This window comes from Neltuma alba, unplaced genomic scaffold (genome assembly GCF_004799145.2).
Source record: "Neltuma alba isolate B1F8T4 unplaced genomic scaffold, ASM479914v2 tig00011013_pilon, whole genome shotgun sequence".
Taxonomy (NCBI): domain Eukaryota; kingdom Viridiplantae; phylum Streptophyta; class Magnoliopsida; order Fabales; family Fabaceae; genus Neltuma; species Neltuma alba.
Genome location: NW_021635766.1, coordinates 96,946 through 241,124, shown reverse-complemented (window position 1 = coordinate 241,124; position 144,179 = coordinate 96,946). Strand labels below are relative to the sequence as shown.

Genomic DNA, 144,179 nt, shown 5'->3' with positions numbered 1-144,179 from the left:
TGCTGTGTGAGTCCCAGGGAGGAATTATCCTCCTGTTGGTGTCCTTTGACTTTGACAATATCATGAAGATATGTTTCAGTGACTGCTACTTTGGCACATGTCCTATGGTCATGATTGATGCGATCTAAGGTAGTATGCTAAGAAAGCGACTGATTCATTTCAAAGTGATATTTGGGCGAAAGGAAGATTGACTGTGATATACACACCTATGCTAGTGTCTGTGACATCTCCCTTATGACATTTTGTGAAGTGTGGATACTAGACATAAGAGAATGGTAATCTGAGTCAACCATTGACTCGAGAGGGATTAGATTTACCATGAAAAAGTGTATATAAGTAAATCTAGGACATCTGAGGCATAATTTTAAAATTCAAGCTACACAAAGGAGAGGGTGACTTATGCTGATCCTTTAAAAGGGATTTCTTGTACAGGGACCCAAGCGAAGACGTCATACCCACGCGGTCACGGCAAAGCATTAAGTATGAAATTGAGGGAAGGTGAAGAGACTAGACTCGCGACATCTAATACCAAGTGTGAATGGGAGATGTAAGAAAATGGGCCAGTCCACCAAGGGTGGATTGGACCCAAGCCCAATTATCATTTGGGGTCCTGATGAGAATAGCAAAACTTGTGGGTCCCTGACTGTAATTTTTGCCTTTTTATATGATTTGCAAAAAGGAGGGAACAGTTACGGAGGAGGCAGTTTTTCTCTTTAAAAAAAAACGTGTAGTTAAGTGGGTAATTGCATGATCAGTTTAAGTGGACGACTACAGTTTCTTTTTCCTGCTCTCAAAACTCCTCTCTCTGTTCTCTCTTCTTCACCTTCTCCCTGTGCATTTGTTGTGTCTCCAAGATCTGAGTTCAATACTATAACCGGACTTCCGTGTGGCTATCTGAAGATTTCGAATACTCCAAGTACGCCCGAAATCCTTCAGGAGGAGATGAAAATTTTCTATTTGATTTCTGAACACTTGAAGCAGGAGAGGAAAGTAGTTGATGAATTTTTTTTGCTGAAATAATATAGATTTTGTTTCCTTTGGAGATTGGAATCTCCAAATTGATTCTGGATACGTAAAGTATAAACACTCTTAGCTTGAAACCGAAGAACCTCCAAATCTGTTTCTTTCAACTTTCAAGTATTGATTACTAATCTTCTGGTCAAGAAAAAAGTATTGATTAATAATCAATATGATATATTTAATATTGTGAATTAAATTATATTATTTTAATATGATCGATCTGATCCCAGTCCGACTAGTAACCCTTGATCTACTGCCTTAACCAATTTAATTCCTGATCCGGTTTTTTATTCCTTGATTAAAACTAAAATCTTAATAAGTTTGGCATGAAAAAATACTAGTTTTGCCATTTTCTTTGTATTACTTCCAGTTCTAATTATAAAACCTTATTAGTAGTCTATAAATGAGGTCTTATAAATAAGACTGGAGGTAGAATTTTCTTTTTAATTTCATTTGAGAAGGGGTTGGAAATAGCACATGTTTAAGGTAGGGTGTGAAAGTATTTTCCAAACTAAACTACATTATGATGCATTATAAGTTTTTATAGGAGATAGATATGTTATTTATGATAGACACATGACTAGTTTTTTGGAGTCTTTTTAGAACAGGACAAAAAAAAGGTTAGGATAAATAACTATAAGAAGGGACAACATAGTGACCGGGATGGGACGAGACACGGGACGAGGTCATCCCATCCCGGGATGTTTACTTTTTTTTAATTCACTTATTAAATTATTAATATTAGTATTTGTTCTTTGTTCTAGTGATTTTTTTTATTGTCAAAAGCATGATTTCTTTGTTATAATTTGGGCTTTTGCATAATAATTTTTTTTAATGTTTTTATCTTTCAAAACCTCAATTAAAATAAAAATGTAGCATAAAAAAATCCAAAATTTTGGCTCAAACTGCAGTTTTTTTTTTTGGGGATTGGAGGGTGGTTTGTTCCCCAAAAAATTGTAATTTGGGTCAAAATTTTGGTTTTACTCGTTGTATTCCCATCAGGATCAAGATAGCCATAGGACAGAGTATTGGAGTTTTACTGTGTCAAAAGAAGTCCCATATTACTTAAGATTGAGAAAATCTTAGTATTTATTAAGATGTGAGTTTGAGCCAATAAAATGGCCAAGAAGAGGAGTCTTTAGAACTGACCATTGGAAATGACTGTAAGTTTTATTCTTTCGTAAACCATATTAAATGGCGTTAAAATGTTTTAATTCACATTAATTAATTGTTTTAAAACCACCTTTTTAATTGTTATTAAAATCATCTTTTTATAACAGCCCAATGGTCACACATTATCTGCCTATAAAAGGCAATGCGTGATGCATGATTAAAGGGTGTTGAGTTCTATCCCCAAGACCTCCTCCTCTCTCACTTCTCCTGAGTTTTAAATTTCTGTTATTCTGTCACTTTACTCTACATAGGAATGGTCTGTTTAATCCTAAGAAGTGCCGCCTTTTATTCTAACCTGTGTGGCAAAATAACTCTTAAGGACAATGTCTTTAGATACGATTCGAACCATATTTTTATTATTTTTGCAAGTGTTGCCAACACAGGATCCATCTTGGTCCCATAAACACCCTAATTAGTTCACAATATCCTATATTAGTATTATTATTTTTTTATAATCATCAGACTTAATATAAGGTGCTAAACATATAATAAAATTTATCTTATTTGATATATCATATTATATTACATTTGATCCGTATACCTGCATCATAATTTTGATATTCTAGTTAAACGTTTTAAAATGATTGGTTAATATAATTTTTAATCTCACAAGTTTTCACAAATTTTGATTTTAGCCCATCGAGCCCTAAATCATAGGTTTTAGTCTTTTAAGAGATAAAATCTAAATTTTTATTGAATAATATAGAGTCATGTTTTAAATAAAATAAATTTGAGAGGTCAAAAGCTATGGTTTGAAACTTAATGGGCTAAAATTAAAATAAAGACAAATTTAAGGGACTAATAATTGTATTAAGCTCAAAATGATTATATAAATTAAAAAAAGAGTTTGCTTTTAAAAAAATAACTCATTTCTTGTAAGGATCATCCAATTCCTGTTATTCCCTTTTTTTAATATAGTCCTTATAATAACGGTATTTCTAGCCAATACACTTGATTATCAAGGATATTTTAGGAAAGACAACACCTATTTATTACAAACAACTAAGTTAACTAATTTCTTTAATTTACTCATACTACCTCCAGTTTTTAATATAAAAGCTAGTTGACTGCTTTGCGTAAATTAAGGTAATTAGTTAAATTAATTATTTGTAATAAATATGTGTTTTTTTTAAATACCCTTACTAATCAAGTGTCATTTGATGAAACATTTAACGTATGCAACTATTGTAAGAATTATTTTAAAAAAAATAGATAAATATGAAAAACAAAGTAAATTATGATATTATATTTAAAACTAAATTAAAAGTCAAACTAGTTTTTATATTAAGAATCAATGTAGTATCTTTTGGCAAAATCACAATATGCTGATAATTTTTTACCAAGAACTATATATTACCAATGGAAATATTAAAATGTGTATATATATATTTTTTGCCAATAATATATTATAATATTTTAATTAAAAAATAGGATGATTAGAACATATATATATACACACACATATATAGATATATATATATATATATATGTATATGTGTGCTTGTATTTGTTCATATATTTTAAATTTTAAGTCTTGATTAAATATCACCAAAACACACAAAAAAAAAACAAAGAAAGAAAAAGGGTACCCACTGAAATTTTATATTTATTGACGAGTGATTAAATGGACTATCCTTTTTGCTCAAAAAAAAAAAAAAGGACTATCCTGGGCGAAATCCGAAAAAACATCCTAGGAGAAATTCCCAAATATCATCTGATCCGAATATGAAGGCGATTTTTCCCAGATCGCTTCGGCTTCATACTCCATTGAGGCTTCGATTTGATTCATTGGACAAAGCTTTGTACGTTTTCCTTTCGGTGAACTGAAGAAGCATTGAAGCATTGCAGATGCTCCTCGTTCAATCTGATCCCAAATATGCTTTCTTCAGCTGCTGCAAGGTACTCCTCCTCCTTCACCAAATTTCCTCTCTTTGCTACTTGTACCTTCTTTCTCTCTTTCCCTTGTTCCCTCACTCTCAAATGTTATCTTCATTCCCACTCCCCAAACCCCAACAACATCCGCGACGCCGTTGATACAGTCACTCACTTCCTCCACATGCGGCCCCCTCCCTCTAGAAAACATATCAATAGGATTTTAGGGTCTATAGTGAAGATGAGACATTATCCCCTGGTTATCTCACTTCTTGCACAAGCCGAGTTGAAGGGCTACGTGCCAGATTTATGTAACCTGAGCATCTTGATCAATTGCCACTGCCACGTCGGTCAGATGGATCTTGCTTTCTCTCTGTTGGGGAAAATTTTCAAGATGGGCTATCAACCAAACGCTGTAGTTTTGACCACACTAATAAAAGGACTCTGTTTAAATCAAAATGTCGGCAAAGCTCTAGATTTCTACGATGACATAATGGCAAAAGGATTGAAGTTAAATGAAGTTAGTTATGGAACATTAGTAAATGGGCTATGTAAAATGGGGAAAACGACATCTGCTCTTAAATTGCTTAAAGTAATGGGGAGGCACCTTGTTAAGCCCAATATAGTTATATACAGCACAATCATTGATGCGCTTTGTAAAGAAGGACTAGTTAATGATGCACACAATCTCTATTTTGAAATGATTGACCACGGGATATCTCCAAATGTTGTTACTTATAGTAGTCTAATCCATGGCTTCTGTAGCATGGATCAATGGCATCAAGCAAATCAATTACTCAATGAAATGATATCGAAAGAAATACAACCAAATGTTTATACCTTTAACGTCCTAGTTGATGCATTATGTAAAGATGGAAGGATTGTACAAGCTCAAGCTGTATTTGCTAGGATGGTGAAGAGTGATCAAAGACCTAATGTTGTTACGTATAATGCTGTGATGGATGGACATTGTTTGACCAATAATATCATTGAGGCTAAGGAAGTTTTTAACAAGATGATTGAAAATGGTTTGGCACCTGACATTGTTAGTTATAGCATTTTGATCAACGCATGCTTTAAGATGAAAATGGTGGATCAAGCGATGGATCTTTTTAAGGAATTGCATTCCAGAAATTTGGTTCTTGATGTTTTAACTTATAATTGCGTTATTGATGGGTTGCTCAAATCACAAAGAATCTCATACGCGCAAGATATTATTTATGAGATGCACGAGAGGGGTCTTCACCCTGATTTAATCACTTATACCATCTTGTTAGATGCATTTTGCAAAATGGGACATCTTGACAAGGCAATTGCATTATTTAGGCAAATTGTCAATCAAGGATTTCGGCCTGATGTGAAGACCTATACTATACTTATTGATGGTTTGTGCAAAGGTGGTAGATTAAATAATGCATGGGACACTTTTCAGTATCTTTTGGCTGAAGGTTACCAGCTAGATGTGCGTATCTATACTGCTATGATTCATGGACTTTGCAAAGAGGGTTTTCTTGATGAAGCCGTGGCCTTGCTTGATAGAATGGAAGAGAACAATTGCCTCCCTAATTCCATAACTCTCAACATTGTTATTCCATATCTTCTTGAAAACAATGAGAATGACAAGGCAGTTAAAGTTCTCAGTAGAATGATTGATGGAGGCGTGCTGAAGAAATAAAACAAGGTGAGATCTACTGCACCTCAAATTGATTTGCCACAAATATTCATGTTAACTACCATGAGCGGTTGGCAAAAGCTTGTATTGTGAATTTACACAGTTAATTGACTTGTTTGGCAAGAATATGGTTTGATGGGTAATTGTCTTTTTATGTACCGTTAATATGTGGTCAAGTATCATATGTTTCCACTGGCGATGTACTTTTTCTTTCTATGGGAACAAGAGAAGGTCCGGCTTGCAATACCCCTGGTGCTGTCATTTCCTTTCTATTTTCTTCCTAATTTTTGTTAAAAAATGGAGTGGAAATTGCATATCTTTCTTTGAAGAAACAAGATATGCTGGGGAAGTATTATGAAAGTTAAATGCCCAAATATAAATTTTTTTGTGGTGAAGCGATCATAGATTTTAGTGTCTTGTTGATGAATATCCTCGTCTTATATTTATTCTTTATCAGGAATAGCTCAGGTTTCTTCTTTATTGATGATACTGGAAGTTAGAATTTTACAAGAGGATGGGAAGTAATTTTCAACCATTCCTGATCGCTGCAATTGATGTTTATAAAAGAAATATGAAATATACATAGCAGGATACTTAGCAATCCTAGGTTTCTCTTAATTGCGGTCTCACTAAGGCTAAAGCACATAGAAATAGTAGTATAGACTCATGAAAATGTTTGTTTCTATGTTAATGGCAGTGTTTTGCTCCATCTTCTTTGGTCGCTTACTGTTATAGTTTTTAGATTTACTAGGAAATTGTCGGCACTAAGTTTGGGGGCGTCTTTTGTGGCTTTATCTTGCGGTGATATCAGCATTTTGTTTTTTGAAATTTTTTTAATTCATAGCTGTATTAATCGGAAGGAATGGCGGAGTTTGTCGTCATAACTTCGTTTTATGATTTGTGTTCCTCCGATAAGGATTTTATGTTGTGATTCGATAAGCATTTCCTTTGCTAGTTTGCTGATTTTCTTCAATAAGTGGTTGTGCTTCATTCAACCCTGCATTATGTTAATGGTACTTGATTGATTGCTTTTCGGTGAGTGGCTCAAGGCCTAGTGATACACGATTATGACGAGGTAACAGACATTTTTAATTTTGAATTTTACCTTTCCGAATTTGTTGAACATATATTCATGATTTTATATATTTATATCTCCATCCTAAAATTTTAAGGTTAGTTTGTCACGCAGGTTTCTGACAAAAAAAAAACAGGTTAGTTTGTCACATTGTGAAGAATAAAAGACCTGATGAAATTTTTATACTATGAAGATGTGAAATATTTGATATGACATTGTACAAAATAACTTGTGAGCAGAAACCTGTTTGAGGAGGTTATATCTATATTATTTTAGGAAAGGTACTTATGTAGATCTTATTTTTATCACAAAGAAGGGGGGCTGTATTTGGGATAAATGTCTATTTTTGGGCCTGTGATAGGGATGACTCACATTGAGTCGGAGCAATATGTGTCTGCTGGTCAGTTTGGCAATTTAATCCCGAGTGGACAATGTTGGTATTTTACTATTTCAGCTACAAAGTCATTTCCGGGATTTTTATTTTACATTTCTAAATTTGGAATTTAAAAATGCTTGTTCACAACCACATTTTTTATATTAATTTTTCATGAGTTTATATATTTGATGCACGTATTTGCTTCCTAAAATTTTAAGATTAGTTTGTAACATGACAAAGAGTAACACTTGGTAAAATTATTATGCTACCTTTGACCCTTAGTGTAAAAACTAAAAGACTAATTTGCGTCAATTAAGAAAATTAGTTGAGTTAGTTATTTGTAATAAATGGGTATTTTTTATAAAATATCATTGCTAATCAAGTGTATTGGCTAGAACTACTATTATTACAAGGACTATCTTGAAAAAAATAAATAAATATGGGGAGAGATAAAAGTGAATTGGGGTCTTATATCAATCAATCAATCATTGTATTCTTGAAAACTTGTAATACCGTATTTGTTTGAAAATGGATCGAGTATGAAATTATAGAATCCAAATATATTCAATTAATGAGATTTAAATAATATCTTGATTGAAATTTGAATATATTTAATTAAATAGGAAACATTATAAATAAATGCAATTATAAATAAATGCATTCATGGCCTCTTCCCACCTTAGCGTCTCAAAATCCCTCTCAAATCTCAGCGCCCCTGATGCAGGCAACAAGTCTTTAGGATTTTGTAGACCCATCACTATATCTCTGAGATTTTTTTGCTTCTTCTCTGGCAAAGAGAAAGAGAGCGCCACATGGCTTCCTAGAATTCAGCTCCACTTGAACTCACTTGAGAATTCTTGGGTTGGTTCGCTTTTTCCGTTGGGCAAGTTTTGTTATAATTGTTGCAGAAAAAGGTTGTTAATTTTCATCCTGTTTTTGGGTGGAAGGGCAACTTGGGTAGGTAATAAATTTATGCTTTGCTTGGATGGGAAGAAAAGTTGGAAGAAAAGAAAATGGAAGGAGAGAAAATAGAGATAAGAAAAAACTAGAGGAAAAATGTTATCATCCCTATTGCTTGGATAGATGAGAGAAAATAGAAAAGAAAGAAAATTAATAAATATCCAAATGACTAAAATGTCCTTATCAAATATATCACATTTAAAACTAAATTAAATTAAATATTGTGATAGAAAGATTATACTAACATTGGCGTCATGAAATAATTAAAATCAAGTTATTTGATTGATATATATTTTCATATTATTACATTTTAAAGCCAAATTATTTAATAAAAATATTGTTTTAAGATAAAAGAAATAAAAAATGAATAAATTTTTAAATATAATAAAAGAAAATAAATATGAAAAGTATGAGATAGTAGGGGTAGTTATGAAAATCTTGTTTTCCTTCCCAAATCTCTCCATATATGAAGAGAAATTTGGAGAGAAAATGAGGTATGGGACCCACCTTATTTTTTCCCCCACTTTTCCTTCCTCCCACATTTTCTCTCCTACCCAAGCAAAAGAAAAGTTGTTTCCCCTCCTGTTTTCTTCTCTTATTTTCTTTCCTCCCTAATTTTTCCTCAATCCAAGCAGGGGGTTAAGGAGCTCATAATATTGCCACACTGTGAGGCAATGGAAAAAGGCTCCACCATGCAATAGAAGAAAAAAGGACTTCTTAGATAGTCACGGATCCAAACAAAAAAAGATAGTCAGGAGTTGTTTTCTGTGATAACATAATTTCAAACACACCTGCATATTATAGCCTTTTAGCCTCAACCTTGTGCTATCCCATCTGCATTAAATTCATTACCCAATCCACTGTTCATGCCATCAAAAATCCTACACGAACTCATTAGCTTCAGCCTATAAGTATTAGTCATTTCATTACCCACTTCACTGTTCAATATTTCTGATTAAATTACTTTTTGTTCTTTCAAGCTGTCAATGATTTTTTCCGCGAATTTGAACTCGAGAGACTTGCGAAAAAGAGCATATAGTTCAGTGATTTGTTGTCAAATTATAAAGCTGAAGTTTTGTAGTTCAGTACTAACGCTGAGATTCAATGAAATAATTACGGGGTATACAGCGTGACACCTTCTAGGTAGGACTATTTTGGGCTCATTTTTGGACCCACTTACAGCAACAGTAAACTTAGGAAAGATAGAGTTGGGTTGATGTAGAAAGTGAATCAATAGTAATTAGGAAAAATTGGAGATAAATTTCTCATTACAAGTTTAATTCGCAAATAGTCTCTAACATGATTGATTGCATAAAGAAAAATTAGTTACATGCAAAGGAATGTAAGTTACAAAATATTATTTGGATATAAAGAATTAATTTGCACATAGAGAAGATGATTTGTACAAGACATATTTTACTTTGCTTTTTATATTTATCGTTGTTTTTCTAAACTATTCTTATTAATTGCACATATTAAGAAAGTTTGCATTAGGAGGTCGTTTTAATGCAAATGATTTAAGAGGGTAACTTAAGAAAACAAAAACATATTTATTATAAATAACTATTTTTTCAGTATCTATAAATTAGTTATCAAACTTTTATAGATAGTATTATATTTGGCAAGTAATAAACAAATAATTCCCACAAATTTCAAATACATGTAATTTTTTTTTGGTGAAAAAAATGTTGGCATGGCTTTCAACTGAATGTTTACCTTTCTTGTTTATGGTGGGAAGTTATTGTTTTATTTCCATGCCGATTCATTGTTTCCTTTAGACTGCAGCTAAAGAATGTTTGGCGTTAAAAACTACTTGTTTTGCCATTTCCTATGTATTTTTCTTTTTAATTTCAGTGGAAAAGAGGTTGGAAATGGCATGTGTTTAAGGTAGGGTGTGAAAATATTTTAAAAGCTAACCTACATTATGTTACATAATAAGTTTTTATAATGAGTTAATATAATTTTTAGTCTTTTAAGTTTGTCTTTATTTTGATTTTGGTCTCTCAAGTTTGTCTTTATTTAAAACATTGGTCCCTATAATTCCCATAATTCCCTATAATTCGATAAAAATTTAGACCATTTTGTTTCTTGAGTGATTAAAACCTACGTTTTAAAATTTGAGAAACCAAAATTAAAATGAAAGCAAATTTAAGAAATTAAAGATTATATTAACCTTTTTACAAAGAAAGATTATTTATGACAAACATGTGATTAGTTCACAATATCTCATATTAGTATTATTATCTTTTATAATCATCAGAGTTAATGCAACGTGCTAAACATATAATAAAAGTTAACTCATTTGATATATCATGTTATATTACATTTGATCCATATGCGTACATTATAAGTTTTAACATTCTAATTAAACATTTTAAAATGATTATATAAATCAGAAAAATACTTGGCCATAAAAATAACTAAAAAAGTTAGCGTAATCATCTCATATAAAGATCGTGCAATTCCTTTTATTCTCAGTATCACTCAATGAAATAAAAATTAATAAATATATAATTTTTAGCAAAATCACAATAACTTGATAAATTTTTACCAAGAACCATATATTACTAATGAAAATATTAAAATGTATATGTTATTATATTATATTTTTTGCCAACTATATATTATTATATTTTAATTAAAAATTATTATGATTAGAATATATATAGCACAATAAATGGACGTGTCCCAAATGTCATCTGATCCAAATACGAAGGCGATTTTTCCTTAGCACAAGTTTGTATTGTGAATTTACACAGTTAATTGACTGGTTTGGCAAGAATATGGTTTGACAGGTAATTGTTAGTATAATGGATAGTTCTCATAAGCGCATTCAGTAGAGAACATTTTGAAGTTCACACCATTATGGCTTTTATGAGGCAAAATTGAAATTATTCTTTAGTGCTTGCTTATTTATCTTTAGAAAGGTTGTTTGGTATTCGATGGTCAATTCCTAACAAAACTGTCCCGTATTCTTGAATCTTTATCTTATGCGTGCATTGGCTGACATTTAGTTATAAATAAAGCTGAGACGTATACAATATTGCGAGATGAGCAGGTTTCTTGAGTTTTAAGGAGGTGTTTGGATAGGAACCAAACCATGGTTTCAGAAGTGTTTTTACGGTTTACGAAGTAAATATGGGGAGGAATTTATCTTATTTTGCGAAAAGTACTTTTGAAATCATGGTTTGGAGGTTGCCAAATCCCTGTAATAAAAAAAAAAAACTAAATAAGAAACAAGACAATGGATATCCTTGATGAGTTAAGAAAATAAAAAACATATCCACTCAGTGGACTGATGTGGAATTTTAGATGTGTTATTGTAGTTGACCAAGGTTATGTACTGTATTGTGGTCAAGTATTATATGTTTCCATTGGTGATACACTGTTCCTCTAGATGGGTACAGGAGAAAGTCTGGCTTGCAGTATCCCAGGTGCTGCCGTTTCTTTTCTTTTCTTTTTTTCCCTAATTTTCTCTTAAAAAAGGGGATGAAATTGCATATCCTTCTTTGAAGAAGCAAGATTTGCTGTGAAAGTTATTATGAAAACTAAATGCCTAAGTAAAAAATTTTTATGGGGAAAAGATTATAGATTGCTGTGTTTTCTCTATCAATGCATGTCGTGCTCGAATCTCGATTTTCTTATAAAGGAAAATAAAAAAAAGAGTCACCATCAAATTGTAGGAAGGTGATTTTGGAAATATTTTATAAAAGACAGCTTGCAAGCAAAAACAGATTAGGATTCAGAAGTTGATTGTGCATGAGAAAAGTGTTAGACACTTCACAGCATCCGTTCATGAGAATGATTATCCTAAGTTGACTATAACAATAATATGGCCTTTTATTATATTTTAATTACCAAACAAGGAATGATTAAAAGAAAGAAAACGTTTTTTATTTACTAAAAGAGAAATATAAAAGAAAATAAAATAATTATTTACAATGGTAGATTTAACCTAAAATAAAAGCCTAGGACCTACATACCCTTTAGAGGGATCAAAACCCATATAGTTTGTGAGTAAAAATACGTATCACTTGGTTGATATTTTTAAGATAAATATTTATTTGATTTATTTAAAAAAGATATTTTTTGTGGGTTTTTTGTTTTTTAATTCATGAAAACAATTTTTATATTTTTATTGAGAAAATATTTTTTTGAAAGAAATCTTAGATTATCCTCTCTGCACAAAGATTCTAATAACCTCGCATGGAAGGATAATTGTTTGAGTCTGCCGAGGTTCTAGAAACCTCACACAGCTCTAAAAAAATCTTAAAATTATATTTTTTAATGAAAAAGATGAGCTTTTATTTTATTTTCATTTGTGAAAAAAGGGTCAAAATCATTTTTCTCATTTTATTAAAAAAACTTGAGCAACCTCATTAAGATTTTAAAAATCTTACACGACATAGATTAAGAAAAAAGGTTGAGAAATTAAATTACTTTTATTTTCAGTATACTTCTTCCAAAATGATATAAAAGAGAGTATAGAAGAAACATAACAATCTGATCCCAAGCAGAGTTATCAAAATAACAACCATTTTCACCCATTGCAAATCACAAGCAAAAGAAAAGCGTCAGGTAGAGCTGGTAATATGGGTTGAACCTGTAAGTCCAACTTGCCAACCTGCCAAAAATAACAGGTTAGGGTTAGCTAAAAGCCAACCCGCCAGTAAACAAATCTTTTTAACCTGCACTGTCAGGCCTGCAACCCGCTACGGGTTAGCCTGTCAACCTACGGGCTAACCCGCATTTATTTTTTTATTTTTAAAATTTTTAAAAATTATTATAATTGTATTATTGTATATAATATTATATCTAAAAAATTAAAAAAATACCTATATAATTTATTTGGTACTTCTAATCAAATATTTCAACAAAAAAATAAAAAATCTCATTATATTTTTTTAAATATTGAATAAAAAAATTAAAAGATAAAGTAAATAATTGTTGGCAGGTCAACCCACCAACTCACCTTGACGGGTTAGGGTTGGCTAAAAACCAACTCGCCTTCAAACAATACTTTTCAACCCGACCTATATAAGTTGAACGCATGTATTACCACCCCTAGCGTCAAGTAAGCCTATATTACGAGTTAAGCCTGGCATGTGGAATATCCAACGAATTGCATGTCGGGATTGGCGCAACAATGAGCGTCAAGTAACAAAGAGATCTTAATGTCACAGTACCTATTTACTGATCTTGTATCTTTTTCCTCGCAATTCTTATTCTCTTATTTATAGACTTCAACTAAGATTTTGTTATTTTCCTTTAATTTTGGTTTTTAATTTTTTTTAAAATTATGAGTCATAATATCATTTGCCATTTAAGCACTAAATCACCATCAATTTGTGATTTTTATTTTTATTTTTTGTTTTCTTAACTTCCAATTAGGGGCCAATCATTTTTAAATGGAGGATTTTTATTTTTTTCCTGATTTTTCTTACTTTTCTCTTTAATGTGTCCATCCTACGTTTCCTAATTTAGAGGTCAGTCAACAATAAACCACATCTTCTTTTTTTATTATTAGTTATGGTGGGAAGATATTCTTGCCTGATTTTTCTTTTTTGGGGAGATTTTCAAACTTGGTCTCCAAAAAAGAATCAAGAAAGATTTTTCTATTATCTTTTTTGTTGTTTTTAATGTTTTTATTTATTATTTAGTGGCCCGACAAAATGGGGTGTTAGAGGATGACAAAATACTTTTTAACCATTCTTGATAACTGCAGTTGATGGTTAAGAAATATGAAATATACATAATAGTATACATAGCAATCCCAGTTTTCTCTTCATTGACCTCTCATTAAAGGCTAAAACAACATAGTAATAGTAGTATAGACTCATGAAAATGTCAGTTTCTATGTTAATGGCGTGTTTTGCACCATCCTTTTTGGTGGTCTACAGTAATAGTTTTCTGATGTACTGGGAGATCGGTCAGCATTAAGCTCGGGGATGTCTTTGGTCGCTTTATCTTGCAGCGATATGAGCATTTATTTATTTATTATTCTTGGCTGTTGTAATTGGTTTGAATGGCAAAGTTTGTTGCCATCGCTCGGTTTTATGATTTGTACTATATGTCCATGATTCGATTAGATTGTACCTTAAAAAAAGGTTGTGGTGTGGTCAACCATCAGTTCCTTGCAAAACGATCTCATACACGTGAAGTTTAAAGTGTATAGGCTGCTGACATTTAGTTATTTAACCTGAGCATGTTGATCAATTATTACTGCTATGTTGGTCTGATGGATTTTGCTCTCTCTATATGGGGAAAAATTTTAATCAAAATGTTGGGAAGGCTCTAGATTTCTAAATAGGCTATCCAAAATGCGGAAAACAAGATCCGCCATTAAATTGCTTAAATTAATGGAGAGGCACATTGTTAAGCCCAATATAGTTATGCATAGCACAATCATTTATGCGCTTTGCAAATAAGGGCTTGCCAATGATGCATGCAATTTGTATTTTGAAATGATTGATCGTTGGGTGTCTCCAGGTATTTTTACTTATAGCAATCTTATCCATGGCTTCCATAGTGTGGATCAATGGCAACAAGCAAATCAAATACTTAATGAGATGATATCTAAAGACATCCACCCAAATAATTATACGTTTAACATTCTGGTTGATGCATTACGTAAAGATGGAAGGATTAATGAAGCTCAAGGTGTATTTGTTACGATGGTGAAGAGTGATCAAAGACATGATCTTGTTACCTACAATTCTTTAATGTATGGACATTGTTTGACTAATAATATCATTGAGGCTAAGGAAGTTCTGAATAGGATGATTAAAAATGATTTGGAACCTGACCTTGTTACTTATAATATTTTGATCAATGCATGTTTTAAGATGAAAATGGTGGATGAAGCCTTGGATCTCTTCGGTGACTTGCATTACAGAGATTTGGTTCCTAATTTTGTAACTCTATAGTTCTGTTATTGATGGCTCGGTCAAATCACAAAAAATCTCATGCGTGCAAGATATTATCTACAAGATGCATGACAGGGGTCTTTACCCTGACATAACAACTTACAGTATCCTGCTAGATGCATTTTGCTAAATGGTTCATCTTGACAAGGCAATCACACTACTTAAGCAAATTGTTAGTCAAGGATTTCAGTCTGATGATGGTTTATGCAAAGGTGGTAGATTAAACGATGCGCGGGAGACTTTTCAGTATCTTTTGGCCAAAGGTTATCATATGGATGTCTACGTGTATACTGCTATGATTCATGGATTTTCTAAACTAGGTTTGCTTGATGAAGCCGAGGCCTTGCTTGATAGAATGGAAGAGAACAATTGCCTCCCTAATTCCGTAACTCTCAAAATTATCATTTGACATCTTGAAAATAATGAGAATGACAAGGCAGTGAAACTTCTACATAGAATGATTCTTAGAGGCGTGCTGAAGAAAAAAAACAAGGTGGGGTATACTGTAGCTCGAATTCATGTTCCACGAATATTGATGTTTAGCTGGCATGAGTGGTTAACAAAAGCTTGTATTGTGAATTTACATAGTTAATTAACTGGTTTGGGAAGAATATAGTTTGATGTGTAATTGTCATTGTAGTGGATAGCTTTTACAAGCATTTTCAGTATGGAACATTTGTAGGTTCACACCATTATGGCTTACACCAGCCAAAATAGAAATTATTCTCTAGTGCTTGCTTTATGATCTTTAAAAGGCTTGTCTCGTGATCAATGGTCAATTCCAAGGAAAACTATATCATATACTTGAATTTTAATCATACATGTACATAGGCTGAGATTTATTTACAAATACAGCTGAGATGTTGCATATTGCAAGATGAGGAAATTTCGTCAGCTTAAGATTGAAATTCCCTGTAATAAAAAAATAAAATGAAAAAGCAGAGCAAGGAATAACAGAGATAAGTTAAGGAAATGAAAAACAGCCGCACTCAGTAGACTGATGGGGAATTTTAAATGCACTGTCACTATGTGGTCAAGTGTCATATGTTTCCATTAGGATGATGGTATGGCCAAAATCACTTGATGATAATTGCAATGTATGATTGTATCCAGTATCACTGAAAGTAGCTGTTTCTAGCATGCAAGTTTAGCTCAGATAATGTGCATTCCTGATAAGTGGTTTGATAATTATGTTTGGCAACTCATCTATGAATAACTCTTGTAAATTCAAATGCATGTAGTGGGTTTTTTGTGAAAAAATACAAGTGTTGGGGTGACTTGGTGAGATTTGTGTTATAGTTGGTAAATTATTGTTTTGATCTATGGTGATGCACTTTTCCTTTAGATGGGAGCACAAGAATGTCCGGATCGCAATACCTCTGGTCCTTCCATTACCTTTCTTTTTCCAATAAAAATCCGGGTGGAAATGGCATGTCCTTCTTTGAAGTAGCAAGATATCCTGTGAAAGTATTATGAAAGCTAAATGTCTAAATATACCTTTTTATGGAGAAAAGATCATACGTTGGAGGTTTTGTTGACGAAGATCTTCCCCTTAGTTCTCTTCTTTGTCAGGAATAACTCAAGTTTCTTCCCAATAATGATGCTGGTCTTTAAAGTTTTATAAGAGGATCAACAAGTAATTTTTAATCATTCTTAATCAGTACATTTGAGGTTTACAAAAGAAATATGAAATATACACAGTAAGATACTTAGCAATCCTAGTTTTCTCTTAATTGACCTCTCACTGAAGGCTAAAACACAGTACTAGTAGCATAGACTCATGAAAAATGTCTGTTTCTATGTTACTGGCGTGTTTTGTACAGTCTTCTATAGTCCGTTTACGGTTCTGGTTTTCTTTTTTGTTTCCTTTTTTTTTTTGGCCCAAACGGTTCTGGTTTTCTGATTTACTTGGAGACTGATCAGCATTCATCCTGGGGATGATTGAATTGTAGAGAATAAAAGGGAAGGGAAGCAAACATTTTATTTTTACATATTGTTCAATTTATATTTGACTCTGAACAGTTTTTTCTTCCCCTGTCTTCTATTATCATCAATTCAAACGTACTCTAGAAATCTTATCCTCAATTTGAAAGCGTTGTGGCATGTGTTTCTTTGATCTCCTTTTGACAGTTAAGCTCTATGTAGATTGCAGACAACATGACCCTACCATGGTTGCTCACTCAGATCTTGATTGGTAAGCCTTTGTGCTTCCAAGGCAGAAGTTAGTTCCACAAAAAGATTTAGCTAAGGCTGCATTCAGAGAATCAAAGAGGGAACTGGTTTGTGCTTTTTAACCTCAGTTGCCATTCTGTCTTCCAATTTGTGCATTGCATTGACTTGGAGGTGTCATGGATTTTTCCTCTTCCAGTCCTTTCCTTTCAGGTTCAAGTCTTGCTTTTTCTAGCAATCTGTGATTGACATTTTCTATTATCTCCTGTGCTTGACATCTCCCAATGTGTCATGCTTTTTGGAGTTGATCTTATTTGTCAAGAATCCTTATTTGGAACATAAAATTATATCTCTTTCTCCCAAAGGATTTAGTCCTAGAAGAATAGAGCAGTAAAATTTGATGGCCTAACATTTCTTGGTTTGTGATTTGCAGGTTTCACTACCATTGTTAGTCCTTCATGGGGAGCCTGATACTGTAACGGATCCCTCTGTAAGCAAACTGTTGCACAAGAAAGCACGCAGTTCTGAGAAGAAGCTTAAACTTTACAGGCATGCTTGCCATTCTCTTCTTGAGGGTGAGCCTGATGAAGTAATACTTGAGGTTTTCAATGATATCATCGCTTGGCTTGATGATTACCGCTCAAAACACAATTCATCTTCATCTTGATGAATGAAGACTTTTGATCTGTGTTATCTTGTGGTTGAAGATTATTCAGATTGTTTTTATGGGAAGTCAAATTGAAAGCTGTATTGTTGTTTCAATAAAAATAGGGAGAGCATCCAATTTAGAAGCTATATTTGTTTATGACAATTTAAGCCATTTATTAGATCATGTCTATATATTAGCTCATGTTTGTACCATTTAAGAATAAAAAAATGGAATCGTAGGCTAGAAAATTGATTTCCTGTGTTTGACATGATTATGATTTGTTTGTATCACATTGTTTTGTTAAATATATTGTTGATATTATTGATTTTGATTCTTCTAGTTTGATAGAAGCTGCTTATACTTGATCATCATAGTTTGGGATCCACTAAGTCAATTGGTTCCTGTGTTGGATTAAGTCTTGGATAAATGATATGATAAATGGACAAAATAGTATTCTTCTGAATTGATACTAAGTTGATTTTACGAAATTAGGGAATGAAACATGGTTTTTAGCATGATTTTTTGGCAAATTAAGGGGCCCTAATCCATTGAGACTTGTTTTGTAATTATTTTCTTTCATTGAGATCTTATTATAATTCTCCCTTAATTAAATCTAGTTAGGCAAGAGGATCAATTAGGAGTTTTGAAATCCTAAAAATTTACATCACTGCCCTTAAATGTTTATTAGCCTCTTTCCTCTGTCCTCAATCAGTAATCTTTCTCCCTTTCCAATAATCAAATACCTCCTGCCATCCAAAAGAATAAAAATAAGATGTTAGCTACTTAAAGACCGTTCACTAATAAAATTTTATTTCAGCAGTGGAATTCGAACTCATAAACTTATAAGTTATCAGTCCATTTCTTACTAACTGAACTAATTCTTATTAGTATAAATCTCCATTCTTATTGTTGCCTTATTCTTGAATGGTGGTACCCTAAATGAAGCTGATATACTAAACACAATGTGTTTCAAATGTTGTCTTTATCTTGAGAGGGAAAAGACTGGTAAATAGTTAAGGACATTGAGGTAAATTCAAAGAATTAAAAAAAAATTCTAATTAGTAGACTTGGTTAGGAATTTGATGAAAATGTAAGCCTGAATCTGGTTTTTAATATTTCAATTAAATTTAACTGGAATTTTCCCATTATGGAAAAGTAAATTTCATCACAGACATATAACATGACTTTAATTTCATAATCTTCCAAAAAAAAAAACCAGTACTTTACCAATAAATAAAAGAAAACGACCCGAGCGCCTTAAACCCGAACAATAAAAGTCTCATTTTATTATGCCGCCTTCCCAGATTAGATACACAGCGTCGGAGCTCAGCTCTTCGAATCTGAAGCGGAAGATGTTGCAATGTACTCCACGATTATACCCAGGCAACATAGGACATCCTTTTAAATTTGAATTTTATTTTGTTGAATTTGTTGAACATATATTCATGATTTTATATATATTATATCTCCATCCTAAAATTTTAAGGTTAGTTTGTCACACTGTGAAGAATAAAAGGCCTGGTGAAATTTTTATACTATGAAGATGTGAAATATTTAATATGACGTTATACAAAATAACTTGTGAGCTCTATATGTAAAGAGAAGCCTGTTTGAGCAGGTTATATATATGCATTATTTTAGGAAAGGTGCTTATGTAGATCTTATTTTTATCACAAGAAAGGGGGATGTATTTAGGATAAATGTCTATTTTTGGGCCTGAAATGGGGATGACTTACATTGACTTGGAGCAATATGCGAGTCTGCTGGTCAGTTTGGCAATTTAATCCCGAGTTGACAATGCTGCTGTTTCACTGTTTCAGCTACAAATTCATTTCCGGGATTTTTATTTTACATTTCTAAATTTCTAATTGAAAAATTCTTGTTTAAAGCCGCACTTTTTATATTAATTTTTCATGATTTTGTATTTGATGCACGTATTGGCTTCCTAAAATTTTAAAGATTAGTTTGTAACATCACAAATGAGTAAATGTAATATTGGCCCCATGAGGTTTTTTTAACACAAACAATGCCTTCGGTTTTGATATAAATTAAGAAAAATTATTGTATAGCCCTGCGTAAAACTTATAACAAGTAAGTAATATGCATGCATAACAAGTAAAAAATATGCATCTATTATTATTTCCTCACTAGTTATTGCATGTTACTTCTGGTCCCAAAAAAAAAGTTATTGCATGTTAGGTACATGTTATGAAAATTATTACTAATTTTTAAGTTACTTATGTATGACTGTCCAATAATTTTTTTTATTGATAGCGCTGGTTGAGGTTACATTTAATGTTGAATATAAGATTTCAATTTACTTTGTTTTTTATATTTATTGTTATTTTATTAAACTATTCTTATTAATTACACATTTCAAGAAAGTTTGTATCAATGGCTAGTTTCAATACAAATGATTTAAGAAGGTAATTTAAAAAAACAAAAACAAAATTATTATAAATAACTAATTTTTTAATATTATAAATTAGTTATCTAATTTTATGTTAAAAGATCGAAGATAAAGAGGTAGTATCATGTTTGGCAAGTAATAAACAAATAATTCCTGCAAATTTCAAATACATGTGATTGTTTTTTTTGTGAAAAAATACGTTGGCATGGCTTGCAACTGAATGTTTACCTTCTTCTTTATGGTGGGAAGTTATTATTTCCATGCGGATTCATTGTTTCCTTTCTTCTTTCTTTCTTTTTTTTTTCTTGTGGTAACAAAGACAAGCTGTGCGTGAAGGAGAAACTAAAATCTTAATACGTTTGGCATGAAAACTAGAATGCAGCTAAAGAATGTTTGGCATGGAAAACTACTGGTTTTGCCATTTTCTTTTGTACTACCTCTGTTTCTACTTATAAATCTTCGTTGGTAAACTACAAATGAGGTTTTATAAATAAGACTGGAGGTAATATTTTCTTTTTAATTTTGTTTGTGAAGGGCTTGGAAATGGCACGTGTTTAAGGCAGGGTGTGAAAGTATTTTACAAACTAAACTACAGTACTTCTCCTCATTCCCAAACACCCCTTAAGAAACATGCTAAAAATAGATAAAATTTATCTTATTTGATATATCATATTATATTACATTATTTGAATAATCCGTATATTTACATTATAATTTTGATATTCTAGTTAAACATTTTAAATGATTGGTTATATAATCTTTAGTCTCACAAGTTTATACAAATTTTGATTTTAGCCCATCGAGTTTTAAATCATAGATTTAGTCTTTTAAGAAATAAAATCCAAATTTTTATTGAATTATATAGAGTCATGTTTTAATAAAAATAAATTTAAAGATTAAAACCTACAATTTGAAACTTGAGGGGCTAAAATTAAAATAAGGGTAAATTTAAAAGACATAATTGTATTAACCTGAAAATAATTATATAAATTAGAAAAAGAGTTTGCTTTTAAAATAACTCAAAGGACTAACATAATTATTTCTTATAAGGATGATCCAATTCCTGTTATTCTTAGCATCATATCACTCACTAGAGTTAAAAATTAATAAACATATATTACCTCTGATGCTTACTATAAGAGCTCATTTGATTTTTATTTTAGTCCTAAATATAAAACCCAAATCCATTTTGTCTCTCATATTCACCTTTTTTTAAAGATAGTTCATGTAATAATGATATTTTTAGCCAATACACATGATTATCAAGGACATTTTTAAAAAACAATACCTATTGATTACAAATAACTAGCTTAACTAATTCCTTTAATTTTTAAATTAGTCAACTAGTTCTATACTACCTCCAGTTTTTTAATATAAAAGCTAGTTGACTTTGAGTAAATTAAGGTAATTAGTCAAATTAATTATTTGTATATAATAAATATTATTTTTCCTGAAATACTCTTACTAATCAAGCGTCATTTGATGAAATATTTAACATGTGCAACTACTGTAAGGATTATTTTGAAAAAAATAAATAAATATGAGAGATAAAATAAATTATGGTTTTTATTTAAGACCAAATTAAAAATCAAATTAATTTTTCTATTAAGAAACGGAAGTAATATCTTTTAGCAAAATCACAATATGTTGGTAATTTTTTACCAAGAACTACATATTACCAATGGAAATATTACATGTGTATACATATTTTTTTGCCAATGATATATTATAATATTTTGATTAAAGAACAGGATGATTAGAACATAGATACACACATATGCTCGCGCGCTTGTATTTGTTCATATATTTTAAATAGGATGATTAAATATCAACCAAATATTGAAAAAGAAAAAGAAAAAGAAAAAGGGTAATCCGAAAAACACATAAAATGGACTTATCTTAGAGGAAAGTTCCAGAAATTTAAAGACAATAATTGTATTAACCTGAAAATAATTATTGAAACTTGAGGGGCTAAAATTAAAATAAGGGTAAATTTAAAAGACAATAATTGTATTAACCTGAAAATAATTATATAAATTAGAAAAAGAGTTTGCTTTTAAAAATAACTCAAAGGACTAACATAATTATTTCTTATAAGGATGATCCAATTCCTGTTATTCTTAGCATCATATCACTCACTAGAGTAAAAATTAATAAACATATATTACCTCTGATGCTTACTATAAGAGCTCATTTGATTTTTATTTTAGTCCTAAATATAAGACCCAAATCCATTTTGTCTCTCATATTCACCTTTTTTTAAAGATAGTTCATGTAATAATGATATTTTTAGCCAATACACATGATTATCAAGAACATTTTAAGAAAAACAATACCTATTGATTACAAATAACTAGCTTAACTAATTCCTTTAATTTATTTAAATTAGTCAACTAGTTCTTATACTACCTCCAGTTTTTAATATAAAAGCTAGTTGACTTTGAGTAAATTAAGGTAATTAGTCAAATTAATTATTTGTAATAAATAAATATTATTTTTCCTGAAATACTCTTACTAATCAAGCGTCATTTGATGAAATATTTAACATGTGCAACTACTGTAAGGATTATTTTGAAAAAAAATAAATAAATATGAGAGATAAAATAAATTATGGTTTTATATTTAAGACCAAATTAAAAATCAAATTAATTTTTCTATTAAGAAACGGAAGTAATATCTTTTAGCAAAATCACAATATGTTGGTAATTTTTTACCAAGAACTACATATTACCAATGGAAATATTACAATGTGTATACATATTTTTTTGCCAATGATATATTATAATATTTTGATTAAAGAACAGGATGATTAGAACATAGATACACACATATGCGCGCGCGCTTGTATTTGTTCATATATTTTAAATAGGATGATTAAATATCAACCAAAATATTGAAAAAGAAAAAGAAAAAGAAAAAGGGTAATCCGAAAAACACTATAAAATGGACTTATCTTAGAGGAAAGTTCCAGATATGATCTGATCCGAATATGAAAGCGCTTTTTCCCAAGTTTCTTCCAGCACGCTTCGGCGGCATACTCCATTCAGGCTTCGATTTGATTCATTGGGCAAAGTTTTGTGCGTTTTCCATTCGGTGAACTGAAGAAGCATTGAAGCATTGCAGATGCTCCTCGTTCAATCTGATCCCAAATATGCTTTCTTCAGCTGCTGCAAGGTACTCCTCCTCCTTCACCAAATTTCCTCTCTTTGCTACTTGTACCTTCTTTCTCTCTTTCCCTTGTTCCCTCACTCTCAAATGTTATCTTCATTCCCACTCCCCAAACCCCAACAACATCCGCGACGCCGTTGATACAGTCACTCACTTCCTCCACATGCGGCCCCCTCCCTCTAGAAAACATATCAATAGGATTTTAGGGTCTATAGTGAAGATGAGACATTATCCCCTGGTTATCTCACTTCTTGCACAAGCCGAGTTGAAGGGCTACGTGCCAGATTTATTTAACCTGAGCATCTTGATCAATTGCCACTGCCACGTCGGTCAGATGGATCTTGCTTTCTCTCTGTTGGGGAAAATTTTCAAGATGGGCTATCAACCAAACGCTGTAGTTTTGACCACACTAATAAAAGGACTCTGTTTAAATCAAAATGTCGGCAAAGCTCTAGATTTCTACGATGACATAATGGCAAAAGGATTGAAGTTAAATGAAGTTAGTTATGGAACATTAGCAAATGGGCTATGTAAAATGGGGAAAACGACATCTGCTCTTAAATTGCTTAAAGTAATGGGGAGGCACCTTGTTAAGCCCAATATAGTTATATACAGCACAATCATTGATGCGCTTTGTAAAGAAGGACTAGTTAATGATGCACACAATCTCTATTTTGAAATGATTAACCACGGGATATCTCCAAATGTTGTTACTTATAGTAGTCTAATCCATGGCTTCTGTAGCATGGATCAGTGGCATCAAGCAAATCAATTACTCAATGAAATGATATCGAAAGAAATACAACCAAATGTTTATACCTTTAACGTCCTAGTTGATGCATTATGTAAAGATGGAAGGATTGTACAAGCTCAAGCTGTATTTGCTAGGATGGTGAAGAGTGATCAAAGACCTAATGTTGTTACGTATAATGCTGTGATGGATGGACATTGTTTGACCAATAATATCATTGAGGCTAAGGAAGTTTTTAACAAGATGATTGAAAATGGTTTGGCACCTGACATTGTTAGTTATAGCATTTTGATCAACGCATGCTTTAAGATGAAAATGGTGGATAAAGCGATGGATCTTTTTAAGGAATTGCATTCCAGAAATTTGGTTCCTGATGTTTTAACTTATAATTGCGTTATTGATGGGTTGCTCAAATCACAAAGAATCTCTTGCGCGCAAGAGATTATTTATGAGATACATGAGAGGGGTCTTCACCCTGATATCATCACTTACAGTATCTTGTTAGATGCATTTTGCAAAATGGGACATCTTGACAAGGCAATTAAACTATTTAGGCAAATTGTTGATCAAGGATTCCGGCCTAATGTGAAGACCTACACTATACTTATTGATGGTTTGTGCAAAGGTGGTAGATTAAATGATGCATGGGACACTTTTCAGTATCTTTTGGCTGAAGGTTACCAACTAAATGTCCGTACCTATACTGCTATGATTCATGGACTTTGCAAAGACGGTTTTCTTGATGAAGCCGTGGCCTTGTTTGATAGAATGGAAGAGAACAATTGCCTCCCTAATTCCGTAACTCTCAACGTTATTATTGGATATCTTCTTGAAAACAATGAGAATGACAAGGCAGTTAAAGTTCTTAGTAGAATGATTGAGAGAGGCGTGCTGAAGAAATAAAACTAGGTGAGATCTGCTACACCTCAAATTCATTTGCCACAAATATTCATGTATGCCAAGTGTGGAGGGATAAGACTTGCTTGGAAAAGGTTTGATGAAATGCCTGGAAAGAATGTTGTCTCTTGGAGCGGGATGATACATGGCCACACTCAAATGTATGAAGACTATGAAGCTCTTAGATTGTTCAGCCAAGCACTACTGGAAGATGTGGATATCAATCATTTTACATTATCAAGTGTATTACGGCTAGTGGCAGCTCAACTTTGCTTGCACTGGGGAAGCTAATACATGGACTATGCTTCAAGACAAGTTTTAATTCATCAAGCTTCGTGGGTTTTCTTTGAAGAAGCAAGATATGCTGGGTAAGTATTATGAAAGTTGAATGCCCAAATATAAATTTTTTTTGTGGTGAAGCGATCATAGATTTTAGTGTCTTGTTGATGAATATCCTCGTCTTATATTTATTCTTTATCAGGAATAGCTCAGGTTTCTTCTTTATTGATGATCCTGGAAGTTAGAATTTTACAAGAGGATGGGAAGTAATTTTCAACCATTCCTGATTGCTGCAATTGATGTTTATAAAAGAAATATGAAATATACATAGCAGCATACTTAGCAATCCTAGTTTTCTCTTAATTGCCGTCTCACTAAGGCTAAAGCACATAGAAATAGTACTATAGACTCATGAAAATGTTTGTTTCTATGTTAATGGCAGTGTTTTGCTCCATCTTCTTTGGTCGCTTACTGTTATAGTTTTTAGATTTACTAGGAAATTGTCGGCATTAAGTTTGGGGACGTTTTTTGTGGCTTTATCTTGCGGTGATATCAGCATTTTGTTTTTTGAAATTTTTTTAATTCCTAGCTGTACTAATCGGAAGGAATGGCGGAGTTTGTTGTCATCACTTCGTTTTATGATTTGTGTTCTTCCGATAAGGATTTTATTTGTGATTCGATAAGCATTTCCTTTTGCTAGTTTGCTGATTTTCTTCAATAAGTGGTTGTGCTTCATTCAGCCATGCATTATGTTAATGGTACTTGATTGATTGATTTTCAATGAGTGGCTCAAGGCCTAGTAATACACCATTATGACCAGGTAACTAAGTACATATATTCATGATTTTATATATTTATATACCCATCCTAAAATTTTAAGGTTAAAAAAAAAAAAAAGGTTAGTTTGTCACGCTGGTTTCTGACCAAAAAAAAAAAAAGTTTGTCATGTTGGTTAAAAAAAAAAAAAAGTTAGTTTGTCACATTGTGAAGAATAAAAGACCTGATGAAATTTTTATACTATGAAGATGTGCAATATTTGATATGACATTATACAAAATAACTTGTGAGCAGAAACCTGTTTGAGGAGGTTTTATCTATCTTATTTTAGGAAAGGTACTTGTGTAGATCTTATTTTTATCACAAAAAAAGGGGCTGTATTTGGGATAAATGTCTATTTTTGGGCCTGTGATAGGGATGACTCACATTGAGTCGGAGCAATATGTGTTTTCTGGTTAGTTTGGCAATTTAGTGCCTGTTTAGATCAGCGTTTGCTGGTCCAAACGTAGTTTAAAATTGAAAATAAGCTCAGTGGGAGAAAGAGGTCCGTTTGGCAAGGCTTTTTTACCATTGAGCTTCTAAAAAATAAGCTGCCAAATCGGGCATTGTGAAAAAAGCTAGAAAGAGCAGCTTATGAAGCTCTGGGCAGAAGCTTAATGGGACGAGTTGGGCGCTGGCTTCATTGACGTCATTTTGCCAATTATCCTAGGACACATGGTGAGATGTTATTGGAAAAGAATAACACCCCCTTCGTTAATGAGCAAAAAGGTCTTCCTGGTGCTTCAGTTCATATGCTTAGCTGGGTGCCTCTAACTTTTATTTTTGGATGAAACTTGAAAAACGGGTGTTCAGAAAATCAATAAAGCATATTTCAGAAAATAAAATAATAAATATATTGAGTATTAATTTTTTTTCATTTCTCTAATATTTTCAAATTTAATTCACTCATTAAATTTCACTTCTTCATATTAAATTAATTTAAATTCATTATATTATGTCAATTCAATTTTTTTTATCATGCTTCACTTTATAATTAAATTAGTTGGGTACTTCTAATAGTCTAATTTTTATTTTTGGATGAAACTTGAAGAACAGGCATTCAAAAATTCATAAAAGTAAAGAAAAATTTCCCTTCACTAATCTCTTAGTCTCTTTACATAAGAATAATTAATTAGCTAAAATTAGTTCGAAAAAATAATTTATCATGTTTCACTTTAAATTTAAAATATTTTTTATGATTTCTTTGAAATTTTAAAATTTAATTCACTCTATCAATTTGACTTCTTCATATTAAATTATTTTAATTTCATTGTATTATGTGAAATTATTTTTTTAATCATGTTTCATTATTTATTAAAACTCATATCCATTTTGGTCATTTTACAACTAAATTTACTTCTACTCAACTATAATCCAAACAACTTTTTACCAATCTCACTTTTGCAAACTAGCTTTTCTGAACTCTAATCCAAATACAATTCAGCTTATTCAATTTAGCTTTTACCCAACTTCACTTTTTTATAAGCTATTTTTTCAATCGTTAATCCAAACGGACTCTTAATCCTGTGTGGACAATGCTGATATTTTACTATTTCAGCTACAAAGTCATTTCCGGGATTTTTATTTTACATTTCTAAATTTGGAATTTAAAAATACTTGTTCAAAACCACGTTTTTTATATTAATTTTTCATGATTTTATATATTTGATTCACGTATTTGCTTCCTAAAATTTTAAGATTAGTTTGTAACATCACAAAGAGTAACACTTGGTAAAATTATTATACTACTTCTAACCCTTAATGTAAAAACTAAAAGACCAATTTGAGTCAATTAAGAAAATTAGTTGAGTTAGTTATTTGTAATAAATGGTTATTTTTTATTAAAATATTATTACTGATCAAATGTATTGGTTAGAACTATTATTATTACAAGAATTATCTTGGAAAAAAAAAAGTGAATTGGGGTCTTATATCAATCAATCAATTGTATTCTTGAAAACTTGTAATACCCCATTTGTTTGAAAATGGGTCGGGTATGAGATTATAGAATCCAAATATATTCAATTAATGAGATTTAAATAACATCTTGATTGAAATTTGAATATATTGAATTAAATAGGAAACATTATAAATAAATGCAATTATAAATAGAGATTCAAATGAAGAAATTAATAAATAACTTTAAATTTGAATAATATCTTAATTAAAATTTGAATATATTACATTAAATGGGGGTATCATAATTAAATTGTATGCTAATAAGAAGCTTTAATAGAGAAATAAATAAATAATTTCAAATTTTTATCTATTCCTCATAAATTCTGCTTCTCTCATTCAAATTCCATTAAAATGAATTAAAAATATATATTCCTATTAGAAGTAAATTTTAATCTATCTTAAATAATGCAATTTATTAAAATTTTAAATATAGTCAAATATGCTAATCCGTGCATCGCATGGGGAATAAATTTCTAGTTTAAGACTAAAATAAAAGTCAAATAAGATTTTATATTAATGACGGGAGGTAATATTGTAAAATATTTGATATGACATTGTACAAAATAATACTTGTATATGTATCGTATGTTTGTTGTTAAAAAAAAAATATGTGTATTATATTATTAAATATTATTTAATGTTTGGAGCTATTCAAAATTATTTTGACCAAAATTCTATTTATCGAAAAACATGATATATTTATCTGATTTGTTTGATTATATTATACCTAGAAAAAGATAACCTCTATTTAATTTTAGGATTTTTTTAATAAAAATGGGATACAATTTTTTGAGTGTAGTGGTGGGGTTTAAAAACAGATCAAGCAATTAGCACTTTTATTTGGCCAGCCCCGCTGAAAAATCTTGTATGAACTTCAATTCTGGATTTTTATTTAAAATTTTTCCTTTGTAAACAATTTTTATGCTGGGTAGGATATTGCTCATATTTATTGAACTAATCAAATGAGTAAATGTAATATTGGCCCAATGAGGTTTTTTCACACAAACAACGCCTTCGGTTTTAATATGAAAATTAAGAAAAATTATTGTATAGCCCTACTTAAGCAATCTAATCATAAAAAAAAAAACTTGTACTACCCTCCAACCTTTAATATAAGACCTCATTTGACTTTTATTTTGGTCATAAATATAATACTTTAATTCATTTTATCTCTGATATTTATCTATTTTTTTTCAAGATAATCTCTCTAATAATGGTAGTTTTAGCTAACAAACTTAATTAGCAAGGATATTTTAGGAAAGACAACATTTATTTATTACAAATAACTAACTTAACTTATTTTCTTAATCTACTCAAATTAGTCAATTAACTCTTATATTTAAGACTGAAGGTAGTAACAAGTAAGCAATATGCATGCATAACAAGTGAAAAATATGGGCTTTTTTACCGATATACGATAAACAGTAAAACAATATACCAAAATGCTGCACTTTTGAAACTATTTACCAATATACTGCACTTAAAATCGTTCTTGGCAAGAACGATTTTAAAATTACACACAAGTCATTCTTGGTGTGAACGACTTCTGAAATCGTTCACACCAAGAACGATTTTACTTTTTCCTGTTCACTCTTTCACGTATGAATCTCTGCCAATTTTACATACAAAAATAAGAATCTTTGACAATACTCCCATGAGGCTATAACGTCTATATTGCATTAAAATTTGAAAATCCCAATTTTTTTAATTTTTTAAATAGAGCTTGATGAAATTTTTTGTTATTTCCTCTTCTTTTTATTTTTCTCATATCAAACAATACGTAACAAAAAAAATTATGCTTTGATTGTAAATTTTTAATTGTAGCAATTAAGCTGTAGGACTAAATTATTATTATTATTATTATTTTGGTCACAGGCATAAAAAGTCTATACCCAATACTTGATTTCTCGTCAAACCGAACAAATGCCACACGACAGGCTTTTTTACCAAAATACTACAAAAAGTAAAATTATATACTAATATGCTGTGCTTTTAAAAGTATTTACTAATATACTACACTTAAGATCGTTCTTTAAATGAATAATTTTTAAAGTCATTTATCTGCTGAATAATTTTTAAAAGCATATTGGTAAAAAAGCCTGTCGTGTGACATTTGTTCGGTTTGACGAGAAATCAAGTATTGGGCATGGACCTTTTATGCTTGTGACCAAAATAATAATAATAATAATTTAGTCCTGCAACTTAATTGCTACAATTAAAAATTTACAATCAAAGCATTTTTTTTTGGTTACGTATTGTTTGGTATGAGAAAAATAAAAAGAAGAGGAAATAACAGAAAATTTCATCAAGCTCTATTTAAAAAATTAAAACAATTGAGATTTTGAAATTTTAATGCAATATAGACGTTGTAGCCTCATGGGAGCATTGTCAAGGATTCTTATTTTTGCATGTAAAATTGGCAGAGATTCGTATGTGAATAAGAAAAAGTAAAATCGTTCTTGGCATGAACGATTTCTGAAATCATTCATGCCAAGAATGACTTGTGTGTAATTTTAAAATCGTTCTTAGCAAGAACGATTTCAAGTGCAGTATATTGGTAAATAGTTTCAAAAGTGCAGCATTTTGATATATTGTTTTACTGTTTATCGTATATAGGTAAAAAAGCTGAAAAATATGCATCTATTATTATTTCCTTGCTAGTTATTGCATGTTACTTCTGGTCAACAAAAAAAAGTTATTGCATGTTACTTACATGTTATGAGAATTACTAATAATTTAAGTTACTTATGCATGATTGTCCAAAATTTTTCTTATTTGATAGAGCCGACTGGGGTTACATTTAATCTTGAATATAAGATTTTAATTTACTTTGTCTTTCATATTTATTATTATTTTCTTGAACTATTCTTGTTAATTGAACGTGTCAAGAAAGTTTGTATCAAGGGCTAGTTTCAATGCAAGTGATTTAAGATGTTAATTTAAGAAAACAAAAACAAATTTGTTATAAATGACTAATTTTTTTAGTATTTATAAATTAGTTATCTAACTTTTATATTAAAAGTCAAAGATAGAGAAGTAGTATCATGTTTGGCAAGTAATAAACAAATAATTCCTGTAAATTTCAAATACATGTAATTGTTTTTTTTAAAAAAAATATGTTGGCATGGCTTGCAACTGAATGTTTACCCTTCTTGTTTATAGTGGGATGTTATTGTTTTATTTCCATACCCATTCATTGTTTCCCTTTTCTTTTTCTTTTTTGGGCAACAAAGACAACTAGACAAGCTATGCTTGAAGGAGAAAACTAAAATCTTAATAAGTTTGGCATGAAAAACTAGAATGCAGTTAAAGAATGTTTGGCATGAAAACTACTGGTTTTGCCATTTCTTTTGTATTTTCTTTTTAATTTCATTTGAGAAGCAAACAGAAATGGCATGTGTTTAATGTAGGGTGTGAAAGTATTCTACAAACTAAACTACATTACAATGCATTATAAGTTTTTATAATAGATAGATATTTTATTTATGACAGACACGTGATTAGTTTTTAGAGTATTTTTAGGATGAGATAAAAAAATTTCAGGATGAACAACTATGGGATAGGATAACATAGTGACTAGGATAGGACGAGACGTAGGATGAGGTCGTCCCATCCTAGAATTTTTTTTTTTAATTCACTTATTAAATTATTAATATTAGTATTTGTTCTTTGTTCTTGTGATTTTTTTTTATTGTCAAAAGCATGATTTCTTTGTTATAATTTGGGCTTTCGCACAATAATTTTTTTTAGTGTTTTTATCCTTCAAAACCCCAATTAAAATAAAAATGAAGCATAAAAAATCCAAAATTTTGGCTCAAATTATTTTGGGGGGGGTGTTGGGGGGATAGGGTGGTTTTTTCCCCCAAAAAAACTGCAATTTGGGTTATAATTTTGGTTTCACGCATTCTATTTCCGTCAGGATCAGGATAGCATGGGACGGGGTGGTAGAGTTTCAATGTGCGAGTGTCTTAAAAGAAGTCTTATATTACTTAAAATTGAGAAGATCTTAGTGTTTACTAATATGTGAGCTTGAGCTAATAAAATGACGAAGAAGATGAGTCTTTAGAACTGACCATTAAAAATGACTGTTGAAGTATTTATGTGTCTTAATTACTCAGTTTTATTCTTTTGTAAACTATATTCAATGACATTAAAATGTTTTAATGTTTAAAACCACATTTTTAATTGTCATTAAAACTATCTTTAATCACCATTATGAAAGCCCAACAGTCACACATTATCTGTTTATAAAAGGCAATGAGTAGTGCATGGTTAGAGGGTGTTAAGTTCTATGCTCGAGATTTCCTCCTCTCTCAATTTTCCTGAGTTTTAAATTCCTATTGTTCTGTCACCTTGCTCTATGTAGGAAGGGTTTATTTAATCCTAGGGAGTGCCACATTTTATTCTAACCTGTGTGACAGAATAATTCTTAAAAACAATGTCATTGGATACGACTCGAACCATATTTTTATTATTTTTACAGTTATTGTCAACATAGGATCCGTCTTGGTCCCATCCTGTCCCATAAATACTCATTAGTTCACAATATGCTATGTTAGTATTATTATCTTTTATAATAATCAGGCTAGATATAACGTGCCAAACATATAATAAAATTTATCTTATTTGATATATCATATTATATTTCATTTGATCTCTATACCTCCATCATAATTTTGATATTCTAGTTAAATGTTTTAAAATAATTGGTTAATATAATATTTAGTCTCACAAGTTTGCACAAATTTTGATTTTAGTCTATCAAGTTTTAAATCATAGGTTTTTGGCTTTTTAAGAGACAAAATTCAAATTTTTATTGAATTATATAGAGCATGTTTTAAATAAAAATAAATTTGAGAGACCAAAACCTATGGTTTAAAATTTGATGGGCTAAAATTAAAATAAGGGCAAATTTTAATGATCAATAATTGTATTAACCTATAAATTTAAAAAAAGAGTTTGCTTTTAAAAATGACGGAAAAAACTAACATAATTATTTCTTATAACTTATAAGGATCATCCAATTCCTGTTATTCTTAACATCGTATCACTCATTAGAGTAAAAATTAATAAACATATATTACCTCTTGTGCTTAATATAAGAACTCATTTGATTTTTATTTTAATCCTAAATATAAGACTTTAATTTACTTTGTCTCTCATATTTATTTATTTTTTTTAAAGATAGTTCTTGTAATAATGATATTTCTAGCCAATAAACTTGATTATGAAGGATATTTTAGGAAAGACAATACTTATGTAGTATAAATAATTAACTTAACTAATTTCTTTAATTTACTTAAATTAGTCAACTAGTTCTTATACTATCTTCAGTCCTTAATATAAAAGCTAATTAACTACTTTGAGTAAATTAAGGTAATTAGTTAAATTAGTTATTTGTAATAAATAACTGTTATTTTTCCTGAAATATTTTTACTAATCAAGTATCATTTGATGAAACATTTAATATGTACAATTACTATAAGGATTATTTTGAAAAAAATAGATAAATATAAGAGACAATGTGAATTGTGTTAAAAGTCAAACTAACTTTTATATGGTTAGATAAAACCATATAAAACCAAACCATGGTTTGGAGAATAGCTTCTGAGAAAAAAAGTGACTTTTGAGAATAAATTTTGAAAGAATAAATTTTGTCAAAAAGTGATTTTGATAAAGTAAAAGTGTTTGGATAGTTATTATCAGAAGTATTTTTCATATGTACAAATTACTAAAAAGACATATGTTAATATGATAATTACATAAAACATAGATTTTATAATATATTTTTATTTGAAATAATAAATTTGTTAATAATATATTTTTTTGCCAACATAATAAATAATATATAAATAATATAATTAACAAATAATTAATGTGTATATGTATTTATAAAATATAAGATTAAATATATTTTTAGAAAAATGATTATGTTTTTGCCAATTGAAAAATATTATTTTTTCTTAAAGATTTTAAATATGAAATCCGATAACATTTTTTTACAGCTAGTTTTTTTAACAACATACTAGTTCCGATTTTTAATATAAGAGTTGTTTTGATATTCAATTTAATTCTAAATATAAAACCCTAATCTATTTTGTTTATCATATTTATCTATTTTTTCCAAAATAATCCTTATAATAGTTACATATGTTAAATAGTTCATCAAATGGTACTTCTAGTTAGTACATATAATTAGAAAGAGTATTTTAGAAAAAAAAAATAATACTAATTATTACAAATAATTAACTTAACTAATTTTCTTAATCTACTCAAATTAGTTAACTAACTCTTATAATAAGAATCAGAGATAGTATTACAACGTAAAAAAAAAAGGACCATATTTTCCACAAGCAACTTTTTTTCGCTTTTCATGAAACCATGGTTTGGGTGGGTCAAACCATGGTTTTGGAGCCAAACCATGGTTTTATAAAAATGTGAGGTGTTTGGCAACCTAAATCTTAAAGCCATAGTTTGAACTCTAAAAGTGATTTTGGCAAGGTTGTCAAACATCCCCTAAAAAGCGAAGGCAATATCTTTTAGCAAAATCACAATATGATGATAATTTTTTGGGTTAAGATGCGCCCAACATCCCGAACTATTTACCTAGATGCGTCCAGTGGCCTAAAGTAATTTTGAATGCATCCAATGTCCTAAACTAATTAAAATGGTGCGTCTATATCCCAAGCTGACAGAAATGTTATGTTTAATCGTTACTTTCCTGACTCAGCTTAAAGTTGACCCCATATATTGTACATGATAGACACATGGGCACCCGATGTGTATTATTCTTACTCAAAAGTCAATTTATTTAGAAGAAGAGGAAGGAAATAAATTCAATTTTGAGTAAAAATAATACACATCAAAATGTCCATATGTCTACCATTTAGAATATCTAGGGTCAATTTTAAATTGAGTCAGAAAACTAACGATTAAACATAGAATTTCTGTTAACTTGGGATATGGACGTACCATTTTAATTAGTTTAGGATACTTGATACACCCAAAATTATTTTAGACCACTGGACGCACCTGAATAAATAGTTCGGGGTGTTAGGCGTACCTTAACCGTAATATTTTTACCAAGAACTATATATGACCGGTGGATATATTAAAAGGTATGTATATTTTTTTGCCAACGACGTATTATAATATTTTAATTAAAAAATATGATGATTAGAACATATACACACACATACATACATATATATATATATATATATGTGCGCGCGCGCGCGCGCTTGTGTTTGTTCATATATTTTAAATTTTAAGTCTTGATTAAATATCAACCAAAACACAAAAAAAAAAAAAAAAAAGAGTGCCCGCTGAAATTTTGCAATTGACGAGTGATTAAATGCACTATCCTGGGCGAAATCCGAAAAACACCGTAAAATGGACTTATCTTGGGAGAAATTCCCAAGTATCATCTGATCCGATTATGAGGCGATTTTTCCCCAGTTTCTAGTTTCTTCCAGCACGTTTCGGCTGCACGCTCCATTCAGGCTTCGATTTGATTCATCGTTGTGCGTTTTCCATTCGATTAACTGAAGAAGCATTGAAGCATTGCAATACTCCTCTTTCAATCTGATCCCAAATATGCTTTCTTCAGCTGCTGCAAGGTACTCCTTCTCCTTCGCCAAATTTCCTCTCTTTGCTACCTGTACCTTCTTTCTCTCTTTCCCTTGTTCCCTTACTCTCAAATGTTATCTTCATTCCCACTCCCCAAACCCCAACAACATCCGCGACGCCGTTGATACAGTCACTCACTTCCTCCACATGCGGCCCCCTCCCTCTAGAAAATATATCAATAAGATTTTAGGGTCTATAGTGAAGATGAGACATTATCCCCTGGTTATCTCACTTCTTGCCCAAGCCGAGTTGAAGGGCTACGTGCCAGATTTATTTAACCTGAGCATCTTGATCAATTGCCACTGCCACGTCGGTCAGATGGATCTTGCTTTCTCTCTGTTGGGGAAAATTTTCAAGATGGGCTATCAACCAAACGCTGTAGTTTTGACTACACTAATAAAAGGACTCTGTTTAAATCGAGATGTTGGCAAAGCTCTAGATTTCTACGATGACATAATGGCAAAAGGATTGAAGTTAAATGAAGTTAGTTATGGAACATTAGCAAATGGGCTATGTAAAATGGGGAAAACGACATCTGCTCTTAAATTGCTTAAAGTAATGGGGAGGCACCTTGTTAAGCCCAATATAGTTATATACAGCACAATCATTGATGCGCTTTGTAAAGAAGGACTTGTTAATGATGCACACAATCTCTATTTTGAAATGATTGACCACGGGATATCTCCAAATGTTGTTACTTATAGTAGTCTAATCCATGGCTTCTGTCGCATGGATCAATGGCATCAAGCAAATCAATTACTCAATGAAATGATATCGAAAGACATACAACCAGATGTTTATACATTTAGCGTCCTAGTTGATGCATTTTGTAAAGATGGAAGGATTGTACAAGCTCAAGCTGTATTTGCTAGGATGGTGAAGAGTGATCAAAGACCTGATGTTGTTACATATAATGCGTTGATGGATGGACATTGTTTGACCAATAATATCATTGAGGCTAAGGAAGTTTTTAACAAGATGATTGAAAATGGTTTGGCACCTGACCTTTTTAGTTATAATATTTTGATCAATGCATGCTTTAAGATGAAAATGGTTGATGAAGCCATGGATTTGTTTAAGGAATTACGTCATAGAAATTTGGTTCCTGATGTTACAATGTATAATTGTGTTATTGATGGCTTGCTCAAATCACAAAGAATTTCAAGCGTACGAGATATTATTTACTGGATGCATGAGAGGGGTCTTCACCCTAACATAATCACTTATTGTATCTTGTTAGATACATTTTGCAAAATGGGGCATCTTGACAAGGCTGCTACATTATTTAGCCAACGTGTCAATCAAGGATTTCAACCTAATGTGAGGACCTACACAATACTTATTGATGGCTTGTGCAAAGGTGGTAGATTAAATGATGCGTGGAAGATTTTTCAATATCTTTTTGCCAAAGGTTATCAACTAGATGTGCATACCTATACTGCAATGGTTCATGGACTTTGCAAAGAGGGTTTTCTTGATGAAGCCGTGACCTTACTTGATAGAATGGAAGAGAACAATTGTCTCCCTGATTCCGTAGCTCTCAAGATTATTATCCACTACCTTCTTGAAAGAAATGAGAATGACAAGGCCGTTAAGGTTATCAATAGAATGATTGATAGAGGCGTGCTGAAGAAATAAAAGGTGAGATATACTGCCTCTGATTCATGTTCCCTGCATATTGATGTTTTACTAGCATGAGTGGTTAGCAAAAGCTTGTTTGTGAATTTGCACAGTTAATTGAGTGGTTTGGCAAGAATATCGTTTGATGTGTAATTGTCATTGTAGTGGATAGTTTTCACACGCATGTTCAGTATAAAACATTTTGAGGTTGATACCATTTTGGATTGTATCAGCCAAAATTGAACTTATTCTTTAGTGCTTATTTTTTATCTCTAGAAAGGCTGTTTAGTATTCGATGGTCAATTCCTAGGAAAGCTATCTAATGTTCTTGAATTTTGATCCTAGGTGTACATAGGCAGACATTTAGTTATGAATAAGGCTGAGATATTGAATATTGCAAGGTGAGCAGGTTTCCTGAGTTTAAGGTGAAAATTCCCTGCAATAAAAAAAAAAATTAAATAAAAAACGAGACAACAGATGACGTAGATGAGTTAAGGAAATGAAAAACAGGCACACTCAGTAGACTGATGTGGAATTTTAGATGATGTTGTGGTTGACTTTTTGTGAGGTTATGTTCTGTTAATATGTGGTCAAGTATTATATGTTTCTATTGGTGATGCACTTTCCTTTATATGGGAACAAGAGAATGTCCGGCTTGCAATACCCCTGGTGTTGCCATTTCCTTTCTATTTTCTTCCTAATTTTTTTTAAAAACAGAGAGAAAATTGCATATCTTTCTTTGAAGAAGCAAGATATGCTGTGAAAGTGTTATGAAAACTAAATGCCCAAATATTATTTTTTTGTGGGGAAAAGATGATAGATTTTAGTGTTTTGTTGATGAAGATCCTCCTCTTAGATTTATTCTTTATCAGGAATACCTTATCAATGATACTGGAAGTTAGAATTCTACAAGAGGATGAAACAGTAATTTTTAACCATTCTTGATCACTGCAGTTGATGGTTATGAAAGAAATATGAACATACATAGTCGGATACTTGGCAAACCTCGTTTTCTCTTAATTGACATCTCACTAAGGCTCAAGCACACAGTAATAGTGGTATAGACTCATGAAAATGTTTGTTTCTATGTTACTGGCGGTGTTTTGCCCCATCTTCTTTGGCCGTTTACAGTTGTAGTTTTTTTATTTACTAGGAGATTGATCAATATTAAGCTTCGGAATGTCTTGCAAAAAACTGATGGTGTTTTTTTCTTTGGGATAAGATGCATTTTTTTGCCTTGGAAGTTTTCGATGAGGAGCTGTGAGTATTCGGAAATGTTACTTGGAGTAATGTCGCTCTATAAGTTTACAGAACGTATCAATGTCGTCCTATCCGCTAATAAAGTTAACTTTGACTGTTAGTTGGGTCAACTATGCTGAGATTGCTTTGACATATAGGATATAATGCCACATAATACTCCATCTGTCATGCTACGTCAGCATCATCACCTTCCTTTCACTCCTCCCCTGCACTTTCGAATCTGAACTGCTAGCCCCACCTCCTCCTTCTGAAACCTTCCCTTCTCTCCTTCACCAAACTTTTGAATCTCATACTTGATGCCTCTTTCTCCCTCCTCTGTCTCTCCTTGACCTTGCTCATGAAGCTCGACAAGTGCCAGGGATTTAATGCCTATTCTTACAGAGAAGTCGTTCTGCCTCTTCTCAGTGTCCATTGTGGATTCTAGTACCTGCCTCCTTTTCATATATAAAGTTTATTTAATTTGTATATTTCTGAAAAGCTGATGTAAAATTTGGATGATTTATGAAAAATATCCCATTTTGAGTAATGCTCAATATGCTTAATTGAATGACAACATCAACCACACATTTTGACCTCTGCCATTGTTTTTGCTTTGCACGAGGGAGGAAGAGAAAGAGATAATATATATAGAACAAAAACTTCTCAATATATACACATATATGGCAGTTTTTAAAAATTTTGGAGCTGCAAAATTTTCTTCTGCTTCAGCTTCTATGCATAACGTAGGTGGAACAACAAAACCTCACCCATTAAAAGCCCAACTTGATTCAGGAAGAAAGCAGATTCAGGAGCTGAAAGAAGAAATTATATGGTACAAAGGTAATTAGAGCCAACCGGAGTTTGAGGTGCTAAATTTGAAGGCTGAAATGTTTGATGCCCAGGGAAAGTATTCTGTGGAGAAAGAGCTTTTGAAGTCTGATGTATTAAATTTGTCAGAAGCAAGAACATGGCTGGAGACAAGTTGGTGATCACATTACTTTGGATTCACCAAGTTTTTGACATAGTCCTGGAAAGTGGGCAAGGTTGCAATGCATTTATGATAGCCGGAGAATTTTTGTGAACTCTTCTAAACCCTGATTTTACAGTCTTGGTGGCCGGTGAAGATTTCAAAAGCTAGGGAAAGTTCTGAATGGGATGATAAAAAATGGTTTGACGCCTGACCTTTTTAATTATAATCTTTTGATCAATGCATACCTTAAGATGAAAATGGTGAATGAAGCCATGAATCTTTTTAAGGAATTGCATTTTAGAAATTTGGTTCCCAATGTTGTAATTTGTTGCTGTATTATTGATGGCTTGCTCAAATTGCAAAGAATCTAATGCTATGAGATTTATGATAGGGGTTTTTACCTTAATATTATCACTTACAATACATTGTTAGATGCATTTTGTATAAGAGACATCTCGACAAGGCCATTACCTTATTATTTAAGCAAATTGTCAATCAAGGATTTCAACCTAACGTGAAGACCTACACTATACTTATTGATGGTTTATGCAAAAGTGGTAGATTAAATGATGTGTGAGAGATGTTTCAATGTCTTTTAGCAAAAGGTTATCAACTTAATGTACATACATATACTGCTATATTCATGGTTTCTGCAAAGAAGGCTTGCTTGATGACGCAAATCTCCTTGCTTGATAGAATGGAAAAGAATGGTTGTGTCCCTAGTTCTGTAACTTTCAGTGTGCTTCGTCAATCTCTTGTTCGAAAGAATGAGACATGCTAAGGCTTCTTCATAACATGAGATCTAGAGGGTTGTTCAAGACGTAAAACATGGTGAGAGACTAAAACTGTACCATATATTTGAAACATTCCTTGTTATTAGGAGTTTTAATCCTAAATTTTTATCTTTGTTGTACGTTGGCTGACATGTGGTTATAAGCATGCCTTAAGAGTTTGAAATTTCCAGTTGATCTGGTTTCTTGATTGAAAGTTGAGAATTTCTTGTAATAAAACGATGTGGTAGGGCTACGGATAATGCAGAGGAGGTAGAGAAATAAAATTTATACATGACATCAGCATAGGGTGGACTGATGAGAAATTTCAGTATTTGATTATTGTAGAGATTTTCTTCCAATTAATTCCAAATGCATATTGGTGCATGAAAATGTTCTGCATATATTAGCAGTTTTACTAGAGAAAATTTGTTAGCTGCTTAATTATTTTTCTTAGATTTCATACAGCATGGAACATTATTATTGTATCATTGATCAATCTCCACTTAAAGCGGAGAAAATTTCTAATTGATTTTCGTTTCACTCAAGAAAAACGAAAAATGCAGTTCTCCTATTTCACTTTGGTTCATAATGCATAATAATAAATAGGATACTTGAATTTTCCCCTCTTAATTACCTAGTGAATAAATTTGCCTAACAATGAGAAATGTGGCCAAATATATGATCATGCTTCTTACGCACTGCAATGTTGTTGAGGGAAAATTGCCTGTAAAACTTGCCCTCTGTTGTCATATCAATGAAAACAATTGAATACATTACAAAGTAATTTGCAGAGTCCAAGTGTTTTGTTCTAGATGCAGAGTTAATTGAATGGTTTGTTTTCGTTTTAAATGTCAAATGTCAATTCACTTGAAGGCAATGTTTAAAAGTGGGACTAAACATTAAACCGAAAAAGAGAGTGGGTCACGGTTCAAACAGTCAGATTGATCAGGCTGTCTGGTTGGACATGATAATCCAATAAAAAATAATATTACACTCTTAATTTTTTGCATATGAGAGTTTTTTAAGAATGATGTGTTCCAATTAATTATTAGTAAATGCTACAATATTAATTATTAGATTGCTCATTCTTTTTCTTGCCTTTTCTTTTAAAAGAAAGTTGTATTTTTTTGACATATTTATTATTTTTAAAATATTTTAACTACTATTTTAATAGATCAATTCACATAATTTGAACAAAAAAGAATTAATAATTAAATGACTAATATTGTTATATTATATTTCTAAACCTATGGTAGGTAACACGCTTAGATATCCACGGTTGAGGAGTCTTATTTTTCAGTTGCCTCCATCTCACTTTTCTTCCCAACCCCAACTTCATAATAATACCAGAGACTCCATTGAAGGAAAAAGTTTCGACTTTCTTCTCTATGGGAAACCTTTTACGCATTATATATTAAATTCAGAAAAACACCATTAGATAATAAATGAATGATAAATATTATATATATATTCTTTTTTATATTTAATTAGATTCCATCTCTTATACCACTAATCTAGTATGGATAAGAAAAAAAGAAAATATTTACAACTAGTTATTTATATTGAGTTATTCAATATATGTGGTTTTACCTAAGTATGTCCAAAAGTAAGTAGAATTTTGAAACTTTTCATATTTGACCTTAATTTGAGCTGAATATTAATTCAAATCCTTTGTAGAAGTATAAGATCATGTTAAGTGGCCCAAGAGTTTTAACAACTTCTCAAAATAACCCTTTGAAGGGTGTAGATAAATTCACTTAATTGGAGATAAGCGATAGGTATGTGGACAAGCGAAACAGTCAAAAGGTAAACATATTTTTGAAAATGTATCATAAATATTTATTAAATTTTATAAAATTATGTGAAGATCCAATAGATAAGATCTTACAACTGAGGCAAGGAAAGTGCTCCAAGAGAACTTAATTTATCAAAAAGCAAAAGAATGTTTTGTTTGAAGAGGATTCAAAAGGCTGATGATATTAATTTTTTTTTTAAAGCTCATATATATTTTCGTAGCATTAACTAATTTTCTTACACCAAAAATTTTTAAAAGAGACCTGTCGGCACTAAATGTAGATACTCTTCCAGTAGAAATTTGAACATGATTCGTCACATTGTGAGAAACTAATCCCTTCCACTAGATCCAATCCCGAGTTGTTGAAGGAGACTAATTTATTTTTGTTGTCTCTTCGTTTTAGATTTGGTTGTGCGCCTTTTTTTCCTCTGTAGATATTCCTTTATGATGATACTGTGATTGTACTATTAGTTTGTGGTTAATGATATTTCCGTTTCCTTGATGGCAAAAAAATAGACAAGATCTTATACGGAGTATAAATTACTCAATATTGTTATTGTTATCAATTTTTGTGCCATCTATTATTGTTATCAATTACTCAATTATATATGCTGGTAAAAAAAAACTCAATTAGTATTTTTAAACCTTGTTTACTCAATTATATTTTCGCAAGGAAAATTACTCAATATCATTAGGCTAAAATACACTTTTAGTCCTTTATTTTACATAAAGTTTCGTTTTGGTTTTTTAAATTTTAAAAAGTAAAATTTTAGTCCTCTAACCATAGAATCGGTAATAAAAATAATGATATTGAACTCTTGAATGCTGATAAAATATTATTAAATACTATAATATTAAGTTTAATTTTTAAAACAACCAATTATTACAAAATTATCATTTAAATTAATAATTTTAAAATTAAAAAACTAAAAATATTTTTTTTTAAATTAAAATATCAAACTAAATTTTATCTAAAATTAAATGAATAAATATACTTATTGATGCTGTTATCCATCATGGAATGATTTGCCTTTATTATGGGAAAAAAACATGTGACTATGTGAAAGCACAGGGAAAAGAAGTCAAGCCTTTTAGTAGAACCGGGGCAACCAATAGAAAGAAGGTTCAAAATCCAAAAAGCAGAAAGAGACAAAAGATAGTGCAGGCATGATGAGATGAACGTTGCCTGCTTTTCTGGTACCTGTCTTCCATTTCCATATGCTTCATCGCTTCCACTTAGTGCGCTCTCTCTCTCAATCACTCTCTTTCTTCCTCCTGCTTCTTCGCTTCCTTCGGTGGAATTTCTTGCGTCACTGCTTGCTTGCTTTCTCGGCGGTGCATTATCTATTTATGAAGCGGTCATTCTTATTCAATCTTTCGTTGCGTCCATCATGGCCTTGTCCTCTTGCCTTTCCCATTCTCCGCTATTCACATTCGAGGTACGGTTTCTGTGCTATCCATTGCTCGATTTGTTCTTTTCGCTTCTAATTTTCTCTGCAGCTGTATGAATTTCTAGCGAACTTGAGTTCTTTTTTTCTTTGCTTTCGGGGCTTTCGTTTCGTTTTTTTTTTTTTTGGCTTTTTCCTTGAATCTTCGAACTTCTGCACTCGTTTTATATTGGAATTGGCTGTCTGGTGGAGATTTGTATCCGTGACATATTTGTGCAAATTTTTCTTTCAAATTTGGTGGATCTGAGGTTGGTGTTTTGGCATTCTATGGATCTATATTAGGTGCAACATGACTGTATAGAAATTTCAAAAGGAGTTCTCCGTCTGTGTCTTCTGCCTCTAAGTTCACGCTGTACTGGAAGTAATTTTTGTTATCGAGTTCCTACTACATAAATAGTTCAGTGTGTGGCTGCTTGCTGCGAAGCTTTACAGCTGAGCTGAGGTTGCAACTATCGGCCTAGTCAGAGAACACTGGCCTATTGAACCGAAATGAGCTTTTATTTAAAATATTATCTGAACAAGTTTTTCATTTTTACTGGGAAAAACCAAGATTTCTTGTAATGGAAGGTAGCCGTCAATCTTGTACATCGTTCATTATTGTGTATAAACAACATAATGAATATTTCGGGACTCAAGAATGTGTTTATAGTTAAGGTTCTGCTACTTATTAATTCATCACTTGTGGCAGACTATAAAGCCTTGCAGTGGGAGGGGGCAAACGTTTCCTTTCTTACAAGAAGCAATGATGCTGGGCTTTCTAAAGCAGGAATTGTGAGAAATAGGCGTAACTTAAGCAGAGACTGGAGTTTCATGGAGGATCAAGATTAATTGTTAAACCAAAAGTAGCGAGAACTCTTTACTCAAAAAGCATTGGAACATATGCTTCATGTAATTCCTTTTTATACTATTCATGCTACTTTGTTTTTGTTTTTCCTTTTGATTCCAAGAATCATGCATCTTGTTGCTTTTCTAAATAGTTCAAGGGCTTTACCCAAGTTTGTAATAATTTGGTTTTGCACACATATTCCATTATTGTATGTATGCTTTGAATAATAGAAGTTCCAGGTCTGTTTTTAAGTTTCCTTTTATTTTCTTTGCTGAAAGTTTTTCTTTACTCGTAGCAGTAAATTTCCCATGAGTTTTTGCCCGTGGATTCCCATAAATATAATTTCATTTATTGCAAGCTGTCATACATCATTAACTGGTTACCAACAAAACAAAATGAATGGCAAATAATGTTAGGAATAATACAGGATGGTCTTGAAAAATCCATATAATTTGATGTTAATCTCATAAATTATGACATTTAACTATAAAAAAAGAACCAACAACTCATTTGGTACATGCTCAAAAGTTCATAAAATTAGCTGATGCTTGTTACAGATACTTACGTATCATTCCATCTTTTGTGAACTCTTAAAGGATATCATGTGTTTTTTATTGACACTTTCCCATTATGTGCTTGATATATGCATGTGAGGAGTTCAGTTAACGCATGATGTTCGACATTATTACCGTTTTGAATGGTTGTTGCTTTGACCTACTCTGCTTTCTTCTTTCAAGTTTGAGAGGCCAACTATCCTCGTTGTCCCTTCCCTTCTGTTACATGTCTTGTGTCTAGAAATTTATGTAGGTGCTGATCTTTGCTATCTTCAACTGTTGTTCCAATTCTTTGCCCTTCTGTTACTACGCCAGTTTGATTTACTGCGACCCAAAGATTCCCTTTAAAAATTCAACCTTAAAGCCTTGATAGCTTTAAAACATGATTCACATGTTTTAACTTGCTGGTGAATTTTGTCTGTGGTTGTTAAGCATATGATATGCATAACTTCCTACTGTTCTGGCTGCTGAGCTTATGAAAATCATCACGTGGCACTTGGATTTAGTTAGCATTGTAAACTTTAGTCAAAACGCTCTTGTTTTTGGGTCCCTAGATTGGCCCTCAATTATCGATTTGGTCCATGTGGTTGTTTATTACCAATTATGCCCCTATAGTTTCATAACTATTCATAAGTAGTTTTTATAGTTTAAAAACAGTGTAGGGAAAATGAAAACATTCTGCTTTTGGGGGAACAAAGATGTTCTAGTTTAGAACTTCTATGTGATTATGAAACTAATACTGTTTGCTACATGGTCATTCTTCCCTACACTGTTGTCAAACCATGACGACTGCTTTTGTATGGTATTAACTATAGGACATGTGATTGATAATGATCAATCTATAAGGACCAAATTGATAACTGAGAAAAATCTAGGGAGCAAAACTTCCTTTTCCCCTATGAATTATTTCATTATACCAAACTGATGTTGTAATTTATTAGCAGAAGCAAAGCACTGTTTAATTTTCTTAGTCTCTATGGTCATTTCTTAATTCGTTTTTGTGTAGACTTGAGATGATCACGTTAGTTCTCTGTTTTCATTCTTCTACGTCTATGTTGCAGGGTTATCGGGCTCTCAACTAGCTAGCAGTGTTTTAACAGTCGGAACGGTAGCAGTACTTCCGTTTTACACACTTATGGTTCTTGCTCCAAAAGCTGAGTTAGTATGTTTCTAACTGCAGGGAAAATTCCTTAACACTTTTGTCTTCTATTATTTGGTCCATGGAAAAATCATTTTACAAGCATAGATAATTGATAACGTTTCTGTTGCACTGTGAACAATATGGATGCTTTAGTCTCCTATATGCTTTCGAACTTTCTCTCCATGTAAATTTTTGGTTTGGTAAAATTTAATATTCTTCTTCTATCTGATTCCATGTCATATGGGGTTGGTTCTATGGTTAAATTATCTGATGCACTCTCCAAAATGCAAAATGCAAATGCAGACTAAAAGGTCGATGGAGAGCAGCATGCCATACATTGTGCTCGGGGTTTTGTATGCCTATCTGCTATGCCTTTCCTGGACCCCCGAGACCGTTCGGCTGATATTTGCAAGCAAATACTTACTACCGGAGGTGTGTGTTGATTCATAAATTAAAATTTTCACTTTCCAAAACATTTATATCCAACCGTGTGCTTCTCTTTCTTCTCCTTCTTCGGTGTACTTGATGCAGCTGACTAGTATAGGAAAGATGTTCACCAGTGAGATGACCTTAGCCTCTGCCTGGATTCACTTGCTTGCTGTAGATCTTTTTGCTGCAAGGTTCACTTTTCTTTTCCTACTCCTTGCTTTAGAGATTTGGATCCTCTTAGTTTGGTTAAAAATTGATGGTTACAATTTTAAAAGAGATTGACAAAATGTGTAAGATGCACTTCACTGGCAGAGTTCATTTCAATGAATTCCACAATGAGTCCCACAAAAAATGTATTCCTTTGGTCCTATTTACAAGGCAGAAAAAAAAGACATTTTTGGTCCTATTTAAAAGTCACTTGATTAAATTTTTAACATGAATGTATTATTTTACTTCTAATTTATTATTGTGTAAATTGTTATTTTCTTGGAATGTATATATAGTAGATAAGAATAAGTTGGAAGTTATTAAATTTCAAGACAGTTAGTGAATTTTAAAGTTTTTTTTTTATCTAATAAAACATGTTAGAAGTGACTTATGAATAGGACTAATGGAATATATATTTCTTTCCAAAATAGACAACGTCACTTTTTGGATAATTTGAAAGAATGCCTGTTTGGATTCCTTCATCTTGTTTGTGCCTGTCATTCTTTAGTAAGCGACTTGATAATCTAAATATTGGTGGTGAATTCAGGCAGGTGTTTTATGATGGGCTGGAGAATCAAATTGAGACTAGGCATTCAGTGTCTCTTTGCCTTTTCTTTTGCCCCATTGGGATTCTTACTCACATTATCACCAAAGGATTGACCAAAACTACAAGGCAAAAGGAGCATCACTTCTAGAGAGCAGCTGCTCATGCAAGACCAAACGAGTACTTCTTTGGAAGTTGAAAGATTTGAGTTCAAGATTTACAAATCTCCTTATAAGTTTTTTTTTTTTTGGCCCTTTTTCATCATGATTGATTGTTCTATCTCTAATGTATTTATTACTCTTGTTGAGAGAATATCAATGGGAAAATTTTAAAGTAATTTTGTTCTACTTTCTTTTATGACAATTAGTTCTAGATAGAAAACTAAATCATTTAGAAACTTGTGGAGTACTCTTATATACTAGTCTGACATACTTTGTATTATATAGCTTAGTTTATCCATTAATTGAGGCTACTCTAACATGCTCATCAATCTCCTATTGATGAAAATCACTTTGTCTTTTCTTTAAAAAAAAAAAAAAAAATTTATCGTATTGGCCACTTCAATGAGGTGATATACCTTCTCAGCTTAGCTAACTTCCAAGTCGGATGGATTTCGGAAAACTACACCAAAGATCCATTCTCCTAGAGATTTGAGAAACTCTCTTGCATGTTACAGCTGCTCTCTAGAATTGATTTAGCTGCCTCATTCAGGTGTTCGGCCACAATTATCAAAATCTCTCATAGATTGTAATTGAAATACACGCTCGTTACTTCATTATTTTTTGCTGCATCACCTATTGATAAGGTCACAAGAAATCCACAACAGAATCAAGGCCAGACCATTTTTGTCTGGAAGTTGTCCGTTGACATAATTGCTTGGCTTTCCACTGGGGCTTCCGAGTCCTTAATAGTTTACAGAACTTAGCATTTCCTAACACCATTTACTTCTCATACCTCCCAACATTAGTAACATGCTACTTTTCTTGAATACAAGTAAAATACTACTTTAACTAAACTGGGCCTTTAAACAGAATTTTCTCAACATTCTTTAAACAGCTTGCCAAGCATGTAACCACAAATTGTCACCTGTTAGCCCGTCTTACAAAGATATATTTTGTTCCTTTTTTTTTTTTTTTTTTTTAATGTGTGAGCCCGCGGGTGTGTAGAGACATCCTTCTTTCATAATCACAACCAAACAAACATATATATACCAGTCATGGACATTCAATGATTTTGGTGCCTGCATAAATTGGTTATTCACTTGCATCGAAAGATTTAAATAAGAGTTTGATATTTCCATAATAGTCATAAGAAAATATAAAACATCAAATTGAGCATAATTAAATCGTTCATCATATTACACGGAAGTATAACACATTAATGATTCTGTACAACATATTATAATGAACTTGTGGATTAAAAGTGCGCTTAAATCTCCTAAAAGATCAGATGAATCATCAAGAACTTCAAAGAATCTTTTGCCAATCCAACTAGCTCCGCAATGGAAGTTGCCAGAATGGTCGAGCAGCCTAGGATTATAAAAGGATGTAACAGCTTCTCAGCGACAGGAGCCACAAAATGAAATTGCTGGTGACAAAGTACAGCCCAATGATATCAAGAGGCTTCAGGCTTTAGGTCAACAGTTCATCATGTCTGTGAGTGCAAAAAATAGCCTGGCAAAAGAAAAGAGGCTAACTTAGTATAGCGTGAAGATTCTCTATATCTGGCACAAGAAAATGCAACTGTCATGTAAGGCAAATTTGGCATTTCATCCATTCACCGGCATCAGAAATTATAACCCCAGCATTTGAAAATGTTGTTTTTCACCTGAATAGAACACAATATTGAGTCTGAAATATAGTATAAAAGCTGGCCGAAATTCTGGACGTCCGTTGCTTCAATAGTCAAGATCACCAAGTGTTTCCTCTTTCCTTAAACACAGTAATTTGAGCTTATAAATTTGCCGAAGCAACCTGAAAACTGATTGAGGCAATTGGCAAAGGGAAAGCTGTGTTTCAAAGTTTATGTCTTAAGCCTAAGATCTTCTTCCAATTTGAAGCACACCATCAGGCTCAGCCATGAGATCTTGAGCCTAGATCTAAGCAATTGAAGAAGACAAGATCTAAGCAATTGAAGCAACAAACTGCCAGGATTTAAGCTTTTGCTTTTAAAATTTTACGGCTCAAAGTTCTGCATTTCATCTGAGTGAAATTCATAGTTTCAATCCATGGAGGATACATAGCACAAAGCTGGCCTGCCATTGGAGTGAAAAGAACAACCCAGATTTGTCCATCATAACAGCTATTTTCCTGTGGCAAATGGTGAGAACCCACTTGCCTTACACTACGTCGAGAAATAGCAATCAAATTGTATAATCACAATATCACCAATCCCTCACAAAAGGGAGCTGCATAATTCCAAACACGACATATATTTGTTAATTTGTCCCGAACAGTTAAATTTAATCATTCATCTCCTGTCACCAAAGTAGCAAAAGATCTGCATTTACATTTCCTTGTAGTGCACAAAGCTAGCACTTTCTAGTTTCCAAAACCTTACTGTTAACCTTGTGAAAATCCATGCCATTTCAGCACATTTTCCTTTAGTTATCTTACTTTTTGGTGAATTAAATGAATATTGGAACTTGGAAGCATTTATGGTGGGAAAATGTGCATAGTTGATACTTGGGCTAAAGTTATAGATTTATGGTTAATTGCTAATATGTTGCCCCTAGTTCATCAACTTTGGCTTTCATAGTTGTTTTGTTGTTGGTAGTTGAAGCTTGCTAATGGAGCCAATTGAAGCAAATTATTCCCCCTTGGAGTGGAAAGAAGCTTAGAGAGAGATGGCATGAAGAAAAAAATTAAGCAAAGAAAAGATCCAAAACAATGAGCTGTTGGCTGGAACTTTTGGCCGCAGCCAACACAGGAGGCAAAAAGGAATTGGCGGCAGCCAAGAAAAGCCTTGGCTACAGCCAACAGGAAATTACTGGTACTATGCGTTTTAAGGACAGCACACATTCTAGGTCGGATGATACGATATAAATAGAGGAAAAGGACTGAAAATGAGGAATCTGGACCTTAGGCAGCTGGTGTGCTAGGGTTTTGGGAGATTGAAGAACTTGGAGCAAGGAATTGAGCTTTGGTAGAGATTTAGAGCTCCTTCTTCTTGGTTTTTCTGCTATTCTTCCCTTTCTTTTCTTGCAATCTGCTATGGCTGTAATTTTTCTTCATAGTTGTGGTTTGTGGTTGATTATGAGTAGCTGAACACTTCATTCTAGGATTATTTTGAACTCTTGTATAGATTAACTCGATTAACTCCTCTTATTTTGTGATTAATGATAAATATGTGTTATTTTACTCGTTTCTTAATGCTTCTGAATGCTTGATCACTATTTGGTTGTTGTGTTCACTTGGTTGATGCTTGAGAGGGCTAGATTAAGTGTAGAACTTGGGTAAAATTGTGTAAGAAGTTAAAGTTTGCTTGTCGAATGGATGGTTTTGTTGGTAAGATAGAGATATACTTGCCAACCTTACATAGTCACTTTAGGGTTGAAGCTTAAATTTTGATTTTATTAATTGTAACAAGAGATTGAGCAGTTAATAAGATTAAACGCTTGTTCTTGACTTGAGAAAGCTTTTACAAGTACTTTATGAATCCTAGACTAACACATTTTTTTATTAGAAACACTTGTGAGAGGAGATAAATCAAAGGTTATGTAATGCAAGGGGAATTTTTTATCCCTCGAAGTTTAAGAATCAATTATTCTCACTACTTTCTAGTTTTAAATTTGTTTTCAAATTTACCTTCCCCATCAAAATTTGTTCAGTTCAACTTAATTAAATTCACTTAGTCTTTTGTTTGGTCCTAAATCTTTGAACAAGTTTCCATGGGAACAATCTCTACTCATAACTTTATTACTTGTAACGATCCGTGCACCTGCGGTGTCTCACTTACCATGGATTGATAGTAGTCAGAAGCTTTCAAGGGAGATCGGTACATATTTTCATGATAAAAGGAAGAACTCTGTAATTTGAGCATCTCTCAAGAGAACCACTTTTATAGATGTCTTCATAATTACTGCTAATATAAGTATCTATTACACCTTGAAAAAAATGGCTATCAGAATCATCATATGATAAACTTAGCTATAACACGCTCATGCTCAAATCAAAAGTTGCTGACAACAGGATATTTCCAACTATAGACTATAACGTTTCCAGGACAAACAATAATGAACCATTATACATGATGAAGTAAGCAATTAGAAGAACGAATTCCAATATTGGAAATGAATACTTGGGAGGAGAAATATACGCATATCAAGTGGGTAATGGAGACATCTGAATTGGGTCCAATGATTCTCCATTTGATAAATCTGACTTTCGTAGAGAATCTTTTCTACCTCGCTCCACAGCAGTTGCTTCATATATCCCTGCATAATTTAGTTATCACAATAATAAATTGTTTATATTAACTAAACAACGGAACTAAATCATACAAAATGGGCTGAAAAATTGCAAACTAAAACTATATTAAGATGATTTTCAACAAAGATATCCATTTTCAGAACTTGCAAAACCGATGGTGAAGCTATGTAATATGAATGCAAGATTTACTGCTTATAATGTTGAACAACTAGTACCCTATTTCTGTATGTATAGCAAACAAATCTTGTTCTCACAAGTGATAGAAGGGATGAGGCTGACTCCCTTCCCTTTAGGATGAACAATAAGCTTCCAGATCTCATGCCAGCTACTCTGCAGGCTTGTTTCTTATGACTTGCCCATTATTTTGGAGCCTTTTAAGGTAAGGTAGCTGTTGCATTTCATTTTCTGTTTTCATGATTCTCTATTCACGAACGTGCTCATTCGGGTGAATTCATAGTGATAGCTTGCTGTTAGCTCGGATTAATTAATATTAATTAGACAAAGGTAACAGCTAGAACTGTTAAGCTTCCTCTTTATAGGCAGAAAATATGCTAACATAGCTTAGGCCTAAAATTCTAAAAGAAACTCAAAGTCAAAAGGGCGTTATTCAAATCCCTAAATTGAATCCCAAGTCCCAAATCTATAAAAAAAAAAACCCTAATTTGGCATCTTCATTGCCTTACCTTACCTTCTGTAAACGGTTGGGTCTCTAGGTGAAAACGAGCCACCAGGCGTTCTTAAACATTGGAGCAATTACTATAAAACACTCTACAAGAGTTTTGGTAACTGGTAGGAATAAGGATGCTATGCTGTTACTTTGTGGAAGTGTGCAATCTACCTGATCCTCCTTGTGCTTGCATGGAGAACAAAACAAATATATTCAAGAGTGTCGCTTTGCCTTTCCAATTGACATGGCTAAGATTGTGTTTCTGCTGCTTTCCTTTGGTTTTTTGCATACGGTTGTTTCAAGGGCACTACTACTAGTATGAAGAAAAGATAAGAAAAGACAGGTTCTATATCTTTGAACACTTGGGCTCCCTGTTGTTGTTTTAATCCTCATATACAAATTCAGCTTTAGTTTTTCCATCCACATTACACAAAAGAGAAATTATTTAATGTAGATTTACTAATCACATTTTTGCACCCCGTCCTTGAAAAAAAAAAAAAAGAATATTTATCAAAATTGGACCATACTGAAGTGCAACATCCAATAGTTGGAAATTTCCATAACTCCTAATCCAGCTAAATTCTAATAAATCCAAATAAATATATATTCTGGATTGATTTTCTATGCCTAATCTTTGGATTTTCATCATAAATTGGACCATCATGTTATAAATCAAATAACCATACTTAGCTTCAATGTCCAAGTGTTAACAATGAATGGCAAAGTTCCGTAGAATTTCTGATGAAAATCCAAAGATTAGGTATAGAAAATCAATCCAGAATATATATTTTTTGGATTTATTAGAATTTTAGCTGGATTAGGAGTTATGGAAATTTCCAACTATTGGATGTTGCACTTCAGTAGTCTTTTCCAACATCCTTACCCGCATGTTCAATTGAAAATCTAACCACAAACAACAGATATCATACACAACGCACAATATACAATTATCAAACTGTTAAGCTCCAGATACAATCCGTGAACAATAAAAATTTTGGCAGTGACGTTCAACAGTAATAAGTGCAGGGCATACCAAATCCTAGAATCAAGCAGCAAACCATGAAGCCAGCAAGAGAAAAGTCCATCTTGTAGACAACCTCCATCACAATGATGCATGCACCAGCCACCATTAAATGCCTTGGCGAGGAGAAAACTGTGCAATCTACAAATCAAAAGTAAAATAAAATGACAGAGACTTTCACCCAGCTTCAGGACCATCAAAAGTGCTCTTTGATAATGAAATCTCAAGATTTTTTTAACTAAAAAGAGCTTTTATAAAGAAGGAAAAAGGGTACTTAAACTGGGAGGATAAAAAATCCTCATACAAATAAATGATATATAAACTTAAGTATTATCTTACATCATAAACAAACTTAAACCATCAGTCATGCCTTAACCAGATCAAACTTTCATGATTTTGGTTACAAATGAAATTTTTTCCGGCATCTGCATTGTCAGACAACAATATAGCAAAAAATTCATGTACACAGACTCTCATTTCATAAAAAACTGAGAAATAAATCCAGCTTTCCAATTAGGATGAATAAAAAAAATTTTGGCAGTGACGTTCAACAGTAATAAGTGCAGGGCATACCAAATCCTAGAATCAAGCAGCAAAACATGAAGCCAGCAAGAGAAAAGTCCATCTGTAGACAACCTCCATCACAATGATGCATGCACCAGCCACCATTAAATGCCTTGGCGAGGAGAAAACCATGTGCAATCTACAAATCAAAAGTAAAATAAAATGACAGAGACTTTCACCCAGCTTCAGGACCATCAAAAGTGCTCTTTGATAATGAAATCTCAAGATTTTTTTAACTAAAAAGAGCTTTATAAAGAAGGAAAAAGGGTACTTATAACTTGGAGGATAAAAAATCCTCATACAAATAAATGATATATAAACTTAAGTATTATCTTACATCATAAACAAACTTAAACCATCAGTCATGCCTTAACCAGATCAAACTTTCATGATTTTGGTTACCAAATGAAATTTTTTCCGGCATCTGCATTGTCAGACAACAATATAGCAAAAAATTCATGTACACAGACTCTCATTTCATAAAAAACTGAGAAATAAATCCAGCTTTCCAATTAGGATGAATAAAAATTTACTATTTTGTTGAAGGAAAACTAATCATCATGCAGAACCTTGTCTGATTATCAAAGTGGCATAGATAAATAATAATGAATATGCAAACAAACCACCTTTACTTACTCAAACTTTATTACAACTAGACTATCATAGCATACCTCTCCTCTGCAATACTGTCAGCATAGAATATCAATATGTTTCCAAAAAGAATAGTGCTAAAAAGCCCATGTTGAGAACGGCAACCTTCCACTGCTGCCAGAAGGTGATCCCTGAAGGACTCCAAGGGGAGGAAGAAAGGAAGAGGCGTTAGAGAAATCATAAATGTCACTCAAACCAAAACCACAATATCTGCATGTGTGTATATAGTGAGTTATAAACATTCGAGAAAGCATGAATTAACAGACGCTAGGGAATAGCATTAAAGAACTCACTATGATAATGTCCCACATGGCAATAGGAAACATGAAACAGGTTGCAGATGCAATAGTCAAAGCATGAAGTCGCCTTTTAAGTTGATTCTGAAGACATGAGACATTCAGAGTCAGAACGAAGATGCATACAAAACAATCAACACCAAAGAAGTACACTGCCATTTTTAGTCACTGTTACTACCTTGATCGAAACACGCCTTGCAATCACCCTTCTCAGTGCTGACAAAATTCCAGCAAGGATGGGGACCAAAATTCCTTCAACCCCCAAACTCTGTTCAGTCTGAGCCCCGGAATCATCTCTATCTTCCCATGGTAACTTTCGGTTAAGTTTAAATAGCATTGATATGAAAAATGCATGAAATAAAGAAGCATGAAACACATGACAAATGCAAGAAAAGATATTTGAAGGCCAGAACCTTTAGGCCTAAGAAAAGAACTCAGCATGTATAAGGATATAGAATGGAGAATATGTAGCTGTGGCCCACCCTTCTGACAACAGGTAAAATGATGCCAACATTGCAACTAAGCCACCTATCTGGTTGAAAATAAGAAAAACTTATCTTGTTAGAAAAGAAATTGTCTAAAAGACACACTAATTGGTCATAACAGAAGGTGCATTATATCTGTCAACAACAGGTAAACAGATCTCAACATGGCAGCTGGGCCATCTACCTGGCTGGAAATAAGAAGTTTTCATCCAATAAATAATCTTTCAAAGACATGAATCAGTCATAACAATGGTTCAAAATTATCATAAACTTAAAACTAATGCTACAATTTGGACTTAGCTTTCTTTATCTGTTAGTTGGGAAAAAAAATAATTAACCACGAACATATTTACATCCTGATGATGTTTTCAAGTGCAAGACAAAAACCAGATTTTCGTTGGCCACAGTAAAATAATCAATGAATAGCAAGGAAAATTTGGAACATCAAACGATAAGATAATTGTATAATTTACTTGGAGCAAGCAGTATCATTTATAGTGAATATGGTAGAATACAAGTGTTACCTTTTTCCATAAATGACTTCTCCTGCCATACAACACAGCAGACAGTACTCCAAGGACAGCACCAGAATACTCAGCCAATATTGATCTAATTTGATAAAGGAAAAAATAAAGAAAAATATACACATATTCAGTACACAATAAAATGTGGGCACAAAGAATTATGAAAGAAGACATCTATAATTATGGTCAGAAATAAGTTATGTTATGGTGGTAAAGGACATAAATTGTGCATGTCATATGACTAATAAGAGATGGAGGCTCAAAATGCCTGAGCTTTTGTCGAGTATCATGTGGCTGAAATAAAGATTTAGTAAATTGAATTTTTGCCAAAAACTCTATTATGTTTAAACTTAAGACTTATATAGAAGCTCAAAATATAGGTATTATACTATCAATCCCTTTGCAATGAGTTTCAACTAAACCATGTCCTACGTGCTCAAATTTTCTAACAAAATGAAACCATTTATCAAGAGTCTAGATAGTTATCTATGCTTATATGAGCATCCTACAAACTGAAATATGCGACTCCTGAAGATGATATTGCACACTAAAAATAAAATGCCTGGCAATAGGTATAGCAATTTAAATAACAAGACCAAGCATCTGAAACTTTAAATTATCATATTAAAATATTTTCAAGCATCTCACAAAACCAACCTAACCGGTCCACATGACTTCAGTCCCTTTCCCCATAAGATGAGATACAAAGCTGTTATACCACCATTTATTACAGAGGGCACAACCTGTAAAACAACAGGAAGTAGATGAGGAACAATGCTATTATGATAAAAATACTTGTCTCATTCATTACCCAAAAAAACATACTTGTCTCCTTTAATGCTCTTCAAATCTTCTCTGAAGGAAATAAAAATTTAATTTACCTGTGTATTAGAGAGTGGTCTACCCTTCCAAGGCTTTTGCAAAATCAAAAAGAAAATTGATGATGGAGCCAGGCAAGCAAATAGAAAAAGAATAACAGAAGCCCCAGTCTGGGATATGTAGCGGTACATGGAGTATATTGACCATATTCTCAGGAAATTTGCGATGATATGGATTATCTGCAAGGGTGGTGCCTCCATAAAAATATAAATATCATCAGCATAACAAGAACAAACGAAGTTATAAAACATCAAAGACCAAACCTCAGGCTAACAAATAAAAAAAAAAAATCAATGCATGCAGCCCAGCAGACAAGCAATGTGCATGGCACAGTACTAAAGTAATAAACAACTGATCCTTGAAATGGCTAGGACTGATCCAAAAGTGACCCAGTGACTGCAAAAGTACTTGAAAATCCAGCTGAATTTAATGATCTCAGCTACAAGGATACCAAATAAACTTGTCCTATATCAAATACATTCTAACACACCAATACAACAAACAGCTAAAAGCCAATAAACTATTCCAGTCTCTATTGAAACTGAGCAAACACTCAAGAGAGAAGTTACCAGCATTAAATAATAGGAATAGCTTCAGATACTAAATCAACTACTAAGATCATTTCAGATTTTCGCTCACTACCATTAATACAAAGCGAAGTCCATACAACAACTAAAATGTCGTGCACCAAAGTCTAACTAATGAAACAGAAGCGTACCTAAAATTTATTACACTCATTCACGTTCATAACCAAAATTTAAGAAACCAATTTTTTCTTTTGTTACCTGAAATGAGGAGGAGACCCTCGATCATCTGAGAGCTGGTTAGGAGACATCTTTGGTAAACACAAGAGATTGAGCCAATGTCTATGAACACAGCGTAGCATACATGCGAAAGCAGTAACCACTGAACAAAATCAAAAATTAATCCGTTGTCATCCTTTATGGCGGACAGATCGTGTTCACAATCAGACCTTGCCTCTCCGTTCAAACTCAGGTTACGAAGGTTCAGACTTCGTTGAGTCTGGCCTGAAGCTTCAAAGTTTAGATGTTTTTTTTTTTTTTTTTGGGGGGGGGGGGGCAACGAAGCGTTCGTTCGGACATTCTTCTCCCAGGGAATTATCTGTTCAGTACCGAGGCCGTTCAAATATGGGCCCAAGAGAAAATATCGTGGGCTTTGATTGGGCTCTTTACCATATCATTTGTTTAGTAACAATATTGGGCCAGTCTTTCCTAACATGACAAACCAATCAAGGTTCAAATTCTATGAAATTATAAGTTAAATAAATTAATTTAAAAAATAATAAATATAAAAGATAAAATAAATTACCTAAGGTCAAATTCAAGCCTAAATTTTTCTTTTATTAAAGATAAATGGGAGTAGGAAGTATGAAGAATAATTGATAATTTTTTAATAATAAAATTTGGCTGATTTGTCCAACTTTTACTCTAGGAACATTGTCCACCACAACCATAATTACTTTTATTTTATAATTCTATGTACTACTTCTTTTTCTATTTATAAAATTCATTTGTAAAAGATTTTATAAATAAGACTAAAAGTAGTGGCTTTTTTCTTAACCAAAATAATGTACTTTTTCTAGATTTTAATGTATTGACACCTGTTCCTATGCTGCTGACATGAGCATCCTGCTTAGGCTAAAATCTTACCCAAATCCAATGTGGGAAGACTGCACTCTTTTGAAGCGATATTATGAGCCTATGAGCGAAAATTTTGCTCGTACTTCGAACCCTTTATCCTCAATCGAGAGAGGAAAGGAGGGCACTAGCCTGTGAGTTGTGTCTCAGTCATTATACGGATAGTGGCAACAGTTTTCTGAAAGCTTTTCGCCATTGAAATTCTATATATACTTTGAAGGGTAGTTGTAAGTTTCTGTTGCGATGGTTTCTCTTCTTTCTTCCTTCCGATCACATTCTCTCTGCGGGTCCAACATTCCTTCTTCAAGGATCTCCGCGAAGCCTAGAGCTGTTCTTACTAAGTCCAACCACATGCAGGTCCCTTACGAACTGAAGCAGCTTCCCTCCGGGAGCATGGAGGTACTTGTTCAGAAAGGTGTTGTAACAGAAGAGGTTACAGAATACCCATCAGTTCATGGAAGTTACCATGCTGCTTGGTGCTGGGCTGAACACTGGCTGCCTTTCTTCTCTGCTTTTGGGTACGATTGCTATGCTATCAGCCTGATAGGACAGGTTGGTCTCTCTATCTCTTTCGGGGTAGAATCTTTTGATTTGAGAGGAAAGTCCTACTTTTTATGCTATTTTCTTTAACCAGTTCCTCAATAGTTGAAATGCTTGGAAATTGCGAATGTAATGTCAAATTTAACACTCATTTTATTGGTCAATAGGTGAGTTTTACTAGCTTGGCTGAACTTGTACAGCGCGGTCTCTCTGGGCATAAAGAGTTAGAGTTAAATGGGAATGTTTCCTCTGTTATTTTATGTGGCATTTCAAATGTTACTTTTTAATGGAGTTGTTTGGTTTTAGTAAAACTCGTGAAGTCATACTTGTCTGTATGTTGTACATTGCTGAAGCCCCAAGATCATTATAAGTTGGGTTTAAAATTAAGCGCCCAGACTGCAGAGTCAATTTATTTCATAACTGCCAAGTGAAATATCTCAAAGTTATCTTTATGAGGATATGCGTTGAACTAAAGTCGATTATAAACCTTTGCTTCTCAAAAGATAAATAAATGATCTTGTAAAAGAAATATCTTAGAACCCGCCAACTGCGAAGCTGATGAAGAAGTCTTGAATGTGTGATATTATGACAGCCAATTATGACAACCAATGGTTGCTTTTTGTTATGAAGAGTTAGGCATGAGCTGTACATTAACACTTCCGCGTTAATAAATAGTGCAAAATCTCTTGTTTTATAGGTTCCTTAGTTATCAAATTTCACCTCTCTCTTTTCCTTATGTCATGCTGCGGTTTTGTAGCTCCCAAGGCACTGAAATTGCATGTAGCAAATTAATTTACACGATAGTGCGGACTCAAAAATGCCAAAACATACAGTTGAACTTAATGAAACTGTCTCTAACATTAATGTCATCATTACTGGTTGACCTTTTCATTTAGATGGGTTAGACACAGATTGCTACAACAAGACCTAAATTTATGCCTTTGTTTACAGGCTTGCGGTTCTTATATTCTACCTCTAGAATTCTCACACTGTTCCCTTGATTCTTTTCTTCTGTTCTGACATATATTCTTCCTGGTCAGGGGGAAAGTGATACGCCTTCAGGTTCGAATGCTGGCACACTTCAGGTATGATAGGTCTCCCTTTATTAACTATAATTCTAACGTATTTGAATTCACTTTTATTGACTGGACAGATTCCAATATGGATGATGCTCTTAGGATGACATGTTTGCTCCAAATTCTGCAGTAGACACATGCAAGAGACATTGCAGATTTCATCAATAAAAATGTCACATCCCCACCTGTCTTACTTGGGCATTCTTTTGGAGGGCTTATAATCCAGTATTATATTGCCGCATCAGGCAGTGACCAACTTAGAGGTACTTTCTTCTTCTAGATTGTTCATGCGTGTGCATGAAAACAAATAGGGAATGAGACCCAACATCAATTCTTGAAATTTAGATGCAAGACAGACACTTTGCTTTTTGGGAAGGGATGGTATAATTTCTAGTATTTTTTTTCTTGGCCGTAATTTCTTTCTGACCAAGAGTAACTTATTTCATACATAGCCAATCCATAAACTCATATTTTGGGTGATCAATGCATATGCACTAGATGTCTTTTGTGGGTGTATTATTTTATGGATGTCTTGTATATACCCGAAATATTTTAGGTGTCTTTTGTGAGTTCTAGATGTCTTTTTTGGATGTATTATTAAATTTCACAATACTTCTTCCTTAGTATGTTTCTTTTCATTTATTTTGTTAGAAATGAAAAACTTGTACCCAAAGCTTCAGGGAGCTGTCCTCATTTGTTCTGTGCCTCCTTCTGGTAATAGGTGACTAACTATACTTCCAATGCTTTGAGACTGTTGTTAGAGATACGGAGAGAAAGAGAATCTCTATATGCAATTGCCCTGACAGATTATTTCTTTACATTCTTTAGTGGGCTAGTTTGGCGCTATCTCTTTTCCAAGCCAATTGCTGCCTTTAAGGTACACAAACTGGCTTTTTCAAGAAATATGATTTTTCTAGAATTTGCTTATATAAAATATATATACCCTTTGCTCAAATATATCGTGCGCACATACAACCTGGCAGGTCACACGTAGCTTGGCAGCAAAAGCCTTTCAAAACTCTCTCTCTCTTTGTCGAGAGACATTTTTCTCAGCAACCATGGAGGACCATATTGTTAAAAGGTTCGTTTTTCTGGAAAAATTCTCCCCCAGACGAATCTATTGAAAATGAAAAATGATGCTGAATAATAAGTTCGTTGGGTTTTAAAATTTTTTTCTTTTTTTGGCCAACCAATGATTTTTATAAGATTTCACACATTAAAATATCTTCGCAAAACAAAATCTATGGGAACTGTTAGTGGAAATGAATCAAGTCATGTAACCTTGTATATTGCAACAAGAGCTTCATATAAAGGCAATGGGGGTAAAAAGGAAGAAACTCCTTTTGAAAAATGTGAGTCTAACAAAAAACCTGGGTATCAGTACGAGCAAAACTGAAGAAAGCATGTGATTTTGTTTAAATGGAAACGAGTTGGTTTACTTGGACTAATAGGTTTATTTGGAATAAATATAATTAAAATGTACAGAATGGAAAAATTATTTGTCCAAATTGATAATTACAGACTAGTTTTTGAAACCCCCAAAAGACCGAGGTTTTAATTCTATGAAAATAATGGCTGATCAGTATTTGTTTATCTGCAAATTTCCTGAGTGTTTCTGTGTTGTGACGTATGGCCACTAGTATTAATATCTTGTTGACACTTGACACTACTGCTTCACAACTTAAAAGTTTCATTCAACACTCAATTGCAAACTCTATTCTGAACTTAATTCTATTTGGTTGGTTACTCATGGCCATTAGTTTGACATATAAACATTGTGGCTTGTGGGTGTACTATTTGCGCATCATGCATCTTTTTTTTGTTTCCCCTTTAAAGATCATGGATCATTATAATGGCACATCATTTTGTGAATAATGAGCCTCAACTGTGTATACTGCACGGCACACAAATGTCAAAAAGAGCATACAGATTAAAAGAAACAGTGAGTGTACAGTGTACAAATGTGTGTGTGTGTTCAGAGTTCAGACCCCATAGCTTTTGATTTCCTTTATTATTGTTTCAGATATCAAGAGCTAATGAAAGAAAGTTCAAGGGTGCCATTGTTTGACTTAAGAAAGCTGAATGCGTCACTTCCAGTGCCTAAAGTGCCGGATGGCTTTCTTGACATTCTTGTTTTGGGTGCAAATGATGACTTCATTGTGGTAAGCGCTGTGTTCAATATATAAATTGGTGACTAGGATTATATTTTATCTGGCATGACAGATATGCTAATTTTCTAAGTACTAAGAAATCCGACATCTAAATATTATATCGTTTTTAAAAAGGACAGAAGTCAATATTTATATGTCGTTTATTAATTATGACGCATGTGGCGTATAAACATTAGAATTTCCATACAGTTACTCAATACTTATATATCTTATTAATAAAAAAGCAACTCACCTAAATATCAAAGACCTGATTAGAAACTTTGGAAGCCACATCCCAACAGTGAACTCATGAGGATGAAGAGTATAGACCCAACATTAGATCTCAAACCCCCCCCCCTTTGCGGTAAAGAGAATATTCTACCGAGGCAGAACAACACCAGATAAAGCTAATGTCCTATCTATATAGTAATGCATTATTCTTTAATAAAATCTGTTGCACAATACTGATATTTCCTTGGTCTTGAAATTGAACTGCTTCAGCCTTCAGCCTAAGCTTCCATTTTTTATTGGTTTCAGGATGCTGAGGGTCTCAAAGAAACAGCAAGTTTTTATGGGGTGCCACCTGTATTTGTTGAAGATGTTGCCCATGACATGATGTTGGACGTTTCATGGGACAAGGGTGCAAAAGTCATCCTTTCATGGCTGAATGATTTAGGTAAGAAGGATGCATGAAATTGCAAAAGAAAGAAGAATATCGTGTTACCCTGCTCATTTTGTTGCATCTCAGTTTATTTTCAATTGAAAGTAAACTTAATACATCAGATCTTGACCGAAGTTTCCAATAATCACCTTTTTACCTAGTTATATCCTATGTAAACTTTCTGTGTTTGTTATCAACCCGAAAACAGAGATTATCTACCTATTAGTGTTGAAGATTTTCATTGTTATCGATTAGTTTCCTTTTTATTTGGAAATAGTGAGGTGCGGGCAGAATGATAAATACGTCTTGGACTAGAAGATTCAGATTCAATCCGTCAAACCTTTTCCTTTTACAGAAGTATGTGCTTACTTTGTCTCTAGAGAGTTGGTAGGAGGCGTTTCAAGCTGCAAGTTTATGAGCTGGGTTATACCATTCCAATCTGTGCCATTTATTAATGCAACTCCATTTTTTTGAGCATTGAAGTGAATTTTTTTGGCATGTCTTTTGCTGTGGTATTTAAATAATGGACGGATTTGATGAATCGAACATCTGACCAAAAATATATGAATTAATATACTAACCCCGGTCCTTAATAGGTTCTTTTGGAGATTCAGTTTGGTCCTAAATATAATATTATAATCGAGTTTGTTTTTCATATTTATTTATTTTGTCCCCAAGTAATATTTATGGTAATTGCAAGATTTATTTCAATGCATATAATTAACAAATATATTTTTAAAAAAATGGTGCCTATTTATTATAAATAATTAACTTGACTAATTTTTTTAATATTTCCAAATTAATTATCTAGTTAAGGTAATGTATTGCTAATAAAAGAAGTTAAACGGGTGAAGTCAAAACTCAAAAGCACATGGTCATATAATTTTATACAAAATTAAAGTTTGGCTGTTTAACAAGTTGGAGAAATTGTAAATAAAGACCCCTAAATATGTAAAATTGTGATTTGGGACTCTGAATTTGAAAAATAGCAAATAAGAATCTGGTTTTACTTTTGTAAATATGACATGTAGATGAAATGTTTGGGATGTTTCTCAGCCAAATTATGATTTGATCTACTAAAGTTGTCATTTATTTAAATAAACTTGTCATTTCTCAAAGTCAACTTGTTATTTGGTTAAGAGGCATTTCAGATATTTCACTCACATTTTATATTTGTAAAAGTGGCAACAGGTCTTTATTTGCCATTTTCTAAATTCAAAGTCTCAAATCACAATTTTACATATTTAGGAGTCTTTATTTGTAATTTTTCCTTTTAAGTTCATAAAGTATTTTTTTTAGTCATTTAGTGTTAGTTTTAAATGATTTTTTTGTCATTGTTATTTAAAAAAACAATATTTATATTAAATTTCCTATATTCAGCATATCAAATTCTTTAATCATATATATGTTTTGTTTCTAAAATATTATAATTTAATGATAAACTTACATGGAAAAGAATAAACCACATAACTATATGATTAAACTAGAGAACTTGATATATGTTAAAAACTTAATCTAAATATTTTTCTTTAAAAAATTAACTTAACATATAAACGTGTGAAATTATTTTATCACTCAACATTTAAAATTAACAAGATTAGAAAATTGCAAAAACAATTCATTCTAAAAGGAGCAATGACAGTATCGTCAAAAGCACAGTCACGGGACATTGTAATTTGCATATTTTAAAGCGATAATTTTTGGGGAAAAGGAGAAAAAAATTTAATAAGTTTGATTTATAAAATTAAAAAAAAGAAAGTTAAAGGTTTTTAAGTAATTTTTGGTTAAAGTATACATTTTGTCTTTTAATTTTGTATGAGGTTTTAATTTTGTCTCTTAACTTTAAAAAGTATACATTTAGTCCTTTAACCCTAAAATTATTAGGTTTGAATGATGATTTTTTAAATCATTATTTTTTGTTAACAATTTTAAAGTTGAAGAACTAAAAATATATTTTTTTTAAAGTTAAAGGATGAAATTGAAACTCTATAAGATTATAGGGCCAAATATATAATTCAGCCTTAATTTTTTTGCTATTTTATATTACATTTTTTATTAAAATTTTATGACCCCATTTTTTTAATTTTTTAAATTGAGTTTATTAAAATTTTTCTCTCTTTTTTTTCTACTTACCAAACATAGGGTAAAAACCCGCATTGATTTTTTTTTTTTTTTTGCATGAATAAGAACAACACTGCTCGAAGAAATGTCGTTGCTCTCATCTAGAAAGACCTAAAACCCATTTAGGGCCTGTTTGGGTATCCCAAAACCGTGGTTTCAGAAGCACTTTTCCGCAAAACGAGATAATCTCCTTCACATATTTACTTCGTAATCCGTAAAAGCACTTCTGAAACCATGGTTTGATTTCTATCCAAACACACCCTTAATCCAATATTTCCTCCGGTGCTTAATACAAAAACTTATTTCACTTTATTTTCATCATAAATAATACCTTAATTCATTTTGTCTCTTATATTTATTTATTTATTCTCAAGATAATTATTATAGTAATAATAGCTCTAACCCATACACTTGATTAGTAAGAGTATTTTAAGAAAAACAATACTTATTTCTTACAATTAACTAACTTAATTTCTTTAATCTACTCAAATCAATCAACGAATCCTTATATTCATTAAGACGTGAAACAAGCATAACACAAATAAAGTATCAGTATTAACATAACCCTAAAAGAAATAAGATTAAATTCATGAACACATTTGGCAAGCTCACTCTTTTATGGCTAAAAATAATAATCTAGGAGCTTCACGCCATGATAAATACTCAGGTGGTATGAATAAGATGGGATGTTGATAGGAGTCCGAGTTCCGAAAAAAAATTACTCTTACATACTAGTTTTGATGTGAAAACAAGCATCAAGTAAAATCCAAAGTCAAAATTTTGGCCGGGATTAAACACAAGTTCTAATTTTCTAACAGACAAACGCTGCACATGATAATGCTCTTCATCTTCACAGCAAAAAGGAAAAAAATGACATGATCTTCAAGCTTCTGCGATCGGATACTCGAATACCACATCTTTCCCAGTGAGCTTCCTGTAAACTCCAGAAAAGGTCCCCAGTTTGTATTCAGTGTTATTGCGTTCCTTAGGGTCCAAGAAAACCTGAAATTTGGCACATTACAAGGGGAAAATGGGTTACTAACACATTAGAAGATGCCAACGAGAGAACTAAACTTTGGATTTACATCAACTACACAAACAATGACATGCCTTCATTATCTTTGATCCATCGACACGGAATCTGATTCGCTTGCCAACGATTTCAGCAGGATGCACAACATCCTCCAAGATGGCATCATGAACAGAAGTTAATGTGCGAGAGCGTGGTCGCTGGACAGCAGAGCCTTTCTTCGGCGGCCGCACAATCCTCCTAGTGGCAATCAAGACAACATCCTAAAATTTGGTAGGATCTCATGTTATACAATGTGGTGAATTAGGAAAACCATCAATTGGATAACCAACCATAAAACAGAAAGAAAATACAATTAACAAAACTTAGAACAGAATTGAAAAGGGAAAGTTAACGGCACAGTAATATCAAAGTAAGGTTCATCAGTAATAGCTGACAACCTTGCCACTGAATTTTTTCTCCAACTCTCTGACAAGTCGAAGATGAATTTTGCGAAATGCCTTTCTCAACCTGTAAGGCACATAGATAACAACAGCCTTGCGATTTCCAGAGACATCCATTTGGCTGCAAGAAAAGAGCTTCCCTCAGACTGGGTTAACCAAACATTCAGAAGGTAATCATAAATTCATACATCAGTTATGCCGAACTTGAGTAAAAATGCGCAGGTGAAAAATTAAAATATATTCTAGATTATATTTTGTCCAAGTACAGCTATACTGTGTATGCAGTAACATCCTTACACTGCTTGATTTATATAGAGATCTTTCAGGTCACTTTTTAGCTCCTGATTAGTGTTCTCCAAGTCAAAGAGGTACTGCTCAGACATGAGGTTGCAGCATATTAGTTTCCAGGAAAAACAAAAAGGATGAGATAATAAAATATGCTAATAATAAAATGAAATTAACCTGTGCAACAGTCTCCTCAAATTCAGTGGGCTCAGCATCCTGATCTTTGTGGATTTTCCTCCTTGATGTGTACATTTTGGCCAATCTGTTCCACAGTACATCTCGTTAGTCCAAAAAATAGCGACCAATTCATCATAAATATCTCATTAGTTTCAAGATCAGACAGACCCTTAATTAGATAGAAAATTACATCAAATGATCAAATACTTCAGGTTTGGTCTAGCAACAATAAGTGGGCTATAAGGGAAGGAATAATTCAGATAAAAAATAAGCCGCTGTATAAAAAAATATCATTAGAAATGCAACAGTAATACATAATAACATTATTTCCATTTTTCCAGTATTAAACCAGACGAAGAAACTATTTTGCTTGCTCGCGTGTTCTTATAAAAATTAATGGCGGGAGACACACGTACATACAATGGGCTTCACAGTGATCTAAACACAGTTAGAACTCCTAATTGGACATAATTCAATCACTAAATTGTTGATAGTGGTACACATACAAACAAGCCAATAAATGGGACCAACCAGATTAAGCCTACATCAATCCCAATAAGAAAATAACTATTAAGAAGCCCAAAGCACTCTGGCATCAGAAAAGAAGGGATAGTGTTTGGTAACCAGAAACCAAGTAAATGAGAAGGAAAATAGCAAATCTGTAAGTTCAGTTTCAGAAATGCCCAATTTTCAACAGTTCGAGCGAGAACCGAAGAGCAAAAGGATTATAAGAGGTTGCAAAAAGTGCAGCTAAAAAACAACGAACGTAGAGGTGGAAGATACGAGATGACGCACCAAAGGGCGAAACGGCTATGCGCTGAGATGAAACCTAGCCTCCGCCGGCGGGAGGATGCCAGATAAAAGGCTTTTATATGAACGCGGGCCCTTTTTTCTTTTTGTTTTTGATAACACTGGACTGCCTTGCTTTATGACAATGTTTTCTCTGTTTTGGGCCAGTCCTAATGTGCGTAATTCTTTTTTACAAAATTATTTTCATCCATATTATTATTAATAATATAAAATTAAAAATTATGAAAAAAAAAACATAGCATTCATAAAATATGAATAATATTGTTCATAAAATATGAAAAATATGACTTGATTTCTAAATTTAATAAACTTTGAAAAAAAAACACCTCGTGGAACATCAAATGTAATGAGGAAAATCAATGTTTTTTTTACTTTATACAATTATTTGAATGTAGCATTATCAAGTTATATTTTAGCATTATTAAACACAATTGAGGTTATTTCTTCTAACAAGATTCTTTTATCCACAAAATTTAAACCATTAACCATACCAAAAAAGAGATTTAAATATCGGTTCGTTAAAAGAAAAATTGAATATCGATTCGTTAAATTCAACTCACATTAGTACTAAAACTAACACTTTTGATTGCGTAGTGTACATGATTGTGGGAGATGGTGTATTTGAGTGGAAAAGAGCCAACACCAATACATGTTCCAGTTGTAGTTGGTTAACTCCTCCCAAGAACATTTTAGACTTTTGCAAATTAGCCTCAAGACCAATGCCAGATGAAAAATCTTCAAATGGTGTCATGTGGATATCTACAGATTCATAGTTTCCTTAAGAAAACATTAATAAGTCATCTGCAAATCAGAGGTGAAACTAGATCTCCTTGTCTAACATTCCTTCCCGAAGAAAGAAACACTTCATCTCACCATCAATATCTATGGAAAAGTAGGGAGTAGTGACACAAAACATCAATAAGCTGATGAATTTAGTAGAAAATTTCAATTATTGAAGCTTTTATTGCCCAAATCCACATTCAACAGCACCATACGCCTTTCTCAGGTCTACTTTAAGAAGGCATCTTGGAGGGATATTCTTTCTATTTTAGGCTCTAATAATGTCTTGGCATATTAAAATGCTGTGCTATAGTGATATCAATACAGACAAGGGCCGAAAATCACCTAGAGAACTGGGGACATCCTCCTTAGGGATGAGAGATATCACTATGCAGTTCAGTTGCTTAGGAAATTTGCTCTTGGTAAAGAATTCCAGGTCCTGGTGATTTGTCAGCTCTGATTTATTCTTCTATTTTACTATATGCACGATAAGATATTTGAGGATACAAAAGGCTGCATCTTGGTTTTATTTATTACATAGAAAAGTCATCTCAGGTACACTTTTATAAACAAGAAACGAATTGGAGCCCAAAAAAAAAAAAAGAAATAAAAACAATATCAGAAACATCTATAAGCGAACCCAAAAGAAACCACCTATCTTTCTTTCTATATGGAATTTGTCACTCAGTATGCTTTGATCTCATTACCCGTGAATTAATATACACCAAACTGCAACTAATAGTTGTACTGTAGTCCAAGTTCACTATTACAACATAGGCTGCATAAAGCATGAGGCAAGCTTTACCAGTTCCCCAAGCAAAAACTAAATGGCCGTGCGTTGGAACCTAGGAAGCTTGTAAAAATCTGCTGTTAACACCAGTCCTATACAGATGCAATTTGGATGCACTGGTAATACGAATCTTGGTGTTGGCGGCTGCAAAGAGAACATTCCCTTCAGTGACCACAAGTCCTTCAAGTGATCCGGCACCCATCAGTCCTTCCCCTGCCACAACCAAAAAGATGGAAGGACCTGGGACTGCGGGAAAGGTCACTGTTTCCCCTTGAGGAAGAATACAGCAATCAACCTCAAACTCATCAAACGGTGGTATGTACCTCGTCACATATGGATTTAGAGGAACTCCTTGCAAAATCTCAGGAGAACCCTGCAGTGAATATAGATAACAGAAACAATGACGTCAACCAATGAGTAAAACATAATCATGCCACTATTAATATCAATAATGAGGCAATGTTTACAAAACTGATTTGTGTACATGAGCAAGTTGGTAAAGTAAAACGGATGGTCCCTCTTTCAGGGATTTGGAACCTCAAAATCAATGCAAAAGTACATAACAAGGTGCATCATCAATAAGTCATGAAATAATGCGACTCATTTCCCAAACTTTATACAATGCATCAGACCTACGTTTAGTTTCTTAGGAAAATGAGTATTGATATCTCCATTGCACGTCTTTTCTTCGCTTTGAAACTGAGGCTGTCAATTTTCTAAATCTGAGACGATCAAAAATCAAAATCCCTCTTTTAAGTTCCTTCCAAATGATGGTGTTTAAGACACAGCAGTAAGCATTGCTTCTTTGCCGAGTGCAGGGAAAGCCAACTGATATAAAGCTAGGATCAGTTGAAAAATGAAAAATCAGAAGAATCAATAGCCCCACTAGTATTGTGTCTACACTGATTTTTCTTTCAGTTCTCTTCATCGGGGGGAAAAAAGAGTTCCAATATGCCAGGAATGTGCAAATTTTGACCACAGGCTCCTGACCAGGGATCCTTCCTATAGCATTTATCATGGAAGGGGTGATAAGAAAATATATGGATCGCTCATTCTGCTCTACAGTATCTAATAAAATTAAAAAATTGAATAGTCTCCATATATTCCCCAGCCTAGTGAGACATATGATCTCTAGCATGTATCATCCTACCAGGGGTAAGCCTGGATTACATGGTTAACAAGCAATTCTCAATGTTTAAGCCAGATATTACCACCTATCATGATAAAGTCTTTCAAGGAAACTTGAGTTTCTAAAACAAAAATCCAGTAACAAGCATAGCGTAGATCTATCACTCACCTGTTTGTAAGTGAGCATGGAACACAGAGTCTTAACGTCAATGTATTTTGGCGTAAGGCCAGCTCGCACAACATTGTCTGAAGTTGCCATGCATTCAATGCACTCACCACATAAATATGCATGTGGTTCATTTGCCCCAAGATATAATGCTTCACCAGGATTAAGTTTAACATGGTTAAGAAAGAAGGCTGCTATGACCCCAACATCAGCTGGGTACTGCCTTTCCAACTGCAGAACCAGCTTCTCCTTATCTGTCAACTGCCTCACCTAATGCAAAATGAGAATATTGTGGCATAGGTTATCAATTGGTCATGCTGTCAACGTATAGTCATAAACAGATTATCAATAAAGTAACAATATATAATTTTGATAATACAGTAAAGAGATTAAAGCATCTGAAAGGCAATATCAGCTAGATGTTAAAGCTGCTTTAATGCCCTATGTCTCAGTAATGCAAAATAGGGAGGAACGGAAGCAAGGAGTTCAGCCTGATTGTTTCCAATATCAAAGGGACCACTTTTAGATAACAATAGACAAGACTGCAAACTTCTGATCCTCTCCAAAGAGAAGATAACGTCAACAATCCTAAAGGTAAACATTTTTGCTTTCACAAAATTAGCTATAACTCCCAACTGGTATTATAGGATAAACTGCATTGCATTGAAAGATTAATCGTGCATATAAGCTAAATTTGTAAATTGTAACAATAAAGAGAGCATGGTATCTACCAACCTGACTTTCCTTATGCAGGCGACTTTTCAATCTGTTTACTGCTTCAGTCACTTTCTCTTTACTCTCTGACATGAGTTTGGTGAAAACTTCCCGTAAAACAGCTTTTATTTTCCCTTCACCATCCTGATCACTAACTTTTGAGACCGAGCTTGCACCTACAGTGCCAACTAACTCCACAACCTCAGGAACACTACAAAGCACAGCCTTCAGCTCCTGAATAGAAAACACAGATATTGTTCACTTGCTCCAAGTGAATAACATCACAAATATGCATTATAAAAGCTAAACAAAATATCTGCATATTTACCATAAGAAAACTGTAGCCCAAAAAAGAAAGATACCAATATGTGGCACATGGAAATACATGGGGTCTACCAGGACAAAAAGCAGATACTTGAATTCTGTACATGATTAGAAGAACAGAACTCACTCCACATTAAACTGAACTCACATAAATGGAATATTTTGGTTCTTAAGCAGTCAACTGAAGCTTGGCTATATTGCTTATTTTAACTAATGGATCACAATGTGGCGAATTAAGATTTGAATCTCCACTAAGAGAAGTACCTACATCTAGTTCCTGCCCATACCTCAAATAGAATTGTCTCAAATAGGAGAATACACATGTGCAATCCAAAAAAAACAAAAAAAGCCAAGGGGTATAAATAGTCATCCAGGTCAACCACTATAACATAATTACATCATCAAAGAAAAATCCAGATGGTAAATCCCATCCAATAGAAACTGCAAGCAAAAGCAATCTAATAGTGTGATGGGCACACATTAACAGATCTACAGTTCATGGCAAAACTTCCACTTTCTGCACAGAACTTAAATTTAATTTGTTATATATGAAGTTATTAACTCAAACTTTTGTGACTTGATAAGTTCACGAGATGTTCTAACTGCCTTGTTTGGTTGGCTATCAAAGGTTACACCAGAAAAGAGCATGTGAACTAGTGTTGCGTGATTAACATATCCATAAAAAGTTTAAGGAATAAAGATGACCGAATAGCATCATTATGGGAGATTAAGATCTTCTCTTCTAATCACTTAAAGTACAACCATACCATTTTAAAGTCAAGTAAAAGGTTTTCCAACTGCACATAATTTCTCAATAACCCCATCAAGAACTCTAATTTGCAAAAACACCATACGCATCAAAACTATAGAAACGGAACTCGCGTACATCTCTTTTTACAGAAACCGTAGTTCAGAATAGCAACACATTTTATTCCGAGCATAATTAAAGAATTGTCTATCGCAATGTCAGTTTAGAACTTTTTGGATGAAATCGCACTTTGAATAATACGAAAAATTTGATAAAATATTCCGCATATTAAATCACCTTAAGAGTGATAAACCCACACAGGGCCTGAAAGTCGGTCATTGCCAGAGCCATCTCAGGTTTGTGATTTCCATCTTTATAAACATCAGGCTGCAACTTGTGCAAAGTCCAGGCCAACTCCTTGTCCGGGTGAGCCTGTATTGATAGCGCCTTTGACACTGAGAGTACCTGACATGCAAACGCATTCACAGAACCTATAAGCACAGAATCCATACAGTGGCCAGCAACCAATCCAACGAGCGAGATTGGTAGAAAGAGATAAAGTTCCTTCATAGCGATTCTTCTATGTAGCATTCTAGGAGTAAAAATCCTAAATTCACCGTGAGGGCAGTGCACCATGTAATTGAGAAGGAATGGTCCGTGCAAAGTTTGACCATGATTTAAATGAAGGAGAGGAGGAGGAGGAGGAAGAAGAAGAAGAAGCACTGATCAGCATCTGTTTTTCTGATCCCCTCTCAGTTCAAGTCTGGCACACAGAAATTGATGAGAGAAGTTCGCCTCAAGATCAGGCAGGAATAGGCCGAACAAAGTTCACCAAATACGTGCCCATAATAACCCAAAAACAAAAATACAACGCCCAGCATTCCCTTCCCTGATCTCCTTTCAAATTTGTGACGCAGAAGATAGAGAATCATACCTTAAACAAGAAAGGTAGATCACAACCCCACTTCTTCAAAACCTTCTCCCCTAGCACATTTGGGTTCCTTGACAACCACGACTTTAGAGTCACATCTTCCGAACCGTCTACAATGCCGTTTTTGTCGTTGGCAATCAGGAACGACGGCCCTGAATCGTGGGTGCCCATCCATAGCTCAGCGTACGGCTTATCAGGTTCGAATCGAGTCCCAGAATTCAAAGCAGAGAGAGTGGCGACTTGAGAGTCTTGACCCAATCGACCCCAGTTGTAGTTCTGGACGGAGCATCGAAGCCTCTGAAGCTTCTCCTCCCGCGGCTTCCTCATTGCAAAACCAGCAGCTTCCATGAAATCGAAAGAGCTATGTAATCCTATTGATAAGAATATTGAAGGGATAGAATAGAATGCGAATGTGGATGTATGCCCGTCATTGCCTGCTACTTGCTCTTTTTAAGTGCTTGGAAATGGAACGGTGCCATTAGAAGAAAATTTTTGCCAGAGAGCGACAGATGGATCGTACGTTCGACAGGGAAAGAGGATAGAGGCAAGTGGGGTATAATTCCTTGGCAGTTTCAGTTTCTCCTATCCCCAATGTCATCAACTTCTCTTGGATTGCTCGACGGGCACGAAATTTCCCAGGGAAAGTATAAATCTTCCCAGGGAAATTCCCGTCCAAAAAAACAGTTATTTTTAAAGACGACGAGTTTTTTAAATAATGTTGGACTTTTTATGCACAGGGTGCCTTGTTCTCCGGACAAAACGGAGATCCGAGATTGAGAAATAATGTGATTTATTACAACTTATTCTAATTATAAAATAGTACTTTTTGTGCTTAATATAAAACCTAATTTTTGAATTGGTTTTATAATATTTATTTTTTATATTTATTAATTTTTTTGTAAATTACTCATATAGATACTCGCTCAATTATAATCAAATAGAAGAGAAATATGTGATATTAAGATATATGATTATGGTATTTTAGGAAAAATGTGTCACATTTCTTATAATTAACTAACTTACCTAACTTTCTTAATCTAATCAAATTAGTTAAATAGATCTTATATTAAAGACTGGAAGAGTACTACCTTCAATTCTAATTATAAAATCTCATATAAATGAGATTTTATAATTAGGAGTGGAGATAGTAATATAGTATAGTATTATATATTCCGTCTTTTTTTTGCCAACACCAGATGTTATATTTCTTGTTGGCCAAAAAATAGATGCTATATTTCTTGATTCAATATTTTTTTGCGTACTTTTTTTGCCAACTATTTCTTAATTCAATATTCTCCCTATTATCAATGTGATAACAATTTAATTAATGTGGGTAGGTTAAGCAAGTGAAATAAATTATTAATTATAATAAATATAACACATTTTTTTAAAATACTAATATTAATGTAAAACTTCAGATTATATGTTAATTTATTAATTAGATAAATTAGGTTAAAAAATAAATGTGATAAATAAAATGATGAAGTTCCTAGTATTTATGAATAAATCTAGTCCCAACTAATTTATATTATGAATAACAAAGTTTTACAACCAATAAGCCTTTGGTTAAAATAGTAAACAGTCTTTTTATTTAAAAAAAATAGTAAACAGTCTCATATCTGAAGAAAAATACGAGTTCAAAACTTAAAAAGTGCAATTGTTATGATGACTTTAACCTTAACATTTCTGATCCAATAGAAATTAATATCAAACTCAAAGTGACTTAAAAATACAGAGTTATATCACAAAAAAAAAACCAAAGAGTTGTACAATATATTACAGGAAAATCATTTTACTTAATTATCTCTCAGTAATATGATTTGATTACTTTTTTATTATTATGTTAATCATTAAATATCAACAAAAAATATGAAGTGCTGTGTGCAAGAGGGCTTTTTTTATGAAATATGAACGAATGCTGACCTAATCAGTTTAACTTAAAAATACTGTAAACCAAACTGGTTTACGATTTGAAATTTTTTAAAGAAAATGTAATTTACAAAATATTTTTTTCACAAGAATATTGGAAACCAAAAAGCAACAAAGAAAAAAAAAAGTTCGTTGAGAAAGCGGCTAAGGGACAGCCACGTCTGATGATGCCAACGCGTGAATCACACTTATCTCGCGATAAAATGAAAAAAGTTCGGTCTTCTTCTCGTAAAACGGCATCGTTCTATTGGATCAAAGAGGTCATAATCTCCGGCGTCGGTGGCCGACTCAGTGTGCGGCAAGTAAGAGAGAGAGAGAGAGAGAGAGGACCAAGCGTGGGTCCCACAACCGACGTCTTCGCCTCAACTGCGCTAAGTCCACGTTTATTCGCCTTAATAAAATTATAATTATAATTTGAGTGAATATTAAACAATAATTACCCATGTGATGTGTAATATTAACACAAATCAATATTTTCGAATAAGTTGTTGTGTGACTTTATTGATCCCTTTTAAAATTATATAACTTGCCTTGAATAAAGCTCCAGGGTCCAAGATTCTCCTTAAATATTGATTTTTTTTTTGACCAGACTGCTTAAATATTGATTGAGGTGCTCTATTTGAAATGCATACATAAAATATTTTCTAACTTAAAAATGGGCAAAGCATATTTGTACTGAACTGAACCGACAGTCTGATTTATTAACGGAACTCATTAACGTGATATAAACTTTTTATAATACTCGTATCACGTTATTATTATATTACATTCAGTACTTATTACTTAATATAAGAGTTAATAGGAGGTTTAAATTCGGTCCTAAACATATTATTCATCCAAACTAACCATTTTAATTGTATATATATTAAATGAGTTTGCATTAAATAATAGTTTCAATTAACAAGATATTTTTAAAAAAACTAACACATATTTTTAATAAATAATTAATTTAATTTTTTTTTAATCTACTCATACTCAAATTAGTTATATAATTTTTATATTAAGAATTGGAAGTAGCCTATTATTATATATACATGTACTTATTTTTATTATGTTTTTAAATTATTACATCACTAATTCACCACCATCCTAGCCGGCCAGCCCCAGGTAATCATATGCTGTAGTTCGATATCTAGCTCATGGTTTCAAAACATTCATAATACTATTATCTTTTTGTTCTTAATATAAGAACTAATTAACTTATTTAAATATATTAAAATATTAGTTAAATTAGTTATTTGTAATAAATATGTGTTATTTTCTCTAAAATATCATTGTTAATCATATATATTAGTTAGAACTACTATTTGATGAAATTTTAACATGTGCAACTACTACAATAACTATCTTAAAAAAATAAATAAATATAAGAGATAAAATGGATTGAAACTTTATATCTATAACTAAATTGAATATCAAACTAATTTTTATACTAAGAACAAAAATAATAATATTTTAGTAGGAAAAAGTCAGTTTTTCGACCAGCGTGGGACAGTGTCATTACTCATTACATGTATGCTTTTTTGCATGGTAAGAAAGAGAGGGTTAAGTTGGATAATATCGATGCTAAGGTATAAATCTTCTAAAGCTTATGCTATACTGTATATTTGTTGCCAAATTAATTAAGTAGAGTGAGCTTTTCAAAATTATAGTATCCATGAAATTCAAATGCAATTCATTCTCACATTATGACCAAGAGGTGATGGGTAACATCACTAGTGAAGGGAAAAGAAAAGAAAAAGTAATTATCAGAAATGGAATCGTAATAGTGTTCAAAAGTATACACAATCATAAGATAAAGTGTCACTTTCCTGCCAATCTTGCATTCATTTATTAAAATGAAGAAAGCGTAACAAAGAAAATTGAAAAACTATAAATGATAAAGAAAGCTTGAATCTGAGACCTTGTAACTGAACCCAGATTAATTTTTTTTTTTTTACAAATTTATACACTACCTCCGATCCTTAATATAAGACCTTGTTTGACTTTTATTTTGGTCATAAATATAACACCTCAATTCATTTTGTCTCTCATATTTATGTATTTTTTCCCAAGATAGTTCTTTTAACAATAGTAATTCTAACCAATATACTTGATTAGCAAGGATATTTTAGGAAAAATAATAAATATTAGTTACAAATTACTACCTCCGATCCTAATTATAAGAGTCAGTTGACTAATTTAAGGAGATTAAGATAATTAGTTGAGCTAGTTATTTGTCCTGAATAGGTGTTGTCTTTCGTAAAATATCATTGCTAATCAAATGTATTGACTAGAGCTATCATTATTAGAAGGGCTGCTTTGAAAAAATATATATATACTCCTCCGGTCCTTAATATAAGACCCATTTAACTAATTTGATTAGATTAAGGAAGTTAGGTAAATTAGTTAATTATAAGAAAAGTGACACATTTTTCCTAAAATACCATAATCATCTTTCTTAATACCCCATTTTCCTCTTTTACTTGATTATGGTTGAGGGAGTATTCATAGGGGTAATTTAGAGAAAATTGATAAATATGAGAAATGGGTCTTATATTTAGGACCAAAACCAACTTAAGAATTGGGTCTTATATTAAAGACCGGAGGAGTATATAAATATAAGAGACAAAGTGGATTAGGGTGTTATATTTAGGATTAAAATAAAAGTCAAACAAGGTATTATATTAAAGACCAGAAGTAGTACTAACTTAACTTTTTTCCTTAATCTCTCCAAATTAGTTAATTAGCTCTTATAATTAGGATTGAAGGTAGTATTAACTAGCTTCCTCGTGGCTTTATATAGATTTGAGAAGCTTTTGACCAAAGAAAAAAAGATTTGAGAAGCTCACAAAAGCTTCAGAGTTTTAATTATTGGGATGGTAGGTGAGAAGTGCTAATAAAATTTTTCTCCTAATAGTGACAGTTATGGGGTCAAATTTGACTCATTATTACCACTAAATACTAATCATTGGTGTAAGGTTCTAATCAAGTAGGAACGCCAAGAGAGAATATGAATTGGCAAAAAAAAGAAAATGTATATGTAAAAAGAAAATGATGGCGTATGATTAATGTTTAAAGTGTGATAAATCATTTATACGTGACAGAGTGATGTAAACTTCCTACCAACACAATTTAACAAAGAAAATCAAAATAGAGATTAATCAGGTTATTAGATGAATGCAGCCTCAATATTATGACAAATTAAACTTACAAATTTTTAATATTTTAACATCTAACAGCTTAAAAATCCCTCACTCTATTTATTTATAATAAATAAGGATGAAAGTTTTGAAAATAAATAGTAGATAACATTATGTACCTTTTTAACTAATTAGTTTAGCTTTGTTCATGGGTATTGGATTTTCTCAAGCCTTATATTTCGCATGGTTTTTATTGAAATCAGGAATTTCACATTATTTTAATCAAAATCATGTGCATGAAGCCATGAACTCCAATTAATGTTTAAATAAAAGGGGACGGGAGAAAATAGGACTCTTATTTCTTTTAAGAAAAATAGAACTCCATTTTTAACCTCTCTTTTTAATATTTTGAATTTCAAAATAATAATTCCAATTGATTAGTTAATTGATTAATTTAGGCTAATATAAAATTGGTTATTCGTCAATCAATGAGCAATCCAATCTAAAAATTTTCAAACAAGAGGAGAATGTAACGAGCGATCTAATCTATTAACGACAAGTTATCCTAGTGGCGGTTTTATTTTTCACACTTGAATGAGATCACAGGCTCAAACTTACTTTAACATTTATATAAATACATGTATTTAAATTGTACAACATAAAAAAGAAGAAGAAGAAGAGATCCTATCTATATAGCTTGCCTCTGCAGTTATGGAGTAAAGTGTAGCTTTCCCCCCTAAATTATTATGACGGCTGTGGCGACGGGTCATATTGAGGGGGGACGAACATGAAACTTTAACTTTCCTATGACCCTATGACCCTAAAAGGGTGTTTGGCAACCTCCAAACCATAATTTCAAAAATACTTTTATGCAAAGCAAGACAAACTCCTCCATATATTTACTTTGTAAACCGTAAAAGCACTTTTGAAACCATGGTTTGATTTCTATTCAAACACTCCTAAGTCTAAGAGAATACTCCTTCCGTCTATTTTTATAATAAATAATATTAAAACTCATCACCTAAATTAAAATATTAGTTAAAATTAGTTAAAAACAATAAATGTGTAGAAATTAGAAGTTTTTTTTCTCTAAAATGTCCTTATTTATGAGAGAGGGGGGAGTATAAAAAAGATAATAAGAAAATTATTATAATAAAGAAAATTATGAAAGAGAAATAATGTGTGATGGAGAGATGATAGTTTAGAAAATAAAATAATAAATATATTGCGTGTTAAAATAAGTAATTAATAAGAGTAAAATAGAAAATTTGCTGTAAAAATTTAATACAACTTGCAAATGTTGTTTATATTTAGAAACAAAAAGATGCTAGTTCTTGCTTATAAAATAGAGGAGGGAGAGAGCACCTGCCATCAGGATTTTTCTTTTTTAATTACGGAGACAACCTTGAGCGTGAAAACCACACAGCACAGAAGATGCACTATTAGGGATGAGCTAACAGGAGAGATCTTCCTCATGAAGAAGACACAGGATGAGGGTCATCAAGAATTTTTCAGAGAAGCCTTTACTCGGGTTTTCATTTTTATCGATAGGAATAGGGCTCTTGTAGGAGGCTTCTCCTCTTTAATCCATATTTCGTCTACACCGAGGTGAATTCAATTTAGTTTTACTTTCAGTTTTAAATGTAAGATTTAGTTTATAATATTAAATCTTATATTTAGGATAAGATGCTGTAAAATCCAATGTGTATGCAAGGTTTATTGAATAGCCACATGTCAAGAGTGGAAGTTAAAAGCCTTACTTGGGATCCTACAAGTTTGACTCTCCCTTTTCTTTTCTTTTCTTTTTTTTTTTTTTTTTTTTTGCCAGCAAGAATTTTACTTGTGTTGAATAGAGGTAATCGATCATTAGTGGTGATTAGGGGATGGGAATGATGATTTTGTAAGGTGCATATTTAGCTTGTCAATTCTCATTTATCATGTTGCCTGCTCTTGAGCTTTGAACCCACAACGAAAACACTTACATTTAAGTTTTTCATATTTATTATATCAAATTCTCTAATCATATATAGTCATTTATCTTAATTTTTTTTATGTGGATTTATAGTTTAAACATGAGTAATTAAAAAACCCGACATAGCTCGTCAAAAAAAAAAAACCCGACATAATAAATAATACCTCCAGTTTTTAATATAACAACCAGTTGACTAATCTAAGTAGATTAAGAAAATTAATTATTTGTAATAAATAGACGCTGTTTTTCATAAAATATTTTTACTAATCATGTGTATTTACTAGAATTATTATTTGATGAAACATTTAACATGAGCAACCAATACAAGTATTATCTCAGAAAAAATTGATAAATAAAAAATACAAAGTAGATAAGGTCTTATATTTAGAATCAAATTAAATATTAAACCAGTTCTTATATTAAGAACCAGAGGTAATATAAAAAACTTGACCTAAATATTATCATAAGTAAAATTATTTCACTAAAAAAGAGAGAAGAAAAAAAAAATAATACTACCTCTGGTCCTTAATATAAAATCTCATTTGATTTTCATTTTGGTCCTAAACATAAAACCCAATTCACTTTGTCTCTCATATTTGTATATTTTTTTCCAAGGTAGTCATTCTCATAATAATAGTTGTAACCAATACACTTGATTAGCAATGATATTTTAGGAAAGATAATACTCCTCCGGTCCTTATTATAAGACCCAATTTGACTTTTTATTTGGTCCTAATTATAAGACCCAATCTATTTTCTCTCTTATATTTATGCATTTTTTTCCAAGATAATCCTTCTAATAATGATAGTTTTAGCCAATATACTTAATTAGCAAAGATATTTTAGGAATAACAACACTTATTTATTATAAATAACCAACTTAACTTACTTCCTTAATCTCCTCAAATAAGTCAATTGGGTCTTATAATTAGGACCGGAGGAGTACCTATTTATTACAAATAACTAACTTCACTTATTTCTTTAATCTCTTCAAATTAGTCAACTAGCTCTTATAATTAGGATTAGAAATAATATATATATTTATATGATTCCTGTCATTGTTATTGAGAAATAAAGCCCTTTCCGCTACAGTTGATCAAGAAGGACGGGAGTTGATTCCCTGGGACGCATGTCTGGTTGAAAGGTAATTATCTGATCATTCCATCTATTCAAAAGCTTATGGAGATGATATATGGATATAAGTTAACAGTTAGAAAAAACATATTAAAAAAATACTGCCCAATAACTGTTTTTGGTTATCGATATTAACATCAATAATATTTTCCCCTTGACACACTGCCCCTATCATTCCCCCACTTTCATTCCCACTATAATATGGAGATTTTTCTATTTTCAATTAATATTGATATTGATACTAATGGCACCAATATTTTTTTTTTGGAAAAGCTAATTCTTCAGTTTTTATAATTTTATTTAATTTTTAATTAGTTTCATGTAGTTTTTTGTCTTTTACTTAGGTACTGACAGTTTTCTTAATTATCGGCATTAGTTCCTATATTTATAATTTGTTAATTATGACTGAGATGGGTGATAATTAAATGCTCCTCCGGTCCTAAGTAAAAGACAAAAAACTACATGAAACTAATTAAAAATTAAATAAAATTATAAAAACTGAAGAATTAATAGAGGACATATTTCACTACTCTGATTAAATTAAAAAAATTAGTTATGTTAGATAATAATCATAAATATAGCATATGTTTTTCAAAATACTCTCAGTTAAAACTTTTTTTTTTTTTAAACCTACATTTCAAAAAATGTTTTAAATTATTTCATTAGAAATATAAAACAGTAGAATTGATGTATATGTGGAATTAATGAGTAATAAGTACTCACTCACTTGTGAGTGATAAAATATATAGGTGTATTACTAATGAGTAATAAGTATTATTGTTGTGTTTAATTATTTAATAAGGGTAATTAAGGAAAGAATTGGTAAATATGAAAAATGAGTCCTATATTTAGGATCAAGATCAACCTTCTAATTAGGTCTTATATTAAGGACCAGGGGAGTAACATATAAGGTTCACACAAAATACAAAATAAAAATAAATTTTTTAAATAAAATAAAAAATAAAATTGATTTATTATTAATGTAATAAATTTTATTACATTAGTTTTTTTGTTGATTTTTATTTAGAACCATACGTTAATTTAATTTATGCTAATTAAAACTCAAGTTATCAATTACTTATTTTGTTTCTCTTATAAGATAAAAAACTTATAAAATTATAATGGTTTAATAAAAAGGGGGAAACAAGGGAGACTTTTTTTTTTTTTTTTTTTGGAGTAGGGAAACAAGGGAGGCTTTGGTGAAAAGTTGGAAAATTTATGGGAGAATTATGATGAGGCCTCACAAAAAAAATAATTATTATAAATTCTAATAACAAGTAAGCAGTTGTCACTTTTTATTGTTAATAAGACTTTTTAATAGTTATATTATTCCTCCGGTTCTAAATATAAGACCTATTTTGTAGGGTAATTGACCCTGTAAAATGGGTCTTATATTTAGGATCAGAGAGAGTATTTTTTAGAACTTCATAACAAATTTCCCGAAATTTATTGGCACAAGGGACCTAGTACAACTAATTTTTAGAGGTCCAATTTTTTTTTTGAATCATCTGTAATATACTTTTAATCATGTACAAAAATTTTCAAAATGAAAGACATCTATACGTATTTAAAAATATGTCGCATATAATTGTAGAAGTGGTATACTGTTTAAGTCCTTTTGAACAATAAATTCTGAGTTAAAATATAAATCTATCTCCAAAGTTTTTATTTGAGTGGTATTTAAAAGTTGTTTTTGTGTGTAAATTTGTTTGAAAAGTTTAAAATATAGTAGTATTACTCCAACTATTAAAAAACTAATATTTACCATTAAAATAGTAACATTAGCTATTAATATTTTTAATGGTAAAGGAACATCATTATGTTTTTAAACTTTGAAGGCAAATTTACACAAAAAATACATTTTGGTGCCGAATATTTCTGAATAAAAACTTTGGTGACAAATTTCAACCTAAATTCATAAAATTTTCTGAAAAATATAAGAAAGTTAATATAATTTTTGATCTCTTAAGTTTTTTTTAATTTTAATTTTGGTTGCTCAAATTTTAAACTATAGTTTTTGATTTTGAAATTTCTTTTTATTTAAAATATAAATCAGCATAACTTAATAAAAACTTGGACTTTTTTTAATCTCAGGAACAAAAACATATATTTTGAAATTTTATACTGCTCTAATCCTTAATATAAGACTTACTTATTAAGTTAATTTTGGTTCTAAATATAAGACTTATTTCTCATATTTACTAATTTTTTTAAATTATCTCTATGAATATTCTTTCAATCATAATCAAGTAGAAAAGAAAGATAAGATATTAAGAAAGATGATTATGATGTTTTAGAAAAAATATGTCATATTTTTTATAATTAACTAACTTACCTAACTTCTTTAATCTAATTAAATTAGCTAAATAGATCTTATATTAAGAACTGAAAGAGTATTAAAGATGAGATGAAATTAATACTGCATTTCTTAATAATTTTCTCCATTTTTTTTTTTTGAAAACAGCCTGAAGGCCCGTTCATAACGATGCCATCGGACTGTTCTCTCCGAACTTGATCCGAACTTCAAAAAAAACCGAGGGGAAGGAAAAGCAATGCCCGCACCTGAAGCGCCGGGAAGTAAGAGGTCCCACCGGAGCTCGGAAGAACTGAGAAACTGATTACGAGCACCATTAAGATAAAGACAGTCAATTTAGGGTTTCTTTCAGCTAAAACCCTGCGAGTGATAAAGCTACTGTGATTGACAACGATATCAGAGAAACGGATCAGTGGAATTGCTAGGTCATTCAATTCCCAAATTTCCCGTGAGTTCGCAGCCCCATGTGTGTACCATTAATAGAACTTCTACTTGTTTTCTGACTAATCTGGGCCATTTCTCCTCTATTTGCGAACTCTAATTATGCCATTTCATTGTGTGTACTATCTTGTTCCTGGATGTCGTTCAATTCCTGATTTTGTGTACAATTTTGTTGAATGTGCATTGCCAACCTTGAAAATTGCTGGATGTTGTTGTTTGTATGGCGTATAGAGTACAAAAGCAATGCATGTTTGTTGTATTGCAAAATGAAAGGATAATTGACTTAATGCGTTGTGTCATGATGATTTGAAAGTTGAAACTATGGTCTCACAAACAGGGTAGCAATGGAGGATGAATTAAACCAGTAGAGATAGATGAGCAAAAATGAGTAGGTTGTCTTTCAGGCCTCGGCCCCTTGACATTCACAAGAAGCTCCCTATAGTCAAGTCCATCAAGGACTTTGAAGATGATGAGGCACCTGCTTCCACACGTAATTCACAGTTGCTGCGCCTTGCCCCTGAGGTGGACAGTGAGGTATGAACACTCCACCATCAAGTGTGGCTGTATGCGTGTGTTTCTTACTATGCGTGTGTTTCTTACTTCTCAATGATATTTACTGGAAGGATGGCTTGCGTTTGAAATTTCTGACTATTCTGTCTTTTTAGTGCATACCACTATTATGTTTGTTCGAACTTTTGGCATTTTGAATTGCCTTATCATTGCTCTTCTAGTTACCTTCTACATACTCGGTAAGAGGATGGCTTTCATTCTATAAGTAATTAGAACTTGTGATTTGTTTTGATTTATGTGGATGAGATTTATTTAACCATTTTGGCCTGTGCGATCTATTCTGTTATTTAGAATTACTAAGTTGTTGTTATGTCAGTAGAATATGAAATACACAACTAATATATCTTCTGCTCAAGTCTTGATGGTTAGGATTTCAATTTCAAATAATAAGAAATGGATCACAGATAAACCTGCTCCCTTATGGATAGATGAAAAATAGATATGAAACTAGCGGATAGCTATTTTTTTGTTTGACATATGTATTGTCCTTGTAGAAACAACATATGCATGGTGCTTCTAATCGATAAATTATAATACGCATCATAGTACAGTCAAAAGGCACTTGCCTCAGTGCCTGGGTGAGGTGCCAAGGGGCCTTAAGTGTCGACATCTCTTGCTGTTTGAGGTGAGCAGCCTCCATCCAGGTGTTTGCTTGACTCAGCCTTTGGTTCCTTGGCAGTCCCCTTAGGCACACTCCATGCACTAAGTTTGAATTGCACGGACACAGAGCCCTTGAAGCTCACCTGACAAGTTATGACTGTTTGGTTTAAGCATAATAAAAATGTAAAGCCTAGCCTGATAGATAAATCATATGTGATACCCGGAATAGTTATATGAAATATTACCATTTAGGCTGTTATTTATTCAGAAACAAGATAAGTAGTTTATGTCTGACAACTTATAGCGCAATAATTTATGTGATTATTATGCTCAAACACTTTATTTATATGTCCAAAGTTATCACAATATTCATATCGAACTCTTATAGTGCTAGATGAGTGCCTTATTGCATTGTTTAAAAGCTGCACCCATCTGAGATTGGGGACTTAGTCAGTAACTTGATTGGTCTCATCCAAATACCTACTTGTTGTAGGCTCATCAAGTTCCCAACAGGAGAGTAGCTGCTGAAATACCTACTCCTGAGTTTGTTGTTGTGGATACATATGAACGGGACTATTCTTGTACTTTCAGTCAACCAACTTCATACTTGCGGGCTAGGGGAGGTACTGCCACATGATCACTAGTTATACTTTCCATTGATATTGCAATCATTTTAAAGGATCTTCTGGACATTTTGTCTTTTGTTCTGAAATTCCTTCACATTTTTCCAGCTCGAGCTGAGCTTGGAGAGTTTGTTGAGTATGACTTGGACAACGAAGATGAGGATTGGCTTTCAGAGTTTAACAAAGACCAACAGATTTTGATACCGGAAATGTAACTTTTTAGCCTGAAATGCGGTGTCATTGATTTCAATTTGGTTTTCCATTCTTGGTTGCTGGTGGCTAATTTATCTTGCATCTTTATTTGCTCTTTTCCTTTCATTTATTTTGTTTTGTTGGTGACTTATTTAGCATTGCTAAATTCATATTGCACCATTGAACACAGTTTGGTGGAATTAGTTAACAATCATGTTTGACGCATCGAACAGATATTAAGGAATAGAAGCCATAAAAAGTTATACAAGTCAATTTTTTCTTTTTCCTTATAAAATTGAAGTAACCATTACACTCTGAGCTTCCAATGACGACTTCAGTATTTTGAAAAAAAACCATGCTGGGTGGAATCTTGGATACTACTACATGAAGGAGCTGTATAAGACATTTGATAAATTAGTTGCATTAATTTGTAAATTGCCATAGGAATGTGATTGGTGAGTAACATTGATTGACAGCTTGATACATTACATTACATTAATGTCGTTATAGAATACCACTTCCTTTATCCAAGCTGCTTAGTTGTTTTTGGATGTCTGTTATTGGAAAAATATATAGTAAATATGGCTGGTTGCCTTGGCATAATGTGATAAAGATATGATAAATTTTATAGCACCAGGAAGTAGCTTAGCAATGCAATTTATCTCGTGTTTTTCTTAACCATTTTTAGTCAAACTTATCTCCCTATTTACTACTCATTTTATGTTATCTTTCTTCTATAGGTATTTGCTTCTATCTCTCTTTCTTGTGTCTCTGTTGTTTCTTTGTTGTCTGTGTGCACATGATGTATAATTGTTATCGTTGACTATGAGGAATGTAATATTGACACTACTGTTGAATAGCATCCAAATTAAAATGGTCTAAAGTTTTGCAATATAGAGCAGCTGAGGCTGGATCCTTATTGAGTCAATTTGTGACCACTTTATTTAGGTAATTTAATAGCCAAAACTGAACAAAACTCTTAAGAAAACAGGGGTCTTTTATGCTGAAATTAAATCTCTATCTAACTAAGAAAGCAAAGTAACGAGATAATAAAACTGGCAAACACCGCTATATGTGATAATGATGCAGTTGACCACAAGCTAGTCTCCTAGAGTGTAACTCTCATCATTCCCATTCATATTACAGAACAGCGGCCAAAATTTTCCCTCAAGATTTCCACACAAATTTCCTTGAAATATCATTCAAGAGTGAGGCGCATGTCAAGCTCAATGCCAAATGAAATCTCAATCTAACAGTAAGCTATGAATACGAGCAAATTTCACAGCACAAAATCAGCCAAAAACAGAGAATTCCCATTGGTTCACTCTCCCTAAACTCTCTTAATCAGTTAGGTATTTTTAGCAATTTGATTCACTGAGCATGCGAAATCCCTAGCCTAATCTGGACATAAGAGAGATACAGCTAAAAAGAAAAGAGAAGAAACGGGGAAATTCCAAATCATACCTGGCATTGAACTTTGAAGAATTCCAATTACACTCCAAGTTCATAATATTGTAGTCAATTACAACAAAACTTTAATTACATGTTTATTGTAGATTGGCTCATGTTTGGAAAATTGAAAAAGGAAAGAGGAAGAAGTTTGGTGCGTGAGCTGTGGTAATTTGTAGTTTTTGTCATCTAGTCTTGCAATAACTTGAAACAGGCTGCTCCCTATTGTGCAACTTTGCGCTCTTTTGAAACCTTATGCATGTTTACCCAACCCTGATCTCCTGGGTTAAGGACCTTTTTTTCCCACTATCTACTCATTCCCAAATCCGGTCTCCTGGGTTAAGTCTTCTATTTAGTTTTTGGTCATTTGCCACTATAATATATCCCTGTATTAAAAAAGGGATTATAAATGCATAATTGAATAATGATAACAAAGGACAGACACGATGACGTGAGTACAGCATTAGCAAAATAGACATATATACAAATTAAATATCCTTTTTATACCCTTTCGCTTCCCTATTTTTATACCTTTTCCCTTCCCTGGATGGCATAATCTTTTCTGCTATTTACTTTTTGGTCATTTGGACCTGTTGTTTTCGTATAATAACAATGGTGGCGCAGTAGCATCTTGTGTCCATGTCATAGGGGATTTAACATAGTATTAAGTTGGTTTTTGTATGATGGTATGGGGAGGGAGAGAGAGAGAGACAGAGAGAGAGAGAGGAGTTGTAATGCTTAACATTTCTATCTTGTTTTTCTGGTTTTCATGTAAATTTCATGGTGGATAGGTTTGAGTGTCTTCTATTCAAGTTGGAGGTATTGGATCATAAAGCCCGGGAAAGAGCTGGTGTTATAACACCTCTTGGATCACCAATTTCTGTGCATTTAAGATGGGATGCTGCTATAGAGGTGAACTTGTTATGATCTAGTGGATTTTCATGAATTTTAATACTAATCACTGACGACAATATGCATGCAAGTCTCCATTTTCTTTTGATATAATTTTTTCTATATGTGAGTTTTTAATGACTTATTTTTAATATGTTAGGTTCAATAAGAGATATTTTTCCTCTGGTTTTTGAGCAATTAACTATTAGGTGGTAAAGACGTGCTTTTATGTGAAATGGCCCTTGATACACTGTGAAGAAATTGTTTTTCAACTTAGCTGTCTGGAGACTACAACATTAGTAAAGTTAATTGAATCTGTTTTAAAAAATCTTTTACAGTCAAGAGCAGATTACAACTAATTAGTTACAAATACAACCGTTCTCAAGCACTAGTAGGTTTTCCCATGTGAGTCTGTATTTCAATCTGAGGTAGGACAAATTGAAAATAAACCTTGAATTTAATATTTTTGGGGTCGACTTAATGTGGCCTTCCATAATTTTTGAATATAAACATGTAGGAAAGAATTGAGAAAGATATTGGGATAACCATTTTTATTACAAGTAAAAAAGGCAAATCCCACATGTCAGGAAATGTAAAATAACGAAGGGATTAGAATGAAAGAACTACAAATGGATACGTCAATTGTTTTCATTAAGTCTTTGTGTCTTGGCGTTTTATATTTGATATCATTATACCACAATTCAATTCATGCTTTGCTTGTGATGTGTGTGTGTATTCTGTTGGGCTCATCAAAAGTTCTCTTGTAAATGGTAGGCACTACAAACCCAGCCAATCAAATATGCAGTTATACATTCTGTTTATGATTACTGGAAAGAGAAGGTATGGTGTCAACATCAAAATATAACTTCTAAGGGGCATGCCTCCTCGTCTCTATCAATTTCATTTTCTCAGTGACTTTTAATATTGCTATATTTTATGGGATATGTAAATTATACTGGTTAGGATTTGGCATAAATCAGCCTGCATATTGACTGGACATTGTTTGCTGTTGGGTAAATGGATGCATTCAAGCTGCTCTAGTATGATTTAGTTTTTCTTCCACATGATGACTTAGTGTGCAATGGGTTTTAGAAAATTGAAACTAGTCTTTCTATCATCTATGTTGATATTTTCTTGGATATTATGCTTGTCATTATGGGATTGAATGTTATCTGATCATAGAGTAAGGATACTACGCATGGCATTTGAATCATATAAGAATGTGTTATCTGATTATAAAGTGATGATACTAGGGTGGCATTTGAATCAAGCTGGTTGGCATGCTTGGTGTGCTTGATTTGATGAAGACGTAATTTGAAGTTTGATTATATTTAGTCTTATATGATTCTTGGTGTTGAGCTGAGCTCAACTACTCTGGTGTTTGGCTCAAGAACTTGTGAGCCATCTTGGTTAACTATGTAACTGTTTTATGTAAATTAATAGTTGTACTAGAATCAGTTAAAACTGAAAAACTTGTTGTTTTGAATATGCCAAGGTATTAAATTTGAGTAAAATAATTTTGATGTGGTCTTTTGTTGTTTCAAATTGGGCCAAGTCAAAACCCTAGCTTAAATTTTTAAACTCTGTAAAGCTCCAGCCTTAGATTTCAAGATTAAATTAGCTCAACTTGGATTTGAATGCGATATTCATTATGTCATCTTTCCTCCCATTGAACTGAATTTGGTTCCACCCATAGATTTTATGGAGTGATCGTTTTAGCTTCTAGTCTCCAGATAACCCATCTCTACTGACACTTTTTGTATTCTTTTCCATAATTTTTTTGGGGGCAGCGTGAAAGGTGGCAAAAGCCAATTTTGAGACGTTTGCAGGTTAGTGGTTAGCTATTTATCATTTATTAAGTAGTTACTGCCTTGATATATCAGTGCATGTATGTTTCTTGGATTAAAAATGAACGCACTTGGTTTGTAATATCCCAGTTTGATTGCTATCTTGCATTGAGTGGCAATATTTTGACGTGGGTGTATACATTTTTTCCCCAGCCGTATATTCTCCTTCCACATAACTAAGCACGGCATACAACTTAGAATTGTTACTGTACTCAAATTTGTTGTTTGTTTTTTGCTGATTTATATAGCCATTTTTCATTCATGTTGATTGCTGATTATGTGTCTCAGTTAGCGCTAGCTTTTGTGATTCATGCCACTTTCTCGTCATCTATACTTCCAATTTCGACCTTTTTTTTTTTTCTGTATCTTTTTCCCTCGGCTATTTGTGTCAAATTGGCTTTTGTGCTTCGGTAAGATTTTATCATAGTAGGCTTAGGTAAGATTTTATCAGTTAGAGTTACTTGTCTGCATAAAGTGATGTGTTAAAAGCACGTTATTGAAGAGTAATGATGTGCTGAACTGTATTTCGTGTACAGCCGCCTCCACCTGTTAATGATACCAACCCCTATAATGTCTTTCGACCTAGGGAGAAGGCCCACAGGCTTCACACAAGAAGGGTAAGTGGAAAATGTGGTCTTTGGTTTTCATTCTTATTAAGTTATGGGTAAATATTTTCTCTGCCAATGCATCCATTCATGGATGCTAATATTAATTCTGCTGGACTAACCCCTTTCTGATTTTCTCCGCAGATGCAGAGGAGAGAAAACAATGTACAGTCTTTTGAAAAGCTTCGTCAGGTCAGCTCCTCTAATTGATTTTCTCTTAGGCATCAATTGAAAGCCAGTAAAAATGAGCTCATTTCTTGTTGTTTATATTGTTTTATTGATGCTTTTTCCTCCTGGCAGTAGCTAGTGTCTCTCTTTCCTTGTTTTCTAAAATTTCATTTGGAAAATGTTATAAATGCACCCTTTTACCCATAAAATCTTTTGTGGAAGTCCGATGTTAATGAGTAAAATATGCAAGGTAGTGATCAATTTTATACTTGATGGGGTTGGGCATTGGCTTTCTAAACTTGTGCACTACCTCTTTTTTGTGTATTGTTTCAATAGAAGCTTAAGTGAAAGTGAGGCTTTTGAGAGAAATGGTAGAGGTGTATTCCTTGAGTTTTTGGTTACGGGGGATAACATGTTATGGAAATTCAGTTGACCTGTACTTGTCAGCATGTGGATTTAGATATGCGTACAATTGACTATTATTTCATAATTGTTACTTTCATTGTCATGTGGTCTAGACTAAAAATATTGTTTCCTCAACTTATGAAAATTAAAACAGAATTTTAGCACTTACAAATTCAGACTACCAAAAAAAAAAAAAAATCTCAATACACTTTCCTCACACAAAACTCAGCACATTTTCACTTGATATTAATGTGAGTTAGAGAAGTTGAAATTTTACCTCAACGCATCCAAATCATTTAATATTTCACAGGCATGAGAACTGAGAATCACCTGAAAAGAATGTGGCTTTTTGGTAGGAAAAATGACTAGAGATCAATTTTCCTCTTGCTATCATAGACCAAGATATACCCTGCAGATAGTTGTTAGCATTGTTCAGAACCGAGAATCATTCTTTTGGTTAAAAGATACATGACCGTCATGCGATGCCTTGTAGTGGAGATATATGGGTGATGAGATCTTGCGAGCCAAATCCAATGATCTGTCTGGAAGATGAACCCAATTTTTTTTAAAGGGAATGTGATTGGGAAAACAAATTTTTGAGGAATAGAGGAATGGGCATATTGCTTCACTTTGCTGTTTAGCTCATGGCTTCTTGGCTTGGATCTTTTTCTTCAGTACTAGATTTGGATGTTATTATGTCTTTTCAGTTAAGTATTTTGATTGAATTTGTTTAGTGATATCTGAAGCTCTATAGTTCTTAGAATTAGTTTTTATTTCTTATTTTATAAAAACGTGGATGCTAGTGATTAGTTGTATGAACCATGTGGTTTTCTAGTTATGATGCTCAAATTCATTCTGCCAGCGGTTTATATCCATAGACGGATTATTTCTGGCAAAATATGTAGTTGGAGAGGTTATTAAATTTTTTTGCACTTAAACCAGGTGAGGCATAACCTTGACCAAGCTAAGAGATTGTTGGAGGCTTTGATCAAGGTGACTTTCAAGTTATGTCTTGGGTGTTTTTTCTTTTTTCTATTATTAGCCTTTTATATTCACATTGATTGTGTTTCATATACGATCATAAACAGAGGGAAGAGAAAAAAAGAGAAGTAATGGAGAGTGAAGTTACACTTCAGAGGATGCAAATGAAGTATAAGGTATAAATATGGCTTTGATATCAAGCAGTTCCCTAGAATTTTTTTTCTTTGGGTTTAAACTATATACTTAGCTGATATTTATTTTTTCTGTGGGACCAAAGCATGAAACTGAATTGTTGGAAGATAGCTTGGCATTCCCTGGATATTTGCCATTTTCTTCCAAGTTCGTTTCAAGTGAGGAGGAATTTTTTGATTCTGATGATGTCATGAGGCCTGCTGCTGTGCCAAGTCTTCCTTCCTATGATACCAACCTGCCCGTGGTCCCTGCAGTTAGCACGAGGCAAGAGTTGAAGAGGCGATATGTTCTCCCTGGATGGCCTCATAAATTGGTACTTTGCTAGTCTAAATCCCTTTTTCCATTCTTTTATATCTTAAGATCTTCCAAAGTTGTGTTACCACAATGTGTTTGAGTACGATTGTTGGTGGTTTGTTGTACTGGATTATGCAGGATCCTCTTGAGCCTGTTCTACTGTTCACAAAACCTTTAATTCCAGAAAAGCTGGCTATGGCGGGCATTATACCACCATCAGATTCTTCCACTAAAAATGGCGAGTCGTCACCGCAATATAAATTCCGTGGAAGAATTGGTAGGGGAGGCCGTATAATATTTGATCGATGGAATCCACTCATGCAAACGCCAATTGACTGCGGTAACTCATACTATATGCCACCAAAACCACGACCTTCATGTAATTAATCTGGTTTGTTTGCTGCAGCTGTAATTTTTTTTGTCCACTCCTGCAGATATAATGAAATCCCTGCTGGAAAGGGATTGAGTTTATCATTAGGATGGTATAGGGTAGCTAGGAAAATTGCAGATGAAAAACTTAATTAGGCCTAGAGATTAAAAGAATCATCGTTTGCTGAGGGCAGGAAGTTAGATGTATTATGTAATTTTGTATGTTCAAATGTATTCCTCTGCCATTCTTTCTCGTACGGTGGTTTCCAAGTGTCAATATGTTTTTCTTAGTCAAACAATTTGCTGAAGGTCTAAATGATACCACTGCAGGTAATTCAACGGTTCAAGTGCCTTGATATCCCATATAATGAAGCGTCATTCACACTTGTTGTGATGGTAATAAAGGCAAGTTGGGACAAAAATGTCAGCTTTGGCTATAGTTAAGCATAGATTAGAAGTGTTCACGAAAATTAGTTCAATTGATAGGATTAAGGGCTTGTTTATCATGGGTAAAGTTGACTTTTATTCTAACTTTTGCAATATGAAGCTGGGGTGGAAATCAACTAGTATAGTTTATGTTTAGATAGACTTGTTTACACTCTAGGCTTAGATAGAGATTAGTGCAAAGTTCAAAATAACTTGAAGATATCCTAAATTATACTAAAAAGAAAAAGGTCAGTTTTAGAAAGTTTAAATTTGAAGAAAGGTCAAAAGTCATAAAAAATTACTTCAAAGTGATGTCTGGGCAAGAAAGTAGTTGTTTCCAAAACTATGTTAAATATTAATTTTTTTGGACAAGAAATATGTTTCTTTTTCATTCAACTAGTTCTTTATTCCCCACCTGTCTTCCAACTTCCAAGGCTTCCCAGCGCCATGCCAAAAGTTACTTAATGCGAAGGTATTTCAATATGAACGTATAGTTATTATTATTTACTTGTTTTTACATTTCACACTATCCTATGAATGGCAGTTTAGGTATATTATTACCTTTAGTCCTATTTATAAAATGTCATTTATAATTTATAAAAGTTATTAATCGTTATACGGAAATTGTAAAAATTTTCAAAAAAATTGTTTCTTGCCGTTGGAGTTCTGACGACCAATTATTGACTTTTTCAAAAAATCTATTGTTAATTGTTATACTGAAATTGTTAGTAGCGTTACAAAAGTTGTTAACTATTATATTGAAGTTGTAAAATTTTTTAAAAAAATTATTTCTGACCACCGAAACTTTGATGACCAATTGTCAGCCGGTCACTCGAACTAGTAGAAGACTTTGGTTTTCTAAAAATAATAAATAAAATGAAAAATAATATAATCATTTCAGCAAATTTAGAAATGCCAAATTAGTCACTTGTGACTAAATTGGAATTTCTTAAATTCAAAAGATGTTTTTGGCATTATGAAATTTATTTCAGGTACCAGAACTCTGACGACCTGTCGGCCAGTGGATGCTTTAGTTTTTTTAAAAACAATAAATAAAATAAAAGATAATATGATTATTTCAGTAAATTTATAAATATCAAATTAGTTTCAAATTTAGAAAATATTTTTAGAATTATGAAGTTTATTTACCATTCTTCTGTCATTTTTCTTTTTAGTTTGATTGCAATTGTTCATCTTAGCTTGCCAAGAGTCAAGAAGCGAATCCTTTCGAGCGAAGGGGTATTCGGAATCTTTCAAAAACAATTAAAAATTGAAAAAAAAGTGTAGAAACAAAACTTCTTTTATATTATATATAAATTAAAGTATATCTAGTATTTTAAAATATTTTGTAATATATTTGTGAAGTTTTTTTTTTTGGCCTTAATATTGGATTCATTCTTGTAAACACTTCTTTTCTTAAATTCTAACTAAACATTAATAAAACGCTCATAATAATACGTCAAAAAATGCTCATAATAATATGTTAAACAATTTCATTGCTTTTAGTTAAAAAAAATCATTGCTACTTTCGAGGCCAAAAAGAAAAGAAAACAGTTTTTCCATTGTGTGCAATTGAAAAAATCTCAACTTATGTACGCAAGTGCAACTACGCATACATAACCAGCAAGCTGTTATATATAAATATTCACAACCCACTCTAATTTTCACAAAAATAATACAGCTTATTCCAAGTCCTGGGTAAGGGACTGATGCTTGAATTTATATTATTTAAGGAAAAGGACCCAAATTTAAATGGCAGTGGAAATTTGGTACAGCTCCGCCGTTGAACTTTGTCTTCTCCTTTTCCGGCCACACCGGTTCGGCGTCGGTTCAGACTGGCCGGCCTCCAGAGGAAAGTTCAATATTGCCCTTCGACCCCTCATTCTGAAGGCAGCACAGTCATAAGCCCTCGCAGCATCAATCTCACTCTCAAACGTCCCCAGCCAAACCCGTGTCCCTTTGCGGGTCGGATCACGGATCTCCGCCGCAAACTTGCCCCACGGCCTCCTCCGAACGCCCCTGTACCGCCGAATAATCGCCTCACCGCACACGGACTTCTCATCAGTCTCAGGCGACGTGGGCTTCTTCTCCATTTCGACCTCCGCCAACACGGGGCTCCAAACCTCCACATCTTCAAAGCCAAAACTTTGCACCGGGGCACACGGATTCAGATCAAACTCCGAGGAAGAATCCTCGAGTTTTACAGGATACAGATCGGAGAAGAAGGTTTCTGAGGACGAAAACTCACCAAGAAGATGATGGCGAATCCAGTCCAAATCCGAAAATTCATCTGCCATTATTTCTGTCACAAACTATGAGGTAGTAAGAAAACAAGTGAAGATTTTGAGTTACAGATGAGAGTTCAGGGGGTGGATATAAATGGTGGGATGGATCAGTGGCGTGGGACTCACAAGAATTTATGGATATGGCTGGCATAGTGAATGAACAAGTGGGCATAGCTAGAAAGATGAGATTGAGGAGTCGACCACACGGTCTGAACTCAGAAAACGGACAAATTGGATAGTCACGTAATGATAAAGAAAGGCGCAAACAAACTCAGGAACTCAAGTTGGTCCTTGGAGGTTAGCAGGGGAGCAGCTGGCTGCGTACTTGGAAGCAATGAACGTGGTCAAGTTTTAAGAAAATATAATTAAAATATGGATAAGAGAAAAAAGTCTGAAAATGTCTTGTCTTCTTTTGATGGGATGGGAGGGACCTCTAAAAAGTTAAAACCTGGCTTTTTTTCCTTCTTTCTTTATTATAAAGTCTGCGGATATCTCATCACATGTTGAGATCATGGAAAAATTCAAAACTATACAATAAAAAATTACTACAAAAATATATTATTATTTATTTTTTGAATGTTGTTAATTGTTATTAAAATGTTGTAAATAAAACTGATTTAAAATTTTGAAATTTTAAAAAAATTTTAGATTCTCCCTTTGGACTAACTTAAAAAAAATTATTTCGTAAAAAAGAATATTATTTTATGAGGTCTCAAATACCCCCTAAATAATTAGGGTGGTGTATGAATGTTGTATGATATAATTAGAAATATATTAATTGGTTTCAGAAGTTAAGAAAGTATGCAAGAGTGACACACTCAAAGTTGACGTTTGAAACATTACTAATAATTCTTATGAATTAAGAAAATTAATTTTTGCTTGTGATCATTTCGAGGTTAATATTCATATATATGTCCTCTAAAGTTAATAACTTTATTTCTTTTAAAAATGCTATATATCTTTGCATTAATTACAACAATTTTTTTACCCATTCTTTCTCTCTCTTTTTCTTTTTTGCCAACATTCTTTCTAACATCTTTATAAACAAAGATATATATATGTTTCTTAACTTTAGTTATTTATAACTTATAAAAATGACGAGAGGACGTATAAAGTTAAAAAAAAAAATAATGTGATCATTTATTTATGATATTTTAAAAAATTAATTAAAATTTTTAAATCCTCAATTGTAATATTTGCCTATCGCTTTCCCTGTCTATTCCTTGACCATTGATTGGGTATGTCAAGTTGTGTGTTCTGGACTTCTGGCTTAAAGAAAATGTCAAGTTGTGCGAGAAGCATTTAATGCCATGGGCCTTACCGTTGAAATGATATGAACTATGAAGTCTACACTTGTCAAACAAACTCTGGAGCCGGAGTTTATCAGCCAAATAGCCCATAGATTCACATTCGATCTTTAATACCATTGTTCAAAGTTATACGAAACTTAAAATTCTTTTTAATTATTTTAAAAAAATGAAAATAAATATAGATATAAATTAAAATAAAAAAGTGATATATTCCTCTGGTTCTATAAGTCACTTCTAACATGTTTTACATAGACTAAGAAAAACATTAAATTTCATTAACCCTCATTTAAAATTTAACAACTTTTCAATCTTATCCCTATTTAATATACTCCATTCATTCCTAAAAATAGGACCCATTTTGTAGTGTAATTAATAAAATTTAAAAAAATGAAAAAAAAAATGCATGTTGCCTTGGCCCACTTCTAGGGGGGTTGTAGGCAACCCAAATCCGTCTTTTTTGATGGGTTGTTGGGTTGGGCTTATGGACCCAACTCATATTACTGGCTCTTGATGTAGGGTTGGTTTTTGGAAAATTATACGTTGGGCCTTTCACTTCTTAAATTGTTGTTTGTATTGAGCCCAATAACATAACATCACGTTCACACTTCATGCAACAAAAACAAAAAGCAGCAAAAGCCCGGGGTGGGGGGGACCTAATTTAGAAAAATCACTGAGATGGGGCTCCTCAACTTGCCTCAGTTAGACCAACAGGAGTTAGTCCAAGTGATAAGCGGCTTGGTACCACTTAAGCAAGGTCTCGAGTTCAAGCCTCAGCGTATGCAGAAATCCCTGTTAGGAGACTCACCCACCATAACCAGGTGTGCGACGCGGGTCGGATCCAGATGTAGTTGGGGTCGGATCCAGATGTAGTTGGAGTAAAGTTCCGATGAATTGGGTGGACAATAAAAAAAAAAACTTGCCTCAGTTAGAGTCAACCTATGACCCTCAGTAAAAGAAAATATTTAAAATTCCAAATTTTCACTAACACTTGGGAGCCCCTTGCGATTACTTTATAGAAGACATCACTAATTTTTGTTTGTTCTTTAGTTTTATTTCTTTTCAATCTATTAGCTTCTTTTTTTTTTTTTTGTATTTTTAATTATGCCTTTTGTCTTTTTAGTATCATATTGCTTGCCCACTTATTTGCTTAATGTAATTTTGCCTTTACTTTTAAAAAAAGGAAAATATTTAAAATGGCAACATGCATTGGTGATAAAATGTAATTGAATTTTATGATAAATGTTTCTCACATAAATAAAGGATGATATGCTATATAAATGGTTCATCTAAATAAGATTTTTTATATTAAAAAATCTGCTTAATTTTTAATTGAATTTTAATAATATTTTTATCTTAATTAAACAATGGCATGTAAAATAATACCAATTTTTGTATGGGTGTTTATGGGACAGGACGGCATAGGTTTGACCCTATCCTAGTCCCGTCTTGATACTTGGGACGGTTTTTTTCATTCCATCCAGTCCCAATAGTGTCCCGTCCCAACTTCTTTTTTTTTAAAATAATTTTTTAACTCTTTTAATTTGAAAACTAACTGTACATAAAATATAAGAACTCATCATAAAAACTATGTAAGAAAAATAGATAAAAATCAGGGAAAAAGTTGGCAATAATTAAAAATTGGCAAAAAAAAAGGAAATGTGTTTTGTAATATTGAGAAACAAAAAATAAACAAACTTAAAATGTTCATTAAAAAGAACATCAAGGAACCCACATAGAACAACTTGTAAACAAATAATTAAAATAACAATTGATAAGTATTATTACCATAATACTATTAAAATGATAGATATAAGAACTCATCATAAAAACTATGTAAGGAAATAAATAAAAATTAGGGAAAAAGTTGGCAATAATTTAAAATCGGCAAAAAAGAAAATGTGTTTTGTAATATTGAGAAACAAAAAAAAAAAACAAACTTAAAATGTTCATTAAAAAGAACATCATGAAACCCACATAGAACAACTCGTAAACAAATAATTAAAATAACAATTGATAAATATTATTACCATAATACTATTAAAGTGATAAATCAAATAAATTTATAAAAATTAAAAATTTTGATAAAATGTTGGGACAGGATAACTCTGTCCCATATTTAGTCCTGTCTCAAAACAATTTCATCCTGTCTCGCTTTTGTTTGGTCTAAAAAATTTTCAAGACGAGACTGTTCCATCCTGAAATGACTAAAACAGGAACAGAATGCTAGGATGGGATATAGTTGAACACCTCTAATTTTTTATTTAAATAGAAATTAATTTTTATAACCATTAACTTATTAAAAAAATATTATTTTATAAAAGTAAAAATAATATGATCTAAATTGCCCAAGTCTTTCATCTAAACATCTCAAAAGACAAAAGCACACGCCTAAACTCTGGGGGTGTTTAAATTAGTTTTTTAAAAGTAATTTTACGATACTTAATATGAGCATGTGAAAAAAATTTTATCTCAACTTATATCGAAACTTTTTTTTTTTTAGAGTGCTTGTAGAGTATTCCAAAATCTTTTGTTACATTACCACTTTATCTTAAAACCTGACTGTCCAATGCATTTTTTTTTGGGGTATACTATTCAATGCATTTTTCTGCGTTACACATGTAAAGCAACTCATTAAACGGTGTGATAAATAAATTCTATGCATTAAATAGACATTTATTGGGATTAACTGCATGTTTCAATAATGCAGACAATCTCTTCATTGCGTTGCAAAATGCAGCATTATTTAAACACATAAGTGTAACAGGTTTAGTACTAAAATAAAAGGCAAAGCTGTTATCTCCAGTCTATAATATTAATAGCTAGCTAGATGTTGAGTTTGGTCAAATTCATTTTGTTCTATACTTATTATCTTTCAAATTCATTTTGTTCTATACTTATTATCTTTCTCCAAACTACTAATATTGATTATATATGTTAACGGAGTTTGCATCAAGAATAATTTCAATGGAAATAATTTAACAGGGTATTTTAGAAAATCGACACATATTTTTGAAAGAAAATAATTTAACTAATTTTTTTAATCAACTCAAATTAGATATATTCAAAATTCACTTTAACATAGTAGCATATGTGTTGTTAGAGATGGTGTAATAGCGGATAGATCTGCAAGTGGCTGATTTTCTGTGCTTGTATTGTGAGGCTTTTAGGCAATCCAGTTTTGATAAATCATGCATTTTCTTCTCCACGACACCATTCCAACATTTGGAGAAGTTTTATTTTTGTATTTTAGGAATACTATACTGACAATCCTTGTGAGTATTTGAGGTTACCTAATTTATGGGGAACGTCAAAGTCAGTGGATTTAATTAGCTTTTGTAAGAGATAAGGTTTATAAGAAAATTGAGGGTTCGAAACAGTTTTTACTTGCTGAAATGCCCCAAGAAGACTTTAGAAGAATTACCAATTACCTAGTACAGGTCCGAACAATTCAAATGGGGTGAAAGAGAGGGGAAAAAAAAGGAAAAATCCTAAAAAAATAACTATTGAATTTCAAATTTTCAAATTAATATTGATTACTACATTCATAAAAAAAATAACTACACTCGAAAAGCAAATGACAACACATTTTTGTAATAATTCCTGATTTAGAATTATGAAATTCAATAGTTATTTTTTTGAGACTTTCCCAAAAAAGATAGCAGGACACGGTACAAGGCCTGGACTATGATAACACTATGAGATGCTGATGACAGTTAGGCTCTAAATTCAATTCGAAATGAACTTGCTGATTTAGAAATGGAGGCAACTATATGGAAAATTCCTCTTCCGGTACTTGTGAACAGAGAAAATACATTTAAACAAGGCTATTAAGTAGCAAGAGGAGAGTACTTAACCACACAAGTTATCATTTGAAATTGGTACAGTTGGTAAGGAGCCGGTATATAATCCACAAGGTCATGAGTTTGAATCTCACTGCTAATGTCACAATGCTTTGAACCTGAAGGCATACCCAAGTCCTGATGAATCCTCAGGATTCATCCTCAGGATTCAACTCACCTAAACTTTTTTTTTGTAGGAAAAAAAAAATTATAAGCTGAGGCCTAGTTCTTCTATGCAGATCCCAAAGGAAGCATGGAAAGCAGTTTCTAGCTTCACATTATTGGGAGTGACACCTGCTTCAGAAGCATCATATTTCAAAGTCTTCTTTGTACAGTTTGTAAAACTGAGATTGAGACAATTGAGCGTTATGTTTCAATGGTGGGGTTTGGTTGCCCTTCTCCAATCTTGATAGGTAGCTAGGAACAATAATCATGTTTGAGCAGTTGGTTTATGAGGACAGAAAACTTGATGAATTGGTGAATCCCAAGGTACATCAGTTAATCTTGGTACCGTCATTGACTCTTTCAGCGGGTGGAATGAGACGTTGGAGATTTTTAGAATGCCATGCAAAATGACAAAACGCAAGTACAAGAGATGCCGGTGTTGATTTGCTACACAAACACGCAGCGATGTTAAAAACTTGTTGGGAGAGTTTTGCTGCTATTGTGGTCATACCTAACTTGATCCAAATTAGTCAAAATCCAATGTAATTTTTAGATGCTGGTGGTTCAATACTGAGTATATAGTTATATGGTTAAAGATTTAGCAGTTGAAATGAATGATGAGGTGTTGTAAAATGCAATGGTGATTGGCATGCTAAGGGAAGGACATTTAGTTTTCGATACTTGTCAGTTGAATGGCCAGGGAATTGTATTTCTTTGGATTCACGGCAGCCTAGTGGTGCTGCTGATATTTCTGCATCTATATGGCATTAAACTAGGTGGGTGCATGTGGGCTGTGGCTGATCTAAAACCTTACATTAGGAGGGGGCAAAAGAGCAAAACATTAGAATCTAGACTTCGTGGGGTCAAAATATTAAAATTATTGAGGTAAAAAATGTAAACTTTATAAGCCTTATATGCCGTTTTAGCCACCCACTAGCATGTATGCAAGTCTGGCACCCATGACCAGCATCTCTTCTTTTTATTATTATTATTATTTACTCTGTTGGAATCTGTAAATTGCCTTTAGTACTCATGGAAGATAGGCATCGACTGCTTGAAATTATGAATTAAATTAAATTTGTAAGGGTTAAAGTACATATTTGTTCAGAAATTTTTTCTTTAAAAGTACGAGGCATTCGATGTAAATTTGTTCTGAAAGTTTAAAATATTATCCTTACTATTCAAAATACTAATGAGTAATGTTACTTTTTTAACAATTGATGTTAGTTTTTTAATGATACGGGAAATATTATTATGTTTGTACCTAAAATTTTTTTCGAATACCCGAGTAAATTTTCACAGCAAATTTGTAATAGATAGCTTTCATGACCATAAGACCGTTGGTTTTAGAAGATGCTCAACGTTCACCAGAAAAGCTGCTCAACGTGCGTTTTGACATACAAAACAATGTTATATGGTAATTTTTGGTCAGGCTATGAGACTAGGAAAATGAGAGAAGACGAGCGAGAAACTAAATCAATCCCTGTTGGAGAGTTTCGAGAAGATGAAAATTAAATTTGAAAGCACTTGAAGTCTCGTTCATCCCATGACTGGAAAAAAATATTGAAGTTTGATAGAGTCAAAATCTAAAAACGTGGAGGACCAGCGGCAAACAGTCTATTCAGCAGCAAAAGCAATTGTTGAAGATTCAAATTCAACATTGGAAGCACACGAAATCGGGAAAAAGAAAGTAGAGATTGATAAAAATCTCAAACCTTTGAACCAATCACTGCGTTCAAGTCGAAGTCTCGCTCTTACCTTTCAATTCCATCTTCTCCTTCTTCCCCCAGTGCCCACTTTCTTTAAACTTTTCAGGCTGAAACAATATCAGATTCGGTGTATTTCACAATCGGTTTGGGTCCATTACAAAATGGGACTCCGATCAATCCGAATTTTAACGCTCTCCGTCATCTTCCTCGCCGTCATGGCAGCCGCCGCCGCCATCTCTCCTGGCGCTACTCTCTTAGCTTCCAACACCAATCAAAGATGGTCTTCTCCGAACAACACATTCTCCCTTTATTTCATTCCTTCCAACCCCCAAACTTCTCCTCCTACCTTCATCGCTGCCATCGTGTACTCCGGCGGCACTCCCGTCATCTGGTCCGCCGGTAATGGCTTGGCTGTGGACTCTGGCGGCTCCTTCCGGTTCCTTTCTACCGGAACCCTTCACCTCGTAAACGGGTCAGGGTCAATCGTTTGGGACTCCAGAACTTCAGATATGGGTGTCTCCTCCGCCACCCTACAAGCCGACGGCAACCTGGTGCTCTCAAATGGAACTGGCACCGTCTGGTCAACGTTCGACCATCCGACTGATACAATTGTTCCGTCTCAGAACTTCACTTCTGGTATGGTTTTGCGATCTGGATTGTACTCGTTTAATCTTATTCCAAGTGGAAATTTGACCCTTAAATGGAATGATAGTATAGAATACTGGAATCAGGGTTTGAATTCATCTGTGAATGTGAAGTTAAATTCACCGGTTTTGAGGTTGCAATCAATAGGGCTTTTGCAGCTCTATGATTCTAATCTTTCAACTCCAGCGGTTATTGCTTATAGCAGTGACTACGCTGAAGGTAGTGATGTGTTGAGAACTTTGAAGATAGATAGTGATGGGAACTTGAGGATTTACAGTTCTGCAAGAGGTAGTGGAACTGCAACTCCAAGATGGTCTGCTGTAGATCAATGTAAGGTTTTTGGTTACTGTGGGAGCTATGGTATTTGCAGTTACAATGATTCAGACCCTATCTGTGGTTGCCCGTCTCAGAATTTTGAGATGATTGATCCCAGTAACAGCCGAAAAGGATGCAGAAGGAAGGTGAATCTTGATGATTGTCCTGGAAGTGCAACTATGTTGCAATTGGAACATGCTCAGTTCTTGACTTATCCGCCTGAGCTGAGTACACAAGTCTTCTTCATTGGTATATCAGCTTGTAGAGGTAATTGTCTGGCGGGTTCCTGCTTTGCTTCTACTTCATTATCAGATGGCACAGGTCAGTGTTACATAAAAACATCGGATTTTATCAGTGGGTATCAAAGTCCTGCACTGCCTAGCACTTCATATGTCAAGGTTTGTGGACCAGTGGCTCCAAATCCTCCAGCTTCCTTGGATGGAACTGAGAAGAAGCATCGTGGAAGGTTACCAGCTTGGGTTGTCGCTATAGTGGTTTTGGGTACCCTTTTAGCTTTGATTGCCTTTGAAGGTGGCTTGTGGTTCTGGTGTTGTAGGAACAGAACAATATTAGGTGGGTTGTCTGCACAATATGCTCTTCTTGAGTATGCTTCTGGTGCACCAGTCCAGTTCTCATACAAGGATCTGCAGCGGGCAACAAAAGGGTTTAAAGAGAAGCTTGGGGCTGGGGGTTTTGGTGCTGTGTACAGGGGAGTCCTTGCTAATAAATCTGTTGTTGCAGTTAAGCAACTTGAGGGCATTGAGCAAGGTGAGAAACAATTTAGGATGGAAGTAGCTACTATAAGCAGCACTCATCATCTCAATTTGGTGAGGCTGATTGGTTTCTGCTCGGAGGGGCGCCACAGGCTTTTAGTGTATGAGTTCATGAAAAATGGTTCGCTTGATAATCTTCTGTTTCTGACCGAAGAACAGTCAGGAAAATTGTTGAATTGGGAGTATCGCTTCAACATTGCCCTAGGCACTGCAAGGGGCATCACATATCTTCACGAGGAATGTCGAGACTGCATTGTCCATTGTGATATAAAACCTGAAAACATTCTGTTGAACGAGAATTACATTGCGAAAGTCTCGGATTTCGGCCTTGCCAAGCTTGTAAATCCAAAAGACCACAGGCACCGAACCCTGACCAGTGTGAGAGGAACACGAGGGTATTTAGCTCCTGAATGGCTAGCTAATCTTCCCATAACTTCCAAATCTGATGTTTACAGTTATGGTATGGTTTTGCTGGAGATTGTGAGTGGAAGGAGGAACTTTGAAATGCTCGATGACAGAAACAGGAAGAAGTTCTCCAACTGGGCTTATGAAGAGTTTGAGAAAGGCAACATCATGGGAATAGTTGACAGAAGACTGAATGACCAAGTTGATATGGAGCAAGTACAAAGGGCAATTCAAGTAAGCTTCTGGTGCATCCAGGAGCATCCATCTCAGAGGCCAACAATGGGTCGAGTTGTGCAAATGCTCGAAGGGATAACTGAGATTGAGAAGCCGCCCGCACCGAAAGCCTTCATAGAAGGATCTGGTGGTGGAACAAGCACTTACTTGAGCAGCAATACTAGTGCGTTCTCCACAGTTGCTGCCTCAGCCCCTGGTACTACCTCATCCTCATTCCAGAACAGTGGTGCTTCAAGTTTGACTCCAGGAAGGAAAATTGAGAAGGCAACTTCCTCTCTTCTACAACCAGACCAATTGTAAACAAAAAAAAAATGTCCACTTGATTATTTGATGCTGGAACAGCAAAAATAAGCCTCTCAAGATAGTAAATTGTCATCTTCGTTATTTTACCTTTCTCATCATGGTGTACGTATATGAGATAGGAATGTGCAAATTACACTATAAAGTAAATATCTTTATTGAGTTTCAGAACTTTTGCTTGATGTGATCATAGAGAAATTTTATTGCTGGAGTACTGCAAATGGTTGCAGTTTTTCAAACAATATACGCAAACCAGCTTTTTACTGCAGAAATTGAGAGATTCTCCACTGCATATTGTGATCTGTTATTATTTTGTGAAATATATGCAGTTCATCGCGGAGGACCATCGATGGAAACCGGCTTTTCATCTTTCTACAATTATCAATCTGTAAAACATTCTCAAAGTTGTTACTGTTTAAACAACTACGATCTATCCTTTTGCCTTTGGGTATGGATAAAATCTAGTTGGGGAAACTCCAGTATTTACTTTCTATGCTATGAGAAATGCCACTATGATTGCTGTCTCATTCGTATAGAGGCCCTTTCAATTAATGAAAATTAATATGCAATTTCAGTAATACCGAAATCAAAGTGAACATTTACTTTTACTGCATATTAATAATTGAATCAGATTTAGAGGGGTTTTGGTCAACCTTAGAAGCACTTTTAAAAAGTATTATCACGCAAGTCAAATAAAACTCTTCTCACATATTTATTTTGTATATTATAAAATCAATTTTAAAGTTATGGTTTGGTTTCCTCTCACACCTTGTTACAAAAAAGAAAAATTGTCAGTGTTCAATTTACATTTTCACGAATTGAAATGAATCATTGACTGACATTGTATTTGGATGGGGTTTTTGGTAGAGGGAGGTGGAGTAAGAAAGAGTCTAAAATCTGATTGCTTCTAAATTTCTAGAAATGTGGGTAACCAAACAAGACGCAACCATTGACGCAAAGCACGTCAAATAAGTTGCCTGAAAAATAACATAAAAAAATAGGGAATGACCGTTTCAGAGTCAAAAAGTCAAACAACAAATGATATAGTGGTAATTCCAAACGAGTGACCTCCAGCTGTGGTGAAAACGACAAACAGATTTGCATCTTTACATTGAATTGAAGGCTTTCCCCCCCCCCCCCCCAAAACAACTTTGCTGGATTGCTTAATTGTGTTCTAAATTAATCTCTTGTACTAAAATTTTTGCCAAGAGTGTACATTTACTCTTGTTGTACACCGTTAATTTCAAATGATGTTTTTTTGTGTGTTAATTATTGTTATTTCTTAAAATTAACTTTGGATGACACTTCATCAACATTTAAAATTTTAATATCAGCATCTTAGCGTTAAGATTGGAAGAAAAAAAACATTTTATAAAATTAATAGCTCAAAATGAAATCTTATCTGACCTTAAATAATTAAATGTGTACTTTTATCAAAATTTTATCTCATTTTCCCTGTATTTCCGTTATAATTGTTAAAATATCTAATTGTAAAAGCACTATGCTTCCACTATTTTTTTTTTTTATCTAATCGTTCAGCCATTATAATTTACCCCAGTTTTCATATTAGTCCCTATACGTTTTATTTTTGTAATAAACTCCTTATAAAATATTTCGGTTGGAGGGTCAGTCCCTAATTTCTAATTCTCTTAATGATCGGTCCCTATATTTATCACAATAAGCTAATAGAGTTAACAGAAACAAGATAAGGCGAAAAATTCACAAGAATCGAAGAGAAGCCCATAGAAGCAATAAAAACAAAGTCCAAATAAGAAGATGGAGAAATAGATCTCCAATCTCTTCTCTCTCTGTTTTTTTTTCCCATTTAGAGAGACAAATGCTATAAATGAGATCAAACTGTGATCTTTTGGAAAATTTTCGTGCCATTACATTATTAGTTTACAACATCATCATTGACTCCAATCTCAAGCTTTGCCAGTGAGGAGTGGCTGCAACATGAGATCCTATTTCAGTCTCCTTTGTCGGCTGGCCATAATCATCTATTGCTCAGCCTTAAGCCACTCATTTAGGAAGTAATAATCAATTAATGCAGCACAAATTGTTTGTTTCTCCTTTTGAAGCAACAAGTGATCCAAATTCTCAATGCATGCATTGAATCTACAAGCAAAATTGAACCATCTTATATCATATGAACTCGAATACCAATACCAAATACAAACACATACGCATGATACGACTGTTTAAATATCGCATTACAAACTAGATCTTATATTTAGAACTGCGGAAAGGAAGTATCACATATTACAATCTCAAGACTAGATTTTGGCTTTACCATCCACCTCAAGAATATGTGCATGACACTTGAATATACAACAATAGAAAATAACAGTAATCAATTGATGTACGGACCTTTTGAATTGCAATTCATTCATCCAAAGACACGCATGAGGAATCCAAGGAGAAGCACTAAATTGCCTGTTTCGTTCTTGGACGAGGAGTGCAAAAATCCAAACTTAATGCTGCCTACCTTCAACACATAATATCAACACAGAAACTGAGATTTCAGTGAGTTGGTGCCATAATTAAAAGAAAAATAGGGCCACTTACTTTCTCTAGATGTTTAATTATACTATAAATTCCATTATATCCCTCAAATGCACTGCTGTAACAAGGTTAAAAATTACCCATCATCTCATTTTTCTAATAAAATTCCAACTTTCTCTACCGTAGATAGAGATGAAACCTCAACTAGGAGAAAAAGAATTGAGAAAGGCGTTGATCCAAAAAAGCCTCCTATATCTATGGTGTCTTATTAAAACCACGAGAAGCTATTTGGTTATAAAATCCAAAATCATAGACAGTTCAGCTCCGCCATTTTTATCAAAATACTACACACAGTAAAATAAATTACCATGATACTATAATACTCCTCCGGTCCTTATTATAAGACCCAATTTGACTTTTTATTTGGTCCTAATTATAAGACCCAATCCATTTTCTCTCTTATATTTATGCATTTTTTTTCAAGATAATCCTTCTAATAATAATAGTTTTAGCCAATATACTTAATTAGCAAGGATATTTTAGGAATAACAATATTTATTTATTATAAATAACCAACTTAACTTACTTCCTTAATCTCCTCAAATAAGTCAATTGGGTCTTATAATTAGGACCGGAGGAGTATAAAAACTATTTCCCTAAATGCTATAGCTAAACTCATTCACCATGAGAACCGAGTTTGAATTTCAAAGAAGTTGTTCAAGAGGAAAACGAGTTTCATGTTTGACAATTTTTTTTAACAAAATTGAAAACTCGTTCAAGGCCTGTCAGAACACATACTGCCACTGTCACCACTGCCTCTTGTTTTCGCCTTTCATTTCAGCAAAATTTAGGAACAAATACCCATTCCATCGACACCTTCTTCCTTTTTCTTTAGACTTCAGAGAGAATTGCAATTAATGACCCCACTCCTTCCCAACCCCTCTTACATTTTTTTTTCCTTTCCCCTTCATTCTATATCTCCAACAAACTGAAACAATACTATTGGATTTTATATTTTACAAGATATAAAAAAATATGAATGAATTTTACTTTATATCCTAATAATTAGATTTTAAAATATATAAAATAAATTTATTGAATATAAATTATTTATCAATATGATATGATATATGCAAAATTTACATCTATTTAATATAGCCAAGGGACGGATCCAAGGTCAGAGAAGGGAATGAGTGGTGTTAAAACTTATTAAAATTAAACACTAAAATATTTATGTGCAACCGCCTTATAGCATTCCTGTATATAAATTTTTTTTTACAGAAAGCATGTACATTTATGGAACAATTTATGAAAAATAACAGAATATGCACGTGTTTGGTTTAAAATTTGCAAGTTTAAATTTAACCAAACATAAGTTTATTGAAATATAATTTATATTGAATTTTTTAAAAAAAAATTCAGTTTAATTTAGCATATTGCAACTTGTTTAGATATATGATAAATCAAAATAGATCACTTTTAGATGTGTAACTAGGATCTTATCCCTGTGCGTTGCACGGATGGTTGCTATGCGTGTAATTTTTTTACGGGTTATGTAATTGTGCTTGTTTTAGTTGTAAGTTATATAAGAGGTGAGGATAGTTATCCGGTTACCTGAAGTGCATAAATGTCAGTTAATCCTAGAGTCAAAGAGTTCTAAATGTAACGTTTTGTGGTAGTTGTCATATTGATAATATGAAGTTGAAAAGCGGTTCACGAATTGGATGATGTGGTCACTCCGAATGCACATTTTGGAAGACCTCCCAATATAGCACATTGCAAGTAACGTTGGTGGAAGACCTCCCAATAGGATCTTCTGCCTGTGCAACTATTGTTTATGGAGGCTCTTTGTTAAGTATGCATTATTCTATTTGATTAATTCAAGATTAATAGAGGAGGTGAAGTGGGAAGGACTGTCGTGTGAGCTGCTTAAATGTAAATAATTCTCATTTTATTACAATGCCTTACATGACAGTACTGTGTAATTTTAACGAAGGAAGTTCTCATAGTAATAGTGTGATAATCAGCCCATGATTGTGAGAATGAGGTCATTCTGAATGCTCATTCTAGAAGACCCCCCTGTAGACCACATTTCAAGTAACATTTGTGGGTTTACTGTCAGAATTAAGGACCAATATTTTGAGACCGTCCATATTCTTGACCCTTGACAATGCAACATGCAGCTGCCCATGTGTGAACACCGACCTGGATAGGTACAAATCAACCTTGGTTAATGATTGGCCCTGGCTCTTGTTGATGGTCATTGCAAAAGAGATGATGAATGGGAACTGTCGTTTCACCATTTTGAACAGGAGGGTGGTCTCTAACAGATTCATGTCCATGCGGTGAATGAGCACCTGGTCACCTGTGCTCCTTCCATTTAATGTGATCGGCCTGATGAAGTTCTTGCCCGTATATGTGATACGCAGCCTTGTTTCATTGCACAAGCTTGCAGACTGGTCGATATTTCGCAACAACATGACTGGTATTCCCACCTTTAAAGAGGGCTTGTGGGGTGGCATCCTGGAACAGTTTATGGTGTTGACGAATTCCGTGGAGTATAAATCCTGGAATGAGCTATTGTCCTAATTGGTGCTGGAGATGAAGTCAAAGCTGAGATACTGAATAGAGTTTCCAGGGAGGAGTGATAGTATGTAACTGTTTATCTGGTTGACGACCCCATTTGTGGGGGCTAAAATCTCCCTTTTTGTGAGGTAGTTTGGATGTGTGATGTTCTAGGGGAGTGCGAGATATGTAGATAAGGTTGAGGGTGTCAGTGATGAGGAAATCTCTTGGGATCTCAATGTCCGTCGTGCCGTCGTGTGGTAGTCAAATTGTACCGTTGTCAATGTCAAGCAACCATCTGGAGAATTCATTGATCTTTTCTTGTTTATTGCCTCTGATGTTTACTGTAGGTGCATGTTTTTAGTAAGCTTAAACAGCTTGCACTCCGACTAAATAGAGCATGAGTTTATAGCCGCGTTTATAATGTTTGGACAGAATCCCTTTGATATGACAGGCAATATCTGCTTGAAATTGCCCCCCATGATGACACACTTCCTGGCATCTTATTATATCCTTCAATGTTCGAACAACAGCTTTCACACAGTGTTGTTTTATCATTGGCGCCTCGTCCCATATGATTAATTTTGCGAACTGCAACAAATGAGACATAGGGGATCCATGGCTAATGTTACATGTGGAGTCTTTGTTTATATCTATAGGGATCATGAATCTCGAATGAGCAGTCCTTCTTGAGGATAGTAGAGTCGCTGTTATTCCCTTTGATGTGATGTTGATGACCATGTTGCCATTTGCTCATACAGCAGCGGTCGAGGCATTCTATTGGAAGGTCTTGCCAATGCCCCCCTAACCATGGACGAAATAGAACCCACTGGTTGTCCCGTTGACCACATTGAGGACTTTGTGGAATATCTTTCTCTGCTCATCTGTGAGTGATGCTGCTAATCTTATGATGTCTGCGGCACAAGCATCCCTGTCATAGCTAAGTTCCTAGAATAGCAAGTTGTTTGTAGTGTCCAAGAATTCGGTGGAATTTGGTTTTGGCAGCGATGGGTAGTCTTCCAGCGACCTGCCATTCTTTAGGAGCTGTCTCTGAATCTCAATCAGTCCAGCCTCCTCCTTATCGGAGTCGGTGATTGATATTTCTGCAGATTGAAAGAATTGAAAGATGTCATAGCTAGGCACATCTAACAACAATAGATGCCGCTAGTGGGTGATGGGCATGCATCATACATCTAGAATATTGTGTGAGTACAACATAGTTCAGGCAGTGTCTGCTTGTAAAAGAGGGAATATTATATATTAACAAGGCCTCACACGCCTTCACCGCGGAAACCTCGGCAATGAATGATTATGATGGGTGTTTGGATGAAACCAAACTATAGTTTAGAGAATAGCTTCTGGAGAATAAATTTTGAGAAGAATAGATTTTTTGAAAAAGTGATTCTGATAAAGTGAGAGTGTTTGGATAGTTGTTATCAGAAGGACTTTTTATATGTGCAAATTATTAAAAAGGGTATAAGTTAATATGATAATTATATAAAAGATAGATTTTATAATATCTTTTAATTTGAAGAAATAAAATTGTTAATAAAATAATTTTTATTAACATAATTTATAATATATAAGATAATATAATTAATAATTAATTAATATGTGTATATATATTTATAAATTATAAGATTAAATATGTTTATAGAAAAATAATTTTTTTCTAACAGAAAAATATTAATTTGTTTTAAAGATTTTAAACATGAAATTCTATAACATTTTTTCATAACTAGTTTTTATAACAACATACTACCTCTCATCTTTAATATAATTAATTAATTGTTACTATGTGTGTAAAAACATTTATAAAATTTAAGATTAAAAATGTTTTTGAAAAGATAAATAATTTTTTGTAAACAGAAAAAAATGAATAAAAAGAAAAGTACCGAAGGTGGAAGAGAATGTAACAAATCCTACCTCTGAACGTTAGTACCTCTTTTCTGATTAAAAAAAGAAAAACACTACCTCTGAACAGAGAAGGACCGAAAGTGGAAGATGAGGGGTATATGTATCTGGTAAAAAAACAAAAACATATCCTCATATCCATTGGCAACCATCTAACACTCTCCAAATTTTTTCCAAAAACAAATTTAAAATGCTTCTCTCCAAACCATAGTTTTGGGGCCAAAATCATGGTTTTGACCCCAAACCATGATTTCTAATTTTTTATAGGGGTTTGGGAAACTTTTTGGCCCAAACCATGGTTTGGCATGATATCCAAAATATTGTTGGTCAGCCAAAACGTTCAGACTATTATAGATACATTATTTACTTTTCAGGCTTTCAAATTAAAATTTGATTGATGCATATGACCATATATAAATCTCCCTGCCGCACTGCATATTGAAATATAGTGATGCATAATTGCATATGTCACGTGCTTTATATATAAATAATATTATAATTTCTTATAGATTTTTATTGATATCTATGATGTTGTCATAAAGTGAAGTGATATTTTTGGGAAAAAAAATCTATTTATTTAACTTGTAGAAACCCAGGCGCGGATGCCGGTGAGTTGGGTGCATGCAAGGGTTATGAATAATATCATGGAAGATTGTCACTTTACTAGAGGAGAACTTTCTCTTTCTCTCTCTCTTTCTCTTCCTCCACTGTCAGATTGTCAAATATTGCACACTATCTTCGACATTTAATATAAGATCTTGTTTACTTTTTATTTTAATCCTAAATATAAAATTCTAATTTACTTTGTGTATCACATTTATGTATTTTTTTCTTAAGATAGTCCTTCTAATAATAGTAGTTCTAACAAATACACCTGATTAATAAGAATATTTTAGAAATTATTACAAATAACTAACTTAATTTTTTTTAATCTTTTGAAATTAATTAACTAATTTTTATATTTAAGATTGGAGATAGCATTTTTTTTTTATACGAAAGAGGGCAAAGCCCAGAAAACTACATTAGATTACTCATGAGGGGATTAAATCCCATACATTCAGTAGCAACTAAAGTGCTTAGATGAGGGGGACAAAAATGTAAAAAAGCAGACTTGTTTAGTCCTTCCTTCGCCAATAAATCCGCTACTCTGTTTCTCTCTCTAGGGATGTACTGCAAGATAACTTGCCAACTGAGTGCCAAAAGGTTTCTTATTCGCAACATTAAAAGATTGTCCATGATCACGTTGTTCTCGCCCTGTAAAGCTTGAATGAGATTATAAGCATCAGATTCCAATACTACTCTTTTAAAGCCCATACTCCAAGCTAATTCCAGGCCTTTGTAAATAGCCCATTGCTCGGCCTCCAACACTGAACAGGATCCTATGAAATGCTTAAAGCCAGCAAGCCAGGTACCATTGTGGTCCTGTAGAACACCTCCACAGCCGGCTCTCAAGGCTGTTGAAGACACGGCTCCATCCACATTTAATTTTATCCAATCCCTATCAGGTGGTTGCCAACACACTCTCTCCGTATAATCCTCTGCCATCTGGACATTATTTCTCCAACTATTCATAATTATGAAAGCTAGTTCTTCTGGTTTAGTAAAACCTGGGTTGAAGATGGTCTCATTTTGCCATTTCCAAAGTCTCCAAATCGTGACTCCCCAGATTAAATCCCAAGAGCCATCCGCTGTTGATCCTAGATCCCTTTTCAGATTAAGTGCAAACCAATCCTTCAAGGGTGCCGAGAAGAAGGAGGAGTAATGCATAGGATTAAGAATTTGTTCCCACAGGCTTTGAGCAAAGATACAGTCACGCAATATATGTAGGGTGTCCTCACGGCTCTGATTGCAATGGTCACAAATAGGAGAGGAAGCTGTCCATGTACTTCTCCATGCCTTTGTGGGTAACCAATCATGATAAGCAATCCACATAAAGACTCATAGGGGGTGTTTGGGTGATTGCCCAAACCATGGTTTGGGAAAAAATTACCCAAACACCCATCAATTTTTTGAAACCATGGTTTTATGATAAAACCATGGTTTGCTTATCAAACCAAGGTTTTGTAATAAGCAAAAAAATTTTGCTTTTTGAGTGGTTCTCCCCCCACCCCTACACTTTTTTTTTGGTTGAAAACAATTATTTATTTTTCTAAAAACATAATCTTATATTTTACGATTATATATACACATATTAACAATTACTACATCCTGTCTTTAATATAAGACCTCATTTGATTTTTATTTGGTCCTAAATATAAAACCCTAATCTATTTTATTTCTCATATTTGTCTATCGTTTTTCAAGTTATAACCAATAAACTTGATTAATAGGGATATTGTAGGAAAGGCAATACCTATTTATTACAAATAACTAGCTTAACTTATTTTTTTAATATACTCAAATTAGTCAACTAACTCTTACATTTAGAATTGGATATAGTAATTAATATATGTTTTTATACATTATTTATTATGTTGGAAAAAAAATTAATAAATTTATTATTCCGGTCTTTAATGTAGGACCTAATTGGAGAGTTAATATTGGTCTTAAATGTAAGATTATTATTCCGGTCATTAATGTAAAATCTAATTGGAGAGTTAATATGTAGACAAGGTCTTAATACCTTCATTAATAGAATCTTCATCTCACATGGCTTGGCTTCGTGACTCCATAAGAGATCAAATTGTTCACTATATACAAGAATAGTCATGTCCTTTTTATTTTCTTTTTTCTTTTCAGATAATGTAATGTGTTGTTAAAAAAACTACTTGAACAAATATATTTCATTGTAACCTCTATTATTAAGACAATTAATATGAAATTTTTTTGTGTGGTTATTTAATTTTGTGAAACAAAAATTATGGGTTTTTATCTTTAAAATTTTTAAGAAATAATAATATTTTTTTGGCAAAATAAATCATTTTCCTAAAAACATATTTAATTATTTTATTAATATATATACACATTAATTTTTTATTTTTTTATTATTTATGTCTTATTTATTATGTTGCCAAAATATATATTATTAATAAATTTATTACTTCAAATAAACATATATTATGAATATATCTTATATGTAATTATCATTTAAACTTATGTCTTTTTTAGTAATTTCTACATATCAAAAAGCACTTCTGATAATAATTATCCAAACACTCTCCTTTATCAAAATACTTTTTCAGAAAATCTATTCTTTCAAAATCTATTCTCTCCATAATCTATTCTCCAGAAGCTATTCTTCAAACCATGGTTTTGCCTCGTCCAAACACCCCCTATTCTCTCAATACCTCCCCACCTCCATATGGCCTTGTAGTAGCATTGCGAGCAGAATCCTCACCTTTTTCAATCAAATAGTAGGCACTTTTTGATACTAAATCCCCATTTGCTGTTTCACTGGAGATAGCATTTTCATTCCACTGCAGAGATCACATTCATTATGGATCTGTTTCTGCTGAGCTCACACTTTCGCTGGTTTTTTCTTTTTGGTGGTCATCTTCTTCTTTGTCCCAAGAAATGGGTTATGGCTTCTTGCCAGTTGCCAACTCTCCTCTGTTGCTCTGTTGGGTCCTTTTTCATGTTTTGGTGTCTTTTAGTTCGGCCCCCACAGGTTTCATTGACTACATGTAATTGGGAGGCCTTTTTTAAATAATCGAGCCCACAACATATAATAAAAAAAAAATATATAACATATGATAAAGAAATTAATAATAAATTTGATTGTCAATGTAACAAATCAGGAAGTTTTTAATAAAACATTACAAATTATTTGAAAATACATTAGACTTTTGAGAGGTTAGTTTTTTTAAAAACATTTAGAGGTTAGCTCTTGCCACTGTCCTGGGCTCATGATTCTCTGGTTTTCGGGCGGAAGCCCTTTAATTTCTGAAAAATCACTACTGGGCTCCATGTTGGGTTTATGTTACATGGGCCATTTTGTTTCATCTTCAATAAATGATTTGGTCTAATTTTAAATTGTCTTTTCTCAAGTTTTTTTCGAATTCATGCTAGGAGAACTGTCTACATTTAATGCTCGACAGTATTTCGAATAAAATTGCTTTCAATAAGAGAATATTTGTGTCTGGCAGCAAAAAAAAGGACAATCTGTTTTTATGCATGATTTATTTTAAGTGCCATTCAGTTGTTTAAATACAGGAAAGATTTAACTTCGGCTGCTTCAACAACCAGAAAATTTGAGAAATTTATTTTGTGTATTGTGACCTCTCAACCTTGAATCAGGATTGCATGCTTGCTATAATCAAAGACATATACTTCAGCACTAACTAACCCTATTAAGTATTAATCTTTCTCCTTGCTGGTTTATTTGCTGGACATATCCATTTGCAGCTGTAAGAAATGAACATGATTAACCTTAGCGAACAAAAGGCATCTAAATAGTACAACAACTTCGACCTTCACACAGTCATCAAAAAAGCAAAGGTGCGAAGAGCTAAACTAAATCTGGAAAAACAAAACTATTCACTGATAGGTTGTTTGACTGCTGAAATCAGGAGGCCAAAGAGTAGCTTATGGTACCACCAATTCTAAATATAATTTGCACTCCAAATTAGGTCTTATATTTAACTAAGACTAAAAGTAGTATTTAGAACCAATGTAATAGTTTGTCAAATTTTCTCAACTATCACTTATACCCTCTCCCTAACATTATAAATAAATGTAACTTTTTGAATTATCTACTTCACTATTTGCACATTAATACAGCAAGGAACACCTGTTTTTTTTTTTTGGGGGGGGGGGGGAAGACTCAACTATATACACCTATCATGCATCAAATTGTATTCAAAAGACTGACCCATCAATAAGTTGAGGTCTTTCTAGGGGCCAAACAAATATATCAAAATACATAGAACCTTGAGTCCCAAAAAAAAAAAAAAAAACATAGAACCTTTCTCTCTTTCACAGGACCAGTACTTAGAGAAAAGCAATGGTCAAGCTCATTATTGAAAGCTTAATAATTAAAAATAATAATAAAGACTATGGCTCTCTTGACACGTACTCCTCTGATCCTATTTATAAGGCACTCCTATCATATTTTATACAGACCAAAAAAACTTAAAATGCATTAACTATTTATTAAAATATAACAACTTTCCAACTTTATCCTTATTTAATATATATACCTTTCAAAAAAAAAACTATCTATACTATAATAAATAAAGAACAAAATGATATATTCATGCTAAAAATTTAATAAAATGACTTATAAATAGGATGCAAAAAATATTTTCTTTCTACTCTATAAATAAAACCGGAAGAGTATTTGCAAACGTGCCGTTGTCATCAACTAAAACTAACAAAAACTTTACTGTCGACTTGACTAATAGGGGAAACAAGCATTAACTTGTCTATTTCAAGATTCTGCCAAAAAAAAAGGCATGATGGCATTATTAAAAAAGTTAAAGCTAGGCAATGTTGGAAAAGGGCGATACATAAAGACAGATGGCGTTCGGAGGCATAGTGATAAGTCCTGAGCAATCATCATCTGCAAGATTTAAAGCGAGCAGCAAGCACAATAAATTAACTCAAACCTGGACGCAAAACAATTGTTATATATGCTGCTTTGTTTGTTGGCCACTCATAGCCTTCTTTGTCTCCTCTCCTTCACCCTCATGTATATTCCAAAAATGAAAAAGTGCTAGAAATAATTACAAATGAAGAAAAAGAAGTTGGATATATAGATGAAGAGTGGGAAGGTGTAGGTGGTGTTGGATACTGAAAACGAGTATGGATGAATATATAATTGGACAGCGAAGCGGCGAAATCGGTGTTCTTGTTGAATTGGATTATGCTAAAATGATGTGTATAATAATTATGGTTGAGTGAGCAAATGTTAAAGCTGCACATATTTGAGAAAAGTAAATTATACAATGATGTCTGTCTTATGGCTGAGATGAGAGTTAAAGACAAGAGAAGCTGAGGTGAAGTATCTTTTGTTGTTGGGAAGAGAAGGGAACCGAACAAGGGAGGAAAGAGCATGAATCAATGAAATTAAAGGGGAGGGATTGGTTATCTCAAAAGAACCGAAGCACAGCTACGGGGGAGAAAGCGCCACAGAACAGCAGTAAATTGTATAATAATGTATGTCTTATATTGAATAAACGAAGCTTAAAAGTGATGAGATCACAGCTTGATCCATGTCTGAATTATACTAAAACTAGCGCAAAGGTTTGAACATTACTCAACATAGGTGCTTCGGATTGATTAATGCATTGGGACTGATCGATCTTGTGGCTCTAGTATTCTATCAGCCAAGAAAGCATAATGTATACTTGGTAACCCCAACCTTTGGTAAGGGGACTATTATATATTTTGGAGCGAACATTTAGCAATCTATAGGTGGTTTTCCTAGGAGCACATGTATATGTCTTCTATTGGACTTTCTGTACTGCTAGTGCTAGACATGCGGAGCATGAATGAGAAAAGGCATTGAGAATTTTGTAGGTGGCTTTGTTTCCCTGTGGAAGTGGGTGGAGGACGTTAGAAGAGAGAACGAGGACATCGCAGGGGGCAGTGAAGTCATTTCTCGACATTTGCAAATCCCACTTTAATACCCACATTTAAACACAGTATAAAACACCTTTTTCTAACAGTCTTCGGGTGCAAGTGAGTGGGATTAAAGAACTTAATTCTAGCTTCTGGCATAATAAGAAGTAAGACTTTGCCTAACAAATGACCAAAGACTCATTTGTATACACCAAAATATTGACGGATGTGGTCAAAGATAAGTTAGCTTTTATGTTAAATATATTCTCAATCGAATTGATTATTAATGATGAATTAAAGTCGAACTGGTGTATTGACTGTTTATCTGTCATTTACAAATTTCACTAACAGCGACGCCAAGAGAAAAGAAACATAATGATGAAGGAGCTGGCGCACAATAATAATTAATCCGATCAAGCTTGTAACCAAAACATCTTTGCCATTTTGAACATCTCGTTTTTGGGGAATTTATTCCCTTTAAAATAGAAGAAAAATGGTAGTTTAGAGAGATTTGCCATTTATTTTTTGTATGTTAAAGAAGATTAATTTTATCACTCACAATCATTAATTTGGGAATCTAATGGAAGGCATATGTGAATAATGCGTCGTAATTTGTCCAACGCCCCACCACACATATCTTTAGATATATATATGTATGTATATATACATATGGATAACATATATATACATATGGATCTACCATTCTAACTTCTAATTACAAAGTGCTTTTGGCTACTTCTTTTCATATAATACTGGCACACCTAGGAAGTTCTTTCAAAGAGTAAGTAGTTTTTTGAGTTGTGTCCCTAATTAAGACTAGAGTGAAAACCTCCATTGATGGGATGCCTCAAAATAAATTACATTATTAAGTGCATAGTTTCAAAGATTAAGTAGATTTTTGAGCATGTTCTTAAGACCTAAGTGGAGGCCCCTTTCTCAATATATATCGAAATCATAAATGATGTGTTCAATATCTAGAACTAGGCAATAGATAATCAAAATGCGGAACCCATTAGCTAATCTTTCTGTTTATGGAACCAAATTAAACAAGGACAGCAAATTAAGTCAAGCCCAGACGCAAAACACTAGATATTTCATCTCTGCTAGCTGGAATATAATATTATTGCCCTACACAGTACGCGCGCGCTTGCTTGCATGATCTTCCTAAGGACCATCTCACTTCAAGATCTCTGGAACTTTACCGGCCACAAACTGCATCAAAATGAAATTGGGGATGAGCATACAATCTAATAAAGAGATTGCCATACTTTTCCTATGGATTTGGAGTAATTAAAATTTAACTTTATTTAATAAAATGGATGAGAAATAAGAACGGTTCTTGTCAGTTAAATTCTTTAATATACTTTGACCAGAAAACAGGTAACACTGAATACTTAAAGAAGCTCGTCAGAACTGATATGTCGGAAAATAACATTGAAGCCATGTCTTTCTATTGAAGAGGGTTATGCGTATGTATTATACTAGAAGAAAACGCAGAGTGTAATGAGCCTGATAAGTGTATGAAATGGGGGATCATGGTCTCTTGTAAAAGGTGTTGTGGGTGGTTGGGATTGGAGTGGGAATCCCTAAAGAAGTGGTGGAGATGTGAGTGTGAGGATGTGGCGTATTTGCTACGGCGTAAACGTTTCATATATATATTTTTACTCATTATTTACATGTAGGGTGCTATTTTCAATGGTAAATGAAGAAAGAAAAAGCAAGAGGAATGAACCTGACAAGAAAGAAAGGAATTGTGTGGGTGGAGTGTTTTGATGCTAAAAAGGATTGGTAATGGTAAGTGGTGAATCGTTTGGACAGAAATATATGTACTCTGAATCATTACTTCTAAACTTTTCTGCATATCTTTGTTTGATAGTTTACTCTCTAAAACCTTCAATCTGGGAGGTATCAGACTTTTTTATCTCGTGGGACCGATGAGAAAAGGCTCATTAAGGATGAGGGATTTGTTTGACTGCTATGCGTTTTTTTATCATTAATACTTCTAAAACTCGAATCATTCCTAAAACTTTTAATCTGAATTTAAAGAAAAACCCCATCCATTCTAAGAACATAGCAGTACAGATGGAAAGAACAAGACTGCAGTGCCTTAATAACCTCAGCAGATAGATGTCTACAGCTTATCCCTGTCCTCAAAATAAGTGCTAGTGTAGGTACTGGGCACTTAACCTCACAGTAAAGTATATGACGATGTATATCTTATGGTCGAGATGAGAGTAAAAGACAAGAGAAGCCGAGGTGAAGTATATCTTTTGTTGTTGGGAAGAGGAGGGAATGGAAGAAGTGGCTTATAGCCCTTGGTGCCTTAATTAAAGTCTCCAGAATGGAAGACAATACTAATAAAAAAGGAGTAGCTAGATATGAATTACCTAATAATGAAATGAGACTCACGGAGGAGTTGGCCTTGGTGTGGTGGAGAAGATGTCCTGGGGACCAGGGATGGAAGTGCCTGAAGGTCTTGGAGGATTAGGGTTCTGAGTTGGAGGAGTGGCCTTGGTGTGGTGGAGAAGATATCCTGGGGACCAGGGATGGAAGTGCCCGAAGGTCTTGGAGGATTAGGGTTCTGAGTTGGAGGAGTTGGCCTTGGTGTGGTGGAGAAGATATCCTGGGGACCAGGGATGGAAGTGCCCGAAGGTCTTGGAGGATTAGGGCTCTGAGTTGGAGGAGGTGGCCTTGATTTGGAGAAAATATCCTTGGCATCGGGGATTCGAGTCCGCGAAGGTCCTGGAGGACTGGGGGGCTGAGAAGGACTCATAATGCTGGTGGAGAGAGTGATGAGAAGGGAGAGGGATATAGAATTTAATTTGATGGGGACTGTGTGCTTTTATGGAGAGGGAGAGACAGAGATGGATTGTGAAGGTCGGTTTGGGACGCAAAGTTATGGCTAAACTCTTTGCTCCATTGAACAAACTGAAAATGATGCCTCTCCAAATAATAGAAGAGCAATCATTTCGAGGATTTAATTATTGCCAAGAGAAGATTCATCCCTTTGCTTTAGATCGATGAGAGAGAGAGAGAGAGAGAGAGGGAGATAGGGTTTAATTTGCTTTGAACATAATGGAGCTTGGTGACGGAGAAAGGGAAGGACAGATGCAGGTTATATACATTGTATGCTATGGGGATATACAGACTTCACTTTTTCTTCATTTTTCTTTTGTTTATTTCTGATTTCCTTTACGATTTGCCCACCATCAGGATATAATCAAATCAAATTAACCAACCGTAAGAAATTATGCGCATTACACAGAATCGCATCGGTAAGGAAAATGGACCATCTTGCGTGTGTGTATATTAATTACCGTCTAACACTTTGAACTTGCGTTGGAATTGAACTTTTTGAAAAGGTGATTAAGATGAAATTTGCGGGTGGAATTGAACTTTTTGAAAAGGTGATCGATTAAGATTAATATTGTGGGTTGTCTTGAGTCGTCTTCAACTTCATATTAATATTGTGCATTAGGAGTTAACGTTGTTGATAATCATATTTACAACGTAGTGTAATGTTCGAAATCGTTTTGGTGATCTCTCTTATGCTTTTAACGACTAATTTCGAAACCTTTCAACTCTTCAGACAGTAACAACCGGTTTAGTCTTTTTGGTCCATTCTGGCCAAGTGCAAGTGGCACCTCATTTAACATTTTTCACTTTGACTCATCAATTCAACTTGCTCGTGTTTTCTCCCTTATTCTGTTTTGTTTTAAACAAAATCAAGTGGATTCCATGACTAATATATAGCGTATTATGATAGTAAACTGAAACCATGTGTAAATAATAAACTGAGCAATTTTATTGATATCTATGATGACTCTATCATAAAGTTGAGTGATTTACTGGGAAAAAAATTACTTATTTGAAATAATCAATCATTGCACAAAGTTTTTGTAGAAGTAATCAAGTGGCTTATGAATAATGGTAGGATTAGATTGATATAACTTGCCTTGATACTGTGTGCTTGGTTTGTTTTGCATTATTTATTTAAAAATATTTATTTATTGGTAATTCTAACTTGTAATGTGTTAATGAACAAGAAGACAGGTTGCATTCCATCTCATCTCAGTGGAAAGGAAAATTTGGCCACCAAGAAACAGAAAGATTAGAAGATTATTAAGATACCTTCATCATCACCCCCCGGGGGGGACGGAAAGTGAGGGTGCCCTATGAAAATGAAATGGAATTGTCTTCCTATTGGTAGTTTGTCTTTTATTTAGTTTGTATTTGGCTATTATTTGATGCTTTGTTTGATTCAAAGATTGCATCCCATAGTTCTCTGTCAAGGGATCAAAATGAAACCTTAGATAAAGTTTAAAGAACAAAAAATATACTTTAAGCCTAGTGAGTGAGTGAGTGAGTGAGTGAGTGAGAGTGTGTGTATGTTGACGCAGGAAAAGAACGGATATTCAAGCCGTACACATCACAGCTGTCGCACCCTTTCGTTCACGCATGGACACGTGCCGCAACATGAATTCATGCAGACACAAGCCCCCAATCACAGGAATTTTCCATCTTTCTTTAGCCGCCCAGAACGCGACTCCACCCCCTGAATCATTCGGCTTTATTTTTCGGCCCTTCCATCACCGACGCCCCACACCTCATTGTGACCAACATAGCCGTCCTCCATGCTCCTGAATCTTTGGCACGAGTTGTAGTTTGGTTCAAAACTATGAGAGGCTGACTTTACTGTGCTGTTTGGGATTGATTTTAATCGCTTGAGTTTGGAAGCTACAAAAAGAAATTTAATTCTAGTCATTGGTTTAGACTATTTTATTGATGATTTCTGGCTTGAAGTTTGTTACATTTGATTTAAAACTAGGTATTGCTAGTTGTAATTCTTGGTTCGGATTGGAATTGTTGAGATTTGGATTGGTATTTATAAATTTGATTTCTTGGTTTATATACATATTTATGTTTATACTTTTGTTAATTTATTGTTGCTATAATTTTTATGCGATTTTTATAGAGATTGTGCTTAAAGTGAATTTAACAAGTAATTAATGTTTTAGTTAAGTATTAATTTTAAAAGGAATAAATTTTCTAAAGCAATCCTAATCACTTGAGTTACTCCCATATCATTAAGCAAACTAGGATAGTCATTGGTTCATTTTCAAAGAGCATCTCATCACTGATTCCTTAAAATCTAAATTTGCATTTTTTTTTTTCATTCTTTCTTCTTATTAAGAATACCAAAAAATTTTAGTTTTAATTTATTTCTTTATTTTCTTAGTCAGTTTTATAATAGAAAAATCCCTTTTCAAACCCCTTCTTTTTAATGTTTTTGTCATTTGGTTAACTAAGAAATTAATAAAAAGCTCTTCAAGAGACATGAACCGAGTTGTGTTTTACCACATAATTTGATTTAATTTTTTATTTAACCAAAGGCTCTCCAACGGCTTGTGTATAATCATCACGGACATATTTGGGCATTCTTAGAAGCGCTAGTGGGTTGCAGAAGAAATCTGAGTCGTATGGTGTCTGATATTTGAATATGCAGAGCATATGTAGTAGGAGGTCTGATAATATTCTGATTAACTATGAATAAGAGGAACTGTCGTAAGCCTGATATAACAAAGAGCCACTTGTCACAATATATATCCTTTGTCATGGAAATAGCTCGCATCAGTACACTTCTGAGATGAATCCTCAAAATCATGCGCTTCCGTCGGGCAGTTTTGCACCTCCAAATATTAGAGATAACAATTGCCCAGTCAGGCCCCAAGACTATATTATTCATCGGGGCCCCTATTTGTTTAGTATTTTTTGTCTTCCGGTTACCGACATATGCGAGAGACATTCCATGGGAACTAGAATTAATGGTGGACATAACATGGCAGGGGCCGACGATGATACATTTTATGAGCTGCTCGTTGCGAAAGCAGCAAATATAGTACAGAATACAACAACCATAATATGCTGAAATTGTCTTGTTTACCAGAAAATTTTGAACAATTTATTTTGTGTGTTTTTTAATTGTCTTGTTTTGTGGCAAATCAGTTTTGGACAGTTATATAATTTATTGAACTTCACAGAATCATTTTTGAGTTATAATATGCTGAAATTAATTTCTGGGCGCGTGAAATAGTGGAAGGGTTTAGTTTCGATTATTTAATCACATCTTTGTTGCTTAAATTCTCATTAGGGTTTGTGCATATTTAGAGTTGCATGTGGAAATGAAATTAACGTCAGAGATTTTTAATTTTTTGACCTTAAATTAATGTCAGAGTTAAATTAAGGTTCAAGTGTAAATCGTCCAAGTTAATGTGGGGTCTTGGGGGTCTTCTTCACCACGTATGACCACGTCCACTATTGTAACCGTGATATTTCTAACTATGTACTAAAAAGGGCTTTAAAAAAAGATGTTTCAGAAATAAACATAAAAAGAAACAATTTAAAAAGGAAAAAAGGAAACAAGAGACGCAACCCACCGGTATCCATCATAGGATTAGGTTATTATAATATATAGGTTAAAGTTTTCATCTTTTAACTTTATGTAAGGTTTCAGTTTAGTTTCTTAATTTTAAAAAGAATATTTTTAATTTTTTAATCTTAAAATTATTAATCTTAAATGATAATTTTTTGTAACAATCATGGTTGTTTTGAAAATTAAACTTAATATTATATTACCTCCAGTCCTTAATATAAGACCTTTTTTGACTTTTATTTTGATCCTAAATATAAGACCCCAATTCACTTTGTCTCTCATATTTATGTATTTTTTTTCCAAAGTAGTCATTCTAACAATACTAGCTCTAGCCAATATAATTGATTAGTAAGGATATTTTAGAAAAGATAACACCTATTTATTACAAATAACTAATTTAACTCCTTTTCCTAATCTCCTCAAATTAGTCAACTAGTTCTTATAATTTAGACCGGAGGTAGTAGTATTAGTAATGTTTTGTTAATATTCAAGAACTCAATATCATTATTTTTTTTTTTTGGTTAACGATTCTAGGGTTAAATGACTAAAAGTTTATTTTTTAAAGTTAAGGGATCAAAATAAAATCTTATATAAAATTAAAATACCAAAAATATATTTTAGTCGTGTGTGTGTGTGTGTGTGTGTGTTTTGATGGAGGTAAATAACGGAAATTCAAGCCGCACGCATCACAACTCTCATACCCTTTCCTTCACGCATAGACACAAGCCCCCAATCACATGAATTTTCCATCTTTCTTTAGCCACCCAGAAATAGCCTCCGCCCCCTGAATCCTTCAGCTTCATTTTTCTTCTCCTCTATCAACGACGTCTCACACCTCGTCGCCACCAACATAACCGTCCTCCATGCTGAATCTTTGGCAGGAGTTGTAGTTTGGTTCAAGATTATGAGAGGCTGAATTCGTTGTGTTCTTTGAAATTGAATTCAATGGCTTGAGTTTGGGAGCTACAAAGAGGAGTTTAATTCTAGTCCTTAGTTTAAACTATTTTATTGATGATTTCTGGTTTGAAGTTTATTATATTTTGTTTAAAACTAGGAATTGCTGGTTGTAATGCTTGGTTCGGATTGGAATTGTTGATATGTGGATTGGTATTTATAAGTTTGAGTATTTGGTTTCTAAGCATATTTATGTTTATAAATATTATGCTTGTAGTGAATTTAACAAATAATTATTGTTCTAGTTGAGCATTAATTTAAAAGGAATAACTTCTCTAAACCAATCCTAATCACTTGAGTTACTCCCATCTCATTACACAAATTAAAATAGTCATTAGTTCATTTTCAAAAGGCATCTCATCACTGATTGGTATTGGGGGAAGGACCAAAGACGATGCCAGAAGAATTGCTTGGTAGTGGAAGGAGCAGGGGCAACCACTGCGCTTGGAAGGGTTAGAGCCAGAGACAACGGGGGAAGACTGAGGCACCATGCTTAGAAGGGAGGACAGAGATTTGACTAGGAGAGTGGGTAGGAGCTGGACAGACTACAGGTATAATATTCCACAAAGCCCATTATAACATGAATAATCCTACTAAACCGCCTAACCCGTTTTGCCTAAATCGGGTAGTATGAGTATGAGATTTCATAATAAAAGAAGATAGGTGGATGGATTATTAAGTAGTATTACGTGCTATAACAGACAAAACTCATTCATACTTTGAACAAGTTTTCAATTTTGTTATAAAAAAACAATTCGTCAGACATGAAACTCGTTTTCCACCTGAACAACTTCTTTGAAAATTTAAACTCGTTCTTAACTATAGTATTTAGGAAAATGTTTTTTATAGTATAGCATCATGGTAATTTATTTTACCATGGGTAGCATTTTGATAAAAATGCTGTTCAGCTCCCATTATGGGGTCGACTAAGCCCAGATGTTCTCCTGCCCAAAACCGTAGTCAAAAGATTGCAGACCTCAAACCTCTAAATTAAAAGCAAAAAAAACGAATCGTTGGTTAGTTTTTTTTTCTTTTTCTTTTCTTATGCATAGGTATTTTTTTATTGGAAATAATCATATTCGAAGCAATATCGGGTACTAAATGTGGGCCTCACTCTTAGTAAAAATTTGAACCTTGGTTCGTTATATTATGAGGGATTAACCTTTTCTGTCAGACCCAATAATTTTACTATTCCTCGTGTCATTTTTTTTAACTATCCCTTATGACATTTTGACCCTGACCTATTTTTTTTCTTTTAGAGCCTGATGGGCTTTAAATAGCTTCAACTGTTTTTCACTTCTTTGTGATATTGTTTAGTCTTGCCGACAAGAGTTTTGTTTAGATATGTTGGGCCCTTCGTGAAAAAAGAGTTATTATGGGCCATTATTGGTAAAAAAAAGCCATAAACTGCACAACTGACCGAATAATTGGGCTTATATTTTCGCATTCACATTTTAGCCCGCCTTTTAGCGTTCGTTGTGGCTTCTGAAATACTCCTCCGGTCTTAATTATAAGACCCAATTAATTTATTTAAGGAGATTAAGGAAGTAAGTTAAGTTGGTTATTTATAATAAATAAGTGTTGTCATTCCTAAAATATCCTTGCTAATTAAGTATATTGGCTAAAACTATCATTATTAGAAGGATTATCTTGGAAAAAGTGCATAAATATAAGAGACAAAATGGATTGGGGTCTTATAATTAGGACCAAATAAAAATTCAAATAGATTCTTATAATAAGGACCGGAGGAGTAGTACTATTAGGATTCTAATTGATCAGACAAAACTTCTTTACGAAAGTGATTAATTTAGATATTAATAAATTAAAAAAATAATAGCAATAATTATATTTCTAACCATTCAAGCAAGTACATTTGAAAAAATGATAATAATATTGTAGTCTAGTGGTATGAAATTCCTCTATATCAATTCTTAATGCAGAAGTACAAGTTTTGTTACGGACTTACTTCCAATATTCTCATATGTCTGGAGAAGTAAAAGCTTTGTTTTAATATATTTGAAGATAAAATGACAGGTAAGCCCTTCAAATTCAAATTTGCAAAATAACGTACGAGGGTCAATTAATGTCCTTTACTGTCAGCACAAAAATATGATAGACAAAGATGCTCTTGCACGATCGAATATTTAGACATTATTGGTCATGTTTAGAAGAAATACTAAAAAATAATAAAGTATATGCTTCTTTATATATACACACACATACATATATATATATATTACTTTCGCTTCTTAATATAAGAATTTGTTTGACTTTTATTTTGATTTTAAATATAAGACCAAAATCTATTTTGTCTCTTATATTTATCTATTTTTTCTCAAGAAAATCATTATAATAATGATAGTTCTAGTCAATATACTTGATTAGTAAGGATATTTTAAGAAAAACAGTAAGGACATTATAAGAAAAACAACACATATTTATTACAAATAACCTAACTAGTTTTTTTAATCTACTCAAATTAGTCAACTAACTCTTATATTAAAGACTGAAAAGAGTATATATATATAAGTATAATATTTTATAAAATATATATATAGGTGCATTGATGGAAGAGATGTTTGAAAAATTGAAGAGCACAAGAAAGAGGGAGGCACGTGATGATATGTCAATAATTGGGTTTTTTTTTTTTTTGAGCTGATCAATAATTGGGTTTTGGGGTTAGCAAAATGTTGTAAACACAACCATGTCATACATGTTTCATGACATTACTACAAAAATTAATCTTCAGATGTCTGCGAGATCCTATGTCCGCTTGCACAGTGCTACCTTGCTGGCTAAATATTAAATATAAAAAGTAGTTAACTAATTTAAGTAAATTAAAAAATTAAATTAAGTTAATTATTTCTAATAAATAGATGTTATCTTTTTTAAAATATCCTTATTAATCAAGTGTACCGGTTAGAACTATCATTATTAGGAAAACTACCTTAAAAAAATACATAAATATGATAAAAAAAAAGTGGATTTGATCTTCTATTTAGGATCAAAATAAAAGTCAAACAAGATCTTATATTAAAAATCAGAGTGGTACTATTTATTCATTTGTTTATTCATTTATAGCTATATATATTAATTAATTAAAACGATCATTTGACCATTGTTTAGAACTTCGCATCATTTGAAAATAAAAAATTAAAAGAAATATTGTGGACTGGGGCAATATGAATTTTAGACAATGTCACTGATGCCGGGGTGAATATTATTGAGTTGGTATGTGAGCCTACTACCTAGAATGGTATCTCCAAAATTAAGCTCTATTTCAAAAAAAAAAAAATGTTATTTTAAATCGATTTTTCGGATTAAATTTTATTTTTAGAATAAGCAATCCCTCATATATATTTCATTTATACGCAGATAATCCTGTGTATTTTAAATTATACGTGAATATATGTTCCATTCCTTGATATATTTTTTTAGAAGAATAATGATCAAGATAACAGAGTAAAGGAACATCTGCATAAGTTCAGAAGTCTTAAGAGAAGTTATTATAAGGTTTTAAAGATACAATTAGCAATTATTTACATATAACCCAAAATTTAAGAAAGCTGTGCATAATTTATAGTTTTCAGAGTGTTTTTTTTTTTGCTGTCCAAAACTTAGACGATAATATTAACACAAGCCATGATAGAAAATCTAATCAGATCCTAATGTTGTAGAAATCTAAATACTTAAAAGTAACTTCATATGCAGTAATTAGTTAAACATGTATAACTCAAAAAAAATTTTGTTAGTTTTGGGAGAAAGACTTTTAAAAAAAAATATTAATTCATTCAAAAATAGGAAGGAAAAAAAACTAATACAAAATTCCATTACATTAAAATAAATGGAAACGCATATCAAAGGCCTAAAGCACTAACGAGAATGTGCAAAAGTGCCTTTCAGCATATGGTTAACACAAAGACTAGTTAGTGGGATTTCCAAAATTGAAGGCACGTTTGGAATATTTTATACAAATATATGTAAGCATAGAAAAATACATAAATATGTATAGGTTGGTCCTCTCACTATAGATCAACAGTTGAATTAATTACTACAAATTAAATAAAAACAACTTTTATATATTTTTGGGGTAAGTGAGACTATCACATCTGTGCGGTGATATTTTATATAGGTATGAATAGTAAATAATACTAGCTCTGATCTTTAAAAGCTTGTTAATTAATTTGAGTAAATTAAAAAAATTAGTTAAATTAGTTATTTGTAATAAATAGATATTGTCTTTCCTGAAATATTCTTACTAATCAAGTATATTGGCTATAATTACTATTATTACAAGGACTAACTTAGGAGAAAAATAGATAAATATAAAAGATAAAATAGATTGAGATTTTATATGTAGGACTAAAATAAAAATCAAATGAAATTTTATATTAGAGATTGGAGGTCGTATATTGATAATAGTGATGAAAAGATTATGATTCTTAATTAATCTTTAGGATGTAGACAGTGAGGATATATCAAGCTTTGTGCTTTTGCCCTCTTTCGATGCATTAAATTTGTAACCCACTTTGTGTTTTTATAAATATTTCTGGGATTGTCTGGCATAAGTTCCATTCCTCTACCTAATTACTAGCTGTCATCTTCTACGTGTAATAATAATAATTAAGCCTCATTTTTTTTTTCGAATGTATGCTTAGATTATGACTAATATTTTGGAATCTTCTTATTGTAGTAACTAGTAAGATTAAAAAAATTATAAAATTATATATATATGTTCAATAGTGGACATGCCACTTTCTGTCTGTGAGTTAAAGAATTCATGGGCGTGGACGTACCCTTTGTTGGCATTTAATTAAATTTTTGGATTTTTTTTGTATTTTTTGTCAAAGTATTTTTTGTCATTTTTAAAGGTTGAATGATATAAAACTTTTCAAAACTTAGAATTATGTGCAAATAATCTCGTCAACTTTCTAAATTTTCAAATCTATTGGATAATCCCAAATAAATTCTTAAACTCTAAGTCATTTGTAGATAAATGTAACAAGTAAAACTAATAGTATTAAGAGCCCGTTTGGGAGGGTTTAAGAAATCCTCTATAAGCACATTTTATGTAAGTCGAGACAAAACTCATCTCGCATATTTGTCTCGTATTCTGTAAATCATTATTAAAAAGCTACTTATAAGCTGTTCCAAACAGGCTCTAAAGTTATATGTATAAATGTAAAAGTTTAAAGATAATTTCTGTAAAATTTTAAAGGTTGGGAAAATTATTTACATATGACATAAAATTTAGGAAGTTTTGTACAATTTAGCCTCTTTTAAATTCTAGAATTTTTTTTTTTTGGGGTCCAACTAGCTTGAAGGTTTTATATTGTAATTTTTGGTGATTGGGGGGGATGAAAAATGAGTTATGGATATAATACTAAAATTAATTAGTGTTTTTTATTATTAAAAATCCTAGTAACCCGGTTTAAATTATAAGAGACTTTAACTAACTTACACCCTCAATAAAATCAGTTAATATGATTAAAAAATACTTTTTGTTTTTCATATTTACTCATTTAGTATGTTGTCTTGTATAGAAAATATGAGAGTTGTTGGTTCTTAACTTTGGCATTTTCATTATAAAAAAAAACTCTTTAACTGCATTTTAAAAATCTAAAAATGCCTTGTATTATGTTATTTCCCCCAAAAAGTTTTATAATTTTAAATAGAGGGAGTACATGATTATAATTTTTCTTTACTTGGATACATGATTATAATTAAGACTCAAAGCACCACCATTCTTCTTCTTCTTCTTTTACCGAAAAAGAATTATCACTCTACCTTGTTATAAGCTGCTCTTATAAGAAATTTTTCATCTCCAATATAATTCACTATAGAGTTGTTGATAATTATTTTTCAATATTATTCTTATTTAAATCACGTTCAAAAAATAAAAGGATAAGATACGAAAAAAATGATTTACAAATGTCGATAACGAAAATTTTTTAACAAAAATAAACATAAATTTTTTTATTAATTTAGAACATATTTAATGATCTAACTGTTACCTCTTCATTCATGAAAATTAGTTAAAAATAATTTATAATAAAAATCAGAGTGATATATTAATGGACAATCAAATCAAGTAATAAGATCACTAATAACATGGAGATCCTCATCTTGCTGAAATGCTATTGGCAAAAGCCACCCACCGATAAAGGCAAAGAGTTTTATTGATAAAGAATGTTTAGGAATCTAGTAGCATTATTAAATGATTGTTTGTTTGATTATTAATTGGGTGAAACAACATGGAATCCCAAGCAAATAATATTATCATCACTTAAAAGTTCAATGTAAGATGCAGCTTATTGTCATTAATAATTGGATTCATTTTTTGGGATTATATAGTAATTTTATATTATTAATACTTAATATTTTTTGTGCCCAGAATTTTAATATTTAATACTTTATTCTTCACTTATTGCACGCTTAAAATCATATAGTACTTCTGATTTTAAATATAAAACCTAATCCGTAATATAATAGAAATAGTATATTTCATGTGTATGTGGTGTAAAATAATAAAAGCGAATGAGTGTGCCCGCAATGATTTGTACGTATAATTTGATGTAATAGACCCTACCACATACAATACTTGATGCGGGTCTTAGGGCAGGAAGTATATTATATTATATTGTATCTAAAAAATGAATATTTGAAAGTGCTATTGATGTGAGTTATGTATAAAATGTGTTTGTCATATGGACAGTTCATATACCTTATAATTTCCTTTAATAAGATAGACATTTAAATTTATCTATACATGTTTATGCATAATATAAAATTTATTTAAAAAAATCGTACTATGTGGACAACTTAACTTTAGTTTATACTACATCCGGTTCTAATTATAAAAGCTAGTTAACTAATTTAAGGAGAGTAAGGAAAGAAGTTAAGTTAGTTATTTGTCATAAACAGGTGTTGTCTTTTCTAAAATATCCTCACTAATCAAGTGTATTGGCTAGAACTACCATTGTTAGAAAGATTATCTTGGAAAAAATACATAAATATTATAGATAAAATAGATTGGGGTCTTATATTTAAGACCAAAATAAAAGTCAAATGATATCTTATATGAAGGACCGGAGGTAGTATTTTATACAGCAATAAGATAAAGGTCCACAATCTTAGTTGCAAACAAGACACACACACAGAAATGGCTAGTTTCTGCATAAGGTTACTATAGGTGAAAAAAATGATCATGATATTTTTCCGTAATCTTAAAAGTTAAATTAACTTTTGCTTGTAAAAGATAAGAAAGAATTATTATTTTGGGGGGAGGGGGGGGACGGTTGGCAATGAGCATCTAATTATTCCAATAATTTGTATAAACAGGACTTTTATATGCTTTTTAAAACTGTTTGTGATTATTAACAATTAATTAATATTAGGCTTTAAGACTTTTAAGTTTTAGCTCTAAATCTGTGGTTGATTCTGCATTAAAAGCAAGAGCATAATGATTTGAATAAAATGTAGTAACTATAGAGGACCATCTTTCCTTCTTGGAATCTATCTCCACTTTTCCAGCTAAAATTAAAAATATTCTTTTCAAAAAGTTATATTGTGTGCGTACACCTAATCAGTGCATATGATTAATAAAAAGAAAAATTACAAATAAAGGCCTCTCAATATGTAAAATTGTGATTTGGGACCCTTAATTTGAAAAATAGCAAATAAGGATCCGGTCCTACTGTTGCAAATATGAAATCGTGATAAAATGTTTAGAATGCCCCTTAACCAAATGACAAGTTGACTATGGGAAATGACAAACTCACTCTTAGCGAATGACAATTTGAGTAGACCAAATCACAACTTGACTGAGGGTATGCCAAATAACGAGTTGACTATAGGAAATGATAAATTCACTTTAGCGAATAACAATTTCAGTAGACCAAATCACAATTTGGTTGAGGGGCATTTTAGACATTTTACTAACATTTCATATTTGCAAAAATGAGACTCGATCCTTATTTGCTATTTTCCAAATTGAGGGTCCCAAATCATAATTTTACCTATTGGGGTCTTTATTTGCGATTTTTTCTTAATAAAAATATTTAAAAAGTATTTATTTATTATAAATAACTAACTAAACTAATTTTTTTTTAATATTAGCAAATTTTATATTAGAAACCAAAAGTATTATTATAGAGAAATGCAATTTAATTACTCTTAGTGAATGGTGCACTTAACAAGGAGCTAGGATAGAACCAAAAAAAAAAAAATCCTTTCTTGATGCTTAATATAAAAATTACTTAAATAATTTGAATAAATTAAAAATAAATAGATTGGTTAATTAAAAAAATTGTAATTTAATCTCCCTAAAATACTTTTGGACAACATTATATATAGATTATAGTATGAACTTATAAGTTAGATAAAATGTTTAGAAAAAACAATAAATATAGGATATTCTTATGAAATAGAACCAAAATGAAATCATAAAAGTAGAAAGATGAAGACAAAAGAATGAGAGAACTTTTTGTATTTCTTCACTTGCATTACAACACAAATGACATGCCCTATTTATAGATATAGTCTTACATATAGGTTATAATTGTCCTTAAATGACAAATAGTGGATAATCAATCCCATGAATGTGAATGGAGGTGAGTTACAAGAGTGAATGGATAGTGGAGGAGTAATAGATGGTGGAGGTAGTGGAAGTTACTTGGAGAAGATGAAGAGGAAGGGGTAAATGGACATCCACATAATATTCATAACACTCCCCCTTGGATATCCATTATACAAATATGCGCCTCGTTAAAAAACTTCAACTAAAAAAAACCCTATGGGATAAAAACCTAGAGGAAGAAAGAGTACACATTCATCGACATACTATCCGGTGCTGTCTCATTAAAAACCTTACTAGGAAAAACCCAGTGGGATAAAAACCATAGTTAAGGAAAAAAGAGTACAGCATGTGTTAACTCTCCCTCTTAGTAATATCAGTTGATATCTCTGAGTCTATGGCATCTGATATCATAAACAAACTTTTCAAATATTGTATAAGAAAGTGACTTGGTGAACAAATCTGCCAAATTTTCACTGGAACGGATTTGCCGGATGTTGATTTCACCATCCTTTTGAAGATCATGAGCGAAGAAGAATTTTTGTGAAATATGTTTTGTTCTATTTCCTTTGATGTACCCTTCTTTTAGTTGCGCAATACATGCAGTATTATCTTCATACAGAATTGTCGGGATCATTTTGCTGGAAGACAAGCCACAAGTGGTTCGTATATGATGTATCATCGATCTTAACCATACACATTCTCTACTTGCTTCATGTCTTGCAAGAATTTCTGCATGATTAGATGATATGGCTAATATGGTTTGTTTCATAGAACGCCATGAAATGGCTGTACCACCATATGTGAACAAATAGCCTGTTTGTGATCTACCAACATGTGGATCAGACAAGAATCCAGCATCTGCATAACCAATGAGGTCAGTCTTGGGTATGTTTGAATAAAATAATCCCATGTCCACAGTACTCCTGAGGTAACAAAGAACGTGCTTAACTCCATTCCAATGTCTTCGTGTTGGTGACGAACTATATCTTGCTAGTAGGTTAACAGCAAATAATATATCAGGTCGTATGTGACTAGCAAGATACACGAGTGCACCAATTGCACTAAGGTATGGTACTTCTGGACCAAGTAGTTCTTCATCATTTTTTTTGAGGTCTAAAATGATCTTTATCTTTCTCTAAAGATCTTATGACCATCGGAGTATATAATGGATGTGATTTATCCATATAAAAATGCTTTAAAACCTTTCTTGTATAGGTTTCTTGATACAAAAAGATCTCATTTCTTGAATATTCAATTTGCAATCCAAGACAAAGTTTTGTTCTTCCCAAATCCTTCATTTCAAATTCTTTCTTTAAGCAACCCATAGCTTTTGTAAGCTCTTCAGGAGTTCTAATGATATTTATGTTATCAACATAAACCGTAATTATAGCAAACTCATTTCCAGATCATGGCCAAATTGGATCATTCTTGTATCCCTCATCCAACAAATATTTGCTTAAATGGCAATATCACATACACCCTGATTGCTTCAATCCATACAGAAATTTATTTAACTTAATTGAGTATTGCTCTCGAGAACTTAAATTGTATGCTTCCGGCAACTTGAATCCTTCAGGGAGTTTCATATAAATATCATTGTCAAGTGAGCCATATAAATAGGCCATAACAACATCCATCAAACGCAAATCGAGTCCTTCTTTTATTGCCAAACTAATTAAATATCGGAAAGTAGTTGCATCCACCACTGGTGAGCATGTTTCTTCAAAATCAATACTAGGTCTTTGTGTAAATCCTTGGGCAACAAGCCGTGCCTTATGTCTTACAATTTCACCATTTTTATTTTGTTTTCGCACAAAAATCCATTTGTATCCAACTGGTTTTACATCTGTAAGTGTATAGACTACAAGTCCAAACACTTTCTGCTTTTCCAATTAATTCAATTCAGTCTCAATTGCATCTTTCCATTTTGGCCAATCTTTTCTTTGTTTACATTCACTAATAGACTTTGGTTCTTGATCCTCATCATCATTCATCATATCAAGCGCTATATTATACGCAAAAATATCATCAACATTGACTTCATTTTGATTCGTGCGGATTCTTCCCCCAACTAACGAAGAGATCTTGGCGGAATTGCCACATATGAAATTGAGCACAATTTTGCAAAGAAATAGCCCGCTTTCATAACATAATTTATTGAGATCTCATCATTTTTGCACATTTCAGGTAGCTGAGTTTCTTTTGGAATTGAGACATTAGCATTATCTAATGACTCCCCTTGAATTACTATTCTTTCTTGATTATCCTCGACTTGGCCATCTACATTTTTAGCCCCTTTTCTCTTTCGAGAATTATTATCTTTAGAACCAATGGGCCTGCCATGCTTTATGCGTGTTTTAGATTCATTTACAATAGCATGTTGTCCAACAAGGACATCAATTTTGATAGGAGCATTAGCAGCTGGAACATGTGATTTGGTCACTTTCTTCGGGTCAGTAAATGCATCTGGCAACTGATTAGCTAACCTTTGTAAATGAATTATCTTTTGAACTTTTAGTTTACATTGTTTTGTACAAGGATCAAGTTGAGATAATGAAATTTCCGTCTAACTAATCTCTTTTTCCAACTGCTTCTTTTCTCCCCCCAGTGTTCGAAATTTTGATTCATCAAAATGACAATTGGCAAATCGAGCCATAAATAAATCTCTTGTTGATGGTTCTAGATATTTTATTACAGAAGGAGATTCATATCCAACATATATTCCCATCCTTCTTTGGAGACCTATCTTAGTACGTTGTAGTAGAGCAATAGGAACATATACTGCACTTCCAAAAATTCTTAGATGGGAGATATTAGGTTCCTGACCAAAAACCAATTGTAAAGGGGAGGATTTGAGATAACTTGTTGGCCTGATACGAGTTAATGTTGCTGCATACAAAACTGCATGTCCCCAAGCAGAATTTGGGAGATTTGATCTCATCAGTAATGGTCTTACAATTAATTGTAGTCGTTTAATTAATGATTCTGCAAGTCCATTTTGTGTATGAACATGTGCTACAAGATGTTCAACATCAATCCCAAGAGACATACAATACTTAATGAAAGCTTCCGAAGTAAATTCACCAACATTATCCAAATGCATTCTTTTGATTGGATAATCAGAAAAATATGCTCTTAATCTAATTAGTTGAGCAAGTAACCTTGCAAATGCTAGATTATGAGAGGATAATAAGCAAACATGTGACTATCTTGTTGATGCATCAATTAAAACCATGAAATATCTAAATGGTTCACATGATGGGTGTATCGGCCCACAAATATCCCCTTGTATACGTTCTAGAAATGTGAGAGACTCACTTTCTATTTTTGCTGGTGATGGTCGAATGATTAATTTTCTTTTAGAACATGCAACACATGAGAAAACATGTGATTGTGGAATTTGTTGACTTTTCAGTGAATATCCACGTGAATTCTCAATTATTTTTCGTATCATAATAGTCTCGGAATGGCCTAACCGGTCATGCCAAACGTTAAATTTATTCTCACTTGTAAACTTCTGGTTTACAATAGCATGTGTTTCAATTGTGCTAATACGTGTGTAGTACAAGCCTGAAGAAAAGGCAGGTAATTTTTCTAGAATGCATTTCTTATTAGAAATTAAATTTGTGATAACCAAGTATTCTTGATTTCCTTTCATTTATTGTTTCAACATGATATCCATTTCTGCAGATATCCTTGAAACTCAATAAATTTCTATTAGACTTGGTAGAGTAAAATGCATTATCAATATGTGATTTTGTTCCTTCAGGTAGCAAGACATCGGCTCTTCTAGAGCCTTCAATGAGGTTTATACTTCCAGATATAATATGAACATTGGCTTCTCGCATTACCAAAGAAGAGAAATATTTCTCATTTCTGAGTATTGTGTAAGTTGTTGCACTATCAACGAGACACAAAGTCTTCAGTAAAAGTTACTTTATTAAAGTAGTTTGTCCTGTAGTCTATTTCGTCCTCTTGTAATCATTAAAGTGAATGTCATTATTAGGATAGGTCATAATGACGTCTACCCGTCATCATGAGGTGTACTATTAGGCCTTTGTCATGTAGTGACCCTGAACCCCTATATAAACCCCACTCTGCCTTCAGTTACGGGCAGAAGGAGTTATATCGACTTCCTTGTATAATACTAGTGTGTTTTCCTCATGAGTTCTCTCTAAATTTCTCTCTTCTTCTGAAAGCCTCACTTATGATATCTTTCTTCTGTCACCAGAGATTCTAAGTATGCTCTGCACTTGCCTCTTGAAAAGGATCTTGTGTATCAGAAAATAGAATCTGACCACGATCCATGAAGGAGTGTTTAGTGACTGTCTTTCCAGTTATCTTAGATCTGGTATTCAAAGTTGAGAGTCCTAACGTGGCCCGTTGATGAGTTGAGAATGAGTGGCCTTACCTGGACTAGAGCCTTGGATATCAGACTATGTTAGCTTGGTCTGTTTAAGCTAACTAGATGAAAGAGCACACTTATGAGCAAAACATGAAAATATACTTAATTATAAAAACTCAATTACATCAAGATGACTCATTTTTGACACTTCCATGACCAATTAAGTGATCAATTCTTCCATCAGGATCCGCAAAGAAATTAGCAACATCCAAATGAGTAACATCCATGTTGTAATCAAAATCGCCTTCTTCTCCAATAAAATTTGTTTCCACCTTTAGCTCTTTGCGTTTATTTTTATTCTTATTCTTATTTTTCAGTGATTCTTGGTAGAGGTTAACCAAATGTTTTGGCGTACGACAGGTATGAGACCAATGACCATTGCCACCACAATGATAACAAAGATTTTCAACATGAGTATTATTTCCACTAGATTCTTTTTAGTGATGCTCATCATTATTTGCCCACCTCTGGTAGGAACGACCATCTCCACGACCACGACCCTGTCCACGGCCACGACCATGGCCCCGTCCACGTCCACGACCATGGCCACAGGTTGATTCACTCGCCACTGCATTCGCTTCTAGGAATAGAGTGGAGCCAGTAGGATGGGATTCATGATTCTTCATTAAAAGCTCATTATTTTGCTCAGCCACAAGCAAGCAAGAAATTAATTCAGAACATTTTTTGAAACCTTTCTCACGGTACTGCTGCTGCAGGAGCACATTGGATGTGTGAAATGTGGAAAATGTTTTTTCTAACATATCTTCATTAGTAATCTTTTCTCCACATAATTTCAGTCGAGAACTGATTCTAAACATTGCAGAATTATATTTGATCACAAATTTAAAGTCTTGTAAACGTAAATGCATCCAATCATAACGAGCTTTAGGAAGGATTACAGTTTTCTGGTGGTCATATCTCTTCTTTAAATTGTTCCAACAAACAAATGGATCTTTTATGGTCAAATATTCAATCTTGAGCCCCTCATGCAAATGGTAACGTAAAAAAATCATGGCTTTGGCTTTATTTTGGTTGGATGCTTGGTTGCCTTCCTTGATTGTGTCTCCTAGATCATTGGCATTTAGATGGATTTTTGCATCTAATATCCATGATAAATAATTCTTTCCAATAATGTCAAGAGCCACAAACTCAAGTTTCGTGAGATTTGACATGATGATACTATCATATAAAAGTTAAACGAAAATTAATATTAAGAGAATGGAATAGTTATGAAACAAATCAATATGAATAAGAGAATGGAATAATTATAAAACAAACCATTATAGAAGTGATATAGAAATTTACTTTGTGGTTGATTAGCCTTACTATAACACCTTCCAATTACAAGAACGCTTCGTGCTGATAACATCTTATGAAATAGAACCAAAATGAAAGCACAAAAGTAGAAAGATGAAGACAAGAGAATGAGAGAATTTTTTGTATTTCTTCACTTGCATTACAACACAAATTACATGTCTTATTTATAGACATAGTCGTACACATAGGTTACAATTGTTTTTAAATGACAAATAGTGAATAATTAATCTCATAAATGTGAATGGAGGTGAGTTATAAAAGTGAATGGATGGTGGAGGAGTAATGGATGGTGGAGGTGGAGGAAGTTATTTGGAGAAGATGAAGAGAAAGGGGTAAATGGACATCCATATAATGTTCATAACAAATATCAAGTAAATTAAGATGTTATAATTAAGATTAAATTCAACTTCCTAACTTACTATCATGGTAATTGCTCTCTTTGCCAACCCTATATTCTTTAATTCCAATAAGTGGCTTTTGTAGACATCTATCTATTATTTATAATAAGAATAAATTCATGTCCAAAAATCTATTATAAGAATAGATAAACCAATCATGTGTATATAATATCGTTATTTATTTAAAAAATTATTTAAATTATATTATTCACAAATTATAAATAGTATAATTCTCCTCACATTAGTCTACTTTCCAACAAATTTGCTCAACGTTTGGAAAGCAAGTAAGGGGGGGGGGAAAGGAGAAATCTTTGAATCAGAATCCCATTCAAAGATGAGGTGTCTTGCATATAAAAATAATGATGTCCAAAAAGCTACAATAAAAATAAAAGATTTTGTGCTGAGAATATTTGTTCTGGCTGGCCATTTTATTACAAAAGAAAAATACCGTCTTTTCAAAAAAGAAAATCATATACAACACGGAAGATTGCATGTGGGGAGCATTTTTGTTTTGGACCGCTGAGAAAAGATTATAATATCTTAATTGAGAAGACTCAAGAATTGCTTTACAAAAATGATGAATATTAAAAGACATGCCAGAGGGAAAAATAACATAAAAAGAAGTTAAACATTGCAGTATTTCAATTTAGGTATTCAAAAGGTCAAAATTTCAGGAGAGCAAGTGATGCTTGATTTGGTATTTTGCAAATACAGTTAAATAACAAAAATGTTTTTGTATCAAAAAGCTTATTAACAAGTTGTGAACTGATGATGATTAGTGCTGAATAGCAAATGATAAAAAATTTACTAGTAATGACAAGTTATTTATTCATAAATTATGAAATGACAAGTGTTAAACAAGCAATACTGGTAATGACAATTTTAATAGTTTTTTTTAAGAAAATTTGATACAAGAACATTTTAGTCATTTAACTATATTTGTAAAATATCAAATCAGACATCACTTTTTCTTTTGAAATTTTGACCTCTTAGATGCTTAAATTATAATATTACAATTTTTAACTTCTTTTTACGTTATTTTCCCCATGCAACAAGAATCACTTCACCGTGGTTATTATATATTTTTTTAAAAAATAAAAAGTGTATATATTTAAAATTTAAATGGCTCGAAAGTTCCTCTGTAAATAGGAGGTCGTGAATTTAATTTTATTTGTAACTTCATATCGTTAAGACTAATGATCAGCCTACGTGACGAGGTTTTTTTTTTTTTTTAACAAATATATGACTAGGTTAGTTACATGTATAAAATTTGATGAAATATAACTGAATTTTAGTGGCAAGGGTTAAACTGAAAAATAAAAATTATTATTTATAAAGGCATTATTAGAAATTCCTTAAATTTATATTTACCAAAAATACCATTTTTTGTTAAAATTTTGTTCGAATTATATAGATCTCTTTCTTTCTTTTTGTCTTTGGAGAGTAAAGATATGCCAAATATGCTTTGCTAGGGATTTTTTTTAATAAAAATAAACGAACCAATATATTATATTATGACTTATGAATTTTAATATTCAGAAAATAAGAAGAAAAATTTTTTTTTGCCAAAATCTAAGGGAAAATTTAATTACTAAAAAATCTCAATAATAAGTGACAAACCTAAAACTGTTATCATTTCTTACTCTTAAATTTGTCATTACTTATTTTTTACTTGTCAGTAAACTTTAAGATAATTAAATCTCTTCCTTAAAACTGATTATAATTCTCTCAAAGAAGACTAAGAGGAAAAAAGATGGTCAGAATTGGAATATGCACTTTTAGCCATTAATTTGGGCATATCAATTAATCATGTTTAAAATCTTTTCGCAAAGGCAAATATTCTCTGTTACAGAAAAAAATATAATTTTAGACAAATGGTCAACTCTTTCTTTCTTTGGGAGAATTACAATCAAGTCCCATAAAAAAAAGTAACTACTAAAAAGTCCAATAACAACCTGTAATGACAAGTTATAAAGTGAAGAATAACAACATTTAAGACTTGTTTTGTAATTTTTTTTTTTCTTGTATGAGATTTCATTATAATTCTCCTTCTTTCTTTCTTTTTTTTCCCCTAAAAAAATAGGGGGTCGTTCCTAATGACAATGATAGGGCATCAATCATAATAATGCGTTTTGTAAATTGGTTTGGATATTTAATAATTTACATTAAACATTTGTTTAAAAATTCAATAAAATTTGTTTAACGTATTGTGTTCGGGATGTGTTGGGTCCTAAACTTGCGTTTTACATGATGGGTTTGTATGGATTAGCGCCAGTAAAAATGAATTTTTTTAAAGGAAAAATTATAAAAAAAAAACTTTAGAAATTAAAAAATTATATATAGAGACCCGTTCACGAAAATTATTGTCAAAACCCATACTAATATTGTCATAAGTCTTTATTTATAATTTTTCTATTTCGATGGTCTTTGTTTTTTTGCCATTTTTTCTTTTTTTAATTAACAGGTAAAAATGAATTTTATTTTAACTGATTTTTATAAATTAAAGTTGAGATAAAAGTTGTTTAGTGTAATATTATTTATGTTTTGATTGATTTTTATAAAAAAATATTTTCACAAAACTTTCTTAAATACTACTCCAAGAAAAGTCAGATTCAAAATCTTTAGAAGAAAAGCCAAAAAAACAAAAATTAAAAAAGTTACCTCAACCTTAAAATAGCTTCTGAACAAAAAAAAAATCATTATTGAAAT

At 32.7% G+C, this 144,179-nt stretch overlaps 11 protein-coding genes and 1 pseudogene across 16 annotated transcripts; 7 read left to right on the top strand and 5 right to left on the bottom strand.

Annotated features, from left to right (window-relative positions):
• The first annotated feature begins 4,069 nt into the window (after positions 1 to 4,069).
• LOC114760707 (pentatricopeptide repeat-containing protein At1g62930, chloroplastic-like) lies at positions 4,070 to 6,355 on the top strand. The gene has a single exon (XM_028949991.1). The coding sequence runs from the start codon at positions 4,070 to 4,072 to the stop codon at positions 5,738 to 5,740; it is 1,671 nt and encodes a 556-aa protein (XP_028805824.1). The 3' UTR covers positions 5,741 to 6,355.
• Positions 6,356 to 23,453: 17,098 nt separating this feature from the next.
• On the top strand, positions 23,454 to 25,124 carry LOC114760706 (pentatricopeptide repeat-containing protein At1g62930, chloroplastic-like). The gene has a single exon (XM_028949990.1). It carries the CDS (start codon positions 23,454 to 23,456, stop codon positions 25,122 to 25,124), a length of 1,671 nt encoding a protein of 556 aa, XP_028805823.1.
• A 10,575-nt stretch (positions 25,125 to 35,699) lies between these two features.
• On the top strand, positions 35,700 to 40,844 carry LOC114760714 (pentatricopeptide repeat-containing protein At1g62930, chloroplastic-like). Of its 3 annotated transcripts, none has more exons than XM_028949999.1 (2): positions 35,700 to 37,442; positions 40,619 to 40,844. In XM_028949999.1, the coding sequence occupies exon 1, from the start codon at positions 35,769 to 35,771 to the stop codon at positions 37,437 to 37,439; it is 1,671 nt and encodes a 556-aa protein (XP_028805832.1). In that variant the 5' UTR covers positions 35,700 to 35,768; the 3' UTR covers positions 37,440 to 37,442; positions 40,619 to 40,844. The 3 variants fall into 3 exon arrangements, with proteins under 3 accessions (XP_028805832.1, XP_028805831.1, XP_028805830.1); XM_028949998.1 differs by having other exon boundaries at positions 39,453 to 40,844; XM_028949997.1 differs by having other exon boundaries at positions 39,408 to 40,844.
• A 2,705-nt stretch (positions 40,845 to 43,549) lies between these two features.
• On the top strand, positions 43,550 to 47,833 carry LOC114760725 (protein ABA DEFICIENT 4, chloroplastic-like; annotated as a pseudogene).
• Positions 47,834 to 48,621: 788 nt separating this feature from the next.
• LOC114760705 (uncharacterized) lies at positions 48,622 to 57,699 on the bottom strand. The gene is given in 14 exon segments (XM_028949989.1): positions 48,622 to 49,020; positions 51,669 to 51,782; positions 53,478 to 53,541; positions 54,102 to 54,168; positions 54,701 to 54,760; positions 54,762 to 54,811; positions 54,974 to 55,060; positions 55,155 to 55,285; positions 55,430 to 55,508; positions 55,986 to 56,070; positions 56,643 to 56,728; positions 56,867 to 57,058; positions 57,254 to 57,329; positions 57,650 to 57,699. Coding segments are annotated over 13 exon segments (1,140 nt in total). The 3' UTR covers positions 48,622 to 49,020; position 51,669.
• An 894-nt stretch (positions 57,700 to 58,593) lies between these two features.
• LOC114760723 (uncharacterized) lies at positions 58,594 to 63,549 on the top strand. The gene is made up of 9 exons (XM_028950017.1): positions 58,594 to 59,074; positions 60,103 to 60,147; positions 60,272 to 60,401; positions 60,790 to 60,859; positions 60,967 to 61,015; positions 61,122 to 61,219; positions 62,162 to 62,300; positions 62,826 to 62,964; positions 63,227 to 63,549. Exons 1-9 carry the CDS (start codon positions 58,766 to 58,768, stop codon positions 63,262 to 63,264), a joined length of 1,017 nt encoding a protein of 338 aa, XP_028805850.1. The 5' UTR covers positions 58,594 to 58,765; the 3' UTR covers positions 63,265 to 63,549.
• A 2,070-nt stretch (positions 63,550 to 65,619) lies between these two features.
• On the bottom strand, positions 65,620 to 67,826 carry LOC114760719 (40S ribosomal protein S7). Its single transcript, XM_028950009.1, has 6 exons — positions 67,801 to 67,826; positions 67,006 to 67,090; positions 66,841 to 66,914; positions 66,541 to 66,664; positions 66,181 to 66,363; positions 65,620 to 66,072 (listed from the first exon to the last, which is right to left on the bottom strand). The coding sequence occupies exons 2-6, from the start codon at positions 67,078 to 67,080 to the stop codon at positions 65,953 to 65,955; spliced, it is 576 nt and encodes a 191-aa protein (XP_028805842.1). The 5' UTR covers positions 67,081 to 67,090; positions 67,801 to 67,826; the 3' UTR covers positions 65,620 to 65,952.
• Positions 67,827 to 69,091: 1,265 nt separating this feature from the next.
• Positions 69,092 to 74,022, bottom strand: LOC114760717 (mannose-6-phosphate isomerase 1). Its single transcript, XM_028950006.1, has 5 exons — positions 73,400 to 74,022; positions 72,763 to 72,930; positions 71,415 to 71,627; positions 70,683 to 70,949; positions 69,092 to 69,758 (listed from the first exon to the last, which is right to left on the bottom strand). Exons 1-5 carry the CDS (start codon positions 73,742 to 73,744, stop codon positions 69,441 to 69,443), a joined length of 1,311 nt encoding a protein of 436 aa, XP_028805839.1. The 5' UTR covers positions 73,745 to 74,022; the 3' UTR covers positions 69,092 to 69,440.
• Positions 74,023 to 82,249: 8,227 nt separating this feature from the next.
• On the top strand, positions 82,250 to 93,841 carry LOC114760716 (enhancer of polycomb homolog 2-like). 4 transcript variants are annotated; one of them, XM_028950005.1, is made up of 13 exons: positions 82,250 to 82,261; positions 84,646 to 84,842; positions 85,972 to 86,101; positions 86,210 to 86,312; positions 88,534 to 88,654; positions 89,408 to 89,473; positions 90,424 to 90,462; positions 91,017 to 91,097; positions 91,230 to 91,277; positions 92,601 to 92,651; positions 92,747 to 92,815; positions 92,917 to 93,144; positions 93,264 to 93,841. In XM_028950005.1, the coding sequence occupies exons 2-13, from the start codon at positions 84,693 to 84,695 to the stop codon at positions 93,510 to 93,512; spliced, it is 1,335 nt and encodes a 444-aa protein (XP_028805838.1). In that variant the 5' UTR covers positions 82,250 to 82,261; positions 84,646 to 84,692; the 3' UTR covers positions 93,513 to 93,841. The 4 variants fall into 4 exon arrangements, with proteins under 4 accessions (XP_028805838.1, XP_028805834.1, XP_028805835.1 ...); XM_028950001.1 differs by lacking the exon at positions 82,250 to 82,261 and adding an exon at positions 84,077 to 84,315; XM_028950002.1 differs by lacking the exon at positions 82,250 to 82,261 and adding an exon at positions 84,077 to 84,333.
• Positions 93,842 to 95,668: 1,827 nt separating this feature from the next.
• On the bottom strand, positions 95,669 to 96,450 carry LOC114760704 (ethylene-responsive transcription factor ERF106-like). Its single transcript, XM_028949987.1, has one exon. It carries the CDS (start codon positions 96,215 to 96,217, stop codon positions 95,669 to 95,671), a length of 549 nt encoding a protein of 182 aa, XP_028805820.1. The 5' UTR covers positions 96,218 to 96,450.
• Positions 96,451 to 103,124: 6,674 nt separating this feature from the next.
• LOC114760715 (G-type lectin S-receptor-like serine/threonine-protein kinase At1g34300) lies at positions 103,125 to 105,902 on the top strand. Its single transcript, XM_028950000.1, has one exon. It carries the CDS (start codon positions 103,390 to 103,392, stop codon positions 105,898 to 105,900), a length of 2,511 nt encoding a protein of 836 aa, XP_028805833.1. The 5' UTR covers positions 103,125 to 103,389; the 3' UTR covers positions 105,901 to 105,902.
• Positions 105,903 to 110,498: 4,596 nt separating this feature from the next.
• LOC114760703 (ATP-dependent DNA helicase PIF1-like) lies at positions 110,499 to 110,927 on the bottom strand. Its single transcript, XM_028949986.1, has one exon. The coding sequence runs from the start codon at positions 110,925 to 110,927 to the stop codon at positions 110,499 to 110,501; it is 429 nt and encodes a 142-aa protein (XP_028805819.1).
• Between the last annotated feature and the right edge of the window lie 33,252 nt (positions 110,928 to 144,179).

Excerpts from the sequence above, each read along its gene's own strand:
- LOC114760707 (XM_028949991.1), top strand. The coding sequence starts at position 4,070 with ATGCTTTCTTCAGCTGCTGCAAGGTACTCCTCCTCCTTCACCAAATTT.
- LOC114760706 (XM_028949990.1), top strand. The coding sequence starts at position 23,454 with ATGCTTTCTTCAGCTGCTGCAAGGTACTCCTCCTCCTTCACCAAATTT.
- LOC114760714 (XM_028949999.1), top strand. The coding sequence starts at position 35,769 with ATGCTTTCTTCAGCTGCTGCAAGGTACTCCTTCTCCTTCGCCAAATTT.
- LOC114760723 (XM_028950017.1), top strand. The coding sequence starts at position 58,766 with ATGGTTTCTCTTCTTTCTTCCTTCCGATCACATTCTCTCTGCGGGTCC. Across the intron at positions 61,016-61,121 it reads AGCCAATTGCTGCCTTTAAG|GTCACACGTAGCTTGGCAGC; the intron begins GTACACAAACTG and ends ACAACCTGGCAG. Across the intron at positions 61,220-62,161 it reads GAGGACCATATTGTTAAAAG|ATATCAAGAGCTAATGAAAG; the intron begins GTTCGTTTTTCT and ends TTATTGTTTCAG.
- LOC114760719 (XM_028950009.1), bottom strand. The coding sequence starts at position 67,080 with ATGTACACATCAAGGAGGAAAATCCACAAAGATCAGGATGCTGAGCCC. Across the intron at positions 66,665-66,840 it reads CTCTATATAAATCAAGCAGT|CCAAATGGATGTCTCTGGAA; the intron begins GTAAGGATGTTA and ends CTTTTCTTGCAG. Across the intron at positions 66,073-66,180 it reads ATGGATCAAAGATAATGAAG|GTTTTCTTGGACCCTAAGGA; the intron begins GCATGTCATTGT and ends GCCAAATTTCAG.
- LOC114760717 (XM_028950006.1), bottom strand. The coding sequence starts at position 73,744 with ATGGAAGCTGCTGGTTTTGCAATGAGGAAGCCGCGGGAGGAGAAGCTT. Across the intron at positions 72,931-73,399 it reads ATCTACCTTTCTTGTTTAAG|GTACTCTCAGTGTCAAAGGC; the intron begins GTATGATTCTCT and ends TTTGCATGTCAG. Across the intron at positions 69,759-70,682 it reads CCATGCTCACTTACAAACAG|GGTTCTCCTGAGATTTTGCA; the intron begins GTGAGTGATAGA and ends TATTCACTGCAG.
- LOC114760716 (XM_028950005.1), top strand. The coding sequence starts at position 84,693 with ATGAGTAGGTTGTCTTTCAGGCCTCGGCCCCTTGACATTCACAAGAAG. Across the intron at positions 88,655-89,407 it reads GATGGGATGCTGCTATAGAG|GCACTACAAACCCAGCCAAT; the intron begins GTGAACTTGTTA and ends TGTAAATGGTAG. Across the intron at positions 92,652-92,746 it reads TGTTGGAGGCTTTGATCAAG|AGGGAAGAGAAAAAAAGAGA; the intron begins GTGACTTTCAAG and ends GATCATAAACAG.
- LOC114760704 (XM_028949987.1), bottom strand. The coding sequence starts at position 96,217 with ATGGCAGATGAATTTTCGGATTTGGACTGGATTCGCCATCATCTTCTT.
- LOC114760715 (XM_028950000.1), top strand. The coding sequence starts at position 103,390 with ATGGGACTCCGATCAATCCGAATTTTAACGCTCTCCGTCATCTTCCTC.
- LOC114760703 (XM_028949986.1), bottom strand. The coding sequence starts at position 110,927 with ATGCCACCCCACAAGCCCTCTTTAAAGGTGGGAATACCAGTCATGTTG.